Below are 141030 nucleotides of genomic sequence, written 5' to 3' on the forward strand. Positions count from 1 at the left end.
TACCTCCCCCCTCCCCCACATCCCCCTCCTGTTCTGAAATGTGATTTGTCCTTTTCATATGTGTTCATTTTTTTAATTGTATCCTTTGGTATATATGGTTGTGACTATTTTCTTCCACTATTTGATCTGAGGAAGTGGGTCTGGCCCACGAAAGCTCATCATCTAATAAACCATCTTGTTAGTCTTTAAAGTGCTATATAGTCCTGTATTTTGTCTCATTTCCTTATTAACTCTTACCAATCTCCTGTTAATGTCCCATTATCACTCTTAAGTGGAACCATTGTCCTGTACCTTAACATCCTCCTTCCTGCTTACACACAAACAACTTTACCTTAACATCTCTCTTCCTGCTAAAGGAACAAACATTTCTTTAATTCATTCTACTTTTACAATATAATTCAGTCTACGTTCACAGAGGCAATAACACAGAATCAGTCCTTCCAGATCTTCAAGTATTGAACAAAGGACGTTCATCAAAAAGTATGGGTGAAGAAACATCTCAATTGTCTGATCACTTGAAGAATTGTGGGGCTATCACCATGACTGGAAAAGTTGAACAAGTGGACTCTGAAGTGGCAATGGAATGACAAACTATTGGTAATTTTGTCAAAGTAAGGGAAGAAATCTACCCTGAAGACATTGCATTAAGGCCAAAATCTATTTAATTGGCTAGGAAAGAATATTTGTTAGTAAATAAAAAACATAGGTAATATGGAAAATTTGAGAAACGAGTATGAAATTAGAGGAGGAAAGCAACTCAGAGGTCTTCATGAGTCCCATTTTCTGAGGAGGAAGGAAAACAAGACCACAGAAATTAGAAATGAACTGATTTTTTTCCAGAAACCACCAAGGTGGTCTACTGTTATGTTTGCAAATTATTCCCCGAGCATAGTAAAGGAAAATAAACGTTTGTTGATGGACAAGCTAATTGGATAAACTTTGCAAGAGATAGTGCTGATTGTGAAACTTCCAAAGCTCAGATTAATGTTATGTGTATGTTTGTTCAAAGATGTACATTATCCAGAAGAACTGACTCTGCGTTACCATCCCACTCCATGAAATCCAAGCCTGGTTTTACCCCCTAAGTTCAGTTTCCCCACTCTCTTCCCAGCCTCTGGGTACCTCCTCTCCCCTCTCTCTGTTCCCAGACTTTGCCTGCTCACTCACACAGAGAGACTGTGTCTACACTGGCATGAATTTCCGGAAATGCTTAAAACAGAATAGTTTTCGTTATAAGTATTTCCGGAAAAAGAGCATCTGCACTGGCAGGCTGCTTTTCCGGAAAAGCCCTTTTTCTGGAAAAGCGTCCGTGGCCAATGTAGACGCGCTTTTCCGGAAAAGAGCCCCGATCATCATTTCCGCGATAGGGGCTTTTTTCCGGAAAAGACTACTGGGCTGTCTACACTGGCCCTTTTCCAGAACAGTGTTCCGGAATAAAGACTTATGCCCGAGCGGGAGCAGAATAGTTTTTCCGGAATAGTGGTTGATTTTGTACAGTTCAACGTCGTTGCTTTTCCGGAAATTCAAGGGCCAGTGTAGACAGCTCGCAGCTAATTCCAGGAAAAGCGGCTGATTTTCCGGAATAAGTGGCCCAGTGTAGACACAGCCTAGAGAGTTTTGCTCCTGCCCTGCCAGAGATCAAGTGGCACAGGCAGGGAGGGACTTCACTCCAGGCGGTGCTGGGCCATGCTGCCACGCTGTCACTTTGGGCTCCTGGAGAGCCTGCAGTAGAGCCCGGGCCCGCAGTTAGCCAGCTGAGGAATGAGCAGATGGAGGGGCGGGACCAGGGTTTGGGATCAGGAAGAAGCCCAACATCCCAGCCCTGGGAAGGTGCCAGAGCGGAGGAAAACTTGCTGTGGGCAGCCAAGTCCTTCCGCAGCCAGCAGGGGGCAGCACAAGCTCCTTCCAATGCTCCCCTGTCTACAGCGCCCTAGGCATGGGCCCTGTCTGCTCAGCCCTAAGACCGGCCCTATGCAGAACAATAGGTTTGTCCTCCTTAGATCCATTTGTTAGGCTTGTTGAGCTCGTTCCTGGGAATGGATTCTGTCACTGAGAGAAAGCTCTTAAAATAGCCCCACCCCCTCTTGATGTACATGGCCCATCTGTTTGCACTGCTCCAGAGCTGGGATTCCAACATGGTGCACTAACCATTTAGCTACTGGGTGCTGTTAGCTGCTGTCTCCTCCTGCTGCCCCTGTGTGCCCCTTGCCCCTGATGTTTTATTATTTTACTGTGGCTGCAGCTATTCAGTGACCTCAGCACCAGGTTGTGAATAGTCCTCTTTGACTTACAACTGCAATTTTTTTGGACATATAGATTTTTCGTTGGAAAATTTCCCCCCAGCTCTACCTGTGATGTCAATTGGCAATAGTTCTTCCTTCACCATAATCTTCCATGTTGTCTTCAGACACCTTATAAAAACAGGAGGAAGGGAGTGGGCACAAGCCCAGTTCTTCCCTTTGAAACTTGCCTTCAATATTCATCATTCATGTGACAGAAAGAAACTAAAGGAGATTGTATTGTCCATAGAAAATGCAGCTATTTAATGTCACTGCCTATATCTGGAGAGCGTCTTTTTCACAAACGCACTTGGCTGCAGCTCTGCAGCTTTCAAAACGAATCACATCTGCTTTTATCACCCCACAGTTGTTGTTCCCTTCGGGAGGATTCACTGACTTGAACCTGGGAAACAAATAAACACTGTTTAGAATTTTGGAACGAGATTTTTAGCAGCTTTTCCTCATTCAGACACTCCTTGAATTTATTCTGCCGAATTGTTCCTGCAGAGCCCTGGTTGATTAAATACTTCCTAGCCCATAACCCTATAAGCAGCTGTTTGAGCATAGGAAACGTGTCCATATTACCAAACTCAGCCGGCAGGATTAGCCTGACTGCTGATGGAAGCCGTGGAATGAGGCTCAGGACTCCGCTCTGTGCAGAACATGGTGCCTAGCACTTGACATCCCTTGTGCCCCTACGTAGCCTCTGTTCCCACCAATGCTAGAAAGCAACAGTCCTGTGCCCCCTGCTGCACATCTTCTATGGACCCAGAAGATAAAACCACTCACAGTGTTTGATTTAACAGGGAGCCATCCATCCACGTCCAGTTCCTCAAGGGGGATGTAATAATGAGACCAAGCCAAAACCGATTTATGTCTTTGAAAGTGGTTTGAATGAAAGTCTGCAAATGACATGGAAGAATGAAGTGAGGGGGGAAGGCAGGTCTAGTGGGTAAGGTGCTCGGTAAAAAGTCTAGGAACTGGATTTAATTCCCCAAACTCCCTCTGTGACTATGGGCCAGTAGTGTAGGTTCTGTCCTGACTTGGGCAGAATTAAGGCCTTAGTACAACCTTTGTGGTGTTGTCAGTGAGGTGTCTGCCTCTGGGTGGCAGAGCATCTATTATTTTTTGTTTCCTTGCTTTTTAGCTCGTGTTGGTGTGTGTAGAGCAAATGTGGCAGACGCACAACACCGTGGTTCTGTGTATAAGGGAGGTTACTCACCTCGTCCAGTAACTGATCTTTGAGATGGGTGTCCTTGTGGGTTTTTCACTGTAGGTATCTTCGTGTTCCTGTGTTTATACAGCCGCTCTCTGAGTTACGAACAAGTTACGGACCAACACTTGATCCGTAACTCAAACTGTTCGTAACTCGGACTCCATTGAGTTACATGTGACCATGCTGTTCATAAGCGTGGGTCGTGTTCGTAACTCGGGGACTGCCTTTACGACTGCTCCATGGGAGCTTTGGTCGTAAGTGCAAAAGGTCATAACTCGACCGTTCGCAACTTGGGGAGCAGCTGTAATTGAAACTTTTTAGCAGTATCCCTCTTGGGTGCCGGCGTGCATATGTGGCACTGCTCACGCTGTAGCGAGCATGCCAATGGGTGTGTGCCATCAATTGTCCCTCAGTTCCTTCTCTACTATGGAGAGACGTTACAGCTCCAAAGCAGAGGGGAGGAGAAAAGGTCATGGAGTGCCCACGGGAACACCCATCTCGAAGAACATCAGTTAATGAACAAGGTGAGTAACCCCCTTTTTTCTTTGTCAAGGAGTGTCCCTGTGGGCACTCCACTGCAGGTGATTACGGAGTAATACCTTGGTCATCTGGAAGAAGGAGCTTCAGACCTGAGTGGTGGACAGCGGAGAGGACTGCCACCCCAAACCGGATACATTGTGAAGAGTGTATATGGCATACTGTTTTGTAAAGATATGTGTAGAGGCCCATGGGGCCACCCTTCACATGTGCATGATGGGCATGTTATGGAGGAAGGCCGTAGAGTTGGCCCTTGCCCTGGTGGAGCGGGCCCGGAACTGAGTCGGTTGTGACACCTTATTGATATCATAATACAATTCGTTATGCATTTTGAAAGCCTCTGTTTCAAAACAGCCTGCTCTTTGGAGCGATCTACTATGGAAATGAACAGTCTGGAAAAGCGTCTGGACTGCTTTGTTCTATCTAGATAAAAAGCAATCATCCATCGAGCACCCACAGAGAGGAGTCGAGCCACATTAGCATCAGGATGAGGCTTTTGGTGGCTTTCGCTGAGGTGGAACTGTGAAGAAATTTCGGGTGTGGTCTTAGGACGACTCTGTCTTTGTCAAAGATCGTAAGTGGAGGATCTGCTCTAAGAGCTGCCAACTCATGAACCCTTCCAGCTGTTGTGATGGCGAGTAAGAAAGCAACTTTCATGGTGCCATCAGTTCGGACGGAGAGTGGATCAAGATGTTAAGGACAAGATTGAACTCCCAAGATGGCACTACTGGCCTTACTGGAGGAAAAAGATTCTTGAGACCTTTAAAAATGTCTTAGTGGTCAGGTGTCAGAAAATAGTGTGCCCCTCTACAATATCATGTTTCCTAGAAAGACCCACTAAGTGGACCTTTACTGATGAATTCAAAAGATTTGGTTTCTTTAAGAAAAGAAGGTTCTCCAAGTCCATCATTAACTGTGTTGAGCAAGGTCAAAGTGCTCTGTAGGTGGCCCAGTTAGAGAAATGATGCCATTTCCGCAAATAGGGCTTACTTGTACTCTCTTTACAAGAACAGGTGAGGTCCTGCGCCATCACCCTCGGAGGATCCAGGCCTTGAGATGGAGCTTGTGGACCCTGGTCCTGAGATACGGCCGTTCCCCGACTTACAACCTCCTCGACTTACAACCATCCACACTTACAACCAACCTCTGTCAGCATGGGCTTGTCCCGCACTCCTGTTGCTCCGATCCTCATGTTGCATGGGGAATCGGGCACGGATTTCCTTGCCTGCAACCGCCAGCTCTTGGTGAGGGGTGAGTGGCCTCGGCAGTGGAAAGATTGGTGCCACTGGTGCAGAGGACTGGATTCTTTGCGGTACCAAGTCATCCCGTGCCTTCAATGTGGTTGGTACCAGGAAAACTTTGGCATGCAGTGCCAGTACCATCTTGGTCGGCATCTACACTGGCGGTTCCTGTCAGCCCTTGCCTGTGGTGCGATGCAGTTTGGGTACTGACTATGTTGGTACTGCTGTTGTCGGTACCAACGGCAAGGGGCGGCCTTGTTCAACTTCAGTACTGAGACTGCAGGAAGTGTGTCTTTAGAGGACACTGTCCCTTGGCGTTTGAACATACCGGACTGCCTTCCCATCCGCTGAAGTCTGTACCTTGGGTGTGGAGGAAGGCTTCTGCTAAAGGGATAACCTTTTGGGTGACCTGTCTGCTGAAGGAGAGGCATGCTTCCTCTTAGTCATTTTCTTGGCTGGAGGGTCTCTTGGTTCAAGTGGTCCTTGATCAGAAGCCACTGTAGGAGAGATATGGGTTGGAGAGACCTGTGGTACTGGTTCCAAGGTTGGTCTTCTCTGTGGTGAGGAGTTTTAGCTGAAGCTCTCTTGCTTTCAAAGATGTAGAAGAGAACTTCATACAGTGGTGGCAGCTCTTTGGGGAATGATTCTGTCACAGGCATGGAGTGCTGCTGGCAGGGTTACCAGATACTTTCACAAAAAATACTGAACATAGCATGGAAAAAATTGGTTGAGGAAAAAAAAAAAAGTAACTGCCCCTTTAAATCCCTACACTCCCTGTTCATCCCACCCCCGCCAGATGCAGCAAGGGAAAAATGAGAGAAACAGAAAGTACCTGACATGTAAAATGTATTTCCTGAGTATTTTTACCAGACAGAGGCCACAAATACCGGACTGTCCGGGTGAAAACTGGACACCTGGCAACCCTAGCTGCTAGGTGCCAACCAAGCCAGGAGTGGTTCAAAGGGAACTGAGGGAGGGTTGATGGTGCACGCATCTCAGCACATTCACTGCAGCATGAGTGGCATCGGCACCTGGGCGGGAATACTGCTGCTAAAAAATTCTGATTAGAAGCAAAAGAGCACCAAGATACCCAAAGTGAAGCGCCCACAGAGACATTCCTTGAGGAAGAATAATTATTATTAGAGCTGTTATCCCCAGGACATGATTGATTTACCATCTCGGCCTGGTCCTGTATCACCAGCAGTCGGGAGCCCCTCCTTGAACAGTCAGCGCGGCTCTTGTTCCAGGAAGATTTGTTTTTAGACACCCAGTAGCATTTGTCCCGGTGCAACATCCAGTCTGGGGGGCAGAGCTTGCACCCTGGTCCCTCTGGAGGGGAAAATGGAAACATGTCACGGAGCTAAAAGTTCTGAACTTCATTACACTCGTGCATGGGCTCAACATTTCCAGTTGCCCCATTGCCTGGACTGGGTTTGAGGGCAGTTCCCATAACCAATTAGCAGCAGATGCTGCAGGGCAGGAGGGAGGATGCTGGTGAAACTGTGCGTATCTCAGGCCTGAATTAGCATGGGGCTAATGCAGGTCAGGTTCGACTGCAATGCTACATCATTTCCTCCCCTTGTGTAGCTTTCCTGTGCCCTGCTGCACAGCCCTTGTGTTTCCCCTACAGATGGCTGCATTGCAGGAGAGGCAGATAATACCACACATCAGAGTTAGAACTTTATTTAGGTCACAAAGTCAAACTGAAAACGCCACGTTCATGGCTGCCCATGCAGCTGTCCCTCAGCTTGACTGTGGGTTCTTCCCATGCAGTGAATGTTTATTTGGGGAGCCATCATGGACATGGGTACCAAATAGTTCTGCACACTGGATGAGTCAGCAACCTTGGGAAAAACAATAGGTGACCATGCAATATCGCAAGGCACACACAAATGGAGGCTGGATTATGGTTGTGTGGGCGACTGTAAATCTGGCATTTCCTAACTTTCAGGAGCTTGGCTTTGTAACCTTCCTGTGCCCTTAATGCAGCGTTGTATTTCATGGCCTAATTTCTTTAAAAAACAAACCCAAAAAAACCCAAACATGTAAAGCAATTCTGTTACACGCAGTGGGAACAACTGCCACATCCTGAACCAGCAGCAGGGTTTGGACCTGGTCCAGCACCGTACCCACTGCTACCGCTCAGGGCTGGTGGGTGACATAGAATCATAGAATTATAGAATCATAGACTAATAGGACTGGAAGGGACCTCGAGAGGTCATCGAGTCCAGCCCCCCGCCCTCAAGGCAGGACCAAGCTCCGTCTACACCATCCCTGACAGATGTCTATCTAACCTGTTCTTAAATATCTCCAGAGAGGGAGATTCCACCACCTCCCTTGGCAATTTATTCCAATATTTGACCACCCTGACAGTTAGGAATTTTTTCCTAATGTCCAATCTAAACCTCCCCTGCTGCACTTTAAGCCCATTACTCCTTGTCCTGTCCTCAGTAACCAAGAGGAACAAATTTTCTCCTTCCTCCTTGGGACACCCTTTTAGATATTTGAAAACCGCTATCATGTCCCCCCTTAATCTTCTTTTTTCCAAACTAAACAAGCCCAGTTCATGAAGCCTGGCTTCATAGGTCATGTTCTCTAGACCTTTAATCATTCTTGTCGCTCTTCTCTGTACCCTTTCCAATTTCTCCACATCTTTCTTGAAATGAGGCGCCCAGAACTGGACACAGTACTCCAGCTGAGGCCTAACTAGTGCAGAGTAGAGGGGCAGAATGACTTCACGAGTTTTGCTTACAACACACCTGTTGATACAACCTAGAATCGTATTTGCTTTTTTTTCAACAGCATCACACTGTTGACTCATATTCAACTTGTGATCCACTATAACCCCTAGATCCCTTTCCGCCATGCTCCTTCCTAGACAGTCGCTTCCCATCTTGTATGTATGGATCTGATTGTTCCTTCCTAAGTGGAGCACTTTGCATTTCTCTTTATTAAACCTCATCCTGTTTACCTCTGACCATTTCTCTAACTTGCTAAGGTCATTTTGAATTATGTCCCTATCCTCCAAAGAAGTTGCAACCCCACCCAGTTTGGTATCATCTGCAAACTTAATAAGCGTACTCTCTATCCCAATATCTACATCATTGATGAAGATATTGAACAGTACGGGTCCCAAAACAGACCCTTGCGGATCTCCACTTGTTATCCCTTTCCAGCAGGATTTAGAACCGTTAACAACAACTCTCTGACTACAGTTATCCAGCCAATTATGCACCCACCTTATCGTGGCCCTATCTAAGTTATATTTGCCTAGTTTATCAATAAGAATATCATGCGAGACCGTATCAAATGCCTTACTAAAGTCTAGGTATATGACATCCACCGCTTCTCCCTTATCCACATGGCTCGTTATCCTATCAAAGAAAGCTATCAGATTAGTTTGGCATGACTTGTTCTTCACAAACCCATGCTGGCTATTCCCTATCACTTTATTACCTTCCAAGTGTTTGCATAGGATTTCCTTAATTACCTGCTCCATTATCTTCCCTGGGACAGACGTTAAACTGACCAGTCTGTAGTTTCCTGGGTTGTTCTTATTCCCCTTTTTATAGATGGGCACAATATTTGCCCTTTTCCAGTCTTCTGGAATCTCCCCTGTCTGCCATGATTTTTCAAAAATCATAGCTAAAGGCTCAGATACCTCCTCTATCAGCTCCTTGAGTATCCTGGGATGCATTTCATCAGGACCTGGTGACTTGCTGACATCTAACTTTCCTAAGTGATTTTTAACTTGTTCTTTGTGTATCCTATCTTCTAAATTTACCCTCTCTCTGCTTGTATTCACTACGTTAGGCACACCTCCAGACTTCTCGGTGAAGACCGAAACAAAGAAGTCATTGAGCATCTCTGCCATTTCCAAGTTTCCTGTTACTGCTTCTCCCTTCTCACTAAGCAGTGGGCCTACCCTGTCCTTGGTCTTCCTCTTGCTTTTAATGTATTTATAAAAGGTCTTCTTGTTTCCCTTTATGCCTGTAGCTAGTTTGATCTCATTTTGTGCCTTTGCCTTTCTAATCTTGCTCCTGCATTCCCGTGTTGCTTGCCTATATTCATCCTTTGTTATTTGTCCTAGTTTCCATTTTTATAGGACTCCTTTTTATTTTGAGATCATGCAAGATCTCCTTGTTAAGCCAAGCTGGTCTTTTGCCATATTTTCTATCTTTCCTACACAGCGGAATTGTTTGCTTTTGGGCCCTTAACAACGTCCCTTTGAAATACTTCCAACTCTCCTCAGTTGTTTTTCCCTTCAGTCTTGCTTCCCATGGGACCTTACCTACAAGTTCTCTGAGCTTATCAAAATCTGCCTTCCTGAAATCCATTACCTCAATTGTGCTGGTCTCCCTTCTACCTTTCCTTAAGATCATGAACTCTATTATTTCATGATCACTGTCCCCTATACTGTCTTCCACTTTCAAGTTCTCAACTAGTTCCTCCCTATTTGTTAAAACCAAATCCAGAACAGCTTCTCCTCTGGTAGCTTTTTCAACCTTCTGAAACAGAAAGTTGTCTCCAATGCAGTCCAGAAACTTATTGGATAGCCTGTGCCCTGCTGTGTTAGTTTCCCAACATATGTCTGGATAGCTGAAGTCCCCCATCACCACCAAATCTTGGGCTTTGGATAGTTTTGTTAATTGTTTAAAGAAGGCCTCATCCACCTCTTCCACCTGGCTAGGTGGCCTGTAGTAGACTCCTAGCATGATATCACCCTCGTTTTTTACTCCTTTTAGCTTAACCCAGAGACTCTCTACACAGCTATCTCCTACGTTCATCTCCACTTCAGTCCAAGTGTGTACATTTTTAATATACAAGGTAACCCCTCCTCCCTTTTTTCCCTGTCTGTCCTTCCTGAGCAAGCCGTACCCTTCCATACCAACATTCCAATCATGCGTCCCATCCCACCAGGTTTCTGTAATACCAATGATATCATAGTTGTATTTATTGGTTAGCAATTCCAGTTCTTCCTGCTTATTACCCATACTTCTCACATTTGTATATAGGCATCTAAGATACTGATTTGATCTTGCCTCCCTGTTGTGCCCTGACCCTCCTTTCTCCTTGCCATTATAGGCCGTAGTCCCCCCCCATTTCCAACCCATCTCCCAGTCCACATGGAGAGTGTGTTCTCACGAGGGGAGGAAGCAGGGGTTGGGTGCACAGTGGGAGCCTGGTCAGCTCTGTCTTCCTCCCCTGTAGGAGCTTCTGGCCCACGTGGTGTCCCTGGAGGTGACAGACCACGGGGGCAGGGTTGGAAAGTTCTTTGGGCCCTTGGTGCTCGGGCACCAAGGATATTCCTGGCCCAGAGGCCCAGCTCCAGCAATGCTTAGGACTGAGTCTCTCCCTGGCCCCATTTGCTGCCCCGTATGCATCCCCCAACACTGCCTGCCACCCCTGGTCGCTGTCACTGGTAGTGCAGCTGGACTAAAGCAACTTCCTATCAGCTCTGGCTCCACCTGTCGCTCTGCCTCCTGAGTGGAAAGGAAGTTGTGTCTCTGCACATTGCCCCTCCCCTTGATCACCCTTGTGGTCAATGGGAGCTAATGGGGTGGTGCCTTTGGTGGTGGAGATCTTCTGGCTTCCCCCTGCCAAGGAGCTGCTGCCAGAGGGAGGTGCCCCAGGTAAAAATCCTACACCTACCCCCTCCTACTCCCTCTACCTCATCCCAGAGCCTGCACCCCTCACCCCCTCTTGCCCCCCCATCACCTGCCCCAGCCCGGAGCCTGCCTCCTACATCCACACTCCCTCCCAGAACCTCAGGCAGGTGTGGGGAAGGGCCTTTTTTAAGTGGGGGAGGTGTGTGGGCATTATGGACACCACCAACATTTCTACAAACATGCAGCCCCTATGTGCTAGGTGAGGGAGAACCTGGCCCAGATCTCACCCTCTTCCCCATCTCTATGGGTAACTCCCAGCGCAGGGTGAGCTGCCACACCAGGGTGAGCCCAAGGTTTCTGACTGTTCGTGCTGTTATCGGTGTCCTGCTCCAGAGTCTTCCTGAGGATCAGAAGCCAGAGGGGAAATGGCGACTCTTCCTGGATGACATTTCCTGGGACAAAGCAATCCTGTTTCTTCAACCCGAGAGCACCTCACACCCCATATTTTTACGGTCTGGTTCCAATAATGGATGTGTGAAAGATTCTCAAAGGTACCACAACACCCATTTACAATGGAAGAATTAGGGAAACTGAACACAGGAGTTGCTACCAGCTGTCCTAATTAGTTGATAGCAATAGGGTAATTGTCCTATAATGCACATACCTTCTGGGTGTGGTGTCCCATGTAGTGGCACTGAGACCAGATACAGACTAATGACTCTGCTCTACTACCTTAATATGAGCCTATAGCTCATAGATTCTAATGTAGTTAACTTCAGAGGTCCCATGTTGGATCCCACCCACCTTTAAATTAATGGAGATTGCCTATCTCCTAGAACTGGAAGGGACCTTGAAAAGTCATCAGGTCCAGTCCCCTGCTTTCACAGCAGGACCAAGTACCATCCCCAACAAATTTTTGCTCCAAATTGTCTCCAAGAGGATTGAACTCACAAACTTGGGTTTAGCAGGCCAATGCTCAAAACACTGAGCTATCCCTCCCCCCACTTGTCTTATTGCAGTAGTTTGTGTCATTGCCCCCATGTGACCAGTAGGTGGCGCTGCAGTGCAAGGAGTAGCTGAGAGAAAGAGGTGAGATACCTGTTGAGTTGCTGGGAGATGATTCACACACAAATTGTTGCAAGCGGGACTGGAAATCTGTCAGGCCAGGTCTGCTGTTGCATTGAGGGATGAGTCTCTCCTTGGTACTGTTGTTCTTCAAGCAATTCAGAGACCGTCTGGGCTGAAAAACTTCAGAACAGCATGAGCATGAATGGCAGCTACTGCTCAGGGACCAGCCGCCCATCCCATACTGCAGCTTTCACATTCAGAACTGGGCCAGGGGGATAGGTCATGAGAGACGATAAGAGAGACTGCTGCATTTATTACACAGTGATGGGTGTCTCCCACTCCGCCCTGCACACTGATGACAGTGAAGCTGTAAGAGCGGGATCACAGGGGCCTCGAGTATCAAGCTCTAACATTGTCCTGCCCGTGTCATATTGTTCCCATTTTGGTGCTAGTGAAATGTCTGGAGGTTTTTTTCACAAGAGCATTGGAATCAGAAACGTGGGAGATGGGGAAATTTCAGGGTGTAGCTTTTCCCACAAATTAATTTGGAGGTGCTTACCCCAAGTGCCCATCACTGTCATAGCTCCCACCAGGATGAGGATCCCAGCTGCTCCCAGCTGCAGAGCGAGCCGATGCCAGCGGGGACACGGAGGATGATCTGTAAGAGGCAGAGATTGATGAAACATTTTCAGCACATAGAGCAACAAATAATAATGGACTTCCCTGTGCAGCACCCACTAATGGGCATTTATACTCCTCCTCACATAGAGCCAGGAGTAATTTAAAACCTGTCAGCTAAGGGCCACATCATGCTGAGGGCACTCCAGTGATGGAAGAGCAAACTACTGCAAAGGTGAAGAAAATACTAACTAATTCGTATTGTCAATTATTGAACAACATGGTTCTAGCCCACTTAGGGTATGTCTATACTGCAGTGCTATTTCGGGATATCTCCAGTATCCCAAAATAGCTACCCCACGTCTTTTGAACACGTCCATTATTTCAAAATAGAGCAGATGAGCTATTTCGACATCCCTGTAAACCTCATTCTACAAGGAGTAAGGGATGGCTCGAAATAGTGTAGACAGCGCCAAATTTCAAACTAGCCTACTTTTGGGTGCTGTCCTTAGAGTGGTGTATATTTGACCACATTGTATAGCAAGTCTTTGTTTCAGCCCTGTCTGGCCTTGTGTTGGCTTTTGGTTCTTAACTTTTCTGGGGTCAAGACTCATTTGTAAAGCCCAATAGCCTCTCATGACCAAGTAAATAGCATTAGGTAACCCCTTTCTGTGCGTCATCACCCATCTGATAAAATAGTTTTCCTAATATCCAACCTAGACCTCTCCCACTGCAACTTGAGCCCATTGCTCCTCGTTCTGCCATCTGTCACTACTGAGAACAGCCTCTCTCCATCCTCTTTGGAACCTCCCTTCAGGAAGTTGAAGGCTGCTCTCAAATCCCCCCTCACTCTCCTCTTCTGCAGACTAAACAGACCCAAATCCTCATAGGTCATGTGCTCCAGCCCCCTAATGATTTTCGTTGCCCTACACTGTTCTCGCTCCAATTTATGCACAGCCTTTCTGCACAGGGGGAGGGCAAAACTGGATGCAATACTCCAGGGCTGCGTCTAGACGGGCAAGTTTTTCCGCAAAAGCAACTGCTTTTTTTCCGCAAAAGCAACTGGCCGCTTGAATTTCCGCAAGAACATTGACGATCTCATGTAAGATTGTCAGTGTTCTTGCGGAAATATTATGCTGCTCCCATTTGGGCAAAAGCCCTCTTGCACAAATGCTTTTGCGCAAGAGGGCCAATGTAGACAACACGGTATTGTTTTGCGCAAAAAAGCCCTGATCGTAAAAATGGTGATCGGAGCTTTCTTGCGCAAAAGCGCGTCTAGATTGGCACGGATGCTTTTCTGCAAATGCTTTTAACGGAAAACTTTTTTCCGTCTAGATGTAGCCCAGATGTGGCCACGCCAGTGCCAAACAGAACAGAATAATAACTTTCCTAGATCTGCTGGCAATGCTTCTACTAATGCAGTCTAATATGCTGCTAGCCTTTCTTGGCTACAAGGACACACTGTTGACTCATACCCCATTTCTCATCTATTAAAATCCCCAGGTCCTTTTCTGCAGAAGTGCTTGAAACCGGATAATTAATTTCGCCTCCAATGCAAAACTGACCTGCAAGACTCAATGTCTGCTAACACTTGCAAAACAGCAGCCCTATCAAGGAAGTCAGAGCCACTGTCGCTATGCCAACTGGTCACGTATTTTCATTGTGGCACAGCCCACTTCAAAATAACAAGGCGTGGGTCTCAAACTTCATTCTTCCTCTTCTGAGGCACCAGCAATGGAGAACGGCACCTTATGGTTGCTCCTCTCGTGGACCTGTGATGGTGCTTAGAGGAATCTTCCTTTAGCCCTGACGTGGAGGATGGCACCAGAGCGCTCCATGCCGATGAAGAGGTACATGGTGCTGGGTCTTCTGGTCCCAGGTCAGGCTGAGGGTGCAGAGCCACCTCCATCCAACGTGCCTTCAGCCTCTGTCCTTTAGAGTCCTAGGGCGGAGCTTGTGGCAGATGCTGCAGTGGTCTCTTTGGTAACCCTCACTCAAGCACTGCATGCAGGAAGATGTGGGTGGTTTTTTGGCTTGTGCGACCACCACGACTCTGTGGGTTCTAAGAAGGGAGGGTCACTAACAATAACTAGAAATAAAAAATTGGACTTAGAACAATAAGAAACAAACTATGTACAGAATAACAGGAAAAATGGTGAGCTTGCAGAGGCAACGGCTATGGGATGTCCCAGCCTCATGTCACTGGTGGTAGGAAGGAACCAAGGAGGTAGCGGATTGGCAGGTTGCTATACTGGGTGCCATGAAGGCACAACTCCAGGGGTCACTCAGAGGAGAAAATCTTCTGGCCACTGTGCACGTAGGCGTCTACACACCTACTTCAAATGCACAGGAACACTCATTCAGAGAACAGACATTACAGAGATGAGGGCCGTGCACAGTTTTGCAGTTAATTTGATTGTAGAATTAGGCTAGGACACCTGGAGCCTTGGGGATGAATCTTGTCATTTTATAACTAACACTGACTGAAGAATTTGAAATTTGTTTCTATCTTTCATAAAGGTAAATCGGTTCTTCCAGTCAATCATTCAGTCTAGATGCCATCAGCTTTTTTCATCGGCACTGCAGCCAAGGTTCCTGTTAAGTGCAATCACCCAGCTGCTAAATGAACCCCCATCCCCATGCTCAGGACTGCCTGGCTGGTGGTAGGGGCACCACTCTCTCAGCTGTTGCAAATCTCTGTGGGGGCAGAGGAGTGCACCTCTCCCAGGGTATGTCTGCTACAGAGTTTTGTCGGGAAAAGAGCCATTTTTCTGACAAAACCTGACTAACGCCCACACTGCAATCATGTTCGTTCAAAAGTAAATTGAAAGAACTGAGGGTTTTTTTCTGGTGTTGGTAAGCCTCATTCGATGGGGAAGAAACCTTTTTGCAACAGAGCTCTTTTGCAAAAAGGCATGTGTGATGGGGAGGGGGAAATTCTTTCGGAAGAAGAGGAAAAAGCACAGGTTCCCTGATGGCCATTCCGCCCATTGTAATCACAGCTTACATGCGAAAGAGTGTCCATTCAGTCTGGATGTGCTCTGTTGAAAAAGCAGATGGCTTTTTCGATGTGCTTTGGCAGGGGGGACACTCTCTTTCGGAAGAAGTTTTTTTGGAAGATCTCTTCTGGAAAAGCTTCTTCTGAAAGAAGCCTGTAGTCTAAACATGGCTCCCATGGATAGGTAGGAGACATAAGAAGGAGGGACGGAGTGTTTGGGGCATCCTGTCTCCTAGCTGGGTAGTGGCAGCCACAGAAGAGAAGAGAAGAGAAGAGAAGAGAAGAGAAGAGAAGAGAAGAGAAGAGAAGAGAAGAGAAGAGAAGAGAAGAGAAGAGAAGAGAAGAGAAGATGTTGATCACAGCAGTTGGGTTTGGCTGCAGCTACTTGTGTGAACCCAGCACTCCCCAACATCTGTAGAGTGGGCGGGAAGTAGGGTAGCCAACTGCATGGGGTAGATGGAGGAAACAGGGAGTGGGTGGGTCCTGATGTTAGAGTGATTGGGGTGGGGAGATTTTTGGAGCAGCCTGACTCTTGTCTGGGCTGCAGCAAGATCAGACCCTCTCACTCTTTGCACAGTAGCCCTCTCTGGGCAGTAGACTTGGGGGAGAGACCCAGGACTCTCTCCTAGGCTGGAGATGGGGATAATACCAGGGAAGAATGCAGGCTACATGATGGGGGGGGGGAACATTTCAGGAGGGTTATGCTGGCTTGCTGGGGCACAGGGGTGGCCCGTGAGCCTAGGCAGACTTGGTGGTCTCCTAGGGTGCTGCCAACTTGGGTGCCCGATGTTTATGTCATGGCCACTGACAGCTGTGCAGGTGGGGGCACCGATCGCACCTTCCGCCTGGGGCACCAGCTACCACAGCCGGCCTCGGACCACTCCTGCTGGGGCTTGAGGGGCATGTGGCTACCTGGGAGATGGGGCGCTGCTGGGAAACTCCATTTCTCATTCATGCATCAGGGAAGGCCACATACATCTTCCCTTTTCTTGGTGGGGCTGGAGTGAGGAGGGGTTGGTATTAATTAGCAACTGATTGGTGATGTAATTACAAGATCTGAAACGTGCCAGAACAATATGATGAGGGTGGAGAGACTTGTAGAGCAACCACAAAACAGTGAATCCTCTGCAGTTCTAGACCAACATGTTTTTCAACTAGTATCCGGAGGGAAAGATAAACGACTTGCTTTTGGCTACTCTGGGGCTACGTCTACACTGGCATGATTTTCCGGAAATGCTTAAAACGGAACAGTTTTCCATTATAAGTATTTCTGGAAAAAGCGCATCTACATTGGCAGGATGCTTTTCCGGAAAGCACTTTTGCCGGAAAAGCGTCTGTGCCAATGTAGATGCGCTTTTCCGCAAAAAAGCCCCGATCATCATTTTTGCGATCGGGGCTTTTTTGCGGAAAACACTACTGTGCTGTCTATACTGGCCCTTTTCCGGAACAGTTTTCCGGAAAAAGGACTTTTGTCCGAACGGGAGCAACATAGTATTTCCGGAAAAGCAGCTGATTTCTTACAGTAAATCGTCAGTGCTTTTCTGGAAATTCAAGGGGCCAGTGGAGACAGCTGGCAAGTTATTCCGGAAAAGCGGCTGATTTTCCAGAATAAGTGACCAGCGTAGACACAGCCCTCATGTGTTAGGTGGTAGCCATCTGCCCGGAGATGTTAGAAAGCCTAGGCTAAGATTTAGTTTGTTTGGAAGGAAGTGGTTTCACACAGAGAGACTAACAAGAAACTCCTACGGTGGAGCGTAGCCCTCCAAGACTTTGAATTTGAAATACAAACACATTTCAGGAGCTTCTAACAATGTGGCTGATCAACATTCCTGTTGGAGTTTTCCAGACTCAGTGAATTAAAACTGTCCTTATCATCCGAGTCCTTTTTCCCAAACGTGCCTTCCTTGGGTCCCAAGGGGTTGATGCATTTGGGTGGTGCCAGCAAAGCCTCCAAGACCAAGGAATGCGTCACCTTAGGGAGTTTTTAAAAAGAAGCATTGCGTGGGGAACAGCTTTGGAGTGGTCTCTGATGGTTCACACTGACATACTCAGCATGGGAGCTGCTCGACATGGATGCGCTGTCTTTTAAAAGTGCACCCTTGTTTTAGCACACTGGCTCGCTCCGAGTGAGTGCAGGGTTTGTCTCCTTATGCTGGGAACTGCCAGCTCCAAGTGTGGACACACTCGATGCAGCTTTGGGCTCCCCTCATTCTGTGTCTCTTCCACCTCTGGCCTGAAGGCCATGGACTGGGAGTCTGGCTTACACTCAGGGTCTCTTGGCACCTTGAGGGTGTGGGTGGGGCAGGAGTTTCACATTCTCCCTCAAGTTTGAAGTACACCAAGCCAGTGGTGCAAACTGAGATCCACGAGGGAACGACGCTGCTAGATAGTTTGGGTCGTTTCCCTAATTAGGTAACAGTTTTAAATAAAGCTGCAGCCTCCGCGGTTAGCCCGATTTTGGTTTCTGTATCTCTTCTTTATGTCCACAGTAACTTCTAATTGTATTTTGTCAAGGGCTGAATTTTTAAATGCAGTTTAAAAATAAAGCAGCTAATTTAGTTTAGTGCATGTGGAGCAGGGACGGAGGAAGAAATGCCCCCTCACTTGATCACCAAATGGCCCCTTTCTTCCACAACAATACTCAGACTTTCCGACTGCACCACACACCAGACTGCTGTCTTAAGATGCCCTCCCACGGCTCAATGCTACTAGCCACATCCTCTTAATTCCCATCCGTCAGAGGGGAAATTGCATTGTATCTGCACCCCCATTCCGCAGTTAGTTCCTTTTTGACCCAGCAAGGGAACCTGTCAAGCTATCAGAACCAGTAAAGTCCTGTACCCTGCATTTGGCAGGTGGCAATTTGAATTTTCCTTCCTTAGTGTCTTACTTTGCCTGTTGAATAGTAATAGAGCGGTAGCCCTGTTAGTCTGATCTTGCTAAAACAAAAGGAAAAAACTAGGTAGCACTTTAACAAGATGGTTTAATCTTGTTAGTCTTTAAAGCTCATCACAACTTGGAATTGTGAGCCAGCTGTGTGGGGACATTGCTGTGGCAGGATGAGGGGCAGGGCCACCGGGGCCTTCTGCAGGATTGGGGCCGGTATCAGGCTGATGCGGCCAAATGTTGGCTGCCATCAGCTCCTCCTGTCCCACGATTGGCGCTGGGGACAGTCCGACTGAGCTGAATGTGGGCTGATTCCCCTGCTCCAATATGACAAGTGCAGGCTCAGGAACAGGCTGCTGCAGCCAAGCGACTGGGCCCGGATTGAGGCTACTCTGGGGGGCTACCCTGCAGCTGGATCAGGCTGGGCTGCTACACAGGCACCAGGTCAGGACTGCACTGCCTGTGGCCAGGTCTGGCTGGAGCCCAGTGGGCCTGGCCATTCGGAGGGTGGGCTAGTTTTGGGCTGGAGGGGGAATAGCCCTTCCCCAGCTGCCAAAGGTCCCTGGCCTGCTGGCCCCTGTGGGCCCCTTTAATCTGCTGCCTCCCCACATGTCTGCTGTCACCAGTGCAGCCTGCAGAAGCGGCTCAGCCAGCTCTTGCTGGAGCGTGGCTGGCTCATGCCAGAGCGACGCTCTAGGGTGTATCTCTGCCCTCCAGTCACTCTGCCAGTTACCTTGTCAAAGGAGGACATTAGATGGGTTTGGGTTTGCTTTCTTCTTGGTACATTGTTCTCGCTACTAATTATCACCTTAGCGTCTAGGTCTGAACAAATTCATTGTTCGATCATTTTTCCAATGTCTTTCCAGGTATCAAAATTAGATTGACCGGTCTGTAATTTCCTGGGCCATCCTTCTTTTTCCCTCTGTCTCTCTCTCTTTTGGAGACAAGTGCTGTGCGTGTCTTTCTCCAGCCCTCTGGAACCTCGCCCCTCCTCCAGGAGTTCTCAAAAACAATTGAGAGTTCTGATATTATATGGGCTATTTCCTTAAATCCTCCCTCGTGAATTTAATCAGGCCCTGTCGACTTGAATGCATCTACCTTACCTAAAAAATACTATAACCTGTTCTTTCCCTCTTCTGGCCCAAAACCCCTTCCCCATTTTTGTTAATATTAGATTAAGTATGTGCTCTAAGTTAATATTTTTAGTGAAGACCAAAGCAAAAAACCCCTATTAAACTCAGCTTTCTCTGTATCATCCTGTATTTGCTCTTTTCCTGTTAAGAAATGAGACTACATTTGGAAAACAAACAAGTAAAATTCAGATTTGTGTTTTGTTCATTTGCCACTTGGAAATAATTACTAACACCATCGACGGAGCCATGTAGATTAGTGTACTAGAAAAACAGTAATGAAGCGGCAATTATTGAAATCTCTGCTTCATTTTCCTATGTCTAGAAACCTCATCTACATACCCTAGACGTACCCTAAAAGTTTAATCCTTTTTTAGAAAGATAATTGACACCATCTCATTGGGTTTTCACTCCACTGTACTAGCTTGAAGAGGGAGGTTTAACTTCTACGCTATATTGTCAGTTCTAAAAGATTTTAAAGTTTCAAATAGCACTAATTTTCTGGCAAATTCTTTAGAAGTTGCACTATAATTTTTTCCCCTTATATTTTACATTCTCTATAAAAAAAAGGATTATTTTCCTCCCTGGGACATGAACAGGTTTGTGGGGGATAGGATCACACTCCCTTTCTTTCTGAATACATGGGATGGGTGCTGTGACGGACCGGGCCGGGTCTGGGCACAGCTGAGGGTGTCCGCTCAGGGCGAATTGCTCAAATTTGGGGCTCCTTACAGCCCCCAGAGTGGTGACCTCTCCAAACAGGCCACAAACCAGTCCCACAGAGCGCTTCCGCTGCCTGCCTGAAGCCTCACGAGCAAAACCCCTCCAACACCCCAGCAATATCCATGCCCCAGATGGCCCCGGGCCTCATACACAGGTGAGGTGTCTTAGAACCCAATCTCACCTACCCCGAACAAGTTCTGTCCGGTTCCAAGAAACCAGCCACAGATCCCTGGTCAATTTACACTCTGGACCTTACCCATGAATCACACTGAGCCAATCCTTTAGAATCTACCATCTAAAGGTTTATTGCTATGAGAAAGAAAAGCATGAGAGTGAGGTTGCTAAAGTATCATACATTACATGCATCGAATCTCCCAGTTCTTAATGCAGGCTCTAGCAGAGATGTTATAGCTGCTGGCTTAAAAGTCCTTGTTGCGCATCCTAGGTCAGAATGGGTCCACAGTTCTTTCCGGTCCTTCAATCCCTGCACTACTGCCTCTGGGATGAAGTGCTGAGCTGAGTACCAGATGGAGACGGCCACATGGCAAATTTATCCCTCCTTCCTGGTCTCTTCTTGGCTGCAGCAGGTCACCTGGCCAGCGGCCTATCCCTGTGTTCCCTGCTGGTAGCCCTTAGGTGTCATTCCTCATTCATGAGGTGTGACCTTGGCCCATTGAGTGCTATTGTCCCACAGAGCCTCGCTAATTAGCATGTCCATAGTCTGAGCTCTGCCCATTGCTCAACCATACACAGAGAAATAGCTAATACTCACACAAAATACATACTTATAGCTTCACACGCAGACATTATACATTTACATGAATAGCATATATAAAATTAGCAGACAGTAAGCTTCTATTCAACATCTTGCATGGCCCCCTTTATACTACTTTTGGGACCAACAACCCCCCCCATAGGTGCAGCAGTCACCCGGCTGCTCCCCTCACAATCCAATAACGTGACAGGTGCCCTAAAACTTATAGTAATATGGAGTCACAGTCTGGAAAAGCTTAAAAACCCCTGTTTTAGCTCACTTCTTTGTTTTTTCACTATTCTGATATGCATTTTCCCTGCCTTCTCTCATCCTGGCTACTAAATTCCTCCCTAAGCGAATGTCTACACTGTAGACAAAGATCAAAGCTGCCGCTGTCGATCTTCCAGGGTTCGATCTTTCAGGGTGGGAGGGCACTCCTGTTGACACCAGAAACTCTCCTTTCATGAGGAATAAGGGAAGTCAAAAACTAATTTAAGCTACTTCTACTTCAGGTATGCAATTAACATAGCTGAAGCTGCATAGCTTAACTCGACTTTCGGTACAGCTAGATTGCAGGTTTTTTTCAGGATACTGAAGGCATCCCAAAAAAACTCCTCTACATCCAGGGAATGTATATGCTCTTCGACTTTTTTTTTTTTTTCATAAGAGCAAATGCGCTCTTTCAGAATCTCCTGTATTCCTCATTCCACAAAGAAGAAGAGGGCTTTCGAAACAGGGCTTTTTTCCAAAATTTGTTCCAGTGTAGATGACAAAAGTATCAACAAAGGTACCGGAGCACATTATGCGTATCTTTTTCCAATAGATCCTCACAGTCTAAACGTATCCTTTGTCCCGCAGTGTAGACATATGAGAGTCATCCTTAAGTTGCAACTTTCCAAAATGCATTTGGCATGAAATGTCTTCTCTTCTGCACTCAGAGATACCTGGGAAGTTGAGCATGTGTTCCCATTTAAGAATCATGTACAAAATCCTGGGATTGCCTGTAATTTTCTACTAGCCAGATTCTCGTTTTTCTCTAGCCCAGTCCTAACTTCCTCAGATAAATTTAGGTCTTTCACTGGAGGCCAGTAAATCCTTTTCTTCACACAGACTCCATGATACAATGTACCTAAATGAATCCCCACCAATTTTCTTCTAACAACAATCAAATCCTTCCTTTTCCTGGAGCTTCCCAGTTTCCTTCTCTTCTGTTCATTCTTCAAGATTTGCCCAATGCCTTGCTCCTTCAGCTCTGACTTATCCCACTGCAGCAAGAACTATAAATTCACTAGTTTACTTCAATCCTCCAAATATGTATAAAGACAGCATAAAATAAAATATTTGATTGCACTTGTAATTACAAACATATAGGCTGCCGCTGGCTACACCTATAGTGTTGTGGCTGTATTAATAGTACTAATATAATGAACACTGTAATCATAGTGAATTTACAGAAATTCTGTATCCAGTCATAACAATAGTAGGGAATTTGACATGCTCTGAAATCCCTCACTATGAAGATAGTCTGTAGAGCTGCTCCTTGGTTCTAAAGACCTTCTTTCTAAGCTCTCCGTGCTACAACTGAAATAAAAACGTAGAGTAGGATTCCATTTTTCTAACCAAAAATAGAGATCATACTGGTACAAAAACTAAGAAACCAAAGACTTACTGAGATGCTGAGGTGGAGACAGTGGCCTGGAAGAGGCTCCCAAAATGTTTAAATCAGCATAAATAATTTGTCCTTCCATGCTGCGCACTGAGGAGGAAGAGCATGTACAGAAGAGGATAGAGTGTATGAGCAGCCTCACTTATATCTGAGCTAATGTCTCCAAAATCAGGAAGTGTCTGTCATCTAGCTAAAGCTGTGTACTTCCTTTTCACCAGTGATTTAAAATGTCAAGACACCTAGCTAATAAATGAAGGCATGTGGGCTAGTGACCAGTCTGAGTTGGGTTTTAGAAACACACAGGACAGGAAAGCTGTTCCCTATTCGGGTGTTCAGGATTTCAAATGCACAGGTTTTTTTTCAGCAGTACAAGTAATCTGATCAGTTTAGCAGGACATCCCTGAACATTCACATGGCAAGAAAGTCTCCTCACAGCATACAAGTAGGAAATAGTCAAATGGCATTTTCCAAGCCTTTCAGCAGTGCAGCCATCTCTAACTTATACCCTTCACCCCGTTCACTGTGGCTACGCCTATACTGGTATGGTCTTGCGCAAAAACTCTTTAGTGCAAGAGTTCTTGCATTAAAGTAGTTGTGCAAGAGAGCGTCTACATTGGCATGTGCTTTTGCAGAAGAGATGTGCTTTTGTGCAAGAGCATCCATGCCAGCGTAGACACTCTCTTGCGCAAGAAAGCTCTGATGACCATTTTAACCATAGGGCTTTCTTGCGCAAGAAATTCATATTGCCTGTCTACACTGGTCTCTTGCACAATAACAGTTGCACAAGAGGGCTTATTCCTGAGCGGGAGCATCATAATTCTTGCGCAGGAAGCACTGTTTTCATACATTAGAACGTCAGTGTACTTGAGCAAGAACTTGCGGCCAATGTAGACACAGCCTGTGTGTTTTTGGGGACTCAACCCTAGTGCTAGTGACAAACTCTGCTGCAGGGGGTGGTTGAACGGCCTTTTCCAAGACAAACACTGCTGTATCAGGACTTGAATGCAGGAGCGGTCGTGCAACTGAAGTCCCTGGGAGCAAAGGGCAACCAGTCCGTCTCTGAACAGCGCTCCATGCATGGGGACTGGCAGCACAGAGTCAGTTCAATAGACTGTAGCGTGGCCAACCCCAGCTGTTCAGAATGTTGAGTCAGGCTCACCAGAATCATGAGATGAGCTTTAAAATTATGACAATTATGTACAAATAAGAGATCTCAGGCTCTTTAGTTGCCTTCTGATTTTTGAGCCTGTAAGCTTCATGGGGGGGGGGGGTCACATTTGGGAGTTTTCTGCTCAGCCATGAGGGCTAGAAACTTGCTTCCTTTTTAGGCATTAAGATTGAAATCACATATCCACATGGCTCCAGGAGCTGGGGATTTTAGGAAAACAATAATTAGCATGAGCCTTGTGAAAAAATCATGAGAGTTGGCAACAGAGGGTAGAATTTGTGGCCCCAGTATAATGATTGTGCTTGCATTCATACAGTGTCATGACAAGTGGGAAATGGTGTTAGACGGCACTGGTCATATGCGGTATCCCACATTTCCTGCAATGCTTACTACCACTTTGGCTGCCTGACAATACAACTATAAAGTCTGTAATCTCAACTGGACAGCAAGCCCAGCATCTTTTACTCATAATTCCAATACAAAATGGCTACATCTAGACTGGCATGATTTTCCGCAAATGCTTTTAACGGAAAAGTTTTCCGTTAAAAGCATTTGCGGAAAAGAGCATCTAGATTGGCAGGGATGCTTTTCCGCAAAAGCACTTTTTACGGAAAAGCATCCGTGGCCAATCTAGACGCGCTTTTACCGCAAAAAAGCCCCAATCGCCCATTTTCACGATCGGGGCTTTTTTGCGGAAAACAAATCTCAGCTGTCTACACTGGCCCTTTTGCGCAAAAGTTTTGTGCAAAAGGGACTTTTGCCCAAACAGGAGCAGCATAATATTTCCGCAAAAAGCACTGATTTCTTACAGTAGGAAGTCAGTGTTTTTGCAGAAATTCAAGCGGCCAGTGTTGACAGTTGGCAAGTTTTTCCAGAAAAGCGGCTGATTTTCCGGAAAAACCGGCCAGTCTAGACACAGCCAATTTATCTTAATTTATAATTGAGGTTGCCAGTTAGAATAAGGCATATTAAATATCCATAAATGTTCAGGCTGGAAGAATTCATGAACTATGGTTATATTGACAGTCCTGAGGGAAAGCAGCAGAAGGGCTCTCAGGCATTTAAAAAAGTAAGGAGTACTTACGTTTCTTTGCAGCATGAGGGAGCACGAGGAACCTGAGGGGATTACTACCATCCAGCAGGAAGAAGCTGGAGATAGCCCCAAAACCTTCAAATCCCATTCACAAGGTGGAGAGCAACATAAATCCATGGGATTAAATTTCAGTTTTCAGTTAACCCCCCCCCCAAATAAAACCAACCCAATTTTATCACCCAATTACAGAGAGAGACTTCTAAACTGGAATTCATTTACTGCCGTTGATATTCCAATTTCAACATAAAAAACTATGAATGGGACATATTCAGCCTGATTTAATTAGTTTCAAAAGTTTCAGAGGGGGAGCCGAGTGAGCCTGTAACGAACTTAAAAAACAATGAATAGTCTAGTATAGTGGTTCCCAAACTTTTTGGCATCACACCCCCTTTTTGATTTTTGAGAAACCCTCACACCCTCTCAAAAAAATAGCAGCAAAACTTGTTGAGAAAAAAAAAAAAAGGTACTGACCAGGTCCAAAAAAAAGTCATGTCCCTGTTAATTCCCAGGACCACTGTAAAAAAAAAAAGTACTGGTACTCCACAGGAAAAGTTGTTGACCAAACAAAAGAAAAAGTTGCCCTTTTAAGAGCCAAGCCGGCATTGCCCTTTTAAGGTGGCTTTTTTTTAAGTCTGCCCGGGAAGTTCCATCTTTCCCCCACCCCAGACAGCCTGAGTTGCGTGTGTTTCTTCATGCTCCCCAGTTTGGGAACCTATGGTCTAGAAGCATCTTAAAGACTGACATAACATGTAGATGGTATCATAAGCTTTCGTGGGCACAGCCCATGAAATGACTGGACTTGAAGGCGCTACTAGATTATTGGTTGTTTTTTAATTCGTTTCATTACACTTGTCTTATAATTGACAGGCTTTTGCTGTTATATATACCTTGGATTCTATCATTTCCATTCCAATTCATCTGATGAAAAGATTTTACCCATAAAGGCTTATAATCTTTGTTCGTCTCTAGGATGCCAGAGGACTACTCATTATTCTAGAAGAAAGTTACAATTGTAAAATCAAGCATTCAAATGCTAGGAAATGCTAGCATTTATGGTTGCCAATGAAGCATTAACTTACCCCCCTTGCATAGATGGATTATGATACCATCTTTTATAATATGATCATATGTTTTTTTTCAAAGGACTCTTGACTCAGTCAATGAATGAGTACTTACATAATATTTCTCTTTATACTCCCTATTCAAAGTGTAGATCAGGGGTGGGAAATAATTTTTGCAGAGGAGCCACTTAACGAACTTTGGTACATGGTCATGGGCCAGTTCCACCCCCACCCTGGAAGGGGTAGGGCTGGGACTAACGTCCCCTCAGAGTTGCCTAGGGCCAGAGGCTTTGAATTAAAAACAGCAGTGGGATATTTAAATATCCCAGGCTTCATTTGCAACTTCGAATGCCTACATTAGCCACCCTAGTTTGAACTAGGGTGGCAGTGTAGACATACCCTAGGAGATTAAGGTCACAGAACACTAACTACTGGTCACAGAACACCAGCTACAGATGCCTATGATCATTTTTTCGGAATACTCAGTGTCATTTTTCTACCACTTGAAACATTTAAAGCACCTGCCCATCGGCTTCAGTGACAGGCAGGAGCACTGAGCACTCATCATTTCTGCAGGACAGGTCCCTCTGGTGTCTTACACTCATCAGCCAAAAAACCAGAAATACTCTCAACTGGTGACCACATATGAAAAGTTTGGTTTCAGTGACTCGACCAGCACCACACAGGAACTGTAGCAGAGGCAGGGTTAGAATCCATTTCCTAGGGTGGCAAACAGCTGCATTAAACAGTAAGACCTGAGTTCTCCAATCTGCAATTCCTTGTTTCATTCACTATTATTACACACATTTCTATTTCCTCAACAAATGAGGTAAGAGTCAGACTGTCTCCTGCATGCCACAGCTCTGATTGATTCCCAGATCATCATGTATCCTGTGTACTGAATAAAGCAAGAATCCTATGGGAAAATAGTCTGTGATCATGTAATTAAAGACAGTAACACAATGTTTGTACAAAGGGACAAAATTAAGGTTGCACAGGAAACCTAAATTATAGTATCTCAACTGGAATATTTGACTTTGCAACTGTTTTAACACAGTTTTTTTTAATGTAATAGCACTAGAAATTATTAGTGTTCTGGAGGGACAAGGAGACTGAGACTGAGGGTATGTCTACACTACCCCGCTAGTTCGAACTAGCGGGGTCATGTATGCATACCGAACGTGCAAATGAAGCCCAGGATTTGAATTTCCTGGGCTTTATTTGCATAAGCCGGCCGGCGCCATTTTTAAATGCCGGCTTGTTCGAACCCCGTGCCGCGCGGCTACACGCGGCACGGGCTAGATAGTTCGTAATGGCTAGCTAGTTTGAACTATCTAGCCCGTGCCGCATGTAGCCGCGCGGCACGGGACTCGAACAAGCCGGCATTTAAAAATGGCGCCGGCCGGCTTATGCAAATAAAGCCCGGGAAATTCAAATCCTGGGCTTCATTTGCACGTTCGGTATGCATACATTACCCCGCTAGTTCGAACTAGCGGGGTAGTGTAGACATACCCTAAATGACTTAACTATCTACCCTTACACTGAAATATTTTAATGAAGTGCAAGAATATCATGTGATTCTCCCCCACTTCCCTGATAGGCAAATATTATCTCAAACTCAGGCTTCACGTTACTTTTCTTTAATGGTACTTTTTTTTCTGCCTGCTCCACTACTGTAGAGGAAATGATCTAACATGGCTACAGGAGCCTGCCTAAGCGGTGGTTTACCTTGTGCTTCTTTCCTGTGTGATCTTAGAGCATCAGCATACGCTCTGCATTTCACACTTGTGAGAGACCCTCTCCCCAGCTGTAGCTCATGAAAACTTAGGCCCTAATAGCCTATGAAATGTGTTAGTCTTTACAATACCAGAGGACTTCTTGTGATTTTTCCTGAGCCAGACTAATCCCTTTAAATTTAAATGGCTGCCCCGCTGAGCTGACAAACAGCTGATCAGCTGTTGGTCAGCTCTGCGAGCTAGTCTGGACGCTCCCCTGCTGACATGAAAGCCCTTTATCGACCTCCCCGGTAAACCTCATCCTACGAGGCATAACGGGGAGGTCGATAAAGGGTTTTCAGGTCGGCGCGGGAGCGTCCAGACTAGCGCGCTGAGCCGACAAACAGCTGATCAGCTGTTTGTTGGCTCAGCATGGCAGCCATTTACATTTAAATGAAGCTGCGATTATTTAAATTGCGGCTTCATTTCCCTTTGCCGATCAGCCTAGTCTACATGGCTCCATTGATGGAGCCATGTAGTTTAGACACACCCTAGGGCTATGTCTACACTGGGCCACTTATTCCGGAAAATCAGCCGCTTTTCTGGAATAAGCTGCGAGCTGTCTACACTGGCCCTTGATTTTCCGGAAAAGCAACGATGCTCTACTGTACAAAATCAGCCGCTATTCCGGAAAAACTATTCTGCTCCCGCTCAAGCATAAGTCCTTATTCCGGAACACTGTTCTGGAAAAGGGCCAGTGTAGACAGCCCAGTAGTCTTTTCCGGAAAACGCCCCGATCACGAAAAGGCGATTGGGGCTCTTTTCCGGAAAAGCGCGTCTACATTGGCCACAGATGCTTTTCTGGAAAAAGGGCTTTTCCGGAAAAGCAGCCTGCTAATGTAGACGCCCCTTTTCCGGAAAAACTGAAAACGGAATAGTATTCCGTTTTAAGCATTTCTGGAACTTCATGCCAGTGTAGACACAGCCTAGGTGATTACAGGGGCTTTGCATTATCATCATCAGCTGCGGCTTATGACAGGTGATTAAAGGGGCTTTGTAGTACCATTCTCCACTGAGTCTCTCCTGCGGGCTATACTCGTGTGTGGGGTATACAGGGATTTCTAAACTCAAACGGCAAAAACCATGGGGTATATTCGGGTATGGTTTATATTCGCAAAAATACGGTAATAACTGCCTAGATGGGTAAGACCCATGGGGCATCACAGCACCTTTGCCACACTATAGAGAGCAATCATACTTCCCTTTGTTTTACCAAAAATCCTTAATTCTCTTCTGGTAAAGGGTTCTCCATTCCTAAAATAGGAAAAGAAAAGAAATCAAAGAGATAGTTAAATGTGTTACATGTCTTCAAGTCACCAGGACCAGATGAAATACATCTTAGAATACTCCAGGAGCTGACCGAGGAGATATCTGAGCCATTAGCTATTATCCTTCAAAAGTCATGGACAACAGGAGAGATTCCAGAAGATGGATGCTTCTTTTAAGCACAACACTTAGTCCTGCTGTAAGTGCAGGGGACTGGACTTAATGAGCTCTCAAGGCTTCTTCTAATTCTATGAACCAAGGAGCCTCTCTCTGCACCTGTTCCAGTTTGAAATCATCTTCGGTAAACATGGCAGATCAGAATTGCACCCAGTATTCCAAATCAGGTCTCACCAGAGGCTTATACAACGATGACAACAATTCTCAAGTTCCCCACCTCTACAGGAAATGCCTTGCCTGACATATCTTAGGACTGAAGTGACCTTTTTCATAGCTGCACCACACTGGCAGTTGAGTCATCTTGCAATTGATCAGCACTCCCAGGTCTTTCTCCTCCTCCGTCGCTTCCAAATTAAATTGCATTCTTCATGCTAGGCCCGTCACTTTGCATTCTGAATTTCATTCCAGGTCTATTAGTCCAGTTTGCAAGGTCACCCAACTCTTCTAGGATATTCTATTTCTGCATAATGGCAATATTCCCCAACTTTGTGTGTGTAACTTTCTATGCTGGAGTCATTAATGAACATGTTAAATAAAATTGGTCCTAAGATTGATCCTTCAGAAACTCCACTCATAACCTCTCTTGAACTTGACCCAGTGTAGTCTACCCTTTACCCAGTTCCCTACCTGCCCTTTTGATTTTTGTATTCATCCTCACCTTCTTATTATGACTAATAATTTCCAATGTGGAATTGTATCAAATGCTTTACTCAACTCCAGGCAGATTAGAGCTCCTGCATTTTCTTTGTTTAGAACAGCAGCTACTTTCTCATAGATCAGATTTGTCTTTTTGGTACAACTACCTTTCATAAACCCTCCCTCCTCTCCCATTACCATTTATCTCTATCTTTAATCACTCTTTCACAATTTGTTCTAAGAGTTCACGTACAACTGACATCAACTAATGGGCCTTTAGTTTTCTGGATTGCTTCTGCCCCCTCTTAAATACAGGTACTATGTTTGTTCCTCGGTCCTCTTCCTCCTCTTCTTCTAGCCTGGCAGCAATAACAAAAAGTTGAGAAGGAGACTCAGGGTATGTCTACACTGCAGGAGTTTTTCCGGGATACCAGAGGTATCCCGGAAAAACCCCGCTGTGTCCAGGGAACACGTCTGCTCTTCTGCTTTTTTTTTTTTTGTGGAAGAGCAGATGCGCTCTTTCAGGGAGCCCTGTGTCTCTCGTTTCACGAGGAATAAGTGCTCCTTCAAAAGAGGAGGCTTTCCCACCATTTGGCCCTGTCTACATGTGGCCAAATGTCGGAAAAGCCTCTTCTGAAGAACCAATCGGAAAAAGCTACGCAAATTGTGCTTCGCAATTTGTGTAGCTTTTTCCAATAAGAGTGTAGTCTAGACATAGCCTCAGCATTGTTAGCTAGTCACATTCTCATGCTTGCTTGATAACAGAGGAAGATATACCCTATGGAGGGGGGGGACACTTCTTTTATTCAGGGGCCACTAGCCCACAGAAAAATCAGTCAGGGGAGACACACAAGTGAGAAGCAAAAAAAAAAAAAAGAAAAAGAAAAGAACAGCAGTCTGGGAAGTGGCTTGGGAACCTCTTTTGGAGGGTGGCTTCTCCCTTTCCCTCCTGATCCCACAGGCCTCCTTATCTGCAGGAGGTAGAGATGCTGGCCGGGACTGGATGCTCCTGGAAGTGGCTGTCTGGCATGGGTCCCTGCTGATGTGGGGCTTCAGGTATTTCCCTGCTAATGCTGGGCTGCCAGGTTTGGGGAAAGGAATTCCCCCTCCGGCCACCTCACCTACGTCTGTCTCCTCTTCTACGTGCAGGACAAGGCGCTGGAAGTGTCTGGCTGGTGAGGTTGGGGTGAGGTCTCTATACCCAGTTGCATGGCCACTGGACCTGCTGAGGACTGGATCGAATTGTCTGGGGGGCCAGATGCGCCCTGGAGGTTCCCCACCTCTGCCCTACATTGTGAAAACCAACGCTTTTCAAATGAACAGCCTCACAACAGCAAAGAGCTGGATGCAACTGTGCATTGTGAAGCAGAACTTGTAAGTGCTATGGAAACGCTGAGAGAACGTGCAGAGCAGCTAGTAGCCATGGTCTGGTTCCTTAGCAGAGGCAGGCAGCAAAGAAACGTGCAACATTAGTGGTTAACAAGCAATGAAAAGGGCGTGCAGGCCCACACATGGTTTTTAGTAGCAGTAAACAAGTCTAGTCCATGGAACTAACAAGTGTTAAATGTTTATAACAAGGCAGCTGAGCAATGGAGCTTGGGGTACGTCACTTTGAAGTGTAGAGTTTTGTTGTTGACACTTTGCGTGTCCTTTGGTTGAAAAAAAGCAAACTACTGAAAATTTGGCGGAGGTACATTTAAATGAAGAGGTCACAACACTGCAATGGATTCAGTCACAAAGATCCCCTTGAGACAGTTCCTTGAAGGACACAACTACCATTGAGCCTGCCTACTTGCCCTGGCGGATGCCCCACCATGTCCTGTTGAGTCAAACCCTTCTCCCCGCCCCCACCTCCGCCCCCAGTTTTCTCTGGCAATAGCACAGAGTTGGGGGTCAGAGCTCACCTCAGAGCAACACAAACACTGAGATCAGCTCAGCTCTGGGAACGCTCGATCAAAAGGGAATTAACATAACACCCAAGTGCACAGCCCCAAAGAGACCTGAACCCCAGATAAACTCTGAATAAAGTTTTACACAGAGCAAGCTCCTAACTTGTCCTCCATCTCACTTTATCATAAGAGAGAGAGAGAGATGTGCAGCTGTTGACCTCCCACGAATGATAATTGTTTACACTGGGTTTATTAAAAAAGTGATTTTATTAATTATAAATAGTAGGATTTAAGTGGTTGCAAGGAATACTTCAATTTCTCTACTAAATTACGATCTCCTACATATTTTAAAGAGTTTGTTTGTGCAAAATAAAGTCATACTTCCCAATTACCTGCAGATACCAAATTTTGCATAAACAATCCTGCCAATTAAAAGCACTATTTTGTACACCGGAATATGCTGGGTGAAAGATATAAATCAGTGTTTCTCAAAGTGATCTGTGGACCACACTGAGAAAGGTGCTACCAGACTGTTCCGGTTTGTTTACTTAGGGTATGTCTACATTACAAAGTTAATTCGAACTAACGGACGTTAGTTCGAATTAACTTTGATAGGCGCTACAGTAGTGCTCCGCTAGTTCGAACTTAATTTGAACTAGCGGAGCGCTTAGTTCGAACTTACTAGTTCGAATTAAGGGGTGTGTAGCCCCTTAATTCGAACTAGTGGGAGGCTAGCCCTTCCCAGCTTGCCCTGCTGGCCACTCTGGCCAACACCAGGCAAACTCTACTGCCCCCCTCCTGGCCCCGGAGCCCTTAAAGGGCCACGGGCTGGCTACACAGTTTGTGCCAGTTGCAAGCCTGCCAGCACCCAGCCAGCAGACTCTGCACCTGACACCCCATGAGCCAGCCACCCGATGCCCCCCAGTTCTCCCCCTCTTCCCGGGACCAGTCTGACAGCTCCCAGGAGCCTGCCCAGGGCCGCAAGAGGCGGGCGCCCGCCTGGTCTAGTGCGGAGATCGTGGACCTCATCGAGGTTTGGGGGGAAGCCTCCAATGTCCATGATCTCCGCACTAGCCACAGGAACCTGGCCGCCAGAGGCCACCAGCGCAGCAGGGAGCAGGTCCGCTGCAAGATAAAGGACCTGCGGCAGTCCTACTCCCGGGCCTGCCTGCCAGGGGCCGACCTGGAGGCCTGCCCCCACTTTCTGGCTCTGGACTGCATCCTGGGGGCTCATGCCGTCCCTGCCCCCAGGGTGGTGATTGACCCCGGGGCAGAGGGACCGCTCCCTCCTGACACGGAGGAGGAGGAGGAGGACGCTGAGAGCCAGGAGCCTGCCGGCAGCCTGCCCAGGACTCAGGACCCCTGAGCCGATCGCCTGTGTTGTCCGAGGCCGGGGAGGCCTCCACATGTGAGTACCATCATGCTCCTGTCCTGCCTCAGTCTGTCCTGCTGAGCCGGGCCCTCTGGCCTCCTCTAGCACTGGCAAAGAAATGGGTCACATCCCTCAGCAGCATAATACAGATGCTGACATCAGCTCTGCTCTTGGAAAGGCTCAGCCAGCGGGACTTTCCATAGCACCTTGGAAATGTGCAACATTAGTGGTTAAGAAGGGATGAAAAGGGCGTGCAGGATCACACACGGTTTTTAGTAGCAGTAAACAAGTCTAGTCCATGGAACTAACAAGTGTTAAATGTTTATAACCAGGGCTCGACAAATACACTCGCCCACTCGGGTTTAAAGCAACTGGCTGATTAATGATTTGTGTCTCATTAACCAGCTGGGTTATAGCATGCATATTATAAACTGTAAATTGCTCTTCCTATGACATTCCCTTGATTTCTGGTAGCACTGGGTTATCTACCCGGTTCACTTCCTCTCGTAACACATGATCTTTATGTTTTTTGAATCCTTCCTTCCCAAAATTGCCTACATGCCTGGCAGGCAGGAGGGCTGTGGTTGCAGCATGGCAGCTTAGCTTCTTGGATGCTGGGGAAGACTAGAGACACAGCATAGCAGCCTGGATTCCCTAGCCATCAGGGAGGGCTGGGGTCTCAGCATGGCGGTCCGGCTTCTTAGCCGCCAGGGAGGGCTGGAGCCCAGGCCACAGCACGGCAGCCCCAGCCCTCCAGGTGGCCAGGAAGGATCGGGCTGGGGGTGGGTGGGTTTTGGCTCCAGGGGTGGGACTGGGGTTTGCTTTCTCCAGCTGGGCCTTCATCTGCCACTGGGAGGTCATGGAGGAGACCGGAACAGATTCCTTTGGGCTCATGATTTCCCTCCCACGACACACTCCTCTCCCTGGGTAGGGGCATCAGGTTTGCTGCAGAGCCATTTCCTCGGCGTGCTGCAGCTGGAGCTGCTGACAATGAGGTCGTCATTCAGGTAGGCACAGTCGGCTGCAGATTGTATTTCAAACCTGCAAGCCAGAGGCAGTTGGAACGAGAGTCAGTGTGTTAGGCACAGACCAGGGGAGACACCCCAGGAGAGGGAGGGGAGCTACCGCACTCACAGCCCCTCAGGATCCGCCCCCTCCCTGCACAGCCCCAGGCTGGAGGGGAGGTGAAAGCAGCCAGTGGGGCATTTCCATCAACTCCCACCCAATGCAGAGAAACAGACTCACCGATGGTCGAACTCGGTGCCATTGACCCATCTCCAGACCCCGCCTGCGTCCTTCCGGAGGCCGATCCAGTGGTCCAGTCTGCCTGGGTAGGGCAGCAGGGAGTGCTTAGAAACCCAACAAAACCAGCTGTTAGCCCAACTCTGCTGTTCCCCACCTCTGGCAGCAAGGGATTTCCAGAGGCCTCTTTCACTGTTACTGGGTGAAGGGATCAGATCAGTATTAACCCTTCAGCCGACCAGGTCCTGGGGCTGTGGGACCTACTGGGTGAAGCAGGGATTGAGCAACAAGGTCACTGTCGGCCCAGTGGCCCCTTCTCAGGGCGCAGCAGGGCAGGGGGGAGAGGGAGCTGCAGGAGGGGGCAGACAGACCCCTGCCACCAGCAGTGGAGGGCAGCGAGCACAGGGCAGGGTGAATTGTCCCCACCCCAACCATGGGGAAACTCAGGGGCTTTGCAGAGCTGGGGAGCAAAGGTAAAAGTAACACATTTCATTCAAGCGACAGGGCCCAGGAGATTACCAGGCGTGAGGGGAGGACTGGGACTGGCAACAGGGGATGCTCCACCCCTGTATTCACTGCGGTGCTAGAAAACAGCATGACCTGGCTCCAGTCCACTGCGCTCCCCACAGCCCAGCTCCCAGGCATGTACCTCAGGGGAGTGGAGCGGTCTGGGATGGGGATGGCCCAGAACACGGGCGTTACAGGCTGCAACCATGGCCCCAGGCTGAGGAGGCCCCGGGCTCCAGTCCCTAAAGCCCCTTTCTTCATCGGGCCTTACTGCTGGGCCTGCAGCCGGCTCAGTCCTGCACAGGGAGAGTCTCAAACTGGGGCGCTGAGCAGCTGGAGGGTGGGGAAGGCTGGAGCCCCAGGACCACCCAGGGTTTGGCTGGCAGAACCGCACTGACTCTGGCCCGCAGCCCAGCCCGGGAGGCACCCGGCTCCCCCCTGCCCTAGAGGCGCTGGGCCCAACCTGACTCCAGCCCAGCCTGCGGTGCCGGCGATCGCTGGGCATGGCACAAAGCGTCCGTGCGGCTCACCAGCTGCTGCAGACTCTCAATCGCGGCCAGGGAGGCAGCATATGAAGAGCAGTTCTTCTGGCTGTTGGTCCAGTTCTCTTCAGCCTTCGAAAAATAGTAGAATTTCCCCTGGATTCTGATCCAGTTCTCCGGGCATCCAGAAGTAGGGGGGCAGGGAGGAGGCTGTTTAGATCTTTCCACTTGGAAAATGAGAGAAAGAGAAAGAAAAAGAGAAAGAGAAAGAGAGAGTTCCCAAGAAAGAGAGAGAGATCATTCCCATCTCACAGTGGAGAACAAGCAGGCACAGGAGCACAGGGACTCTGAGAACAGATCAGACCCGTGGGTTACACGGCTGCTCTCTGAGAGCTGTCAGCACCTGCTGCTTCATAGCAAATGGCAACACACACACATCAGGATAGGCAGTGAGGGGACAGCCTGCCCCAGGGCACTCTGCCTCCCTCCATGTAGGCCTCAAAGCAGAAAGGTTCACACAGAGGGGTGATTGGGGCGGAGGCACATGAGCAGAGGGGGCACAGACCACGTGACCCTCACCCAGCCCAAGGAAGACCCAAATCCCCTGCACCTCAGACCCTGCCTCTCCCTCCACTTGCTCCGCCCTCTGCCCCCTCTTCCCCAACCTTTCCCCACTCCTTCCCTGCCCTTGCTCCGCCCTCTCCCTCTTCCCCTCAGCCGATGTGCCCAGGGGACTACCTGCCAAGGTTCTGGTGCCGGCAGTGGGGGTATGGCCTGTTCTGTTGCCAGAGTCGCATCACTCTGCATCCCGCCCGTGAGTGCAGGGGCTGTTCCGCTCTGAGGGATGCCCCAGGAGAGCAGAGAGAGCTGGGGCTGTGTTGCTCCACTTCCCCTGCCACTGCTAGTGAGTGTGGTGTGTTGGGGGCTGATCCTTTTTGCTGTTCTCAGGTAGCCTCCCCCCGCTACCTCTCCCTGATGCCTAGGGACTTTGTCCCACCAGCTACTGGCTGGCCCCTTGTCCCTCCTGCCCATGGCATAGGGTTGCATTCATTCCAAATGCAACAGAAGATTAAGAGTGGTGCAATAATGCAGTTCCACGGAGCGGCCACTAGGGGGAATCAGACCCCAACAAGCGGACGTGACCTGCTGGGCTTGCTGCTGCTGCTGGATTTGCTGCTGCTGGATTTGCTTCCTAAGACCATTTACACCTTAAATCAACTAGAATTCTTTAAGGGGGACAATAAGCGTCTGGACAAGGGGGACTGGACTCGTCTCTGGCTGAAGGGAGGCCAAGCTGCCTCACTAGGGGTGTGTCTACAAAAGTGGATTCTGTCGATAGACGGTGTTATTGCATCTACACTGTCGTTTGCGTCTACACTAGAACTGGCTGTAGTCTAGATGCTCTTTGTCGACAGAAGCTTTGTTGACAGTCTCTGTAAACAAAGCCTCTGTCGACAAAAGCCTGTAGTCTAGATGTACCCTAGATGACGGCCAGACCATTTCGGGGGCCTAGGGAACCCGGCTCCTGGGCTGGCCTACCCGTGGGTAAAGGCAGGGTCTCTGGCCTATAGCCCAGCTGAGCTGCAGTCCAAATGTCCAGATCCTAGGCCAAAGCAAACCCCAAAAGCAGTTCAGGGGCTCGGGCATGAAGTCAGGCTTTGAAAAGCCGCACCCTTAATCAGGGTGGAGCAACAAACAAATAGTTCCAACAGGCAGGCCTGTCTGCAGGCTGGGGGGGGGGCAAGGTCGGGTCTCTTTGTTTGGAAGAAAGCCAACAAGCACAGGGGGATTATCCCCTCAGGGGAAATCTGCCCCCCAAAGGGAAGAGTGGCAGGGGGGATGTAGGCCCACCCGCTTCACTGCGTCCCAGCCCAGGGCCCTAACAGTGGCAGTACGGGATGCCACTGGTTCAGCGGGGATCCTGACCACAACACGCCGACCAGTTGACCTCCACTTCCTCAGCCGACCCAATGCTGGCTGTCCCTGGGCCACTTCCCACTTCCTCAGCCTCTGGTTCTCAGGATCCACCGGGGACAGTGGGGCTGGCCGTGTGTCTATGGGTTCCGGGTCAGGGTTCATCAGTGGTCCCGGCAGCGCAGGCCAATCTCCTGGGTCTGCCAGCGGTTGGGACCACCCAGGCCAGTCTTTGGGGCATGTCAGGAACTGGTGTGCCCCTTACCAGTCAGCAGCAGCCCAAGAGGCCCAACCCAGTCTCCTGGGCCCGACAGAGGACCTGACAGCTGCTGCCTGTCCTCCCTTCTTGGTTGAGGCAGCCGGGCCTTTCTTCTAGGGAGCTCGGCCAGAGCATCTGGCTGGCTCACTCAACTGTTCCAACTGAGCTCATCCTTTTATACTCCCAGCCCTACCCTTTTGCTTCCTGTGGGTGGGGCTGGGTTGCTCTGGCCAAGACCAGTAGGGGGTCTTAGAGAGAGTTTCCTTTTCAGGGTCAACCGCATACCCACACTGACTCACTATAGGGATCCAGGGGATATAATGCATTTAGATCTCCAGAAAGCCTTTGACAAGGTCCCTCACCTTAAGCAAACTAAACTGTCATGTGGAAGGTTCTCTCGTGGACTGGTAAAAGTTAAGAGACAGGAAACAAAGAGTAGATATAAACGGTCAGTTTTCAGAATGGAGAGAGGTAACTAGTGAGGTCCCCCAAGGGTCTGTCCTGGAACCAATCCTAGTCAACAGATTCATAAATTATCTGAAGAGAGAGGTAAACTGTGAGGTGGCAAAATTTGTAGAGTTTCTTTACTTTGCAAACCTTTACCTTTATTTTCAGGTAGTAACTGAACAAGAAATCCAGAATCTCTCCCCATTTTCTTGGTTTTGGCTACCCCTTGTATCAGTCATAACTTGGTTTATCAGAAGACTTTGAACCTGATAAAGCATTGAGATACCTTAAGGGGTTACATGTCGAATACCAAAAGACAAAGCAACACTAGTTACCTCTGTCTGGCAAAAAGCATCTTGTCACTTTTGCAACTTTGAATGAATTGGCTTTATTCAAAACCAAACCAAACCAAATCATCTGAAGCCTACAAAACAGAGTTTTACAAACCTACAAAACAGAAGTGTTTAAGGAGGTCTTAAAAATCTCACAGAGATGCATACACGCATGCATTCTCCTTTATTTAATCTCCTTTACACTACTTTAATTATTTTTACACAGCTGTGCATAGATCGCGCACATTTTATACATTTGGGTGGTCAAGTCTCAATAGAAACCCCTTCTGCTCTTTTAGCAAATTTAACTAATGTGTCCATAGTCAAATATTAAATCAGATTGTCTCTTTGCCCGGATTATTTACAGAAGTTCCTTTGGAAAAGGGCCCATTTTTCAAAAGGCTGCAAAGAAACCAAGAATTCTTTTCCTATCACGCTTTTCTTTTTTTTAGCATTTTTACAACATTCTGCTGTTTCCATTCCCTCCAGGCTCTGCAGAGTTAACATCTCGCTCTTTTTCCTTAATATACTTGCTCATCTCCAAAAGGAAAAGTTCTTTCGTTCAGATGTTACCACTCCACATTTTATTCCAGGGATTTGAATTTCCAATGCCTGGATTTACTGCTTTCCTTTACTCTTACCACTGTGCTCTCAGGACTCTGAACCTGTTTTCCAATCTCGCTTGCTTTCCTGCCTTCTTGTCTGGGCCTGATCCTGCTTTCCGTGCTGAACGGCCCCTTTCCACGGACACAGGCTTTGTCCCACTACCAATTTACAGGAGGGTGGGCTCCGCAGCTACCCGCCACGCCTCCTGGTCCTTTAATATTTTAAATGTCTAATGTTTATCAACTTCTCATCCTAGTTTAACCAATTAGTTGTTAAGACTTACTAATAGTTCTTAACCTCGCTAACAATATTTGCAGCACACAGTATGCAATACAAAAACTGCAAACCTGTACCACGGGCCAGGAAGAGGATCCTCAACCTGTCTTGATTCTTATCCTTGAAAGAATTTCACGGGATATCTTTCCAGGGCGAGAAGGCAAAACACCACATTTATTGCCATCGTAACATTATTCTGGTATATGCATATTCACACATAAAGGCTCACATATGCCCACACCCCATCTTGGCTGTTGCTTAAAGTTCCACTGCAAAACTTCTGTTAGTACAAACTTTTAATCCTTCATCATATTTTCTTTATAGTAGAGTCTGTATTCTAATTACTCCTAAGAGCAGCGGTGTGATCACGCTGAATCACAAGGATCCTTCTAATCTGTTTCTATGTTAATGTCAGATACAGACACATGCAGTGTCTGCCTGATGCATCTTTAGCACGGGCCTAGAAGACTGTTCCTCCCTGCTAACCAGAGAAGGGTGGCTGGCAGAGTTAAAGCTGCTTAACATTTATTCTCACACTACCCATTAAGTACAGCAGACATTATAAAACTCTCTTGTCTACAAGAGCCCAGGAGCAGATGGGGGAAGACATAGCTCAGTGGTTTGAGCATTAGCCTGCTAAATCCACGGTTGTGAGTTCAACCCTTCAGAGGGCCATTTAGGGACCTATGGCAAAAATCTGTTAAAGGATAGTACTTAATCCTTCTGTGAAGGTAGGGGCCTGGACTAAATGACTTTTCAAGGTCCCTGCCAGCTCTAGGGGATAGGCATCACAAAGGTGGAAAGTCCCAGAGACTGACTCTTCAGGGGGTGGGAACTTACCTCCCAGAGCTGCTGCTAAAGCAATTATGATGACCACCCCAGCCCCGATTACAGCTGCAGCTCCAAGGACACCTGGATGTTTCCATGGCACAGTTTGAGCCCCATTGTCTGGAAGATAAAACCCATCAGTGAAACCAGAACAGTTACCATTGTGCTCTGATCTGACCCACACATTCTGATTTCTATAATTCTTCTGTCCCTTCATAGCCTGCCCTGGGGTGGGTGTGACATGGGGGGGGGGGCTGTCTGCTCTGGACCCTGGTGTCCCTGGCTGTGCTGTGAGGTGCAATACCCACCTGTGGAATGGCCATGGAATGGCCCATGGCCCAGACACTAGGCCCAGCCTGGGCAGATAACAAGGCTCTTCCAGGGTATACTCTTGCGCAAAAGCACATGCCAGTGTAGACGCTCTCTTGCACAAATACTTTAACGCAAAAACTCTTGCGTTAAAACTATTTGCGTAAAATCCTGCCAATGTAGATGTATCCTGAGGTTTGTCTACACTGCCGACTTTTGCCAGCAGAGAGAATGCAAATGAAGTGCTGATTAGCATTTTGTCACGCTTCACTTGCATAATCTATTCAAGCCATTTTTGCAGAAAAACAAGCAGTGTGGACATCCCGGAGAAGGAGAAGGATCTTGAACAAAAAGGTTTTTTGCACAAAAAAGAAATGTCTACACTGCTTGTTTTTGCGCAAAACCAGCTCAAATAGATTACGCAAATGAAGCGTGGCAAAATGCTCATCAGTGCTTCATTTGCATGTTCTCTAACAGCAAAAGCCAGCAGTGCAGATGTAGCCTAACTGATCACATAAGGCAGGGTCAGGAGACTATACTGGGGGAAAGGTATCTCACCATTCTGTGAAGTTTAAATTAATGGGGGTTCCCATGTGGCAATGGTAGCTACCGGGCCAGACTGTTGGAGACAGGCAGAGCAGAGCTCAGGGCACATCAGTAAGAAGACAACGAAATCCCCACAGAATTGGTGCAGACTTTAGATCCAGACATCAGATCACGGTACTTGAGGGCGAGTCAGGGTTATTGTGGGGGAAATAACAATGGTCCAAGAGGGACACCAGATTTGATCATGCTGGTGGGAGTGATTAGACATAGCTGCAGTTCCTCTCTAAGTAATGGAGGCATCAGTATTGGTTGGTCCACACAGTGCAGAAGAAACCAGGACTATCTTGCACCTCCACGGGTTCAGGGGCATTCCAGATCTAGCACAGACCTTGGGTAGCAACAAACTCCAGGTACTTATGACCAGCAAGAGTGCTGGGGCAACAGTGGGATCTCCCAGCTTGAGTTCAGGATCCAGGAGGGGGCAGAAAAGAGAGAACAAACTCCCACAATCCCCACAGACACACCAGGAAAATCTGGGATCAATACTGCAGGCTTATCATGACACAGTGACTCAAGTAAGAGTGGCCATAATAAGTCCAGGAATTCTTTGGCCTTTTCCTGCATCAACATCCGGGTAGGCACTGACAAACTCATCCGATGTATATTTTCCCATGGCCCCAAGCTGTTCTTTCTTCTCGCCAAGGGTGGCCGGCAGGACGGAGAAGACAGTGATCCTCTTCCTTGTGGGTTGGGTAGTTTACACTTCCACTGTGAGGAATGAAACCGTTTCCACCAGGAATCCATTATTCCCATTCAGGATTCCTGCCTGATAAACACTGGGGCTGACTTGAGTCACAAATAAAGCCGGGGCCATTCCAGGTGTGCGTCGGAGAGTGCTCCTGCCCTGAAAACTTTTTGAATGTCAATGGTTGGTTTAATACCCACGTTAAAGGAGGTTTTCCACAGCCTAGTTTTTTCTCCATGTTTTGCCATACTATATCTTTTTGTACTGCCACTTGTCTTGTGTAACACAGCTATCATCTCTTCTAAGGTTTGTACCTTTTCATCTGTTCCCTTTCCAGGCAGTTCCATTTGCAACCACCAACTTCCAGGAATGCACATTTGCATTGAATAGATATACCTGCCTGCTCTTCCTCTGTGGGATTTTAAGCTAGGAGCTGAAGGAAGCAAGATGAATTAAACCAGGTAGAACTACCACTTGCCTACAAGGAACATTGGGCATAGAAATGAACTGGATCTGGAAGTGCGGATCAGTACAGAACATGAGTAGACAGAGAAATGTATATTTAGTCATGATCACGTTATTTTTTGTTGTTGTTTGGTTAAACTTCTCTGTGTGAAATCCATGTACTTCCCCCCATTCGCTATATATCTAAGTGGCACCCAGAGATACTATGTTTCTCTGTTTTAATTAGTTTTTCTCAGTTACTCTGTAACAACTAGAAACCATATATGCTTTATTAAGTATATATTTTTGTTTTGTTAATAAAATCACCTTTTTTAATTAGATGATTTGATTCTTGTGTCCAGAAAAGTAGCAGGAGGTCTGTGTATACATGCCTAGACTAAGAGATCAGCTATCAAAGGCTACGTCTAGACTACAGGCTTTTGTCAACAGAAGTTTTGTCGACTGTATCTGTAGACAAAGCTTCTGTTGACAAAGAGTTCTGTCGACAAAGCAAGCTGCTAGCCAGCACAGAGTAGAGTGGAAGAATGACTTCTCAATTTTTCCAAAGATGATAGATAGCTAGAGGCTCAGATATCTCCTCTATCAGCTCCTTGAGTATTCTAGGATGAATTTCATCAGGCCCTGGTGACTTGCAGGCATCTAAGTTTTCCAGGTGATTTTCAATTTGTTCTTTTTTTATTTTATCTTCTAAACCTACCCCTTTCCCACTAGCATTCACTATGTTAGGCATTCCTTCAGACTTCTCGGTGAAGACTGAAACAAAGAAGTCATTAAGCATCTCTGCCATTTCCAAGTTTCCTGTTACTGTTTCTCCCTCCTCACTGACCAGTGGGCCTACCCTCTCCTTGGTCTTCCTCTTGCTTCTAATGTAATGTAATAAACAGTCTTCTTCTTTCCCTTTAGTCCTGTAGCTAGTTTGAACTCATTTTGTGCCTTTGCCTTTCTAATCTTGCCCTTTCATTCCTGTGTTGTTTGCCTATATTCATCCTTTGTAATTTGTCCTACTTTCCACTTTTTATAGGACTCCGTTTTTATTTTTAGATCATGCAAGATCTCATGGTTAAGCCAAGGCAGTCTTTTGCCATATTTTCTATCTTTCCGACACATCGGAATAGCTTGCTTTTGGGCCCTTAATAATGTCCCTTTTAAAAACTGCCAACTCTACTCAGCTGTTTTTCCCCTCAGTCTTGATTCCCATGGGACTGTCCCTATCGGCTCTCTGAGCTTACCAAAATCCTCCTTCCTGAAATCCATTGTCTTTATTTTGCTGTTCTCCTTTCTACCCTTCCTTAGAATTGTGAACTCTTATGATTTCATGATCACTTTCACCCAAGTTGCCTCCCACTGTCAAATTCTCAACCAGTTCCTCCCTATTTGTTAGGATCAAATCTAGAACCCCCCGGGTAGCTTTTTCAACCTTCTGAAATAAAAAGTTGTCTCCAATGCAGTCCAAGAACTTATTGGATCGTTTGTGCCCTGCTGTGTTATTTTCCCAACATGTATCTGGATAGTTGAAAATTGTGTCTGCTGCTGGTGCATATGTAGGTAGCAGAGCAGTCCCATGAGAGGAGTAGAACAGGAAGGAGGCAGAATTGAGACCTTTCAAAGTTTTGGCCCAAGCGAGCGGACATGGGGGCGTCATTTGAGCTCCCCGCCTCAGGTGCCAAAATGTTGTGGGCTGGCCCTGGCTGCGCTCACCGCTCCCTCCACCCCCTCCCCCCCAAGGGTAAAGCTGCTGGGCCGAAGGCAACAACCTGGCCGGGGCAATGGATCCACCCCAGCCCTCTACAGCTGCACGGGGAAGCACTATCGCTGCCTGCGAAATTCAAAGCATGTGGGCAGGGTGAAGGGCAGGGCTTCACGACAGCTAGGCTATGTCTGCACTGGCAGGTTCTTGTGCCAGAAATATGCAAATGAGGTTAAGCATAGAATATCGCCGAGCCTCATTTGCAAACCTACAAGGGCCGCCATTTTTGCAGAAGAGGCTCTTGCACCAAAAGGAGCTGTCTACACTGCCCTTTCTTGCGCAAGAAAGATATTGCATGCTTAGTCTCATTTGCATATTTCTGGTGCAAGAACCCACCAGTGTAGACCTAGCCCTAGGCTAGGTCTACACTGGCGGGTTATTGCGCAAGTACGGCCGTTCTTGCGTAAGAATCCGTCTACACTGACCACCTGCTCTTGTGCAAGTAAATTTACAGTACGGCATGATAAGAGACAGCTCTTTGCGCAAGAGCTACGCTGTTTTCTATCAGGTGTAAGCTCTCTTGCGCAAGAGGGCAAAGTGGATGTTCGGCAAACATGTACTTGCGCGAGAATTGGCCTCCAGTCAAAAACACAGGTGGCCTCTCTGACACTCCGTATGGGCAATCACCACTCGCTGGTTCCCCCTAGTTGCCCCCCCCCTTTAAAGGCACAGGCACGCAGCACAGCTATTTGCCACGTGCGGCCCGGGTAGCAGCCAGGGGGAGCAACGGCAGCTGCCCAGATTCAGCTCAGAGTCCACCGAGGAGCCACCCCAGAGCTCCCAGCAGGCCCACAGGGGCACCAAGTGGCGGGCTCCATGCTGGAGCATTGCTGAGGTGACTGCCCTCCTGGACCTCTGGGGAAAGGAGGCGGCCCTCCGGGACCCCAAGTCCAGAAGGAGGAATGCGGAGATCTTTGCCCAGATGGCCCAGGCGCTGGCCGCACAGGGACACCCGGCCCGGACCCTGGAACAGGTCAGGGCCAAGGTGAAGGACCTTCGCCTCACCTATGTGCGGGCCAGCGAGCATTGGGGCGGAGGAGCTACTGCCTGTCCCTAATACTGTTATCTGCTTAAACGAAGCACAGGAGATCTTTTATGGGGGAAAAGGCAGTAGCCACATTTATTGAGAATACAACAGTTGCATATGGTTTACAAACACACACAACACCATGCATACACAGTTCTGCCAGATGATATAGTTACCAGTCCAGAGTCTGTGTCCATCTAGTGGCCAGCTAGATTGAGCGGGAGGGGGGGGGGGTGCAGGGTCTTGTCAGTCAATGGATCCAATACTCCTCTGGAGACAGTGTGGCAGAGGAACCCAAAGTTCCATAGCAAAGCACCGTGCTATTTATAATCCTTCTTCTGTTAAAATCCATGGATCCCGCTGTCAGCTTGTGACCGGAATGTTATCTTTTGATGTGAGTGTTCCCAAAACATCTCTCCAAGGTTCATCCTGTTGTCAGTCGTCCTTCTGGAGTCCTTGCTCCGTTTCAAGGTTCAATCTGCCAATTTGATCCATTCTTTGATGTGGGTGCCACTGACGTTTCTCTGCTCCTTGCAGTCTGTCTTTTACAGTTTGGCTTCACCCAAACTCTCCCCCTTCTCTGGTCATCTGGCTCTCACTTTTCTGGAAGTGGCAGGGTACTGCAGGGAGCGGCTCTGGCCCTGTTGTAGCGGACACACTGACACACAACGCGCCCCGACACCGCCCTCGCTACCCCTCGCTACCCCGCCAAACGGGGAGCAGCTGGGGCCGGGCGCCCCGAGACCCGCCCCCCAAAATACAACTGCAGCCCCGCTGCGTGTGGGTCCCGGCTCCCTCTCATCCTCCCACTCGTGAGGGCTGCCCCCAAGCGGGGCTCAGCTCCCGGCAGTTTGGTCCCAGCCCCAGGTAGAAGCAAATCCCGATCATCCTGGGGGCCGCGTGATCCCCCGCTTGTCCCTCCCAGCAAATCTCCCCCGCCGAGCTGCACTCACCGCTCAGTCCACAGAGGCCCCGCGCCCCATCACAAAGCCGCGGGCAGCTGCCCTCCGCGCGGCGCGGCGCGGTCGATGGATCAAAAGCCCCTGCAGCTGCGCGGGGAGGCGCCATCGCTGCGCGCGAAATTCAAAGACGCTTCAGCTGCTTTTGGTGCCGCGCGGCGGCCAGGAGCTCCGGGCCCCCCCTGCCATGGCCGGGCCCTGGGGGGCGGCAACTGCTCCTCCCCTTACTCCCGCCCCCGTTGGCAGGGCTTGCCCACCCCCCGTGTGCTGAAATACCCCGGGGCTGGGCATCCCCATCGCGCTGAACCCAGGCTCCGCATCCCGCTTGTCTCCCCGTGGGTGCTGGGCACGCGTGGGCAGGTCCGATCGCTGAAGCCCTTGGGGGAGAGAAGCCGACAGAGATTTGAACAGAACCGCTCCCTGCAAAACTCTGCCACTTAGGGAGAAGTGAGGGGCACGGAGCAGGCTCAGTAGCTCTGGGGAAGCTTCGCCCTTCTCTTGCCCGTAGGACGTGTCAATTTCCGCTGCCTACATTTTGCAGCGGGGTTAAAAATAGAGAAAAGGGGCAGAGCAGAGGATGTGAAGTCTCAAAACATTTCCTACCTGTGTTTTCTTTGCTGCCCTGGTTCCCTGAGTTGCACTCCCCTCCTTGCAATGCAACCCCTTTGAATAATAGTTTTGCACCTTAGCAAAAATTATTTCTGTTGCTTGTATTACTCTGTACCAGGCCTGCTTGTGCAATGCTGTTAAAAATAATCAGCATAGCGGCATTGCACAAGAAAGGGCAGTGTAGACAGCTCCTTCTAGCGCAAGAGCCTCTTCTGCAAAATTGGTGGCTCATTAGGTATGCAAATGAGGCTCTGCAATATTCCACACTTAGCCTCATTTGCATATTTCTCGTGCTAGATACTGCAAGTGTAGACATAGCCGAAGAGAGCTGATAAATTAATTAGGAACCAACTGTGTTTTCTTGCATCCTTAGTCCCTAGATTAAAACACAAGTGAGAGGGTAACTCTTAGCTCCTCTCAACCTGTTTCTGATTCCAATAAAAACCAGGCCATTGAGAAGGGCGGCAGCAGCTACTATCCAGTGTAAGAGAGGGGACACCTGAGAGTGCTGGAATAAAACAAGTGCAGGCTTACCCAGCTCTGACAGACTCCTCTGCTGAAAGAGACTCATTCTCTGAGTGCCCAAACACCTGTCCACTTGTTGACCGGACAATCTGGGAAGCTATTGGATCTGGCAGTAGCGCCCCATGCTCAAGAACATTCTGTCTGGGTAAGACCCATCAGTATCCTTTAAAAGCGAAGAGGAGTCCTGTGGCACCTTATAGACTAATAGATGGATTGGAGCATAAGCTTTCATGGGCAAAGACCCACTTGGTCAGATTCAACCCTATTTGCCTGCCACTTCTTTTCTCCAAAATGATCAAAACCTTCCTGAGATCTGTTAGCTGCTTGTGAAGGGTACAAGGAACTTTTGCTTCCCATTGACTTAGAAACAGCAGCGGATATAGGGCAGGGCGAGCGGGGCGGCTGCCCCGGGTCCCACGCTTCAACAGGCCCCGCTGTGAAGTGTCCTTGAGCGCTTTGATGCGGCTTTTGTTCCTCTGGACGTCGACTCCAGTCACGGCTCACTCCTTGCTGTTCTTGGAGAAGTCCACGCTCCACCGGATGAACTTGGCAAAAGCCACCCACTGCCTTCTAGGTGGCGTCTTTTTTCTCTTTTTCTTTTGGCTGCCTGCAGTTTTCTCCGGTCGCCAGCACCACCCCACCCTTCTTCTTTAGGTTGGTTCTCCACTACTAGGCACTTTGAGCGGAGCCGCTCTCGCCCCTTCATGCCACCCACTGGAAGCCAGAGCTGCTGTAGGCTGCTACTATAGCATGGACCCTGGTGCAACCGAATCAACTTCCTGGCCTTCCTGTCTCGGCCTCTCTGGCTCTCCTCGAAAAGTGTGTGTCTGAAACCCCGAAAGCCCAAGAGACACCTGAGGCCTCCTGTTATTCCACACCAGCCAGGCATCTTGATTGGAGCCAGAGAGTGTTTCTTTCTCTAGCCTTGCTCCTAAGGAATGACCCATCGCTTGCTTGGGAGCAAGGAGAAGGGGGATCAAGGGGGACGGGGGACAACAACAGTAAAGCTTTGCACACACCCACAGTTCTGTGCTCAGACTGGACCAGTATTTGATTTGTTTTCTCTCGACGAATGTTAAATTTCCCCGCCTTGTCTCTAAACTGAAAGAGGAACAGGAATGAATAAACAAATCAATCGACTTATGAAGGAATTCAACAGATGATTTGGTGCGGGTGGGAAGGAATGGTTTTTAAACAAAGCGGGTGAATTTATCAGACAAGATTATCAAGGACCCAATCCCAGGTTCTAGAGGTCCCCAAACTCGGAATGCCAGATGCTGGGACTAGAGGACAAGCGATAGATCACCAGGCAAGAGCCTTGTTCCGTTCATGCCTTCTGAAAGATCGGGCACCGGCCACTTCAGCTGTTTGTGTTGACAGTCGAGGTGAACAGAGCGAAGGAAAGAAAAGAGGCTTTCTCATTGGTTTATTTAGGATCCTCATTCTCATTGAGTCAGCGGAGTGTACTCCTACTAGCCAGTCAGGATAGAGGAATTGCTCAGCTCTCGAGTTATGGTAAAAACGCTTACATATTCTATGTTGTTGAGACAAAAAAGGGATATTGAGGGTAGTTTATGGCTGCTTAGGAGGAAAGGAAATTGCAGAGGTAAAGTCTTGTTCATTTTGGGTGGAGCTATACATTTTCTGTGGTTAGGGTATATAAGCTGCTACCTGAGGGGTTGCAGAAACTTTGCCTGTTAATTTGGTTTGTTTGTACTGGAATATCTGAGGACTAAGAACATTATATGGGGAGAGGAGTCCTGGGGAGCCTAAGAAGAGCCAAAGCAAAATGCAGAACAATGTAGCACTTTAAAGACTAACAAGATGGTTTATTAAATGATGAGCTTTCGTGGGCCAGACCCACTTCCTCAGATCAAATAGTGGAAGAAAATAGTCACACCCATATATACCAAAGGATACAATTTAAAAAAATGAACAAATATGAAAAGGACAAATCACATTTCAGAACAGGAGGAGGATGCGGGGGGAGGGAGGGGAAAGGAAGGAAGGTAAGTGTCTGTGAATTGATATTATTAGAGGTGGGGAGAGTGGGATGTCTGTGAGCTAATGGTATTAGAGGTGATAATTGGGGAAGCTATCTTGGTAATGGGTAAGATAGTTTAAGTGTTTGTTCATTCTTTCCTGGAGAGTGTCGAATTTTAACATGAATGACACGTGGTTGCTGTGACATTTGTTTGTGAAGAAGGATTTTTAAACTTTTTGGAAAATTACCTGTGTAAAGAAATGGACTTTAAAGACATAATTGAAGAATGTGCTGCCAAAAGAGCTAGACAGCTATAATAGACTTAAATACAAATGAAATTTTTTAATTATTAATGCAGAATTTTGTTTACAAATGAATTACAATATAATTAAAATAAACTTATCCAACTAAATTAAGTTTCTATCAAATTTACCCAATTCGCGTTTAATATGAAAATAGCCTTCAATTTGCACATTTGATGCCTTTTTTCTATTTTTTTCTCCAAAGGGGAGGACCCCATGAAATTGTGCTGTCCTGGGCCCCGCAAATCTCTCATTAGCCCGGGTATGTCTACACTACCCCCCTAGTTCGAACGAGGGCGGGTAATGTAGTCATACGAAGTTGCAAATGAAGCCCGGGATTTGAAGTTCCCGGGCTTCATTTGCATAAAGCCGGCCGGCGCCATTTTTAAATGCCGGCTAGTTCGCACCCCGTGCCGCGCGGATTAGGAAGCCTAATCCGAACTAGCTAGTCCGTGCCGCATGTAGCCGCGCGGCATGGGATCCAAACTAGCCGGCATTTAAAAATGGTGCCGGCCGGCTTTATGCAAATGAAGCCCGGGAAATTCAAATCCCGGGCTTCATTTGCAACTCCGTATGACTACATTACCCCCCCCCCCAGTTCAAACTAGGGGGGTAGTGTAGACATACCCCCCCTGCTTAGCAATCATAAATTCAAAGCAGTGTCTGTAAGCCTGAGAGAGTATAACATTTGGAATAGTCTCTATGGGTATGTCTACACTACCACCCTAGTTCGAACTAGGGTGGTTAATGTAGGCAACCGATGTTGCAAATGAAGCCCGGGATTTGAATTTCCCGGGCTTCTTTTGCATTTTGTCGGGCGGCGCCATTTTTAAATCCCCGCTAGTTCGGAGTCTGTGCCCGCGGCTACATGCGACACAGAATAGGTAGTTCGGAATAGGCTTCCTATTCCGAACTACCAGTACACCTCGTTCCACTCGGTTTACATACAAGTCAAAGTGAGTTCCCCTCGGTTTACATACAAGTTGTAAACAGGATCCTCAGAGCACGAGAGGGAGAAGATGGGAGACAAGGAAAATCCACCTTTCAGGAGCCAGAGGGGAGAAGAAACAGCATAGTCCATGTCACCACAGACATCATGTTGCTTCTTTACTGTTTGAATTAGCTTTGCTGAGAGGGGTGATCTTCAGGGGATTGCATCTCAAAGGAGCATTGGACTACAGAAGTGAGGGACAAAAGCACCCCAAACTTTCCCTCCCTCTCTACCTCTCTCTTTTCACCCATGACAAGAGAAAAAAGCCATTGGATTTTGGGAGCTGATCTGGCCTGAGTCTTTGGGCAGAACCGTTACTGAGACCCTGCATTGAGGGACTTCACCACGAACCAAGTTTACTTTAAATTGTGAAACCTCTAATCTGTATTGTTCTTGTGGCTGTTCCTCGCTTTATGCCCCTTTTCTTGAACACACGTAGGGGACATGAAGGGGGACCAGATCCAGGTTGTGTCATATTTGGTCTCCAATTGCATTGAGTTCACAAGTGCCCTCCCCCAACACGCACCCCTCGCTATAGAGGGGTATTGGGTTTGCTGCAGAGCCATCTTCTAAGCCTGCTGCAGCTGGAGCTGCTGACGTTGATGTCTCTATCCAGGTAGGCGCAGTCGGCTCCTCCTTGTATTTCAAACCTGCAAGCCAGAGGCAGTCGGAGCCAGAGTCAGCGCGCGGCAACAGAGACCGGGGGAGACAGTCCAGGAGAGGGAGATTTGCTGCTGCACTCACAACCATGGGCAGTGAGTTATACGGGCTCGTGGTGCCCATGCTCCAGCAATATTCAGAGCCGGGGGCCCTGCTCCACCAATGTTTGGAGATGGGTCTCTTCCCCCGCCCCCAACCACGCCTGGAGCGGGCCCCATCCTCCACCTGGCAGCCCCTGCCCCCATGCATCCCCCCCCCCCGGACCGGCCCTGCTATGAGCAGGTTTCATTCCGGCTCCCCCTTGCCGGTGCGCACTGCTGCCTGCTGCTGCCATGAGCAGCGTTTACAGGTGAGCAGGGAGATGCCCGGGTGTGACATGATGTCACAGCTTGGGACTTTAAAACTGCTCGGCACGGCATTGCGCCATGTGGCCTAGCTCCAGGGTCAGAGTGCGAGGACTTCTGAGGCCCAAGCGCAGACTCCGGCCCCCCAAAGTGGAAGGTAGAAGGTAGGCGAAGGGGGAAAACTAGGGGAGAGGGGTGGGAGAGAAAGGGGCTTGTGGAGAGGAGGAGGGGAAGAGGTTTGTGTGGAGGAGGAGGGAAAGGGGGGGGGGGAAGAAAGGGGAAGGCACCAAGGGACAAGATGGACGAGAGACAAATGCCAGGGAGTCAAGTGCAGACAATGAGGAAAAGGGCAGGAGGGGAGATGTCAGTGGGAGGGGGGACAGGGTGATGCTGGGAGAGGAGAGGGGAAGGGCATTGGAAACTACAGGGGAAGGGAGAGGTGCTGGGAGAAGGCTTGAAAGGAGGGGTGGGCATGAGAAAGGTGGGGATGGAGCAAGTCATGTGTGAGGGCACAGGGGGGCATGAGGGAAGTGGAGGTAGAGAGTGGTGAGCGGGTGGGCATCAGGGAAAAAGAGGGCAAAGGGGGCAGAAACAGTGAGGGAAGGGGGAGGCACCAGGAGGGTGCAGGGCTAAGGGAAGGTGCAGGTACCAGGGAATTCTGGGGGTGAAGCAGAAGGGCAGACACCTGCAGGGGAGGGACCTGCACTATAGGAGAGAGGCAGGGCAGGTGCGTAGAGGGAGGAGTTAGGAGAGGGGATGAGGAGGGGTGGCTCACATGATCAGAGTGGGGCTACTGGAGGATTGGGCACAGAGGGGAGAGAAGCGCTGGTGGAGGGGAGGCAGGTCTCAGGAGGGCTGAGGGCAATGAGAAAGGCAGGAGTCAGGACAGCAGAGGAGGGTGAGGGGTTGGGGGCCAGCAGGCACCAGGGGAGATGATGGAGTAAGGGGAGGAGAGAGAAAAGGTAAAGGTTTATAAAATATTTATTAATAATTGGGCGCCAACACTGCTGCACAACACAATTTATTTTGCTCATGCGAGGAAACTCTTAGGCTATGTCTACACTGGTGGCTGCTTGCGCAAGAACATCTTGCACAAAGGTTCTTGTGCAAGAAGTCTTGTGTAAGAAAACGTCCACACTGCCATGTGTGAGCTGTGCTTTTCCATAAGAGCATCCATGGCCGTGTGGACGCTATCTTGTGTAAGAAACCCCATTTTAGCCATTGGGGCTTCTTGTGCAAGAAATCCCTGCCGAGCATCCACACTGCCCTCTTGCGCAAGAGAGCTGCTTACACCTATTAGAAAAGAGCATAGCTCTTTCGTAAGAAGCCCTCTCTTACCACGCCATACTGTAAATTTCCTTGCGCAGGAGCAGGCGGGCTGTGTGGCTGCTCTGTGGGTTCTTGCGCAAGAACAGCTGTACTTGCTCAAGAAGCCGCGAGTGTAGACATAGCCTTAGAGAGAACACTTCCCCCAGCTCTCTACTCCTGAGTTAATGGCACACACATTGGGTTAATGCACTTGCAGGATAGTTGCATGAGGGGAGAATGGTGGGAAAAGCCCTTCAAGACGGGTGACATGACACCTTTTACTTCTGGTCACGTGTCCATCTTCCCCCGAGCATGTAACCTCCAGAGGCCTGGTTAATGGGGGTCAGAGGCCTGTTAATGGGGGTTAGGGGTGAGGTTAATGGAGCTAAGAGGGTGTGGCTAATGGGGGTTGGGACATGGTTAACGGAGGTCAGGGTGTGGCTAATGGGGCACCACCAAAAATTATACAAACCTGCTGCCCCTGCTCAAAACCCGTCAGGATCCCCCACTCCCTGCATCAGTCCCAGACCCCACTCCAGGCAGGAGGGGAGGTGAAAGCAGCCAGTGGGGCATTTCCATCAACTCCCACCCAACGCAGAGAAAGACTCACCGATGGTCGAACTCGGTGCCATTGACCCATCTCCAGACCCCGACTGCGTCCTTCCGGAGGCCGATCCAGTGGTCCAGTCTGCCTGGGTAGGGCACCAGGGAAGCCTTTGAAATACACTCAAAGACATCAGCTGTGATAGACCCTGGCTCTGGGCTGTCCCACACCTCAGGGAGTGCTGGCTGGGGGGAATTTCTAGAGACATCAGCCTTTGTGATTGGGTGAAGGGATCAGATCAGTGTTAACCCTTCTCTCTCCCTGCTCCTGGGGATGTGGCACCTACTGGGTGAAGCAGGAATTGAGCAGCAAGCTCTGTGTCTGCCCAGCAGCCCCTTCTCAGGGCGCAGCAGGGCCAGGGGGGAAAAGGAGCTGAGAAGGGGGCAGACAGACCCCTGCCATCAGGGCAGAGCAGTGGAGGGCAGGGAGCACAGGACTGAATTGTCCCCACCCTAGCCATGAGGGAACCCTGGGGCTTTGCGGAGCTGCGGAGCAAAGGTAAAAGTAACACATTACATTCAAGCGCTGTCTCTGTGCAACCTCCACTTTGGGGAGCAGGGTCAGGGCAGGAAGTTGGGGAGGGGGCTAGGATAGGACCCTACCTAGCACCTGCCCTAGGAAGATGCAGGACCATGGACAATTCCCCACCAGCACTCCAGGCTCCATCTGACCCCACCTCTTCCCACCCCTACTCTATCCCTTTTCCAAGTCCCTTTTCCTCAAGGGGCAGGGCCCAGGAGATTACCGGGGTGAGGGGAGCTGGGACCGGCAACAGGGGATGCTCCACCCCTGTATTCACTGCGGTGCTAGGAAACAATGTGATTTGGCCCCAGCCCAGCTCCCAGGCATGTACCTCAGGAGAGTGGAGCGGTCTGGGATGGGGATGGCCCAGAACACGAGTGTTACAGGCTGCAGCCAGGGCCCCAGGCTGAGGAGGCCTCAGGCTCCAGTCCCTAAAGCCCCTTTCTTCTTCGGGCCTTACTGCTGGGCCTGCAGCCAGCTCTGCCCCGCACAGGGAGAGTCTCAAACTGCGGCGCTGAGCAGCTGGAGGGTGGGGAAGGCTGGAGCCCCAGGCAGAACCGCACCGACTCTGGCCCGCAGCCCGGGAGGTACCCGACTCCCCTCTGCCCTTCAGGGGCTGGGCCCAGCCTGACTCCAGCCCAGCCTGAGGTGCCGGCGATTGCCGGGCTTGGCACAAAGCGTCCGTGCAGCTCACCAGCTGCTGCAGACTCTCAATCGTGGCCAAGAAGGCAGCGTGTGAGGAGCAGTTCTTCTGGCTGTCGGTTCAGTTCCCTTCGGCCTTCGAAAAATAATAGAATTTCCCCTGGATTCTGATCCAGTTCTCCGGGCACCCAGGAGAAGTAGGGGAGTAGGGAGGAGGCTCTATAGATCTTTCCACTAGGAAAAAGAGAAAAAGAGGAAGAGAAAGAGAAGGGGAGAGAGAACAAGAGAGAAAGAGAGCCCAAGAAAGAGAGAGAGATCATTCCCATCTCTCAGTGGAGAACAAGCAGGCACAGGAGCACAGGGACTCTGAGAACAGATCAGACCCGTGGGTTACACGGCTGCTCTCTGAGAGCCGCCAGCACCTGCTGCTTCATAGCAAATGGCAACAAATACCCCGGCAGGCAGTGAGGGGAGAGCCTGCCCCAGGGCACTCTGCCCCCTGCCCTCCTCCATGCAGGCCTCAAAGCAGAAAGGTTCACACACAGGGGTGACTGGCACGGAGGCACATGAGGGGAGGGGGCACAGACCACGTGACCCTCACCCAGCCCAAGGAAAAGCCAAATCCCCTGAACCTGAGACCCTGCCTCTCCCTCTACTTGCTCTGCCATCTGCCCCCCCAACCTTGCTCCACCCCTTCCCTCCTCTTGCTCCGACCCCCCCCCCCCCCATTGTCCCAGCCGATGTGCCCAGGGGACTACTGGCCAGGGTTCTGGTGCCGGCAGTGGCGGTATGGCCTGTTCTGTTCCCAGAGTCCCATCACTCTGCTTCCCGCCAGTGAGTGCAGGGGCTGTTCCGCCCTGAGGGATGCCCCGTGTAGCCAGACAGGAACCCCTCTTGTAACATCCATTTTTGCTTGCCTGGAGCATACAGTGCACACAGAACAGAAGGCCCAGGCTGCTGTGACCGTGAATGGCTGTAAACAGAGATATGCCAATTGCTCACCAAGAGGCTGCTGAAGAGTGCCCTTGACTCAAACCCATATTGATACGAACACACAGCCGTCCACGGGGGGAGGAATCTCTCGGCCAGTAAAAAAATGTCCAGTACTCACAATTTAGTTATCTCTCTTACAAGTGTAAATTAACTTGAAACTTGCTTGTAAGAACTGGCGCCACAAAACAGACCAGTAGAATTTGGCATCTTAGATAAGAAAGAGGATACGGGCCCCCAGGGGTATAAAGATGGGTCCAACAGCACATTTTCTCTTAGGCTGTGTCCAGACTCAGGGGTTTTTTCGAAAAAAGTAGCCTTTTTTCGAAAAAACCTCACCTGCGTCTAGACTGCAGCCGCGTTCTTTCGAAATTAAATCGAAAGAACGCGGCTTTTCTTTCGATGGCGGTAAACCTCATTTCACGAGGAAGAACGCCTTCTTTCGAAAGTTCTTCTTTCGAAAGAAGGCGTTCTTCAATGTAAATAGGGCTTCTTCGAAAGAGAGCATCCAGACTCACTGGATGCTTTCTTTCGAAAAAGCAAGCCGCTTTTTCGAAAGTTCAACGTGCAGTCTAGACGCTCTCTTTCGAAAGAGGCTTGCAGTCTAGACATAGCCTTAGTGTCAATTTACCATCTATCTGCTGGTCGGGTTCGGTGTTTGATCTCCCGAAGTTCCAGAGGGGACGCCCACCTCGTATTTGTCTTTCCCAGGAATTGAGGGCCTGACACGCTGGAGTCGAGAGGCACAGAAAGGGGTAAAAATTGTACCTGGATGTGGTCCTTTGCTTAAGTATATATATATATATATATATATATATATATATATATATATATATATATATATATACATAGTGTTAGAGCTCTTTAAAGATTAAGCTGTCATTTGGTACCATTATTTCTATTTTCTATCTTTACCTTTTTCCTGTAACCACTTTTTAAGATCTATATATATATTTGTTAACAGTTAAGAAAAAGAGCAATAGCCATTGTAATCATATGCTTTTATAAGCCTTTTAATAAACCTGTAACTGTTTAAGCTTTAACCTGACTCCTTCAGTTGCTGTAATAGAACCAAGCACAATTTAAAAGAACTTCAGCCGGTCATAAAGGGACAGGCATAGGAAGAGCTTGGGCGTTTGGATTTGTGTCACTCCCAGGTGACAAGATCCATTGGGGCACCTTTCAGCCTTTCCTAGGCTGCCCGCTGCGAAGGAACCCCTGTGTTCTAGCAGCTAAAATCTAAGGTGTAATAAGCTCTTCCTATATAACAGGGCGTCTGTTGACCTGCTGGCCACCCTCTGCGACGGGACCCCGGTCCTAGCAGTAAAGACACGGACGTTAAACCTTTTCTCGGAAACATACACACACACACTGCCCTGACCGTCAGCTGACACCCCGGGAGAGCAGAGAGAGCTGGGGCTGTGTTTCTCCACTTCCCCTGCCCCTGCTAGTGAGTGTGGTGTGTTGGGGGCTGATCCTTTTTGCTGGTGTCACATAGCCTCCTCTCCTCCCCCCGCTACCTCTCTCAGATGCCTAGGGACTTTGTCCCACCAGCTACTGGCTGGCCCCTTGTCCCTCCCGCCCATGGCATAGGGTTGCATTCACTCCAAATGCAACAGAAGATTAAGAGTGGTGCAGTAATTCAGCCAGTTCCACGGAGCGGCCACTAGGGGGAATCAGACCCCAACAAGTGGATGTGACCGGCTGGGCTTGCTGCTGCTGCTGGATTTGCTTCCTAAGACCATTTACACCTTAAATCAACTAGAATTCTTTGAGGGGGGCAATAAGCGTCTGGACAAGGGGGACTGGACTCGTCTCTGGCTGGAGGGAGGCCAAGCTGCCTCACTAGGGGTGTGTCTACAAAAGTGGATTCTGTCGATAGACGGTGTTATTGCATCTACACTGTCCTTTGCGTCTACACTAGAACTGGCTGTAGTCTAGACGCTCTTTGTCGACAGAAGCTTTGTTGACAGTCTCTGTAAACAAAGCCTCTGTCGACAAAAGCCTGTAGTCTAGATGTACCCTAGATGACGGCCAGACCATTTCGGGGGCCTAGGGAACCCGGCTCCTGGGCTGGCCTACCAGTGGGTAAAGGCAGGGTCTCTGGCCTATAGCCCAGCTGAGCCGCAGTCCAAATGTCCAGATCCTAGGCCAAAGGAAACCCCAAAAGCAGTTCAGGGGCTCAGGCATGAAGTCAGGCTTTGAAAAGCCGCACCCTTAATCAGGGTGGAGCAACAAACAAATAGTTCCAACAGGCAGGCCTGTCTGCAGGCTGGGGGGGGGGCAAGGTCGGGTCTCTTTGTTTGGAAGAAAGCCAACAAGCACAGGGGGATTATCCCCTCAGGGGAAATCTGCCCCCCAAAGGGAAGAGTGGCAGGGGGGATGTAGGCCCACCCGCTTCACTGCGTCCCAGCCCAGGGCCCTAACAGTGGCAGTACGGGATGCCACTGGTTCAGCGGGGATCCTGACCACAACACGCCGACCAGTTGACCTCCACTTCCTCAGCCGACCCAATGCTGGCTGTCCCTGGGCCACTTCCCACTTCCTCAGCCTCTGGTTCTCAGGATCCACCGGGGACAGTGGGGCTGGCCGTGTGTCTATGGGTTCCGGGTCAGGGTTCATCAGTGGTCCCGGCAGCGCAGGCCAATCTCCTGGGTCTGCCAGCGGTTGGGACCACCCAGGCCAGTCTTTGGGGCATGTCAGGAACTGGTGTGCCCCTTACCAGTCAGCAGCAGCCCAAGAGGCCCAACCCAGTCTCCTGGGCCCGACAGAGGACCTGACAGCTGCTGCCTGTCCTCCCTTCTCGGTTGAGGCAGCCGGGCCTTTCTTCTAGGGAGCTCGGCCAGAGCATCTGGCTGGCTCACTCAACTGTTCCAACTGAGCTCATCCTTTTATACTCCCAGCCCTACCCTTCTGCTTCCTGTGGGTGGGGCTGGGTTGCTCTGGCCAAGACCAGTAGGGGGTCTTAGAGAGAGTTTCCTTTTCAGGGTCAACAGGATCCCCACACTGACTCACTATAGGGATCCAGGGGATATAATGCATTTAGATCTCCAGAAAGCCTTTGACAAGGTCCCTCACCTTAAGCAAACTAAACTGTCATGTGGAAGGTCCTCTCGTGGACTGGTAAAAGTTAAGAGACAGGAAACAAAGAGTAGATATAAACGGTCAGTTTTCAGAATGGAGAGAGGTAACTAGTGAGGTCCCCCAAGGGTCTGTCCTGGAACCAATCCTAGTCAACAGATTCATAAATTATCTGAAGAGAGAGGTAAACTGTGAGGTGGCAAAATTTGTACAGTTTCTTTACTTTGCAAACCTTTACCTTTATTTTCAGGTAGTAACTGAACAAGAAATCCAGACTCTCTCTCCATTTTCTTGGTTTTGGCTACCCCTTGTATCAGTCATAACTTGGTTTATCAGAAGACTTTGAACCTGATAAAGCATTGAGATACCTTAAGGGGTTACATGTCGAATACCAAAAGACAAAGCAACACTAGTTACCTCTGTCTGGCAAAAAGCATCTTGTCACTTTTGCAACTTTGAATGAATTGGCTTTATTCAAAACCAAACCAAACCAAATCATCTGAAGCCTACAAAACAGAGTTTTACAAACCTACAAAACAGAAGTGTTTAAGGAGGTCTTAAAAATCTCACAGAGATGCATACTCGCACACATTCTCCTTTATTAAATCTCCTTTACACTACTTTAATTATTTTTACACAGCTGTGCATAGATTGCGCACATTTTACACATTTGGGCGGTCAAGTCTCAATAGAAACCCCTTCTGCTCTTTTAGCAAATTTAACTAACGTGTCCATAGTCAAATATTAAATCAGATTGTCTCTTTGCCCGGATTATTTACAGAGGTTCCTTTGGAAAAGGGCCCATTTTTCAAAAGGCTGCAAAGAAACCAAGAATTCTTTTCCTATTACGCTTTTCTTTTTTTTAGCATTTTTACAACATTCTGCTGTTTCCAATCCCTCCCGGCTCTGCAGAGTTAACATCTCGCTCTTTCTCCTTAATATACTTGCTCATCTCCAAAAGGAAAAGTTCTTTCGTTCAGATGTTACCACTCCACATTTTATTCCAGGGATTTGAATTTCCAATGCCTGGATTTACTGCTTTCCTTTACTCTTACCACTGTGCTCTCAGGACTCTGAACCTGTTTTCCAATCTCGCTTGCTTTCCTGCCTGCTTGTCTGGGCCTGATCCTGCTTTCTGTGCTGAAAGGCCACTGTCCACGGACACAGGCTTTGTCCCACTACCAATTTACAGGAGGGTGGACTCCGCAGCTACCCCCCACGCCTCCTGGTCCTTTAACATTTTAAATGTCTAATGTTTATCAACTTCTCATCCTAGTTTAACCAATTAGTTGTTAAGACTTACTAATAGTTCTTAACCTCGCTAACAATATTTGCAGCACACAGTATGCAATACAAAAACCGCAAACCTGTACCACGGGCCAGGAAGAGGATCCTCAACCTGTCTCGATTCGTATCCTTGAAAGAATTTCACGGGATATCTTTCCAGGGCGAGAAGGCAAAACACCACATTTATTGCCATCGTAACATTATTCTGGTATATGCATATTCACACACACAGGCACACATATGCCCACATCCCATCTTGGCTGTTGCTTAAAGTTCCACTGCAAAACTTCTGTTAGTACAAACTTTTAATCCTTCATCACGTTTTCTTTATAGTAGAGTCTGTATTCTAATTACTCCTAAGAGCAGCAGCGTGATCACGCTGAATCACAAGGATCCTTCTAATCTGTTTCTATGTTAATGTCAGATACAGACACATGCAGTGTCCGCCTGATGCATCTTTAGCACGGGCCTAGAAGACTGTTCCTCCCTGCTGACCAGAGAAGGGTGGCTGGCAGAGTTAAAGTTGCTTAACATTTATTCTCACGCTACCCATTAAGTACATCAGACATTATAAAACTCTCTTGTCTACAAGAGCCCAGGAGCAGATGGAGGGGAAGGCATAGCTCAGTGGTTTGAGCATTAACCTGCTAAACCCAGGGTTGTGAGTTCAAGCCTCCAGGGGGCCATTTAGAGACCTAAGGCAAAAATCAGTTAAAGGATAGTACTTAATCCTTCTGTGAAGGCAGGGGCCTGGACTAAATGACTTTTCAAGGTCCCTGCCGGCAATAGGCATCACAAAGGTGGGACTTTCGGCAATAGGCATCACAAAGGTGGGACAAAGGTGGAAAGTCCCGGGGACTGACTCTTCAGGGGGTGGGAACTTACCTCCCAGAGCTGCTGCTAAAGCAATTATGATGACCACCGCAGCCCCAATTACAGCTGCAGCTCCAAGGACACCGGGATGTTTCCATAATGCAGGTTGAGCCCCATTGTCTGGAAGATAAAACCAGAACAGTTACCATTGTGCTCTGATCTGACCAACACATTCTGATTTCTATAATTCTTCTGTCCCTTCATAGCGTGCCTCATAGCCTGCTCTGGTGCCTCATGACCCTGGGGTGGGTGTGGGTGTGACAGGGGGCGGCTGTCTGCTTTGGAACCCAGTGCCCCTGGCTGTGCTGTGAGGTGCAATACCCACCTGTGGAATGGCCCAGGCACTAGGCCCAGCCTGGGCAGATAACAAGGCTCTTCCAGGGTATACTCTTGCACAAAAGCACATGCCAGTGTAGACGCTCTCTTGCACAAATACTTTAACACAAAAACTCTTGCGTTAAAACTATTTGTGTAAAATCCTGCCAATGTAGATGTATCCTGAGGTTTGTCTACACTGCCGATTTTTGCCAGCAGGGAGAATGCAAATGAAGTGCTGATTAGCATTTTGTCACACTTCATTTGCATAATCTATTCAAGCCATTTTTGCAGAAAAACAAGCAGTGTGGACATCCTGGAGAAGGAGAAGGAACTTGAGCAAAAAGGTTTTTTGCACAAAAAGGAAATGTCTACACTGCTTGTTTTTGCGCAAAAACAGCTCAAATAGATTATGCAAATGAAGCGTGGCAAAATGCTCATCAGTGCTTCATTTGCATGCTCTCTAACAGCAAAAGCCAGCAGTGTAGACGTAGCCTAACTGATCACATAAGGCAGGGTCAGGAGACTATACTGGGGGAAGGTATCTCAGCATTCTGTGAAGTTTAAATTAATGGGGGTTCCCACGTGGCAATGGTAGCTACCGGGCCAGACTGTTGGAGACAGGCAGAGCAGAGCTCAGGGCACATCAGTAAGAAGACAACGAAATCCCCACAGAATTGATGCAGACTTTAGATCCAGACATCAGAACACGGTACTTGAGGGTGAGTCAGGGTTTTTGTGGAGGAAATAACAATGGTCCAAGAGGGACACCAGATTTGATCATGCTGGTGGGAGTGATTAGACATAGCTGCAGTTCCTCTCTAAGTAATGGAGGCATCAGTATTGGTTGGTCCACACAGTGCAGAAGAAACCAGGACTATATTGCACCTCCACGGGTTCAGGGGCATTCCAGATCTAGCACAGACCTTGGGTAGCAACAGACTCCAGATACTTATGACCAGCAAGAATGCTGAGGCAACAGTGGGATCTCCCAGCTTGAGTTCAGGATCCAGGAGGGGGCAGAAAAGAGAGAACAAACTCCCACAATCCCCACAGACACACCAGGAAAATCTGGGATCAATACTGCAGGCTTATCATGAAACAGTGACTCACGTAAGAGTGGCCATAATAAGTCCAGGAATTCTTTGGCCTTTCCTGCATCAACATCCGGGTAGGCACTGACAAACTCATCCGATGTGTATTTTCCCATGGCCCCAAGCTGTTCTTTCTTCTCGCCAAGAGTGGCCGGCAGGACGGAGAAGACAGTGATCCTCTTCCTTGTGGGTTGGGTAGTTTACACTTCCACTGTGAGGAATGAAACCGTTTCCACCAAGAATCCATTATTCCCATTCAGGATTCCTGCCTGATAAACACTGGGGCTGACTTGAGTCACAAATAAAGCTGGGGCCGTTCCAGGTGTGCATCGGAGAGTGCTCCTGCCCTGAAAACTTTTTGAATGTCAATGGTTGGTTTAATACCCACGTTAAAGGAGGTTTTCCACAGCCTAGTTTTTTCTCCATGTTTTGCCATACTATATCTTTTTGTACTGCCACTTGGCTTGTGTAACACAGCTATCATCTCTTCTAAGGTTTGTACCTTTTCATCTGTTCTCTTTCCAGGCACTAGGCAGTTCCATTTGCAACCACCAACTTCCAGGAATGCACATTTGCATTGAATAGATATACCTGCCTGCTCTTCCTCTGTGGGATTTTAAGCTAGGAGCTGAAGGAAGCAAGATGAATTAAACCAGGTAGAACTACCACTTGCCTACAAGGAACATTGGGCATAGAAATGAACTGGATCTGGAAGTGCGGATCAGTACAGAACATGAGTAGACAGAGAAATGTATATTTAGTCATGATCACGTTATTTTTTTGTTGTTGTTTGGTTAAACTTCTCTGTGTGAAATCCATGTACTTCCCCCCATTCGCTATATATCTAAGTGGCACCCAGAGATACTATGTTTCTCTGTTTTAATTAGTTTTTCTCAGTTACTCTGTAACAACTAGAAACCATATATGCTTTATTAAGTATATATTTTTGTTTTGTTAATAAAATCACCTTTTTTAATTAGATGATTTGATTATTGTGTCCTGAAAAGTAGCAGGAGGTCTGTGTATACATGCCTAGACTAAGAGATCAGCTATCAAAGGCTACGTCTAGACTACAGGCTTTTGTCAACAGAAGTTTTGTCGACAGTATCTGTAGACAAAGCTTCTGTTGACAAAGAGTTCTGTCGACAAAGCAAGCTGCTAGCCAGCACAGAGTAGAGTGGAAGAATGACTTCTCAACTTTTCCAAAGATGATAGATAGCTAGAGGCTCAGATATCTCCTCTATCAGCTCCTTGAGTATTCTAGGATGAATTTCATCAGGCCCTGGTGACTTGCAGGCATCTAAGTTTTCCAGGTGATTTTCAATTTGTTCTTTTTTTATTTTATCTTCTAAACCTACCCCTTTCCCACTAGCATTCACTATGTTAGGCATTCCTTCAGACTTCTCGGTGAAGACTGAAACAAAGAAGTCATTAAGCATCTCTGCCATTTCCAAGTTTCCTGTTACTGTTTCTCCCTCCTCACTGACCAGTGGGCCTACCCTCTCCTTGGTCTTCCTCTTGCTTCTAATGTAATGTAATAAACAGTCTTCTTCTTTCCCTTTAGTCCTGTAGCTAGTTTGAACTCATTTTGTGCCTTTGCCTTTCTAATCTTGCCCCTGCATTCCTGTGTTGTTTGCCTATATTCATCCTTTGTAATTTGTCCTACTTTCCACTTTTTATAGGACTCCGTTTTTATTTTTAGATCATGCAAGATCTCATGGTTAAGCCAAGGTGGTCTTTTGCCATATTTCCTATCTTTCCGACACATCGGAATAGCTTGCTTTTGGGCCCTTAATAATGTCCCTTTTAAAAACTGCCAACTCTACTCAGCTGTTTTTCCCCTCAGTCTTGATTCCCATGGGACTGTCCCTATCCGCTCTCTGAGCTTACCAAAATCCTCCTTCCTGAAATCCATTGTCTTTATTTTGCTGTTCTCCTTTCTACCCTTCCTTAGAATTGTGAACTCTGTGATTTCATGATCACTTTCACCCAAGTTGCCTCCCACTTTCAAATTCTCAACCAGTTCCTCCCTATTTGTTAGGATCAAATCTAGAACCCCCCGGGTAGCTTTTTCAACCTTCTGAAATAAGAAGTTGTCTCCAATGCAGTCCAAGAACTTATTGGATTGTTTGTGCCCCGCTGTGTTATTTTCCCAACATGTATCTGGATAGTTGAAAATTGTGTCTGCTGCTGGTGCATATGTAGACAGCAGAGCAGTCCCATGAGAGGAGTAGAACAGGAAGGAGGCAGAATTGAGACCTTTCAAAGTTTTGGCCCAAGCGAGCGGACATGGGGGCGTCATTTGAGCTCCCCGCCTCAGGTGCCAAAATGTTGTGGGCTGGCCCTGGCTGCGCTCACTGGTCCCTCCACCACCACCCCCCCAAGGGTAAAGCTGCTGGGCCGAAGGCAGCAACCTGGCCGGGGCAATGGATCCACCCCAGCCCTCTACAGCTGCATGGGGAGGCACTATCGCTGCCTGCGAAATTCGAAGCATGTGGGCAGGGTGAAGGGCAGGGCTTCACGACAGCTAGGCTATGTCTGCACTGGCAGGTTCTTGTGCCAGAAATATGCAAATGAGGTTAAGCATAGAATATCGCCGAGCCTCATTTGCAAACCTACAAGGGCCGCCATTTTTGCAGAAGAGGCTCTTGCACCAAAAGGAGCTGTCTACACTGCCCTTTCTTGCGCAAGAAAGATATTGCATGCTTAGTCTCATTTGCATATTTCTGGTGCAAGAACCCACCAGTGTAGACCTAGGCTAGGTCTACACTGGCGGGTTATTGCGCAAGTACAGCCGTTCTTGCACAAGAATCCGCAGAACGTCTACACTGACCACCCGCTCTTGTGCAAGTAAGTTTACAGTATGGCGTGATAAGAGACAGCTCTTTGCGCAAGAGCTACGCTGTTTTCTATCAGGTGTAAGCTCTCTTGCGCAAGAGGGCAAAGTGGATGTTCGGCAAACATGTACTTGTGCGAGAATTGGCCTCCAGTCAAAAACACAGGTGGCCTCTCTGACACTCTGTATGGGCAATCACCACTCGCTGGTTCCCCCTAGTTGCCCCCCCCCTTTAAAGGCACAGGCACGCAGCACAGCTATTTGCCACGTGCGGCCCGGGTAGCAGCCAGGGGGAGCAATGGCAGCTGCCCAGATTCAGCTCAGAGTCCACCGAGGAGCCACCCCAGAGCTCCCAGCAGGCCCACAGGGGCACCAAGTGGCGGGCTCCATGCTGGAGCATTGCTGAGGTGACTGCCCTCCTGGACCTCTGGGGAAAGGAGGCGGCCCTCCGGGACCCCAAGTCCAGAAGGAGGAATGCGGAGATCTTTGCCCAGATGGCCCAGGCGCTGGCCGCACAGGGACACCCGGCCCAGACCCTGGAACAGGTCAGGGCCAAGGTGAAGGACCTTCGCCTCACCTATGTGCGGGCCAGCGAGCATTGGGGCGGAGGAGCTACTGCCTGTCCCTAATACTGTTATCTGCTTAAACGAAGCACAGGAGATCTTTTATGGGGGAAAGGCAGTAGCCACATTTATTGAGAATACAACAGTTGCATATGGTTTTCACACACACACACACACACACACACACACACACACACACACACACACACACACACACACACACACACTTCTTCCAGATGATATAGTTACCAGTCCAGAGCCTGTGTCCATCTAGTGGCCAGGTAGATTGAGCGGGGGGGGGGGGGGCAGGGAGGGGTTCAGGGTCTTGTCAGTGGATGGATCCAATACTCCTCTCCAGAGAGTGTGGCAGAGGAACCAGAAGTTCCATAGCAAAGCACCGTGCTATTTATAATCCTTCTTCTGTTAAAATCCATGGATCCTGCTGTCAGCTTCTGACGGGAATGTTATCTTTTGATGTGAGTGTTCCCAAAACATCTCTCCAAGGTTCATCCTGTTGTCAATCGTCCTTCTGGAGTCCTTGCTCCGTTTCAAGGTTCAGTCTGCCAATTTGATCCATTCTTTGACGTGGGTGCCACTGACGTTTCTCTGCTCCTTGCAGTCTGTCTTTTACAGTTTGGCTTCACCCCAAACTCTCCCCCTTCTCTGCTCATCTGGCTCTCACTTTTCTGGAAGTGGCAGGGTACTGCAGGGAGCGGCTCTGGCCCTGTTGTAGCGGACACACTGACACACAACGCGCCCCGACACCGCCCTCGCTACCCCTCGCTACCCCGCCAAACGGGGAGCAGCTGGGGCCGGGCGCCCCGAGACCCGCCCCCCAAAATACAACTGCAGCCCCGCTGCGTGTGGGTCCCGGCTCCCTCCCATCCTCCCACTCGTGAGGGCTGCCCCCAAGCGGGGCTCAACTCCCGGCAGTTTGGTCCCAGCCCCAGGTAGAAGCGAATCCCGATCATCCTGGGGGCCGCGTGATCCCCCGCTTGTCCCTCCCAGCAAATCTCCCCCGCCGAGCTGCACTCACCGCTCAGTCCACAGAGGCCCCCGCGCCCCATCACAAAGCCGCGGGCAGCTGCCCTCCGCGCGGCGCGGTCGATGGATCAAAGCCCCTGCAGCTGCGCGGGGAGGCGCCATCGCTGCGCGCGAAATTCAAAGACGCTTCAGCTGCTTTTGGTGCCGCGCGGCAGCCAGGAGCTCCGGCCCCCCCCTGCCATGGCCGGGCCCTGGGGGGCAGCAACTGCTCCTCCCCTTACTCCCGCCCCCGTTGGCAGGGCTTGCCCACCCCCCGTGTGCTGAAATACCCCGGGGCTGGGCATCCCCATCGCGCTGAACCCAGGCTCCCCATCCCGCTTGTCTCCCTGTGGGTGCTGGGCACGCGTGGGCAGGTCCGATCTCTGAAGCCCTTGGGGGAGAGAAGCCGACAGAGATTTGAACAGAACCGCTCCCTGCAAAACTCTGCCACTTAGGGAGAAGTGAGGGGCACGGAGCAGGCTCAGTAGCTCTGGGGAAGCTTCGCCCTTCGTCTTGCCCACAGGACGTGTCAATTTCCGCTGTCTACATTTTGCAGCGGGGTTAAAAATAGAGAAAAGGGGCAGAGCACAGGATGTGAAGTCTCAAAACATTTCCTACCTGTGTTTTCTTTGCTGCCCTGGTTCCCTGAGTTGCACTCCCCTCCTTGCAACGCAACCCCTTTGAATAATAGTTTTGCGCCTTAGCAAAAATTATTTCTGTTGCTTGTATTACTCTGTACCAGGCCTGCTTGTGCAATGCTGTTAAAAATAATCAGCATAGCAGCATTGCGCAAGAAAGGGCAGTGTAGACAGCTCCTTCTGGCGCAAGAGCCTCTTCTGCAAAATTGGTGGCTCATTAGGTATGCAAATGAGGCTCTGCAATATTCCACACTTAGCCTCATGTGCATATTTCTCGTGCTAGATGCTGCAAGTGTAGACATAGCCGAAGAGAGCTGATAAATTAATTAGGAACCAACTGTGTTTTCTTGCATCCTTAGTCCCTAGATTAAAACACAAGTGAGAGGGTAACTCTTAGCTCCTCTCAACCTGTTTCTGATTTCAATAAAAACCAGGCCATTGAGAAGGGCGGCAGCAGCTACTATCCAGTGTAAGAGAGGGGACACCTGAGAGTGCTGGAATAAAACAAGTTCAGGCTTACCCAGCTCTGACAGACTCCTCTGCTGAAAGAGACTCATTCTCTGAGTGCCCAAACACCTGTCCACTTGTTGACCGGACAATCTGGGAAGCTATTCAACCTGGCAGTAGCGCCCCATTCTCAAGAACATTCTGTCTGGGTAAGACCCATCAGTATCCTTTAAAAGCGAAGAGGAGTCCTGTGGCACCTTATAGACTAATAGATGGATTGGAGCATAAGCTTTCATGGGCAAAGACCCACTTGGTCAGATTCAACCCTATTTGCCTGCCACTTCTTTTCTCCAAAATGATCAAAACCTTCCTGAGATCTGTTAGCTGCTTGTGAAGGGTACAAGGAACTTTTGCTTCCCATTGACTTAGAAACAGCAGCGGATATAGGGCAGGGCGAGCGGGGCGGCTGCCCCGGGCCCCACGCTTCAACAGGCCCCGCTTTGAAGTGTCCTTGAGCGCTTTGATGCGGCTTTTGTTCCTCTGGACGTCGACCCCAGTCACGGCTCACTCCTTGCGGTTCTTGGAGAAGTCCACGCTCCACCGGATGAACTTGGCGAAAGCCACCCACTGCCTTCTAGGCGGCGTCTTTTTTCTCTTTTTCTTTTGGCTGCCTGCAGTTTTCTCCGGTCGCCAGCACCACCCCACCCTTCTTCTTTAGAAGCCAGTTGGCTCTCCACTACTAGGCACTTTGAGCGGAGCCGCTCTCGCCCCTTCATGCCACCCACTGGAAGCCAGAGCTGCTGTAGGCTGCTACTATAGCATGGACCCTGGTGCAACCGAATCAACTTCCTGGCCTTCCTGTCTCGGCCTCTCTGGCTCTCCTCAAAAAGTGTGTGTCTGAAACCCTGAAATTCCAAGAGACACATGAGGCCTCCTGTTATTCCACACCAGCCAGGCATCTTGATCGGAGCCAGAGACTGTTTCTTTCTCTAGCCTTGCTCCTAAGGAATGACCCATCGCTTGCTTGGGAGCAAGGAGAAGGGGCATCAAGGGGGGCGGGGGACAACAACAGTAAAGCTTTGCACACACCCACAGTTCTGTGCTCAGACTGGACCAGTATTTGATTTGTTTTCTCTCGACGAATGTTAAATTTCCCCGCCTTGTCTCTAAACTGAAAGAGGAACAGGAATGAATAAACAAATCAATCGACTTATGAAGGAATTCAACAGATGATTTGGTGCGGGTGGGGAGGAATGGTTTTTAAACAAAGCGGGTGAATTTATCAGACAAGATTATCAAGGATCCAATCCCAGGTTCTAGAGGTCCCCAAACTCGGAATGCCAGATGCTGGGACTAGAGGAAAAGCGATAGATCACCAGGCAAGAGCCTTGTTCCGTTCATGCCTTCTGAAAGATCGAGCACCGGCCACTTCAGCTGTTTGTGTTGACAGTCGAGGTGAACAGAGCGAAGGAAAGAAAAGAGGCTTTCTCATTGGTTTATTTAGGATCCTCATTCTCATTGAGTCAGCGGAGTGTACTCCTACTAGCCAGTCAGGATAGAGGAATTGCTCAGCTCTCGGGTTATGGTAAAAACGCTTACATATTCTATGTTGTTGAGACAAAAAAGGGATATTGAGGGTAGTTTATGGCTGCTTAGGAGGAAAGGAAATTGCAGAGGTAAAGTCTTGTTCATTTTGGGTGGAGCTATACGTTTTCTGTGGTTAGGGTATATAAGCTGCTACCTGAGGGGTTGCAGAAACTTTGCCTGTTAATTTGGTTTGTTTGTACTGGAATATCTGAGGACTAAGAACATTATATGGGGAGAGGAGTCCTGGGGAGCCTAAGAAGAGCCAAAGCAAAATGCAGGACAATGTAGCACTTTAAAGACTAACAAGACGGTTTATTAGATGATGAGCTTTCGTGGGCCAGACCCACTTCCTCAGATCAAATAGTGGAAGAAAATAGTCACACCCATATATACCAAAGGATACAATTTAAAAAAATGAACACATATGAAAAGGACAAATCACATTTCAGAACAGGAGGAGGATGCGGGGGGAGGGAGGGGAAAGGAAGGAAGGTAAGTGTCTGTGAATTGATATTATTAGAGGTGGGGAGAGTGGGATGTCTGTGAGCTAATGGTATTAGAGGTGATAATTGGGGAAGCTATCTTGGTAATGGGTAAGATAGTTTAAGTGTTTGTTCATTCCTTCCCGGAGAGTGTCGAATTTTAACATGAATGACACGTGGTTGCTGTGACATTTGTTTGTGAAGAAGGATTTTTAAACTTTTTGGAAAATTACCTGTGTAAAGAAATGGACTTTAAAGACATAATTGAAGAATGTGCTGCCAAAAGAGCTAGACAGCTATAATAGACTTAAATACAAATGAAATTTTTTAATTATTAATGCAGAATTTTGTTTACAAATGAATTACAATATAATTAAAATAAAATTATCCAACTAAATTAAGTTTCTATCAAATTTACCCAATTCGCGTTTAATATGAAAATAGCCTTCAATTTGCACATTAGATGCCTTTTTTCTATTTTTTTCTCCAAAGGGGAGGACCCCATGAAATTGTGCTGTCCTGGGCCCCGCAAATCTCTCATCAGCCCGGGTATGTCTACATTACCTCCCTAGTTCGAACTAGGGCGGGTAATGTAGTCATACGAAGTTGCAAATGAAGCCCGGGATTTGAATTTCCCGGGCTTCATTTGCATAAAGCCGGCCGGCGCCATTTTTAAATGCCGGCTAGTTCGGACCCCGTGCCACGCGGCTACACGCGGCACGGACTAGCTAGTTCGGATTAGGCTTCCTAATCTGAACTAGCTGTATGCCTCGTGGAATGCTAGTTTGGATTAGGAGCCTAATCCGAACTAGCTAGTCCGTGCCGTGTGTAGCCGCGTGGCATGGGGTCCAAACTAGCCGGCATTTAAAAATGGCGCCGGCCGGCTTTAGGTAAATGAAGCCCGGGAAATTCTAATCCCGGGCTTCATTTGCAACTCCGTATGACTACATTACCCCCCCCCCCAGTTCAAACTAGGGGGGTAGTATAGACATACCCCCCCCCCCTTAGCAATCATAAATTCAAAGCAGTGTCTGTAAGCCTGAGAGAGTATAACATTTGGAATAGTCTCTATGGGTATGTCTACACTACCACCCTAGTTCGAACTACGGTGGTTAATGTAGGCAACCTATGTTGGAAATGAAGCCCGGGATTTGAATTTCCCAGGCTTCTTTTGCATTTTGTCGGGCGGTGCCATTTTTAAATCCCTGCTAGTTCGGAGTCCGTGCCCGCGGCTACATGCGACACAGAGTAGGTAGTTCGGAATAGGCTTCCTATTCCGAACTACCAGTACACCTCGTTCCACTCAGTTTACATACAAGTCAAAGTGAGTTCCCCTCGGTTTACATACAAGTTGTAAACAGGATCCTCAGAGCACGAGAGGGAGAAGATGGGAGACAAGGAAAATCCACCTTTCAGGAGCCAGAGGGGAGAAGAAACAGCATAGTCCATGTCACCACAGACATCATGTTGCTTCTTTACTGTTTGAATTAGCTTTGCTGAGAGGGGTGATCTTCAGGGGATTGCATCTCAAAGGAGCATTGGACTACAGAAGTGAGGGACAAAAGCACCCCAAACTTTCCCTCCCTCTCTACCTCTCTCTTTTCACCCATGACAAGAGAAAAAAGCCATTGGACTTTGGGAGCTGATCTGGCCTGAGTCTTTGGGCAGAACCGTTACTGAGACCCTGCATTGAGGGACTTCACCACGAACCAAGTTTACTTTAAATTGTGAAACCTCTAATCTGTATTGTTCTTGTGGATGTTCCTCGCTTTATGCCCCTTTTCTTGAACACACGTAGGGGACATGAAGGGGGACCAGATCCAGGCTGTGTCATATTTGGTCTCCAATTGCATTGAGTTCACAAGTGCCCTCCCCCAACACGCACCCCTCGCTATAGAGGGGTATTGGGTTTGCTGCAGAGCCATCTTCTAAGCCTGCTGCAGCTGGAGCTGCTGACGTTGATGTCTCTATCCAGGTAGGCGCAGTCGGCTCCTCCTTGTATTTGAAACCTGCAAGCCAGAGGCAGCAGGATCCAGAGTCAGCGCGCGGCAACAGAGACCGGGGGAGACAGTGCAGGAGGGGGAGATTTGCTGCTGCACTCACAACCATGGGCAGTGAGTTATACGGGCTCGTGGTGCCCATGCTCCAGCAATATTCAGAGCCGGGGGCCCTGCTCCACCAATGTTTGGAGATGGGTCTCTTCCCCCGCCCCCAACCACGCCTGGAGCGGGCCCCATCCTCCACCTGGCAGCCCCTGCCCCCATGCATCCCCCCCCCGGACCGGCCCTGCTATGAGCAGGTTTCATTCCGGCTCCCCCTTGCCGGTGCGCACTGCTGCCTGCTGCTGCCATGAGCGGCGTTTACAGGTGAGCAGGGAGACACCCGGGTGTGACATGATGTCACAGCTTGGGACTTTAAAACTGCTCGGCACGGCATTGCGCCACGTGGCCTAGCTCTAGGTTCAGAGTGAGGGGACTTCTGAGGCCCGAGCGCAGACTCCGGCCCCCCAAAGTGGAAGGTAGAAGGTAGGCGAAGGGGGAAAACTAGGGGAGAGGGGTGGGAGAGAAAGGGGCTTGTGGAGAGGAGGAGGGGAAGAGGTTTGTGTGGAGGAGGAGGGAAAGGGGGAGGGGGAAGAAAGGGGAAGGCACCAAGGGACAAGATGGACGAGAGACAAATGCCAGGGAGTCAAGTGCAGACAATGAGGAAAAGGGCAGGAGGGGAGATGTCAGTGGGGGGGGGGGGGGGACAGGGTGATGCTGGGAGAGGAGAGGGGAAGGGCATTGGAAACTACAGGGGAAGGGGGAGGTGCTGGGAGAAGGCTTGAAAGAAGGGGTGGGCATGAGAAAGGTGGGGATGGAGCAAGTCATGTGTGAGGGCACAGGGGGGCATGAGGGAAGTGGAGGTAGAGAGTGGTGAGCGGGTGGGCATCAGGGAAAAAGAGGGCAAAGGGGGCAGAAACAGTGAGGGAAGGGGGAGGCACCAGGAGGGTGCAGGGCTAAGGGAAGGTGCAGGTACCAGGGGATTCTGGGGGTGAAGCAGAAGGGCAGATACCTGCAGGGGAGGGACCTGCACTATAGGAGAGAGGCAGGGCAGGTGCGTAGAGGGAGGAGTTAGGAGAGGGGATGAGGAGGGGTAGCTCACATGATCAGAGTGGGGCTACTGGAGGATTGGGCACAGGGGGGAGAGAAGCGCTGGTGGAGGGGGGGCAGGTCTCAGGAGGGCTGAGGGCAGTGAGAAAGGCAGGAGTCAGGACAGCAGAGGAGGGTGAGGGGTTGGGGGCCAGCAGGCACCAGGGGAGATGATGGAGTAAGGGGAGGAGAGAGAAAAGGTAAAGGTTTCTAAAATATTTATTAATAATTGGGCGCCAACACTGCTGCACAACACAATTCATTTTGCTCATGCGAGGAAACTCTTAGGCTATGTCTACACTGGTGGCTGCTTGCGCAAGAACATCTTGCACAAAGGTTCTTGTGCAAGAAGTCTTGTGTAAGAAAACGTCCACACTGCCATGTGTGAGCTGTGCTTTTCCATAAGAGCATCCATGGCCGTGTGGATGCTATCTTGTGTAAGAAATCCCATTTTAGCCATTGGGGCTTCTTGTGCAAGAAATCCCTGCCGAGCATCCACACTGCCCTCTTGCGCAAGAGAGCTGCTTACACCTATTAGAAAAGAGCGTAGCTCTTTCGCAAGAAGCCCTCTCTTACCACGCCATACTGTAAATTTCCTTGCGCAGGAGCAGGCGGGCTGTGTGGATGCTCTGTGGGTTCTTGCGCAAGAACAGCTCTACTTGCTCAAGAAGCCGCGAGTGTAGACATAGCCTTAGAGGGAACACTTCCCCCAGCTCTCTACTCCTGAGTTAATGGCACACACATTGGGTTAATGCACTTGCAGGATAGTTGCATGAGGGGGGTTTGGTGGGGGCCAAACTAATCCCTGTTGGTAGGAGAATGGTGGGAAAAGCCCTTCGAGACGGGTGACATGACACCTTTTACTTCTGGTCACGTGTCCATCTTCCCCCGAGCGTGTAACCTCCAGAGGCCTGGTTAATGGGGGTCAGAGGCCTGTTAATGGGGGTTAGGGGTGAGGTTAATGGAGCTAAGAGGGTGTGGCTAATGGGGGTTGGGACATGGTTAACGGAGGTCGGGGTGTGGCTAATGGGGCACCACCAAAAATTATACAAACCTGCTGCCCCTGCTCAAAACCCGTCAGGATCCCCCACTCCCTGCATCAGTCCCAGACCCCACTCCAGGCAGGAGGGGAGGTGAAAGCAGCCAGTGGGGCATTTCCATCAACTCCCACCCAACGCAGAGAAACAGACTCACCGATGGTCGAACTCGGTGCCATTGACCCATCTCCAGACCCCGCCTGCGTCCTTCCGGAGGCCGATCCAGTGGTCCAGTCTGCCTGGGTAGGGCACCAGGGAAGCCTTTGAAATACAATGAAAGCCATCAGCTGTGATAGACCCTGGCTCTGGGCTGTCCCACACCTCAGGGAGTGCTGGCTGGGGGGAATTTCTAGAGACATCAGCCTTTGTGATTGGGTGAAGGGATCAGATCAGTGTTAACCCTTCTCTCTCCCTGCTCCTGGGGATGTGGCACCTACTGGGTGAAGCAGGAATTGAGCAGCAAGCTCTGTGTCTGCCCAGCAGCCCCTTCTCAGGGCGCAGCAGGGCCAGGGGGGAAAAGGAGCTGAGAAGGGGGCAGACGGACCCCTGCCATCAGGGCAGAGCAGTGGAGGGCAGGGAGCACAGGACTGAATTGTCCCCACCCTAGCCATGAGGGAACCCTGGGGCTTTGTGGAGCTGGGGAGCAAGGGTAAAAGTAACACATTACATTCAAGCGCTGTCTCTGTGCAACCTCCACTTTGGGGAGTGGGGTCAGGGCAGGAAGTTGGGGAGGGGGCTAGGATAGGACCCTACCTAGCACCTGCCCTAGGAAGATGCAGGACCATGGACAATTCCCCACCAGCACTCCAGGCTCCATCTGACCCCACCTCTTCCCACCCCTACTCTATCCCTTTTCCAAGTCCCTTTTCCTCAAGGGGCAGGGCCCAGGAGATTACCGGGGCGAGGGGAGCTGGGACCGGCAACAGGGGATGCTCCACCCCTGTATTCACTGCGGTGCTAGGAAACAATGTGATTTGGCCCCAGCCCAGCTCCCAGGCATGTACCTCAGGAGAGTGGAGCGGTCTGGGATGGGGATGGCCCAGAACACGAGTGTTACAGGCTGCAGCCAGGGCCCCAGGCTGAGGAGGCCTCAGGCTCCAGTCCCTAAAGCCCCTTTCTTCTTCGGGCCTTACTGCTGGGCCTGCAGCCAGCTCTGCCCCGCACAGGGAGAGTCTCAAACTGCGGCGCTGAGCAGCTGGAGGGTGGGGAAGGCTGGAGCCCCAGGCAGAACCGCACCGACTCTGGCCCGCAGCCCGGGAGGTACCCGACTCCCCTCTGCCGTTCAGGGGCTGGGCCCAGCCTGACTCCAGCCCAGCCTGAGGTGCCGGCGATTGCCGGGCTTGGCACAAAGCGTCTGTGCAGCTCACCAGCTGCTGCAGACTCTCAATCGTGGCCAAGGAGGCAGCGTGTGAGGAGCAGTTCTTCTGGCTGTCGGTTCAGTTCCCTTCGGCCTTCGAAAAATAATAGAATTTCCCCTGGATTCTGATCCAGTTCTCCGGGCACCCAGGAGAAGTAGGGGAGTAGGGAGGAGGCTGTTTAGATCTTTCCACTAGGAAAAAGAGAAAAAGAGGAAGAGAAAGAGAAGGGGAGAGAGAACAAGAGAGAAAGAGAGCCCAAGAAAGAGAGAGCGATCATTCCCATCTCTCAGTGGAGAACAAGCAGGCACGGGAGCACAGAGACTCTGAGAACAGATCAGACCTGTGGGTTACACGGCTGCTCTCTGAGAGCCGCCAGTACCTGCTGCTTCATAGCAAATGGCAACAAATACCCCGGCAGGCAGTGAGGGGACAGCCTGCCCCAGGGCACTCTGCCCCCTGCCCTCCTCCATGCAGGCCTCAAAGCAGAAAGGTTCACACACAGGGGTGACTGGCGCGGAGGCACATGAGGGGAGGGGGCACAGACCACGTGACCCTCACCCAGCCCAAGGAAAAGCCAAATCCCCTGAACTTGAGACCCTGCCTCTCCCTCTACTTGCTCTGCCATCTGGCCCCCCAACCTTGCTCCACTCCTTCCCTCCCCTTGCTCCGACCCCCCCCCCATTGTCCTAGCCGATGTGCCCAGGGGACTACTGGCCTGGGTTCTGGTGCCGGCAGTGGCGGTATGGCCTGTTCTGTTCCCAGAGTTCTATCACTCTGCTTCCCGCCAGTGAGTGCAGGGGCTGTTCCGCCCTGAGGGATGCCCCGTGTAGCCAGACAGGAACCCCCCTTGTAACATCCATTTTTGCTTGCCTGGAGCATACAGTGCACACAGAACAGAAGGTCCAGGCTGCTGTGACCGTGAATGGCTGTAAACAAAGATATGCCAATTGCTGACCAAGAGGCTGCCAAGGAGTGCCCTTGACTTAACCCATATTGATACGAACACACAGCCGTCCACGGGGGGAGGAATCTCTCGCTCAGTAAAAAATGTCTAGTGCTCACAATTTAGTTATCTCTCTTGCAAGTGTAAATTAACTTGAAACTTGCTTGTAAGAACTGGCGCCACAAAACAGACCAGTAGAATTTGGCATCTTAGATAAGAAAGAGGATACAGGCCCCCAGGGGTATAAAGATTGGTCCAACAGCACATTTTCTCTTAGCATTGAGATACCTTAAGGGTTACATGTTGAATACCAAAAGCCAAGCAACACTAGTTACCTGTGTCTGGCAATAAGTGTCTAGTCACTTTTGCAACTTTGAATGAATTGGCTTTATTCAAAACCAAACCAAACCAAACCAAACCAAGTCATTTGAAGCCTACAAAACAGTTTTACGGACCTACAAAACAGGAGTGTTTGAGGAGGTCCTAAAAATATCACAGAGATGCATAAATGCATGCATTTTCCTTTATTTAATCTCCTTTACATTACTTTAATTATTTTTACACAGCTGTGCATCGATCGCACAAATTTTATACATTTGGGCAGTGAAGTCTCAATAGAAACCCCTTCTGCTCTTTTAGTAAATTTAACTAACGTGTCCACAGTCAAATATTAATCAGATTGTCTCTTTGCCCATTTTTCCTTCAGAAAGGCTGCAAAGAAACCAAGAATTCTTTTCCTATTACGCTTTTCTTTTTTTTAGCATTTTTACAACATTCTGATGTCTCCATTCCCTCCAGGCTCTGCAGAGTTAATATCTCGCTCTTTTTCCTTAATATACTTGCTCATCTCCAAAAGGACAAGTTCTTTCGTTCAGATGTTACCACTCCACATTTTATGTCAGGGATTTGAATTTCCAATGCCTGGACTTACCGCTTTCCTTTACTCCTGCCACTGCACCCTCAGGACTCTGAACCTGTTTTCCAATCTCGCTTGCTTTCAAGCCTGCTTATCTGGGCCTGATCTTGCTTTCCGTGCTGAACGGCCCCTTTCCACGGACACAGGCTTTGTCCCACTACCAATTTACAGGAGGGTGGGCTCCTCAGCTACCCCCCACACCTCTTGGTCCTTTAACATTTTAAAGGTCTAACGTTTATTAACTTCTCATCCTAGTTTAACCAATTGTTGGGACTTACTAATAGTTCTTAACCTCGCTAACAATATTTTCAGCACACAGTATGCAATACAAAAACTGCAAACCTGTACCACGGGCCAGGAAGAGGAACCTCAACCTGTCTTGATTCTTATCCTTGAAAGAATTTCACAGGATATCTTTCCGGGGCGAGAAGACAAAACACCACATTTATTGCCATCGTAACATTATTCTGGTATATGCATATTCACACACACAGGCACACATATGCCCACACCCCATCTCGCTATTGCTTAAAGTTCCACTACAAGGCTTCTGTTAGTACAAACTTTTAATCCGTCATCATATTTTCTTTATAGTAGAGTTGTATTCTTATTACTCGTAAGAGCAGCTGTGTGATCACGCTGAATCACAAGGACCCTTCTGATCTGTTTCTATGTTAACGTCAGATACAGACACATGCAGGCTGTGTCTAGACTGGCAAAAATGGCAAAACTGGCAATCGGGGCTTTTTTGTGGAAAACCACGTCTAGATTGGCAATGGACGCTTTTCCGCAAAAAGAGCCAGTGTAGACGTAGCTGCAGTGTCTGCCTGATGCATCTTTAGCGCAGGCCTAGAAGACTGTTTCTCCCTGCTAACCAGAGAAGGGTGGTTGGCAGAGTTAAAGCTGCTTAACATTTATTCTCACACTACCCATTAAGTACATCAGACATTATAAAACTCTCTTGTCTACAAAAGCCCAGAAGTAGATAGCAGGGAGGGATAGCTCAGTGGTTTGAGCAGTGGCCTGCTAAACCCAGCGTTAGGAGTTCAAGCCTTCAGGAGGCCACTTAGGACAAAAATTTGTAAAGGATAGTACTTAATCCTTCCATGAAGGCAGGGGAGTGGACTGAACTAAATCACCTTTCAAGATCCCTGCAAGCTCTAGGAGATAGGCACCACAAAGGCAGAAAGTCCCAGAGACTGACTCTTCAAAGGGTGGGGAACTTACCTCCCAGAGCTGATGCTAAAGCAATGAGGATAACCATGGCAGTCCCAATTACAGTTGCAAGGACAGCTGGATGTTTCCATTGCACAATTTGAGCCCCATTACCTGGAAGATAAAACCAGAACAGTTGCCATTAGGCTCTGATCTGACCCACACATTCTGATTTCTATAATTCTTCTGTCCCTGCTCTCTACACAGCTATTAACACCCCACCCAGACTGCAAAAGAGACTCTCACTTACCTGTGAGTGGTTCATTGGCTCAGTGAAGGCCAAGCAGTATGGAAAGGACAATGAAGGAGCTAGAAAAACTCTGACAAGAGGCTGGGGAGGGGAGTGAGATGGGCCAGGACAAACAGTCTGTGTAATAACACATGGGACAGAAAAGGCAGCTGGAACTGTTTGCTGGTGAAGGTTTGGGCAGCCCTGTTCATGGCCTGGTGTGGCGCTCTGGATGCATCTCTCCTTAACTGCCTCTTGCTGTTACCAGATTTGCCTGTTACTTTTGGGCATGCTCATTTATTAGGGTTATCCTTGGTGTTATAATTCTATTAACTTGCTGCTTGTGTTATTTGTGTTCCCACGGGGGCTGTACTTCTCCCTTCTGCCAATTCCCTCCCAATGGGGCTCTCCTGCAGGTTCTAGGTTCCCCAGGGCTGGGCTCTTCCTACACTAGAATGAGAGGAACATACAGACACACCTACTACCACAGCAGTCTGAGAGGCGGGTTAATCAGCACTCAGCAGCTGACTTCTTATCTGTCCCTGGACTCAGCAGGCTGGTTGCACAGCAATGCCAAGCTGTGACCCTCTTGTGCCTCTGGACTCCATGGGCTGGTTTAACAGCACTTTAAGCTGCCACCCTGATAAGCCCCCAGGTTCAGCACTTCCCTATCCCCACTCCCACACCACAACTACACTGCAGATAACCCCCTTGGTGAGCAAACCACACAAGATTTTTGGACACCATGGGGGCTGTAGCTTAGATGCAAGGAGCGTAGTTGCAGAGTGAATGGGGAACCCAACAACAGCCCTGAGAAGGGGAAAGAGAAAAAGAGGAAAGCAACCAGCTTAGCAATGAAAGTTGTTTCTAGGTAGTAACTGTACAAGGGGAGAGAAACACACACACCAGTTACAATATTAAATCTAACTTAAAATTGACTTTACAAACTCTGAGGCTGTCTCTACATTGGCATGATTTTGGCAAAAGCGGCCGCTTTTCCGCGAAAACATGCTGCCTGTCTACACTGGCGGGGAGTTCTTGCGCAAGAACACTGACATTCTAATGCATGAAATCAGTGCTTCTTGCGCAAGAACTATGATGCTCCCGCTCAGGAATTAGCCCTCTTCCGCAACTGTTCTTGCGCAAGAGGCCAGTGTAGACAGGCAACATGAATTTCTTGCGCAAGAAAGCCCGATGGCTAAAATGGCCATCAGAGCTTTCTTGCCCAAGAGAGTATCTACACTGGCATGGATGCTTTTGCACAAAAGCACATTTCTTGCACTAAAGCAAATGCCAGTGTAGACGCTCTCTTGCGCAAATACTTTAACGCAAAAACTCTGGCGTTAAAACTATTTGCGTAAAATCGTGCCAATGTAGATGTACCCTGAGGCTTTGTCTACACTGCCGACTTTTGCCAGAAGAGAGCATGCAAATGAAGCACTGATTAGCATTTTGCCATGCTTCATTTGCATAATCTATTCAAGCCATTTTTGCAGAAAAAGAAGCAGTGTGAACATCCCAGAGAAGGAGAAGGATCTTGAGCAAAAAGGTTTCTTGCACAAAAAGGAAATGTCTACACTGCTTGTTTTTGCGCAAAAACGGCTCAAATAGATTATGCAAATGAAGCATGGCAAAATTCTAATCAGCGCTTCATTTGCATGCTCTCTAACAGCAAAAGCCAGCAGTGTAGACGTAGCCTAACTGATCACATAAGGCAGGGTCAGGAGACTATACTGGGGGGAAGGGATCTCACCATTCTGTGAAGTTTAAACTGACGGGGGGTTCCCATGTGGCAATGGTAGCAATGGGTCCAGACAGGCAGAGCAGAGCTCCCAGCAGATCAGTGAGAAGACGACAAAATCCCCATATAATTGATGCAGACCTTAGATCCAGATGTCAGAACACGGAACTTGAGGGTGAGTCACTGTTATTGTGGCAGAAATAAAAAAGGTCCAAGAGGGACACCGGATTTGATCATGCTGGTGGGTGTGATTACACATAGCTGCAGTTCCTCTCTAAGTAATGGAGGAGTCAGTATTGGTCGGTCCCCACAGTGCAGAAAAAACCAGGACTATCTTGCACCTCCATGCGTTCAGGGGGATTTCAGATCTAGCACAGACCTTGGACAGCATCAGACTCCAGATACTTATGACCAGCAAGAGTAGACAGAGAAGTGTATATTTAGTCATGATCAGGTTATTTTTTGTTGTTGTTTGGTTAAACTTCTCTGTGTGAAATCCATGTACTTCCTCGCATTCACTATATAGCTAAGCGGCACCCAGAGATACTATGTTTCTCTGTTTTAATGTGTTTTTCTCAGTTACTCTGTTACATCTAGAAACCATATAAGCTTTATTAAGTATATACTTTTGTTAATAAAATCACCTTTTTTAATGAGATGATTTGATTCTTGAGTATTGAAAAGTAGCAGGAGGTCTGTGTATACATGCCTAGACTAAGAAATCAGCTATCAAAGGGTACGTCTGGACTACAGGCTTTTGTCGACAGAAGTTTTGTCGACAGTATCTGTCGACAAAGCTTCTGCTGACAAAGAGAGTCTAGACTACATCCAGTTCTGTCGACAAAGCAAGATGCTTTGTTGACATGACAATGTAGACACAAAGGACAGTGTAGATGCAATAACACCCTCTGTCGACAGAACTCTGCTGACAGAAGGCGTTATTCCTTGTAGAATGAGGCTTACCGCCGTCGACAAAACGTTATGTTGACAGAACTCAGTGGTAGTGTAGACGCAGGTATAGTTTTGTCGAGAAAAGTCCACTTTTGTCGAAAAAACCCTGTAGTCTAGACACACCCAAAGACTGCAGTTTGTTTTCTGTTTATTTCTTTTTCAAGCTCTCTTGTGGTAAAAGAGCTTAAGGTATCCCTCTGGAAGAAGTTCAAGTGCTTCTTCCTGGGTTTAAGAAAAAGGGGGTTATTGTTACACTTGATGGTGCCAGCTGACTCCCAAGGGAGGGAATCTGTGACCTTGGGAAGTTTTTGTAAGCAGAAGGCTGCAGAGGAATCGTATTTAAGGTTATTGGTGGGCCCCTACCTTCTGCACTTGGAGTGCCAGAGTGGGGAACAGCCTCAACACCTGTAAACCCCCCTCGTGCAACACAATAAATAAAGTTACAGTTATTGTTATTTAGGGAACACAAGAAAGAAGGATCAGAAAAAGAAATCAGGGCAGGAACTGGGGGAAGAGAAGGGGAAGCAATGTATTGCAATCCCCATGTTCAGTAATGAAATGAAAGGAGATGTCTATTTCCTACAACTGGAAGGGACCTTAGAAAGGTCATTGAGTCCAGGCCTCAGCCTTCACAGCAGGACCAAGCATCATCCCTGACAGATTTTGCCCCAGATCCCTAAATGGCCTCCTCAAAGACTGAGCTCACAATCCTGGGTTTAGCAGGCCAATGATCAAACCACTGAGCTATCCCTCCCCCTATGCAATAATCACACATGCATGTGAGATTGACAGACAGCCTCTTGTGCGGGGGCACATCACAGAGAGATTAATGTGAGGCTCCCCTTAAAATCAACCCTAACCCCTTTAGGGCCCCTGGGAGAGGAGGCTATGCAACTTAGCGAGAAGGGAATATGGCTTAGCATGGGATGGAAGCAGTACCTGTGAATCTGGCTGTCATATGAGTCTGCCATGCATGTTATCAGCATCACCATGGCTGTCAAGACTTTCTTCTGTTCTTCATGTCACATTCCCTGCTTGCTTTTCCATTCCCACGTTCCACTCATATCTCCTGCAGCACTTAAATAGCTCCCTATCTTATTCAGGAGTGCTGACCAGCACCTGGTGACTAATTCTGTCTCTAGCCAGGTATCTGGTCAGCCAATAACAATGCAGGTAGGAATTTCAAAGTGGGGTAAAGGAGTCTTTATTTTTCCCTCCTTTGAAAAGCGGATCAGTTTCTTCAAGGCTAAAGGATATGGGAGATACTTCTGTCTCCAAGGACGCACTTCTGACAAGTATCAGAGGGGTAGCCGTGTTAGTCTGAATCTGCAAAAGCGGCGAGGAGTCCTGTGGCACCTTATAGACTAACTGAAGTGTAAGAGCATAAGCTTTCGTGGGCAAAGATGAAGTGGGTCTTTGCCCATGAAAGCTTATGCACCTACACTTCAGTTAGTCTATAAGGTGCCACAGGACTCCTCGCCACTTCTGACAAGGTGTAAGTAGGAAAAAGTTTAGCTAGTCTATCAGGATTGGTTGTTTTCCTGGTTTGGGTACTTGGAAATAATGTCTGAGCTGGTTAAGAGTTTGGTCTTTCTTTGTAACTAAGTTTTAACCCAGGGATTTCCCGTGAGTATATCAACTGGTGGCTCTTCCCATTTAGCCACTTTACTCTGCTTGCAACTGTAGTTTTGTTTTGATAATAAAAGTTTGTTTCTTTTTCTAATTAACTGGTACTGGCCAATTATTGTGTCCTTTGACTCAGTGTCTAATTCTAAGGGCAGAGTCCATTGTTGTCTGTAAATCCCCTCTGTTTTTCCCAAGTCCCAGTAGAAAGGAGGTTGGGGCAGGGGGAGAGTTTTACCTGAGGGAGGAGGTTTCCCAAGTGATCTCTTCCCTGTCTTTCGCTGGACATTACTTGGGTAGTGGCAGTGGATTTCTCCAAAGTCCGGGTATTAGGATTTTGAGGGGAGGTTTTTGTACCTGTACAGACCAGGTCTTGGGGTGCTTTTGCAGGCCCCTACTTCTGCATTTGTCATGCCAGAGTGGAAAACAGCCTTGACACTCCCTGTCCAAGTGACAACTCTGTCCGATAGGGGGACTTATTTCTGCGCCTCCTGATTTCACTTGTCGCCGAGCTCCCCCTCTTCTGGTGTGGTCGATGGAAGCTTTGGCCAAGGCCAGGACGAAGTGGACAAGGGAGTCTCACGACTTTGTGGGGACCACAGATGGGGGAAGGGGACCCTGAAATAAGCGGGGGCGGGGAAAAGTGCAGCCCTATCTCAGGAAGAGGTTCTGGAGGAGCCAGAAAAGGGGCGGCCGCCTGGGCTCCAGGTTCTCCCCCATGCACCGAGGGCGGGAGGCGGCTGCAGCCAGAGGGGCGGGCGGGGACCTGAGATCCGTGCACCCGCCTGTTAGCAGCAGAACGCAGCTGGGCGGGTCCCGGCACCACAGCGGCCTCTAGCGGGCCCGGGCGGAACTGCAGCCCCGCCCCGGCAAGGTGCGTTTGTGACAACGCGAAATTCTGCCCCTGCCCCCCGCGCGGTGCAGGGAGCAGGAAACTGCCCCGGGAGGGACGAAACGGCGGCCACGTGGCCCAGCGGCAGCCCACACGACACCACGCCCCGCCCGACCCCGGCGTCGCTACCCACCAGGCATTGCGCGGCTCCCAAAGCCGCTGCAGAGTCTTTGAATTTCGCGCGCAGCGCTGCCGCCTCCCTGCGCGGAGGCTGCTGCTGCTGCCGCCGCCCGCGGCGGCCTCCTTGGAGGGTGAGCGCAGCGCTGCGGCAGCTGGGGAAAGCGAGGGAGCGCCCGGCTGTGACGTCAGAATCGGGCCCCGTGATGTCATCCTCGGCGCGCGCGTCGCCGGTCCCGTCACCCCGCCCGGAGCGAGTGGCGGTGCGCGCGGCCGTTCGGGTGAGCGAGGTCCCCGCGTGGCCGGAGTCGGGGGAGGGTGGCTCCCCCCGCACTGTCTGCCCTGGTTGCTGTCTGGCCCTGCAAATTTCCCCAGGGCAATTAACAATCATTTCTTTAGGGTTGGAGAAGGTCTCATCCAGGTGCCCCTGCGCTTAAGGGCGAGGAAAGCCATTTGCAAAGTGCCAAGAAAGTGGCCTGATGCATGCGAAAGTTTTGCTGTATCTGCAACCCCACGCGATCCCACTAGGCTGCATCCAGAGGCACGACTGCCAGCATCTGCCCATTGCTTCACTCAAGTGCTTCGCACAAGAGTCAGTTCATGGCCTCCTCGCATTCTTGCTTGCTCCGGACAGCCCTGGCTAGGCTCTGTTTGCTATGACTGCCATAGCACTTTGCTGCTGCACAGGGTCCATGCTTACCCTGCTGTGGCATAAACCAGGGGGGGAAAGGGCAGGAAACGATTGTTTGCTGCTGCTTTCAAGCAAGGGGTAAAGAAGAAGACGAGTACAGTACGGAACACTGATATGTACCCAGAACCACTTGCTGCACCGTTTTGGTTCCCTTGGGAGCATAATCCAGAATGCAAAGGGGCAGCAGGAATTGTGGGCTAGCTACCCACAGTGCATCGCTCTCCAAGTCAACGGTAGCCTCCCTGCTGGGGGCACGCTACATCGAACTACGCGGAACTTTCATGCACAGTGGGGACATGCACCTTTGACTTTACAAAATCAGTTGAGAAGAAATGGACCTTCATAAATTTGACTTCATCTTGTAGTGTAGACAAGCCCTGAGAGACAAACTCTCCCCCTGCTCTCTCTTCTGGACCTGGGCTAACCATTCTCCCTCTGCTTAGCCAGCCCAACTGGAGCTGCAGCAGTGCAGTGAGGGCTGCAGGCAGAGGTATAGTGAGGGTGTTATGCACCAGGGGAAAAGCCAAATTTGCGCCCCCCCCCCCAAACATTTGTTACTACCTGTGGGACAAGTGGTGGAACTCCTTGCCTGAGGAGGCTGTGAAGATGAGGACTATAACAGGCTTCAAAAAAGAGCTAGATAAATTCATGGAGGGTAGGTCCGTTAAGGGCTGTTAGCTAGGATGGGTAAGGAATGGTGCCCCTAGCCCTCTGGGGCACCTGGTATTGGCCACTGTTGGCAGACAGGATCCTGTGCTGGATGGACCTTTGGTCTGTCCCAGTATGGCCACTCTTTATGTTCTTTACACATTCCAATCTGTGCTGGGAGGGGAACATGCCAACAGGATTTGGCTTGGACCCTCCATGCTGCTCCCGTCTGGCCAAATGCAGAATTTTCCACATAGAAAGTGGGAGATTGCAGCCCGCAAGGCGAGTGGGGCCCGGTGCTTTAGGGTGACCATGAATCGCACCGACGTGGGTGGCCGAAGCCAGAGAATTACTTGACCTCCATACGGGGGCAGCGCGCTGTGTGCATCCTGTGTGCCGAGCCTGGCAGCATGATGGTGGTGCTGTGCAGGTCCCGGGTGGCCTTGTGTTGCGAGCAGCCGCTGCAGCATAGCTAGAGTAGGAGCCGGTCTCTAGAGCGCCAAGGAAGTTCCCTGGCTTTGTTTGTGTTGTGAAGCAGAGGGACGGGACATGTGGGGGGCTCAGGGCAGGGGGTTCTGGAGTCAGGAGGGAGGTTCGCGACAGGGGGTGGGTGTTTGGAGGAACACTGGGGGAGTTAAGGAGCCAGGCAGGGGGTTGGGATTGGGGGTAGGCTCAGGGCTAGGAGTGAGGGTGCAGGAGTCAGAGATGGCGGTGGGTAGTGAAGGGTTCATGGAAGGAGCTGGCCAGTGGTGAGTGTGACGCAGCTCTTGCAGCTGATCCTCACAGAGACAAGGGACTCCAGGAGCTGGCCCCGGTTTCCATTTACTCCCCTCCAGCGAGTGGGGAGGCTGAAATCTAGGGGTCAGCCCTCACCTGCAACTGCCCCTGCAGCTCGTGGGAGTTTGGTAGCTCCAGGGTCTGCCCAATCTGCAGCTACACCCCAGCCTCCAGCTGGACTGGGAAAGAGAGGAAGTTGGAGTCAGTGCTGCAGGGGATATTCACAGGCAGCTAAATTGGCACCCACCCCAGCATGGCACCCCTCTCCTTCCCTCCCCCCCGTTGCTACACCTCTGGCTGTGGGGGAAAGTTCCCTTTCTCCCCGGCTGCCACAGGACCTGGAAGTACTGGGATGCCCAACGTTAGTTTCCTTACTGTTGCCTGATTTAAGGAGGGTGAATATTATTTATTTGTAGTGGTTGACTTGCTGTTTGAACGGAGCAGAAGATAATAAGATTCTCGTCCCAGAATCAGGCTGCACAGAATGTACAGAAGATCCTCGGGGGTATGACAGGAAGTTCACACAGATAAAACAGTTGAAAACTTTATTTAAATATATGGACTAGATCAAATAGCAACGTGAGTTATACAATCAGGGTTACAAATGCAGTATAAGCAGTCTAAGATACATACGGGATTATGGCTATAAGCGATGGTTTAATATACTCACACTTGTTCTTGATAACATGATGATATGAAACCACAGCCAAGAGTTGCCTCCGGTATGTTAAAATAGGTCTGGTCTGAGTTTTTTCAGTTCTTGAGTGTGAGGTGCAGAAGCTTATGCTATAAGGTATTGAAGCTAGTTTAGTTTACTTAACTGACTGATTTAAACCTAGATTAATCTCAGGGCATGTCTACACTACATTCCTCTTTTGAAAGAGGAACGTAAAGGAAGCCGATCGAAAATTCAAATGAAGCGCAGATTTACAAATCTCGTGCTTCATTTGCATAATCACATGAGAGCGCTGTTTCGAAAAAGTTTTTCAAAAAAGAAACTGCAGTCTAGATGGGGTTCTCTTGAAAAGAAAACAAAACAAAACCAAAACCTTTTTCAAAAGAACGTACTCCTGAAAAAAAATTAGGTGTACAGGTTCCTTCAAAAAAGGTTTGTTTGTTTTTTTTCCAAAAGAACCCCGTCTAAACTGCGGGTTTTTTTTGTGAACAACTCTTTCAAAAAAAGCGCGCTCACACAATTATGTAAATGAAGCGTGAGATTTGTAAATCCGCGCTTCATATGAATTTTCAATCGGCCTCATTTGCATTCCTCTTTCGAAAGAGAAATGTAGTGTAGACTTAGCCTAAGAGACCATTGGAAAGACAAAGTTTAAAGACAAAGTTTAGAGACTAATCTTAACTCCCAAATCCTCCTGCTCTTCTTCCTCCTCTTCTTCCCTAACTTCTTGAACTAATCAAAATCCTGAATATCTACTATCTGGGAGAAACGTCCCAGAGAAAAATGCTAATTTTGCCTTAGCTTATCATACAGGATATGGCCTGTAGGTCCCTTGCGTTACAGCCAAATTACTTTCATATAAGCAAATAATACTACTATAATAAAGCAAGCGATTACAGAGTACATGGCCCCCTTTGACAGAGAGATTTGTAAAATGATCCCTTTCACACAGGTATGGATGTAAATGGTCAGGGATTTGTGGGGACAATTTCAATGTCATTGTCCACTGCTTGGGGTGGAGGTGTATCAGACAGAAGACACTTTAGATATTCTAGTGCCTTTCTGGGATGTGCACCATATCTATGAATTTGCTGTCATCTATGTTAGGTACCTGTCTAGATCTTTGCTTGCACCTGGTGGAGTGACATTCTGTATATCCCAAAATAATGAAAATAATTCCAACAGCAAATGCTTGGCCTATCACTCATCCTTTTAATCCCACATCCACCACAGGAGTGGCTGAAGACCCATCACCCTCATTCATTAAATTAATGGAGATTGCTTATCTCCTAGAACTGGAAGGGACCTTGAAAGGTCATCAAGTCCAGTCCCCTGCCTTCACAAAGCAGGACCAAGTACCATCCCTGACAAATTTTTGCCCCAAGTCCTCTCTGCAAGAATTGAGCTCACAATCCTGGAGTTGGTAGGCTTATGCACAAGCCACCGAGCTATCCCTCCCCCCAATAAGGTGATTGTTTGGCTTCACCCTTATCATTAGTAATTTCTATGAGATGGGTCTCATTACCAGCTAACAATGCCTTTAACTCCAATCCTAGTGGGGAAATACTGACCAGAATTACAGGAATCGCACTGGAACCTCTTTTGATTGGTTGCCACACAAAATTGGCCATTCCAGAGTAGGTCATCCTCTCCATCTTACTTTCCCGTTTGGTCAGCCTCACCAGTGACACATTCTCTGACGATGTCAGCTTTGGGGTCGTTAATGGAACAGACAGCCGCCAACTGTCTGTACATCTCGTTGTCTGAGTCACACACTGGTACTGAGAGTGAATGAGACATACAAGGAGCAACACATGTGGATCACTTCTTTTCTGACTTTTGAAAACATCTGGGACAATACCAACTCCGCAAATTGTTCATCTTTGATTAGGTGGGATTATAATGCTTTCATTATTGTGTTGACTACACATTCCCCAAATAAAGAGCAGAACATTTTTTTTCCTCAATATTGATCCTTGTACTGAACAGGCTACGTCTAGACTGACATGATTTTCCACAAATGCTTTTAACGGAAAAGTTTTCCGGTAAAAACATTTGCGGAAAAGAGCGTCTAGATTGGCACAGATATTTTTCCACAAAAGCACTTTTTGCAGAAAAGCATCCGTGCCAATCTAGATGCTCTTTTCCGCAAAAAAGCCCCAATCGCCATTTTCGTGATTGGGGCTTTTTTGCGCAAAACAAATCTGAGCTGTCTATACTGGCCCTTTTGCGCAAAAGCTTTGCGCAAAAGGACTTTTGCCTGAACGGGAGCAGCTTAGTATTTCCGCAAGAAGCACTGATTTCAGACAGTAGGAAGTCAGTGTTCTTGCAGAAATTCAAGCGGACAGTGTAGACAGCTGGCATGTTTTTCCGCAAAACCAGCTGCTTTTGCGGAAAAACTTGCCAGTCTAGACACAGCCAACATTTTTAAAATCCAACCAGTTCTGAGGCCACACTCAACTGGCCAAAGAGCTGCACTGGCCAAGCCAACTAGCCACACTCTGCTTGCCAAATACCTGCATGTGGCTAATGGCTAGCATGTTGGACACCACAACAGGCTGATTAATTTAATGTTGTGTCTCATTACCCAGTTGGGTTATAGCATGCACATTCTAAACTGTAAATTGCTCTTCCTGTGACCGTCCCTTGATTTCTGGTAACACTGGGTTAACTACCCGGTTCACTTCCTCTCGTAACACATGATCTTTATGTTTTTTGAATCTTTCCTTCCCAAAACTGCCTACATGCCTGGCAGGCAGGAGGGCTGTGGTTGTGACATGGCAGCTTAGCTCCTTGGATGCTAGGGAAGGGTGGAGACACAGCATAGCAGCCTGGATTCCTAGCCTTCAGGGAGGGCTGGGGCTGCAGCACTACAGTCGGGCTTCTTGGCTGCCAGGGAGGGCTGGAGCCCGGGCCACAGCATGGCAACCCCAACACTCCCGGTGGCCAGGAAGGATCGGGCTGGGGGTGGGTGGGTTTTGGCTCCAGGGGTGGGACTGGGGTTTGCTTTCTCCAGCTGGGCCTTAACCCTCCACTCGGAGGTCATGAAGGGAACCGGAACGGATTCCTTTGGGCTCATGATCTCCCTCCCACGACACGCTCCTCTCCCTGGGTAGGGGCATCAGGTTTGCTACAGAGCCATTTCCTCGGCGTGCTGCAGCTGGAGCTGCTAACGTTGAGGTCGTCATCCAGGTAGGCACAGTCGGCTCCTCCTTGTATTTCAAACCTGCAAGCCAGAGGCAGTAGGAGCGAGAGTCAGCGTGTGCCAGGCACAGACCGGGGGAGACACCCCAGGAGAGGGAGGGGAGCTACCACACTCACAGCCCCTCAGGATCTCCCCCTCCCTACACTGCCCCAGACAGGAGGGGAGGTGAAAGCAGCCAGTGGGGCATTTCCATCAACCCCCACCCAATGCAGAGAAACAGACTCACCGATGATCGAACTCGGTGCCATTGACCCATCTCCAGACCCCGCCTGCGTCCTTCCGGAGGCCGATCCAGTGGTCCAGTCTGCCTGGGTAGGGCAGCAGGGAGCGCTTAGAAACCCAACAAAACCAGCTGTTAGCCCAACTCTGCTGCTCCCCCCCTCTGGCAGCAGGGGATTTCCAGAGGCCTCTTTCACTGTTACTGGGTGAAGGGATCAGATCAGTATTAACCCTTCAGCCGACCAGGTCCTGGGGCTGTGGCACATACTGGGTGAAGCAAGGTCACTATCTGCCAAGTGGCCCCTTCTTGGGGTGCAGCAGGTCCAGAGGGGAGAAGGAGCTACGGGAGGAGGTGTCATGGCTCCTTCCCCACTCTGGCATGATAAATGCAGAAGTTGGGGCCAGCAAGTGTACCCCAAAGCCTTATCTACCAGGCTTTGGTATAAAACTTCCCCCAAAATCTTAAAACCCTAGATTTTGGGAATAAAACTTCCACTGCCACCACCCAAATATTAGGGGAAGATCATTTGGGAAATCTCACCCCTATTATAAAAATCAGGCACACAATTAACCAATGCCAGGTTAATAAAAATAAAAGAAAATCTTTTATTATTACAACAATATTCCTGTTGCAGCATAAGGATCAGATGGGAAGGTAACAAAATATATTCATGGAGGAATTACACCATGGGCTAGAACTTAGTTAAAAAGAAAAGCCAAACATCTCTTAAGCAGTGCCATTTTTCAGATCCCATAACCAACCCTTAAAACAATAAAGCCTAACGAAAGTACCTAAACTTTACCCTACTTACAGAAAAAGAAGAATTGTTTCTTGGAGAGAGAGAGAGACATGTCTGTCCCCCACTGTAGCTGCAGAGGACTCCCCAGAGACAAAAAAGGAGAAAGGAAAAAACCCAAATTCATTTGTCCCAGTTTGAAAGTCCCACCTACATTCCTACAGGTCACTCCACCTGGCTAGGTGTAGTTAACTCCTTAATCCCCAGGGGTACGTCTAGACTACAGAGTTTTGTCGACAAAAGTGGACTTTTGTCGACAAAACTATACCTGCATCTACACTACCGCTGAGTTCTGTCGATGTAATGTCGACAGAACTCAGCAGTTTTGTCAACGCTGGTAAACCTCATTTTACGAGGCATAACACCTTCTGTCGACAGAAGCTGTTATTGCATGTAGGGTTGTGTCTAGACTACAGGGTTTTGTCGACAAAGCAGCTTGCTTTGTCGACAGAACTGAATGTGTCTAGACGCTCTTCGTCGACAGAAGTTTTGTCGACAGATACTGTCGACAAAACCCTGTAGTCTAGAGGTACCCCAGGATGCTGGCTAACCCTCATAATCCTGACAGGAGGGCAGACAGACCCCTGCCACCAGGGCAGGGCAGTGGAGGGCAGGGAGCACAGGGCAGGGTGAACTGTCCCCACCCCAACCATGGGGGAACTCTGGGGCTTTGCGGAGCTGGGGAGCAAGGGTAAAAGTAACACATTTCATTCAAGCGCTGTCTCTGTGCAACCTCCACTTTGGGGAGGGGGTCAGGGCAAGAAGTTGGGGAGGGGGCTAAGATAGGACCCTACCTAGTGCCTGCCCTAGGAAGATGCAGGACTAAGGACAACCCCCGGTCTCTCCTGCCACCCCAGGCTCCATCTGACTCCACCTCTTCCCACCCCTGCTCCATCCCCTCTTCCAAGACCCTTTTCCTCAAGTGACAGGGCCCGGGAGATTACCAGGGTTTAGGGGAGGACTGGGACTGGCAACAGGGGATGCTCCACCCCTGCATTCACTGCGGTGCTACGAAATAGCGTGACCTGGCCCCAGCCCAATGCGCTCCCTCCAGCCCAGCTCCCAGGCACGTCCCTCGGGAGTGGAGCAGTCTGGGATGGGGATGGCCCAGAACATGGGCATTGCAGGCTGCAGCCAGGGCCCCAAGCTGAAGGGGCCCCAGGCACCAGTCCCTAAAGCCCATTTCTTCATCGGGCCTTACTGCTGGGCCTGCAGCTGGCTCTGCCCTGCACAGGGGGAGTCTCAAACTGGGGCTCTGAGCACGTTCAGAGTCAGGGAGCCTGGAGCCCCAGGACCACCCAAGGTTTGGCTGCCAAAACCTCACCAACTCTGGCCCGCCCAACTCCCCTCTGTCCTTCAGGGGCTGGGCCCAGCCTGACTTCAGCCCAGCCTGCGGTGCCGGCGATCGCCAGGCTTTGCACAAAGCGTCCGTGCGGCTCACCAGCTGCTGCAGACTCTCAATCGCGGCCAGGGAGGCAGCGTGTGAGGAGCAGTTCTTCTGGCTGTCGGTCCAGTTCCCTTCGGCATTCGAAAAATAGTAGAATTTCCCCTGGATTCTGATCCAGTTCTCTGGGCACCCAGGAGAAGTAGGGGGGCAGGGAGGAGGATGTTTAGATCTTTCCACTAGGAGAAAAAGAGAGAGAGAACGAGAGAGAGAGAGAGAGAGAGAGAGAGAGAGAGAGAGAGATCATTCCCATCTCTCAGTGGAGAACAAGCAGGCACGGGAGCACAGGGACTCTGAGAACAGATCAGACCCGTGGGTTACACGGCTGCTCTCTGAGAGCTGCCAGCACCTGCTGCTTCATAGCAAATGGCAACACACACAACCTGGTAGGTGGTGAGGGGACAGCCTGCCCCAGGGCACTCTGCCCCCTTCCCTCCACCATGCAGGCCTCAATGCAGAAAGGTTCACACAGAGGGGTGACTGGCGTGAACGCACATGAGGGGAGGGGGGACAGACCATGTGACCCTCACCCAGCCCAAGGAAGAGACAAATCCCCTGCCCCCCAGACCCTGCCATTCCCTTCATCTGCTCCGCCCTCTGCTGCTCCCAACCTTGCCCCACCCCTTCCCTCCCTTTGCTCCGTCTTCTCCCTCTTCCCACCAGCCGATGTGCCCAGGGGACTACTGGCCAGGGTTCTGGTGCCGGCAGTGGTGGTGTGGCCTGTTCTGTTCCCTCAGTTGTGTCACTCTGCTTCCCGCCGGTGAGCACATGGGCTATCCTGACCTGCCCCTCTGTAGGGTTGCCAGACGGTGGAAACAAAAATACTAGCGCCCCCTCCCTCCCCCCCCCCAAAAAAACTAGGAGAAAATTCTGTTGAAGGGAAAAAAAAGGGGGAGGGGGGAGACCAAAGTCATTGGTTGGCAGACATTTTGTGCCGGCAACCTTGAGGACCTGGGTAAGCATGGGGACTGGGGTTGGAGGGCTGGGGGTGTTGGGAGCCGGGGGAGGAGGTGGAGGGAGGCCGGGCACTGAGTGTTTGTAGGGTTGCCAGGTGCCCGGCATTTTTGCCTCCTGGCTGGGGAAAAAAATCTGAAAATATTGAACATTTTAGGTGTCTGGTATTCTCTGAATTCTTTTACCGGACAGGAGGTGAAAGTACCGGACTGTCTGGGTGAATACAGGACACCTGACAACCCAGTAATGCCCCGGGATAGCAGAGAGAGCTGGGGCTGGGTTGCTCCATTTCCTCTGCCACTGCTGGTGAGTGTGGTGTGTTGGGGGCTGATCCTTGTTGCTGGTGTCATCCTCCCTCCCCCACTAACTCCCCCATGCCCAGGGGCTTTGGCCCCACCTGCTGCTGGTGGACCCCTTGTTCCTCCCACCCATGGTGTTGGGTTACATTTCCTCTGAATACAACAGAAGATTAAGAGTGGTGCAGTAATTCAGCCAGTTCCATGGAGTGGCCAATAGGGGGAATCAGACCCCAACAAGTGGACGTGACCTGTTGGGCTTGCTGCTGCTGCTGGATTTGCTGCTGCTGGGCTTGCTCCCAAAGACCATTTACACCTTAAATCAGGCATGTCCAAAGTCCGGCCCGGGGGCCAATTGCGGCCCGTGTTCCAGTTTAATACGGCCCCCCAGGTAATTTGGCAATATCTATCTTTTATGGCCCCCAACGAATCCATATGTATTGAGATGAATACATTGTAAAATCTCAGTTAATGTCAGTTGGTCTAAATCAGTTATAAATATATTTGGACACAACATGTATACTTGGTGTTATGTTCCTGTTCATATTTTTTGAACTTAAAAGTTGACAGACAACCTTTATTACCAATAATATGTAATGTACTTTACAATGTTCCTGACATATATTTCAGCTTCCTGGATTTTTTTTTCATCTGGCCTTCAGATATGAAAGGCAGAGTGGTTTAACACCTGTTTAGATTTGTCATCTATGTGACGAAATGAAAAGTATGCCATTTGCAATAAACTTTGCATAAAATAGTTAATTTGCATTTCATTTTAATGGTTCAAAGAATGTCAGGCAAAATGGTCAGCCCTCATGCATGTTCACTTCATCAAATCTGGCCCTCTTTGAAAAAAGTTTGGACACCCCTGCCTTAAATCAACTAGAATTCTTTGAGGGGGTCAACAAGCATTCGGACGAAGGGGACTGGACGCGTCTCTGGCTGGAGGGAGGCCATGCTGCCTCACCAGACAGTGGCCGGACCAGTTTGGGGGCCTAGGGAACCCTGTTCCAGGACTGGCCTACCAGTGGGTAAAAGCGGGGTCTCTGGCCTATAGCCCAGCTGAGCCGTAGTCTGAATGTCCAGATCCTAGCCCAAAGCAAACCCCAAAAGCAGTTCAGGGGTTCGGGTCTGGAGTCAGGCTGAGCCTCAGCTTAGAAAAGCCGCACCCTTAGTCAGGTCTCGGGGGGAAACCTGCCCCCCAAGGAAAGAGGTGGGGGGGGACGCAGGCCCACCCACTCCACTGCGTCCCAGCCCATGGCCCTAACAGTGGCAGTGCGGGGTGCCACTGGGACAGTGGGGATCCTGACTGCAACACACAGACCAGTTGACGTCCATTTCCTCAACCGACCCAATGTTGGCTGTCCTTGGGCCGCTTCCCACTTCTCCCACCTACCTGCCTCAGCCTCTGGTTCTCAGGATCCGCCAGGGACAGTGGGGCTGGCCGTGTGTCCATGGGCTCCAGGTCGGGGTTGATCAGTGGTCCCCACAGCACAGGCCAATCTCCTGGGTCTGCCAGCAGTTGGGGCCACCCAGGCCAGTCTTCAGGGCATGTCAGCAACTGACATGCCCCTTACCAGTCATGGGGGCTTGGCAGCAGCCTAGGACGCCCAATCCAGTCTCCTGGGCCCGGCAGGGGACCTGACGGTACCTGCCTGTCCTCCCTTCTTGGGTGAGGCAGCCGGACCTTTCTTCTAGGGCGCTTGGCTGGAGCATCTGGCTGGCTCGGCCGTTGGGTTCCAACTGAGCGCTGAGCTCCTTTTATACTCCCAGCCCCACCTTTCTGCTTCCTGTGGGTGAGGCTGGGTTGCTCTGGCCAAGCCCACTTAGGGAGAATTTCCTTTTCAGGGTCAGTGGGAGCCCCACGCTGACTCACTACAGGGATCCAGGGGATATAATGCATTTAGATTTCCAGAAAGCCTTTAACAAGGTCCCCCCCTTAAGCAAACTAAACTGTCATGGGATAAGGGGAAAGGTCCTTTCGTGGACTGGTAAATGTTAAGAGACAGGAAACAAAGAGAAGATATACATGATGGCTGCGTCTAGACTGGCAAGACTTTGCGCAAAAGCAGCCGCTTTTGTGCAAAATCTTGCCGCCTGTTTACACTGGCTGCGAGTATTTGTGCAAGAACACTGACTTTGTACTCTACAAAATCAGTGGTTCTTGCGCAGATATTCTGACTCTCCCACTCAGGGATAAGCCCTCTTACGCAAGCATTCTTGTGCAAGAGGGCCAATGTAGACAGACAAGTCAATTTCTTGCGCAAAATCTTGCCAGTCTAGATGCAGCCAATCAGTTTTCAGAATAGAGAGAGGTAACTAGTGGTGTCCTCCAGGGGTCTGACTTTGGACCAATCCTAGGCAACATATTCATAAATTATCTGAAGAGAGGGGTAAACCGTGCAGTGGCAAAATTTGTGAGTTTCTCTACTTTGCAAACCTTTACCTTTATTTTCAGGTAGTAACTGAACAAGAAATCCAGAATCTCTCCCCATTTTCTTGGTTTTGGCTACCCCTTGTATCAGTCATATCTTGGTTTATAAGAAGATATTGAACCTCATAAAGCATTGAGATACCTTAAGGGTTACATGTTGAATACCAAAAGCCAAGCAACACTAGTTTCCTTTGTCTGGCAAAAAGTGCCTTGTCACTTTTACAACTTTGAATGAATTGGCTTTATTAAAAACCAAACCAAACCAAATCATCTGAAGCCTACAAAACAGAGTTTTACAAACCTACAAAACAGAAGTGTTTAAGGAGGTCTTAAAAATATCACAGAGATGCATACACGCATGCATTCTCCTTTATTTAATCTCCTTTACACTACTTTAATTATTTTTACACAGCTGTGCATAGATCGTGCACATTTTATACATTTGGGTGGTCAAGTCTCAATAGAAACCCTTTCTGCTCTTTTAGCAAATTTAACTAACGTGTCCATAGTCAAATATTAAATCAGATTGTCTCTATGCCTGGTTTATTTACAGACATTTCTTTGGAAAAGTGTCCACTTTTCCTTTAGAAAGGCTGCAAAGAAACCAAGAATTCTTTTCCTATCACGCTTTTCTTCTTTTTAGCATTCTGATGTCTCCATTCCCTCCAGGCTCTGCAGAGTTAACATCTCGCCCTTTTTCCTTAAAATACTTGCTCATCTCCAAAAGGAATAATTCTTTCATTCAGATGTTACCACTCCACATTTTATTCCAGGGATTTGAATTTCCAATGCCTGGACTTACTGCTTTCCTTTACTCCTGCCACTGTGCTCTCAGGACTCTGAACCTGTTTTCCAATCTCGCTAGCTTTCCTGCCTGCTTGTCTGGGCCTGATCCTGATCCTGCTTTCTGTGCTGATCAGCCCCTTTCCACGGACACTGGCTTTGTCCCACTATCAATTTACAGGAGGGTGGGCTCCACAGCTACCCCCCACGCCTCCGGGTCCTTTAACATTTTAAATGTCTAATGTTTATCAACTTCTCATCCTAGTTTAACCAATTAGTTGTTGGGACTTACTAATAGTCAGTGCTCGCTGAGCCATGGTGAGCCCTGCTCACCAGCACGCGGAGATCACCCGAACTCGGCTCTTCTGGGTTGTAATCCCGGGGCGAGTAGATTACATAGATTGTCGAGACCTGCTAATAGTTCTTAACCTCACTAACAATATTTTCAGCACACAGTATACAATACAAAAACCGCAAACCTGTACCACAGGCCAGGAAGGGGACCCTCAACCTGTCTCAATTTTTATCCTTGAAAGAATTTCATGGGATATCTTTCCAGGGTGAGAAGGCAAAACACCACATTTATTGCCATCATAACATTATTCTGGTATATGCATATTCACACACACAGGCACACATATGCCCACATCCCATCTTGCTGTTGCTTAAAGTTCCACTACAAAGCTTCTGTTAATACAAACTTTTAATTCGTCATATTTTCTTTATAATAGAATCTGTATTCTAATTACTCCTAAGAGCAGCGGTGTGATCATTCTGAATCACAAGGATCCATCTAATCTGTGTCTATGTTAATGTCAGATACAGACACATGCAGTGTCCACCTGATGCATCTTTAGCACGGGCCTAGAAGACTGTTTCTCCCTGCTAACCAGAGAAGAGTGGCCAGCAAAGTTAACGCTGCTTAACATTTATTCTCACACTACCCATTACGTACATCAGACATTATAAAACTCTCTTGTCTACAAGAACCCAGGAGCAGGCACTGCAAGGGAGGGATAGCTTAGTGGTTTAAGCATTCACCTGCTAAACCTAGAGTTGTGAGTTCAATCCTTAAGGAGGCCATTTAGAGATCTGTGGTTAAAAATCTGTAAAGGATGGTACTTAGTCCTGCTGTGAAGTCCAGCAACTGGACTCAATGACCTTTCAAGGTCCCTACTACAGATAGGAGATAGAAAGCACCATGCTCCAAGACTGAATCTTCAAGGGGTGGGAACTTACCTCCCAGAGCTGCTGCTAAAGCAATAATGACAACCACTGCTGCCCCAATTACACCTGCGAGGACACCTGGATGTTTCCATAATGCAGGTTGAGCCCCATTATCTGGAAGATAAAACCCATCAGTGAGACCAGAACTGTTGCCATGGGGCTCTGATCTGACCCACCCCCATTCTTGATTTCTATAATGGTTCTGTCCCTGCTCTCTACACACTCAGGCTGCAAAGGAGACTCTCACTTACTCCTGCGTGGCTCAGTGAGGGGGGGCAGGACAAACAGTCTGGCTGTGTCTACACTGGCCAGCTATTTTGGAAAATCAGCAACTCTTCCGAATAACTTGCCAGCTGTCTACATTGGCCCCTTGAATATCCAGAAAAGCACTGACGATCTAATATAAAATCGTCAGTGTTTTTCCGGAAAAACTATGCTGCTCCCATTCAAGCAAAAGTCCTTTTCCAGAAAACTGTTTCAGAAAAGGGCCAGTGTAGACAGCAGATATTTCTTTTCCGCAAAAAAGCCCCGATTGTGAAAATGATGATCAGGGCTTTTTTGCGGAAAAGCGCGTCTAGATTGGCCACGGACGCTTTTCCGGAAAAGCATCCTGCCAATGTAGATGCACTTTTTCCAAAAATGCTTATAATGGAAAAGTTTCCATTTTAAGCATTTCCGGAAAAGGGTGCCAGTGTAGATGTAGCCTCTGTGTAATAACATATGGGACAGAAAAGGCAGCTGGGACTGTTGGCTTGCATGGCCCGTGTTCGCCCCCTGGCGTGGCACTCTGGATGCACCTCTTTTCGATTCCCTCTTGCTGTAATAGCTGTTACCAGATTTGCCCGTTACTTTTGGGCATGCTTCTTTATTAGGGTTATTCTTCAGGGGGGCAGGGGTGTTATAATTCTATTAATGTGCTGCTTGTGTTATTTGTGTTCCCACGGGGGCTGTACTTCTCCCTTCTGCCAATTCCCTCCCAATGGGGCTCTCCTGCAGGTTCTAGGTTCCCCAGGGCTGGGCTCTTCCTGCACTAGAATGAGAGGCACACACAGACACACCTACTACCACAGCAGTCTGAGAGGCGGGTTAATCAGCACTCAGCAGCTGAGTCCTTATCTGTCCCTGGACTCAGCAGGCTGGTTGCACAGCAATGCCAAGTTGTGACCCTCCTGCGCCTTTGGACTCCATGGGCTAGTTTAACAGCACTTTAAGTTGCCACCCTCATAAGCCCCCAGGTTCAGCACCTCCCTATCCCATTCCCACACCACAACCACTCTGCAGGTAACCCCCTTGGTGAGCAAACCCCACAGGATTTTTGGGTACCATGGGGGCTGTAGCTTAGATGCAAGGAACATTGTTGCAGCGTGAATGGGGAACCCAACAACAGCCCTGGGGAGGGGAAAGTGAAAAGCAACCAGCTTAGCAATGAAAGTTGTTCCTAGGTAGTAACCGTACAAGGGGAGAGAAACACACGCACCAGTTACAATATTAAATCTAACTTAAATCTGACTTTACAAACTCTAAGGCTGAAAAGTAATAGGTGTAACGGCATCGCGCAAGAGGGGGCAGTGTAGACTCTTCTTCTTGTGCAAGAGCCTCTTCTGAAAAAAATGGTGGCTCATTAAGTATGCAAATGAGGCTCGGCAATATTCCACGCTTAGCCTTATTTGCATTTTACTCGCGCAAGAAGCCTCGAGTGTAGACATAGCCTTGGAGTGCCAAAGTGGGGAACAGCCTCAACACCTGTAAACCCCCCTCATGCAACACAAAAGTTACAGTTGTTGGGAAATCATGCATTGTTATTTAGGGAACATAAGAAAGAAGGGTCAGAAAAAGAAATCAGGGCGGGAGCAGAGAAGGGACAGCAGTGTATTGCAAGCCCCCTGTTCAGTAATCACGCATGCATGTGAGACTGACAAACAGCCTCTTGTGCTGGGGCACATCCCTGAGAGATGAATGTGAGGCTCCCCTTAAAATCAACCCTAACCCCTCTAGGGTCCCTGGGAGAGGAGGCTATGGAACTTAGCGAGAAGGGAATGTGAGCTAGCATGCGATGGAAGCTGTACCTGTGAATCTGGCTGTCATATGAGTCTGCCATGCATGTTATCAGCTCCACCATGGCCGTCAAGACTTTCTTCTGTTCTTCACGTCACGTTCCCTGCTTGCTTTTCCCTGGTTACTCCCGGGCGCTTTTTTTTTTCCCCCTTCAACAAATTTTTATCAAGTTTTTGTCTGGTATATTTTTAGAAACCATCTGGCAACCCTAGCTGCTGCTGTCCCTGCAGCACTGGGCCTGGGCAATTATCCCCCTTACCTCACCCATCAGCGAGGACACGTTTTCCTACAAGTCTGAGTCAGTCTCAGCCCAGAGCCCCACAGAGGTGGCACTGCTGCGCAGCCAACAGCTACAGCCGGGGCTGAGGCACTCCTTGCTCTGTGGCTCCAGCACAACCCGCCCAGCAGTGGGCAATTCCCCACGGGCTGCATGGCCAGGGTGGGGTGTTCCCAGCTGGCAGGGCGCTGGGTGGCGCAGCCAGGCACTGAGTAGTTCATTGCTGTTGCAGAGCAGGTCCTTTTGACCACAGCCTCACGCGCACAGTGCCCATTCTGCCTCACAAAGGCCCCTCACAGAAAATGTAGGCCGCCCACACACTCTGAGAAAGCATAACTTGTAAGTGCACAATGCAGCTTTCAGTGAATGGAAGTGATGCCTTGTAGGCATCAAAGAACAGGGAGGTGAGCATGAGAAGAGAGCACAGCTGCAGAGATAGATAAGACTCTGTTGGCCGGTCCTTGAAGTAGACATAAGGAGATAAGACAACTGTCACACACACTGACCATGCCCGCATCAGGCACTGTCCATGGGGCCACCAGGCGGGCATCATGAAAAATCCAATAGGGCAATATTGCACATTACCAGCCTATCCGGCCCTGCCCAAGAACAGACCCTAATATGGTACCGGACATCAGGTTATGGTATAAAAACCCTCAACCTCTTTGTTCCGAGTGTTGAGGGCATGTGTCTTTTTTGTTTGCCTGGCTGAAGGATTGATCACCCTGAGGCTCTCTCCCCACTCCTCCAAGTTAAACACAGGGGTGCACGAGTCCTGAGCATGCTCCGAGTTCTTGTGTGTTTTTATGCTGTTACCGTTGCTGGATTTGTAAGTATCACTTAAATATATTAGTTACTGGTTTGGTTAATAGTTGAATCGTGTTAATCTCACTGGCTACGTCTACATTGGCCCCTTTTCCGGAAGGGGCGTGGTAATTTTTGAAATCGCAATAGGGAAATGCGCGGGGGATTTAAATATCCCCCGCGGCATTTAAATAAAAATGTCCGCCGCTTTTTTCCGGCTTTTAGAAAAGCCGGAAAAGAGCGTCTACACTGGCCCCGATCCTCCGGAAAAAAAGCCCTTTTCCGGAGGATCTTTGAAGTAGGAATAAGATGTTCTCAGGACTTTGTGGGGAGCAGGATGGGGGAAAGGAAGAGAGAAATAAGTGGGATGGGGGAAGTGCAGCCGGCATGTCAGGAAGAGGTTCTGGACGAGCCAGAAAAGGGGCGGCCGCCTGGGGCTCCAGGTTCTCCCCCATGCACAGAGGGCCGGAGGCGGCTGCAGCCAGAGGAGCGCGCAGGGACCTGAGCTCCCTGCACCTGCCTGTCAGCACCAGAACGCAGCTGGGCGGGTCCCGGCACCACAGCGACCTCTAGCGGGCCCGGGCGGAACTGCAGCCCCGCCCCGGCAAGGTGCGTTTGTGACAACGGGAAATTCTGCCTTCCCCCAGAGGCTCAGTGAAAGCGCAGCCCCGTCGTAGCAGACCCAAAAAACCACGCACCGACCCCGCCCTCGCTACCCAGCCAAAGAGGGGAGCAGCTGGGGTTGGGCGCCCCGAGATCCGCCGCTCCCCAATACAGCCCCCCCTCTGTGTGGGTCTCGCCTCCCTCCCTGCTGGTGGGGCAGCCCCCCAGGCCACGCCCGCCCCAAACGGGGCTCAGCCCCCGGTAGCTCGGTCCCAGCCCCAAATACAAACAAATCCCCCCCATTATTCTGGGGCCCCCGCGACCCCCCCCCCCCTCCGTGAGTCCCCTCCCAGTAAATCTCTCCTCCCCCACCCCGGGGCTGTGTCGCGCTGCGCTCACCGCTCCCTCCATGGGCGCCGCCGCGCCCCAGCGCAAAGCCGCGGGGCCGAGGGCAGCAGCCCCCGAAGCGGCCCGGCCGGAGCGATGGCTCCGCTCCAGCCCTCTGCCGCTGCGCGGGGAGGCGGCATCGCTGCCCGCGAAATTCAAAGAAGCTTCAGCTGCTAATAGTGTTGCGCGGCGGCCGGGAGCTACGGGCCCCCTGCGATAGCCAGGCCCTAGGGGAGGGAAGAGGGGGAGGGACAGGTCGGATCTCTGAAGCCCTTGGGGCAGAGGAGCCGATGGGATCTCAGAGATTTGCGCAGGACTCTGCCAGTAGGGACAATTTAGGGGCACGGAGCATGCTAGTAGCTCTGCGGAAACCCCGCCCTTTGCCCTGCCCACAGGACGCGTCAATTTCCGCTGCCTACATTTTACAGCTGTGTTAAAAAGGGAGCAAAGGGGCCGAGCAGAGGACGCGAAGTCTCACATGTCCCACGTGTGTTCTCTTCGCTGCCCTGGTTCCCTGAGTTGCACTCCCCTGCTTGCAATGATAGTTTTGCTCCTTGGCAAATAGTATCAGAGGGGAAGTAGCCCTAACAAAAGACAGGATTATGCAGCACTTTAAAGACTAACTAATGCTGTGTCTGGACTAGCAAGTTTTTCCACAAAATCATCTGCTTTTGCGGAAAAAACTTGCCAGCTGTCTACACTGGCCGCTTGAATATCCACAAAAGCATTGACGATCTCATGTAAGATTGTCACTGCTTTTGCGGAAATACTATGCTGCTCCCGGCAAAAGTCTTTTTCAAAAAAATTTTTGCGCAAACGGGCCAGTGTAGACAGCAGAGATTTGTTTTCTGCAAAAAAGACCCAATCGCGAAAATGGCCATCGGGGCTTTTTTGCGGAAAAGCGCATCTAGATTGGCCACGGACACTTTTCCACAAAAAGTGCTTTTGTGGAAAAGCGTCCTGCCAATCTAGATGCTCTTCCGAAAATGCTTTTAACAGAAAACTTTTCCATTAAAAGCATTTCTGGAAAATCATGCCAGTGTAGACGTAGCTGCTGGTTTATTAGGTGATGAGCTTTCCTGGCCAGACCCACTTTCTCAGATGAAACTGTGGAAGAAAATTGGCATGAGCATATATACCAAAGGGATACAATAAAAAAAATGAACACATATAAAAAGGACAAATCAAATTTCAGAACAGAGGGGAGACGGGGGGGGGGGTGAGGAGGAGGTTAATGTCTGTGAGCTAATGATATTAGAGGTGATAATTGGGGAAGCTATCTTTGTAATAGGTAAGGTAATTAGCATCTTTGTTGAGACCCTCGGTGGTAAAGTGTCAAATTTAAGCATGAATGACAGTTCTGAGCCTTCCCTTTGTAGTCTTGTGTTAAAGAGTCTTTGAAGCAGGATGCATGTGGTGAGGTCGTTGAGACAATGCCCAGGCTGGTTGAAATGGCAAGAAACTGTTTTTTCTTTGTGACACTGTCTGATAGCTGTTTTGTGGGCATTGATCCTTTGGCGAAGTGGATGAGACATTTGTCCAATGTACATAGCAGACGGACACTGTCAGCACATCATGGCATAAATTATATTTCTGGATGAGCAGGAATATGTCTTCTTGACCTTATAACTGAATAGCCCTGTTAGTCTGGATTAGCAAAAGCCAGAGGAGTCCTGTGGCACCTTATAGACCAATAGATTTCGTGGAGCATAAGCTTTCCTGGGCAAAGACCCACTTGGTCAGACACATGTAAACTTGGCAAATGTTATTTCTGTTGCTCGTATTACTCTGTACAGGTTCTGCTGCTGGGCTGTGTTTTTATTTTGATAGCTACTGCTCAACAGCCTTTAAATACATAGTAGTCACTGATTTTCACAATTCTTTCTGGCTACATCTACCCTATAGGCTTTTTGTGCCAGAACACCTGTTCTGGCGCAAAAACGTGCGGAGCGTCTACACGGCACGCACGTTCTTGCCCAAGTAAATTTACAGTAAAGCGTTGGAACAGAGGCTAAAATGGCCATCGGAGCTTTCTTGTGCAAGAGAGCGTCCACATTGCCATGGATGCTCCTGCACAAAAGCACATGGCAGTGTGGATGCGCTCTTGCACAAAACAGTTCTTGCACAACAATCCCCCCCAAGAAAGAGACTGGTCCATCCGGTAAAAAAAATCAGAAAATACCATGTGAAATGTCCGGTATTTTCTGTTTTTCCTGGCTTGGGTATTTGCCAGAACATGTGCCTGGAGTATGGACACTTTTTTTTTTTACACAGGTCCTGGGAATTAAAGGGGCCGCAATTGTTTTTAGGCCCCAGTCAGTTTCCTTTTTTTAGCTCAACAAGGGTTTTTTTGGGGGGAGGGAGGGTTTCTCAAAAATCAAAAGGGGAGCGTGATGCGACTGGTTTAATGGTTAACTGACAAACATCAGCTTTTCAGTTCCTGTTATGGAAACACAGCTGGAAGCCAGAAAGCAGCTGGGGCTCTGTAGTCTAAAGCTTATACTGCAGTCTCTGCACCAAATCCAGCATTAGGAGCAGGACCAAGAGCTAGGAGCCAGCATGCACTTATACACCAGACAGTATTATATAGTGATTTTGTGAAACGTTTTCTTCAAATAAAACTTCTAAGTACCTAATACTTATTTCTTGTATCAAGCCCCAGATGCTGAGGAGGCTCCCGGCTTCTCTGTCTTCCCAGCTGCCCTGGAACCTTCCTGAACCCCAAAGCAACCCCCCCAGCAGTTGGGAGCGGGGTCAGCACAGCTTCAGCTTTCTGGAGGCTGTGCCTTGTTTTGCCTTACAAACCAGATGCCCCATGCAGGGGAGCAAAGAGAACTGGGGGCCAGTCTGCTAGGCTTCCCCGCTGCTGCTGGTGTGTGTGGGGATGAGGCAGGGCCAGTCCAAAGCAGGAGAAACAAGGATCTGGGGTTGGGGATGTCCTGAGCCTCACCCGGCGCGCTGGGTCCTCCCTAACCAGTTGCCTCTGCTTGGAGAGTACCCTGATCTAGGCTGTGCATAGGGTTGCCAAGTGTCCAGTTTGGAACCGGATGGTCCAGTATTTGAGCTTTCTGTTCGGGAAACACATTGAGACAATAGAAATGAGAATATAGAAATGTCGGGTATTTTCTAACTCAGATGGAATGTCGATTGTGATGTCATGGCAAGTGCATCTGGTATTTTTGTTGAAACCATCTGGCAACCCTAACTGTGAATGATAGGACACTGGGAAGAGTTTGCAAGCGCTTTGGCCCACAAGCTAAAGAAGAGTCAACAATGTAAAACTGCTGCCCAAAAAAAAAAATCAGTAAGAGATCTGATCAATTAATTAGGACTCAAATGTGTTTTCTTGCATCGTTAGCCCCTAGATTAGGACACGAGTGAGAGGGTAACTCTTAGCTCGTCTCAATCTGTTTCCGATTTCAATTAAAACCAGGCCATTGAGAAGGGCAGCAGCAACTGTATAGTGTAAGAGAGGGGACTCCTGAGAGTGCAGGAATAAAAAAAGTGTAGGCTTACCCAGCTCCAACTGTTCAAAGAGCCTATGATGGAGACACCTCTGCTGAAAGAGCCTCGTTCCCTGAGTGTCCAAAACTTATCCACATATTGACTGGACAATCTGGGAAGCTATTTAATCAGACAGTAGTGCCCCATGCTAAAGAACACTTCTGTCTGGGTACGACCCGTCAGTATCCTTTAAAAATGACAAGAAGTCCCGTGGCACCTTATAGACTAACAGATTTATTAGAGCATAAGGTTTCATGGGCAAAGACTTACTACGTCAGATGCATGACAAACTGGGTCTTCGCCCACGAGAGCTTATGCTCCAATATATCTGTTAGTCTCTAAGGTGCCACAGGACTCCGTGTCGCTTTTGCAGATCCAGACTGACACAGCTACCCCTCTGATACCAGTATCCTTTAAGTAGCTGTAATTTCTTTGCTGTTGCCTCCTTAGTACAGTCACATGGCTTCACCACTGCACACGCTAGAATATCCGCTCTGCTTTGCATTATACTTTTATTCCTTTTACTCATTTTGGAAACCAGTAGCATTCATTTAAAATATTAGACAAATACTAAAATACAAACTTTATTTGTTTAGGCTATGTAAAAGGGAAATGGCCAGGGATAAGTTGAATATCTTCTGTTGAAAAATTCAAACTTGTATCGATAACTAGATTGTGGGTAGCAAAGGCAGCTGCATTTTCCTAAGACACTTCCTGTGCAAAGCAAAAAGAACAAACATTGCTGGTTTCCTTTACTGGGTCTGTTTGAAATCGCAACTATCTTGAGGCTTAGTTTTGGAACCATAATGAACAGCAACCCCAGAGTTTGTGATGGTGATTGGTTAATACAAACATGAAGGTCACAATATTAATACTTGGATTTCCTCTATGGGTGTTACCCTCATTTTCTAATGCCTCCCACTTACAAGTTCACAGAGAGAGAACGGGGTCACTGGTAAACAAGAGTTTGCTTTCCCTTCTATGCGAATACTAGCTGCAGCCCAATGAATCAAAAGGATTAGATGTAACTTTTCTAAAGAGCTGGTTTTTAACTTTAATATTATTCTGATAAAAACCAATCCCTTTGCCCACCACTTATTTTCTCCAAAATGCTCAAATGTATTTCCCCTAGAGGTTTTAGTTAGTGAGCTTACTGTGAGCTGCTAGTCAACGATACGGGAACCTTTGGCTTCCTGTTGACCTAGAAATGATAACTAAAAAGTAGTGTCTGTCAGTCTGATAGAGTACAACATTTGGAAGAGCATCTGTATGGTTGAGGTGGGTAGAGGATAAGCCTTTCCTATCTTTTGGTAAGAAACCTTCCCTCCTCCCCTTTCAAATAGTTTGTTTAACCATTTGTATGCAGTCTAATTTCCTGGATTGTTAACTCCCTGCTCTTGGTAGAAGAGTAGCTTATACAGCAGCTCTTAGGCAGCTTCCAGTTCTTCTCTTTCCCCCAATAAGCTGTAGCTGTTTGTGATACCAGGTAAGTACCAACACCAGGTAAGTACCAACAGTACTTTTGTACCATTCTCTGGTCTTCTGTACTTTCCCTGACTAATGTCTTACCCCTGACATTAAACACCGGATCTTGTGAGCACTGCCTGGCTGTTCTTTATTCGTGCTTGTTCTACTCACCAGGATTCCCTCTAAGCGGCACCTCTGCGTGGCCATGCACAACAAATTTGAGGCCTGTGCACTGCACCTGCAGTGACGCCCAGCAGCACTGCCCACCACTCATGTTCCTACTGTACCAGAAGCTGAAAGGTGCCGGGGATGGTCTAGTGGGGCCGAGTGATGACCGGCGAGTTGCCCTACCCGTTTGCTCTGGCTAGAGCCGGGGTGCAGTGGGGCTGTCCCTCCTGTGGCAGCTTGGGCTCCAGCTATGGCAGGCAGGACGCTGTGCCCTGGCTGACGGAGCCATGGGGCTGGGAGTGGTTATTTGGGGTTCCGGGGCCGGAGTCATGTGGTGGGGGGCAGCTGTTCGGGTGCCTCAAACGGGGCTCAAGCCACTGTACGGTGCATCGTGGCGGCCGCTCTGTCTAGGTGGGAGGCTGCCAGCCACAGCCCTTGCCTCCTTACCCTAAGAGTGGGCTGGGAGCGCTGGGCAGTGCAGCCCCAGCTCCCCGCTTGTCTGTGGATCAATGGAGCCCCATCCCTTCCTCCCATAAACAGCTTCCGGCTGGCCAGGGGTCGGGCAGTGCTCAGCTCCGCTTCCCCCCCCCCTCCAGCATGCAGCTTCCTGGGGGGCCGAGAAGCCTAGTCCTGCAAGGAACTGCTGGAGGAATGGGCAGCCACCTCCCCAACCTCTCAGCCCCCAACCTGAGATCCTCCTTGCCCTGAATCCTGCACCCCCTGGCCTGAATCCCTTCCCCCGTTACCTGATTCCTGTACCACAGGGTCATGAACCTTGTTAATGATCCCTTGGTTTACTATTTTTTCTTGTATAAGAAGTTACATTTTTTAAGGTGTGTGTGTGTGTGTGTGTGTGTGTGTGTGTGTGTGTGTGTTTCTGGTGGGTGCCACGGTGGCACACATCCAAACAAGCGCACATGATGTCAATGTGGGTGCACAAGACCAAACTCATTCCGCTCACCGATGGGAAATCTTTGAGGGACCACTGCTACTCACCCTGCTGAACGCCTTTCACCTCCAATTTCAAATGAGCTCAATGAATAGGTTACCAGCTAGTCTCATTTGTGTTATATACACACATGTACAAAACCCAAACATTCATAGTGTGATAGATTCTCCCCACCCCCTCATGAAATTGTCCTATGGATATAACAACACAGAACTCAAAGATGCTTTGGACAAAATACATCATATAACCTATCAATTTTCATGCGGCAATCTGCTGGATCCATATATCTCATTTTGGTGCATGTATCACTCTTGTATTTAAAATGAGAGATATGGGATAGGGAATGGTTTATGAATTTAAATACATAAATGAAAGCCACCAAAGGTGTTTCCAGTGCTCGGACCCCTCAGTGTCTGGGTGATCACCTGTAAACAGCTTCCTTTGTCCTTTAAGTCTATGCAGTGGTTGGTCGTAGGAATACGTGACCTTCTGAACTGGTAGGGTCTAATCAAGTCATATTCCATGCAGGGGGGAGAATGTAGAATCAATGAATTCCAGCCAAAAGGAAGTCTATTTAAGATGCAGTTTGCAGGCTCTGACTGTGTCTAGACTGGCCGCTTGAATTTCCGCAAAAGCACTGATGATCTCATGTAAGATTGTCAGTGCTTTTGCGGAAATAGTGTGCTGTTCCCATTCGGGAAAAAGTCTTTTTCTGAAAAACTTTTGCGCAAAAGGGCCAGTGTAGACAGCTGAGATTTGTTTTCCACAAAAAAGCCCCGATCATGAAAATGGCGATCAGGGCTTTTTTGTGGAAAAGTGCGTCTAGATTGGCCACAGACGCTTTTCCACAAAAAGTGCTTTTGCGGAATAGCGTCCTGCCACTCTAGACACTCTTTTCAGAAAATGCTTTTAACGGAAAACTTTTCTGTTAAAAGAATTTCTGGAAAACTTTTCCATTAAAAGCATTTCCGGAAAATCATGCCAGTCTAGACGTAGCCTCTTAGTCTTTGGTTGGCACAACACACCCAAGGAAGTAGCCAGGGAGAAAAAGGTTTTCTCTGGCTTGGAGGGTTAGCCAAAATAACAGTAGTTTTAAGATAACTTTGCAATAAGTTTTAATGTGTTAGAACTAGTTCTGCATTTTCTGTTCTTTTAAATTTGTAATTTTCTTTGCTTTGCCTGTTTTCACTTGCAACCACTTAAATCCCACGGTTTGTACTGAATAAAATCACTTTTATTTACCATTAAGCCCAATGTAAATAGTTGTTCCCCAGGAGGGTGTAATGGGGACTACTCGCATGTGAGCACCACTCTGTGGCAAAGGGGTTGTTGAGCAAGATCTAAGCCTGGTCCTGTGGCCAGTCTTCGGACATGGGCCTTGTCCCATCTAGGTTCAGCTCGCACTGGGAGCTGTCCGTAGTGCTGGTTTCCCAGTCTGGATATAGATCTGGTTGGGTGGAGCTACTGAAGGGAACTGCCAGGCACTACCCCCTCAGCTTCTTTAATACCCATCTGCTAGGTCCTGATTGGCTGCTGGAGAAACATCCACTCTATCATGCCTGGAGGATCCTCTTCTCTGCTCCTCACCCTGGCTTGGGGTGCAGCAAGGCCACTAGCCTGCTGTAGGAGGCGTTGGGCCTAGTCTGGCCCATCATAGGGAGCCCTGAGTGTACATCCTCCTGTTACTGTTAAAGGGGGCTTCCCTGAATGGTTTATTTGGGGTTCTGATCCCATTTGAGGAATGGGGTGTCCTGGACGCTATGCCCAAAACTGCATTTTCCTCAGAACTGAAGAGTTTCAGTGTCCGTATTGCTCTGGGGGGGGGGTTGATCTCAGCTCCGTACCTTGGCTGGGGAACATCAGGAGACGTGACCCAGCAGGACAGGGTGTGGAGAAGCCCCAGAGAGCAAAGAGGGGATTGTTAGTGACTTTATCAGCACTCCGGGAAGGAGCCTTGTGACCATACTTCCTTACACAAGGGGTTGTCTCTCCTTAAATAAATAATCTCTTCTCTGGTTTTAGCAACTACTTGTTAACAGTAGATCAGCGTTGGGAGGGTGGGCAGGTCCAGCTCTTTCTCTCTTCCCTCAATGGCTAATAGGCTCATAACAATGGAGAGGTTATTATCCTGTCGGGACTGACCAAGCAGCAAGGGGGAAGCTGCAAGGAGACAGATCTGGTCACAGCTCGGGACTGTAATAAAGTAACTTGAACCATACCAGCGCTGAGTTACTGCAACATTTTGGCGGCAATTATTAATACATAAAAACACACCTTGGAGTGTGGATCATCGGATCTGGATGTGACGGCACTTGTGTCTTTTTCTGGTACTGTAATATTATCACAGTTCAATTTACAAAGCCCCCTTAATACATATGGAAAGGAATCTCCTTCTTGCAAGATTTTAACTCCAGTGACTAGTCAAAACTACCCCAGGAGAAGGCCTTCGAGGTGCAGTGAGAACTACTCATGGTTTCTTCTTATTAATCAGTGGGAACTCTGGGTACATCTACACTACCACCCTAGTTCAAACTAGGGTGGTTAATGTAGGCAACCGGAGTTGCAAATGAAGCCCGGATTTGAATTTCCCGGGCTTCATTTGCACGTTGCCGGCTGCCGCCATTTTTAAATGTCCGCTAGTGCGGACTCCGTGCCCGCGGCTACACGCGGCACAAGCTAGCTAGTTCAGACTAGGCTTCCTATTCTGAACTAGCTGTACACCTCCTTCCACGAGGCGTACAGCTAGTTCGGAATAGGAAGCCTAGTCCAAATTAGCTAGTTCGTGCCGCGTGTAGCCGCGGGCACGGAGTCCGCACTAGCGGACATTTAAAAATGGTGGCACCCGGCAACGTGCAAATGAAGCCCGGGAAATTCAAATCCCGGGCTTCATTTGCAACTCCGGTTGCCTACATTAACCACCCTAGTTCGAAGTAGGGTGGTAGTGTAGACGTACCCTCAGAGTGGTTTGAAAGACCTACATCAATGTCTTACCACTTGTTAAAGGGCAATCTAGGTTAGGACAAACATGACTGACAGATTCCAAGGTCAGAAGGGGACCATTGTAATCTTACCTAGTGAGTCTGACCGCCTGTGCAACACGGGCCAGAGACCAGTCCCACAATAATGCCTTTTGAAATAGAGCACCCCTTTAAAAAAATCCAGTATCAATTTAAAAATTGGCAGTGGTGGAAAAAGATGCCATTTAATGTTAATGTACCCTTTGTAAATTTTTCCAATGGTTAATTATCCTCTGTGTTAAACATGTTTTATGTAAACATGTGTAGGGAATAATTCCAGACACACTGGGTGCAGGTGAAAACAAGCAGAGGATTTATTGTACACGCAGCACTGGCAGAGTGCCAACCAGGTGTTAACCTGGAGAGCACTAACATAACCAAAACATACATTAGATTATATAGGTAGCAGATGGATGGAGAGGAAGTGATTTGATAGGTCTAGCAGTGGAAATGAGATATGCACATAAGCCAATGAACTACGAAAGTTATCTCTGCCCATTGCCAATTAAACATGTTATCACTAATACAGGTAGTTATTCCTAACAAGTTAAATGAGCCAACATAAACAGGATGGACACCCCCAAAATGGACATGTTGCTGTTAGCTCGTTAGCTGAAATTGTGATGTCTACTGCGAAATGACTCCTTCCTTGTGTTGGCACAGTCCTTGGATCCAAGCTGATTAATCTAAAATTACAGGAGACAGTAAGAAAAACCGCATAGCCTGGCTGATACCAGCCAGGCCTTATCAGAGTACAGCCCCTTTGGAATGTGTTGCCAAGGGAATCAGGGTCAAGTTAACTGCTGTCTATGTGCTTCCCGGGCCTGACCTAATTATTTCAGATTTGAGTACTCAGTTCTCAACAAGATACCATGGACTGCCTCAGTTTACCCTACACATGTAAGACAAGGCACATTCATTCCCCACCAAAATTGGGGATGGTTTGATTATGGATTTGGTGCTTAGGAAGGAATTTAGGTGTCATGGTGGACCACAAGCTAAATACGAATCACCAGTGTGAAACGACTGCAAAAAATGCAAAGATGATTCTGGGCTGCATTCCCAGGAGTTAATGTGAGCAAGACAGGAGAAGTCATTCTTCTGCTTTACTCTGTACTGGTTAGGCCTCAGCTGGAGTCTTGTGTCCAGTTCTGGGCATCACATTTCAAGCCAGAGGCGGAGAAACTGGAGACGGTCCAGAGAAGAGCAACAAAAATTATTAAGTTCAAAAATATGACCTATGAGGGAAGACTGAAGAATTGGGTTGGTTTCGTTTAGAAAAGAGAAGACCGAGAAGGGTCATGCTAGCAATTTTCAAAGTACCTGAAAGGGTGTTACAAGGAAAAGAGAGAAAAATGCCAGTCAGGGTAGTTAAACGTTGGAATAAATTGCCTAGGGAGGCTGTGGAATCTCCATCTCTGGAGATAGTTAAGAGCAGGCTCGATAAACATCTATCAGGGATGGTCTTTTTGGTGCTGGGTCCTGCAGAGCAGAGGCAGCTGCATTAAACAGCAGGCTGCTAAGTACTATGCAGCTGGGTAAAGAGGAGAACGCTTCACACGCTTTCCCCGCCCTCTAGCAAAATCCTTCAGGTCCCATTGTCCAGTTTCCAGCCAATGAGACTGAGACATTTTGCTAAAGGCAGAGACAGTGAATGAAGCCTCCTCCCTCCCTCGTTGTGCTGGAGCAGAGCCACTTGGAGCTGCCCAGCCAGCACTCAGGCAAGGAGACTGAGAGCTGCTTGCTGGCAGCCACCTAAGGTAAGTACTTCACGGCCAGAGTCTGTCTCTGGCACCCCACCCCCATTCTTTCCCCAACTACCTGCCCCAGCGTTGGGGTGGGCAGCATTAATTGGGGCTGCTTCCTCCACCCCTGACATGAGGATTGTGGCTTTGTGGGGCCTCTCCCCACCCTTGCCCCCTGCAAGTCCCCGCTCACTCCTGCTGGAGAAATGGTGTCTAGGAATGGGGGTCGTGCCCCTTCCGCCCACCTGATGCTCTCCGGGGGAGCAGTGTCAGGGCATGACCCTGCTCTGCCTGCCAGTCTAGGCTCTTCCCGTGAGGACCAGATCCAGGTATGTCCCATTCCACCTTCCTTACCCTGTAGGAGCCAGGCAGGCACAGAAACAATTGGTAGGGTGGAGGTGTTGAGAGCCATTGAACCAAACTGTGTGTGATAGAAACCCATTGAAGCCAGGGGCTGCAGTACGACCACTAGTTCCCTCACCCAGTGTTCCTCAACCAGTGGTACGAGTACCTTTAGGGGTACTTGAGAGATGTCGAGGGGAGGAAAGGGAGGGTACATCAACACAACTGAAATTTGAAGAAAAATGAATTTTTGTTTTCAGTTTTACAGCATTTTATTGTTATGATTTTTACTCCCAAAAAGTCATCACCTGCCCAGCTATGGTTAAGCTGTTTAAATAAATGTGTCAGAATGGTAGAAAAAAATGTTGTGTGTGTGAAAACTGTAGGTACTAGGGGTATATATATATATATTGAAAAAGGGGTACTGTATAAAAAAAGGTTGAGACACACTGCCCTCACCTATGGTATCAGGCCATGATGGGAAGATACCTCCTGGGCTTGAATCAATTATAAGGATTCTGGGTGATACATATGGGCTGTGTCTAGACTGGCCAGTTTTTCCAGAAAATCATCCGCTTTTCCGGAAAAACTTGCCCACTGTCTACATTTGCCGCTTGAATCTCCGCAAAAGCACTGACTTCCTACTGTAAGAAATCAGTGCTTTTTGCAGAAATACTATGCTGCTCCCGTTTGGGCAAAAGTCCCTTTTGTGCAAAAGTTTTGCGCAAAAGAGCCACTGTAGACAGCTGAGATTTGTTTTCCTCAAAAAAGCTCCGATCGTGAAAATGGCGATCAGGGCTTTTTTGCGGAAAAGCGCGTCTAGATTGGCCATGGACGCTTTTCCGCAAAAAGTGCTTTTGCGGAAAAGCGTCCATGCCAATCTAGACGCTCTTTTCTGAAAATGCTTTTAACGGAAAAGTTTTCCGTTAAAAGCATTTGCGGAAAATCATGCCAGTCTAGACGTAGCCTATGTAGTAATGTTGCTAGGGCATAGATTATGGCTGTATATGCTCATATTTGTACTGAGGCAACCCGCATCAATGGTCTTTGGGGCTAAGACGGGCAAGTGTGCATGAGCAATGAGTCAGGATAAACTTACGCGTTATTAGGGAAATTATTTCCAATGTGACTCAAAGAAAAGCGCTGGGAGTCTTGGTCTTTAGTATGCCAACTTCCCGAATGAAACTCTTCACAACGGGGCATGCATGTGGCGAGAGAGACTTTTCAGGGAGTCAATCCCAGCTCCTGTTAGGCCAGAGAAATAGAAGTGGAGCTAGCAATCAAGTCCCCCAATCCTCAAAGGAGCTTCCATTTTTCTTTTGAACGTTTTTATTCCAGCTTTGAAATGAAAATAAACAAACAATCCCTTGGAATATTGACCATGTGACAGATCACAAGCAAGCCTGCTTTCTGCTTCATTTCTGCAAATAGGGGGTCCTGGATGCCTTTTTAATTATATCAGGAAAGCTTCCTTCTCACAAATCCATTTAACAACAGCACTGCAGGTCTCAGAATGAATCTGCTTTCCTTTTATCACTCCACAGCTGTTCCTTTCGGCAGGGCCCACTATTGGGAACCTAGAACAAAGGAGAAATTCATAATTTGTGCATTTGAATGTATTAAACCAATGACAGCTTTTTCACCTCAAGAACTCACATTTGTAATACCTCTTGCTTTCTTCCTTCTCCTGTGTATTTTCCTACTGTGCCCTAGGGCAGTTATGATGAGCAGGTGTGTCTCAGCAGAAAAGACTTGTCGACATTACCAAAAGAGTGATTTATTCTTAAGGGAAGTCTGTGCCACTGCATAGGCGCAGAATTCATGTGTCCCGGAGAATTTTCTTTCCGTAGAAATTACAGTCTGCCCCGGAAGTGCTGCAGTTCCATCTTTTGCCCGACAGAGGTCACTGTGGCACCAGAACACAGCAGGAATGAAGAATTGCTCCAGGAGCAGAAATTCAACACCAGCACCCTGGCCACAGAATCAGGTGAGCACAGACAGAGTGGAATGCACAGGGTTTTGGGGGGCGGGGTGTTCAGAATGGCTGGGGAGGACAAACCAGGGTGAGGGATCAGGAGATAGTGGGGGTGACAGTGATGAATCAAGGGTTGAATGGGGATGGAAGTGCAAGGCCTCATGAGGAGAGGGGAGGAGACTACGGATACACATCAGGATGATGGGTGAGGGGGACAGGGGCAAATGCATCTGACTGAATGGGAGAGCTTTCAGGCCAACCAGGATCTTCATGGAGAGGTTTCCTGATCCCTAAAAAATCTCCTGCCAAAAAAGCATTCTGTTCTCTGCTGATCCCACCCACCCCAAACAACCCTCCAAGTTCACTCCCAGGCTCCTCCGCAATTAATTCTCTCTCCCTTAGCTCCTTCGTTACTCTGACTCCCCCCAGCCTTTGCCCGGATCCTGGTTCCGTATTGTAGCCAAAATTATTACTCGAAGTGCTGTACTGATATGCCTAATAAGGAATCCATTTGTTTTAAAAAACAATTTCTTGCATCTTTTTTGTTGTCTGAACAGTTACAGAAATACTTGCTGATGGATATTTTGAAATAAATTATGAAAATAATTCAAACCCACGTGGTTATATTGTGTTATTTCAACAAAATATGCCGGATTTTGTAGACTTTTAAAATATTATGGGCAGAATTTTTATTTTTATTTTGTGGGGACAGAATTCCACGAGGTGTAATAACAGCAACAAACATATAATAATTCCCACGGACATATGGCTGAATTACACTGGAGTGAAGTCGAGTACACACAGCTGGAATGTAGAGAGATATTGCCACTATCCTCAAAATCAGTGTTAAAAACCCAAAACATACACAATTAAGTTTATTTTAAAGACCTGCTGAGACATGGAAATACAGAGTTGGCAAATTAAACAACCTTAACACTGTCCTATAATGACATCATTCAAGAACTAGACAATGAAGGTATTTTAGTGTTTATAGTCCTATCTTAGATTAATAGATCTTAAGTCTCAAAAGGATGGTTTGGATCATCTACTCTGAATTTCTGTGTCCAGAAAGATACATTATGATAATCAATGCCATTCAGTATCACCCATGGAGATGCTATGGATTGTCAGAAGATTATATTCTCAGATGCAGGCCCCTTTGTGTTCTTGAACACAGCGTGCAGATGTGAATGCCTCATCTCAAAAAAGATACACTGGAATTGGAAAAGGTTCAGAAAAGGGCAACAAAAGTGATTAGAAAGATAGAATGGCTGCCAGATGAGGAGAAATTAATAGGATTGGCAATTTTCAGCTTGGAAAAAAGATGACTAAGGGGGGGATATGATGGAGGTCTATAAAATCATGATCGCTCTGGAGAAAGTGAATAAGTAAAAGTTATTTATTCCTTATAGTAACACAACAATGAGGGGTCACCAAATGAAATGAATAGTCAGCAGGTGCGAAACAAACAAAAGGAAGTTTTTTTTTCACACAGTGGAAAATGCATGCTCTGTGGAACTCCTTGCCAGAGGATGTTGTGAAGGCAAATACCATAAAGCTACATCTAGACTATGGGGCTACTTCAGGATACTTTCAGTAACCCAAAATAGCTATTCCACGTCTTTTAAATCTATTTCAAAATAGATTTCGAAAAAATGGGCTCACTATTCCAATATCCCTGTAACCTTATTCCACGAGGGTTAAGGGACATTTTAGAATAGCGGTTTATTCTGAAATTAGATTGAAATAAGATACACAATTTGCATAGCTCAAATTGCGTATCTTATTTTGACCTATGGGTTCAGTGTAGATGCACCCTAGTAGGGCTCAAAAAAGAGCTAGATAAATTATTGGAGGTTAGGTCCATCAATTGCTATTAGCCAGGATGACAGTATTGGTGTCCCTGGCCTCTGTTTGCTAGAAGTTGGGAATGGGTGACAGGGAATAAATCACTTAATTCTCTGTTCTGTTCATTCCCTCTGGGGCACCTGGCATTGGCCACTATCGGAATACAGAACACTGGGCTAGATGAACCATTAATCTGATCCAATATGGCCACACTTATGTTCTGAAAGCATGATCTTGTCCCATTAGTGAATATATTCTCTTAAAATCTTGAAACAGCAGCACACTCGTGTGCCTTGTGGAAGCAGGATATCGAATGATGCAGGGGAGTTTTATATTATGCAGCTGAGAGGTGTCCAGGAGGAAAACAGTGCAATTCCCAGCACTTCCGGTTGTCCTGGCACAACCAAACGCTGAGCTTTCTTTCTGTTAGAAAAAGAGGAAGCTGCAATCAAAGTTGTTGGCCCTAGCTCTGACCATTTAAGAGTTCTGGAATAAATGAACTCATGCAGAGACACACAGACGGATGGACTCACAGACAGACAAACACACAAATCTCTAAAATATATAGAGAGATATCTTAGAGAAATTACCTTTTTATTGACCTCTGTCATGATCTTCAATTCCTATTAGTGACAGAGGGAGGGAGTGTATCACTTTTGGTCCCTGTCAAAATCAGAAAGTCAAACTATTGTTTCTAAGCTGCTAGAAAATAGTCAACACCAGAACGCTCACCGTGTTTGATCCAGATGGGAGTTGTCCACCCAGGTCCACTTCCTCTGTGGGGATGTCATGGTGAGTCCCAGCCAAACCGGATTTGTGTCCTGAGTGACATTGGCTATGAAATCCTGTGAAGTACAAATTAGAAGGGACTGAATGAACATGCCATAAGTTGATACCATTCCCTGCAAACTCTCTTTAGACACAGGCTGTTGATTTTCAGGGGCTATCATGAGCAACGATCAGCACTACCTGAGCCAAAGCTATTTCTTTCCAAAGACAGGTCATTCTGGAGTTAGAGGGGCTCCCTAGGAACTGGCTGTTGGTGTTGGGCTGAGATGCCTGGGAGAAGGGATTGCCCTGCATGCTGTTTGACCTTCTCTGTTCCAGGGCTGGTATTCCTGTGTAAATAGCAAGTCATCCCGGACTCCATGTTGTTAACTTCTCCTGCACCAGAAATCACTCAACAAGGTCCCAAAATGCTGCTTCTGCTTGGCAAAGGAGCAGCAGTAGTGTTAGAAATAGGGGCAATAATATTATAACAAGTGACCTATTACCCCAGCTGCAGTGTATGTAATTTCATAGAATCATAGAATACTAGGACTGGAAGGGACCTCGAGAGGTCATCGAGTCCAGTCCCTTGCCCTCATGGCAGGACCAAATACTGTCTAGATCATCTCTGATAGACATTTATCTAACCTACTCTTAAATATCTCCACAGATGGAGATTCCACAACCTCCCTGGGCAATTTATTCCAGTGTTTGACCACCCTGACAGTTAGGAACTTTTTCGTAACGTCCAACTGAAACCTCCCTTGCTGCAATTTAAGCCCATTGCTTCTTGTTCTATCCTCAGAGGCCAAGATGAACAAGTTTTCTCCCTCCTCCTTATGACACCCTTTTAGATGAATGAAAACAGCTATCATGTCCCCCCTCAGTCTTCTCTTTTCTAAACTAAACAAACCCAATTCCTTCAGACTTCCCTCATAGCTCATGTTCTCTAGACCTTTAATCATTCTCGTTGCTCTTCACTGGACCCTCTCCAATGTCTCCACATCTTTCTTTAAATGCGGTGCCCAGAACTGGACACAATACTCCAACTGAGGCCTAACCAGTGCAGAGTAGAGCGGAAGAATGACTTCTCATGTCTTGCTCACAACACATCTGTTAATGCATCCCAGAATCACGTTTGCTTTCTTTGCAACAAATTTGCCTTTTACTTTACCATCTCCTTTTCATCCTGGATCACCAGGAGGTGAGACCTCTTCGCTAAGCAATCATCATTGCTCCTGTTCCAAATTCCACTCTCTTTAGATGCCCAGTAGCATTTTCCCTCATGCATGTGCCAGTCCGTGGGGCAGAATTTGCACCCGGAGCCCTCTGGAGTAAGGAAAGAAGATAGTTTAGTTTAAGGATAGGACTTGTTGCCGGATGGCAGGAAACACTGCAGCCCAGGGGGAAGGTGCATTGGTAGAGGTGTCAGCCAGACCTCTGGTATTGCAGAATGGAATTGCAGAGCTGGAAGTTTGTGGGGATCTAGTGCTTTTATTTGAACGTGTAAATCATTAGACTGTGTACATAGACATGGTCAGTGAATGAAGTCTCCCCCATCCACCCAAACATCATGCAAAATAGAAAACTAGAGCTGTCCAGCAAAAAGATTGCAATTTCTGCTGGCCGCCTTCTGGTGCATTTAAAAGATAAGTAGTGGGTAATGTTCCCTCTAATCTTTTCCATCCATGTGTGGGCTTTTTCCATGTATGTGCAGAATAATTTCCTCAGCTCTTAAAGTTTCCTCAGCTCTTATAGTTTTTCAGGTGGTGGCATCAAAATGGGATTATTACACCTCATTGCCACTTTTGAACAGCAATGTTGCTTTGCCAGTTTGGGTAGCTACATTTCCCCCCTCCCTTAATTCCCTGTGAAATTGCAGTTGGATATTTCTGCTCTTTAGCTCTTGCATACAGTGTTGTAGTGCGCTGCTAAAGAACCAAAAAGTTCCTCCCCAGAGATGGCTGCTTATTGTTGATAGATGATTTATGGTAGGGAGGTTGCTAAACCAGTGTTTCTCAACCAGTGGTATGCGTACCTTTAGAGGTACTCGAGAGAAGTCTGGGGAGTATGTAAACACAACTGAAATTTGGAGAAAACTGAATTTTTGTTTTACGTTTTACAGCATTTTATTATTTTTGTACTTTTAACACCCAAAAATTTCATCGCCCACTCAGCTACAATTAAGTTGTTTAAACAAATATGTTGCAATGGTAGAAAAAATATGGTGTGTCTGAAAACTGTAGGTACTTGGGGTACTTATAATTTTTATTTTTTTAAAGGGGTACTTTATAAAAATAAGGTTGAGAAACATTGCTCTAAACCAGGGGTCTCCAAACTTTTCAGCCCGAGGGCCGCATTAACTATCAAACAGCAGTTCGGGGGCCGACTACACACTTGAGGTCCAAATAAAAAACAATCAAAACATGGATGTTGTTTTTAATTATTTATTTAATATTATTTTATTCAGTTATTATTTAATAACACATTGATACACTACACATGAACACCTGTATTAGTGTGAATGGTGAAATTGTTTCCTGGATGCCAAAATAGCAGACATTTCTGGCTTTAGATTTGTTGTCCCTAACATCAACAGTGACCTGAGATTATCATCGGACAAGTTTGTTCTCATATTGTTCTTCACATATTTCATTCTTGAAAATGTTTGTTCACACAGGTATGTTGTTCCAAAGATTGAAAGGTACCTTGATGCAAAAGTTTTGACATTAGGAAAGTCTTCCTTGGGCAAAAACTGGTAAAAACCCACCAGTCCTATTTTGAACTTGTCCCTAAGGAGGTCATTTGCTTGCAATTCAATGACTTCCAGCTGCAGTTCATCTGGGCAACTGGCCACATCTGCTTCAAATGGGTTTTGAAACAATCTCACTTCTTCTGCCTTTGAATCCAAGTCAGAAAACCGCTGCTGAAACTGCAGCTGGAGGTCTTTGATGATCTCACATGCAAATGACGTGGGGAACTCAGCTGTTGCTTCAGCCATGAAGACCTTGCACTGCTGAAAGTGCGTCAAGTTGTTGGCCTGTACTTGTTCCAAAAACAAGACAAGTTTGGATCTGAAGGCCTTTAGGTGGGTGTATAGATCAGAAACTAGATTTTGCTCTCCTTGTAGTTTTAGGTTCAGAAAATTTAAATGACTAGTTATGTCTGCAGCAAAAGCCAATTTCCATACCCACTCTTCATCAGACAGTAATGGCTGTGGCTTGCCTTTACTTTCCAGGAAGTCACCTATTTCCTTTCTTAACTTAAATACTCTGCTCAGAACTTTCTCACAACTTAGCCATCTTACTGCTGTGTAATATGGTAAATCTTGTGATTCTGTGTCTGTATCTTTCAACATGTCTCTGAACTGTCTATGGTTGAGCCCATGTGACCTTATTAAATTCACCATCTTCACCACAGGATTCAGTACACTGCTAATGTCCACATATTTAGCACACAAAGCTTGCTGGTGAATAATACAGTGCAGGAACATTGGTTGTATAATGTTTTTCTCATTACACATCTGCTTCACTTGTCCAACCAAGCCTTTCTTTATGCCACTCATGTTCTTTCCTCCATCAACAGTCAGGCAACTGAGGTTAGTCCAGTCCAAGTTATAATCAGCAAATGTTTTTTTCAACTCATTGAATATATCCTCTCCGGTAACAGTGCCATACATGCTATGTAGGGAAGCCAGCTCTTGTGTTATGTTCATGTCTTCATCCACACCTCTAATGAACACAAGCAGTTGAGAGGTGGAGCAGCTGTCCAGCGATTCATCCATTGCAATTGAAAAATGGCGAAACTTGCTTGCATTTTTCGCTATTTGAGTCACAATGTTTTCACCCATGTCTGCAACACGGCGGGCAATGGTATTCGCACCCAAAGCTACGTTTTCAAATTGTTTTGACTTTTCTGGGCAAAGTTCCTCAGCCACTTCCAACAAACATTCCTTCACTACTTCACCATCTGTAAAGGGTTTGCCACTTTTAGCCAGGACGTAGGCAACTTTATAACTGGCCTTAGTTAAGGATTCATTTTCATTTGAGGATTTACTGAACAATGTCCTCTGAGATGTGAGTTGATTTTGTAATTTAGAAAATTTTTCGGCACGGACTTTACCCTTCAACTGTACATATTTCTCCTGATGTTTGCTTTGATGATGACGGCGCAGGTTGTATTCTTTCATCACAGCCACGGTTTCGTTGCAAATCACACACAATGCTTTCTCGCCGGATTTGATGAAGAAGTATTTCAAACTCCATTCTTCTTGAAATTGCCGACACTCATCGTCTATTTTTCTTTTCCTCTTCTCGGCCATCGCTGGGCACTAAAATAAAGTGAATTCAACATGAATAAATAATGAAACTGAAAGTATCTTGCACACAATATCGCTCAAAAAACCTGATTATGCGAACTAATTTTGTCGCAATAATAGCTGCAAATGACCCGAAACAATTTTTAAAAATTCTTATGATTTCTTAAGTTAAACTTACCTGAATATAGTGTGCAAATATATCCACTTAAGGTAGAGAGATTGTTGCTTTTAATGTTTCCTCTTCAGAATATTCGCCTGCGAATCCGTTTCTCCTGGAAGGGGGGGGCTTTTCCCCCTGCTCTCCCCTTCCTCTGCACGCTGTCCTCCCCTCCTGCTTGCCACCGCTCACTCCTTCCCCCCTCCGGGCGGAAGGGGTCACCTTTTTAAAGTTCCCGCCGGGGTTCACGTTCCCCCGCACGTCGCCGGGCGGGCGTTACCACCACCGCCCATCCTGCCCCCTGATTGGCCGGCTGCCCTGTCAGTCTGGGCGGGGGAACGCCGCCCGTGCTAACCCCCGCCCCTGCGCCGTTTGCCGCCGCGCGGCCGCTTGTCAGAGGAGCGGCCCGCTTCTCATGCCCCCTGATTGGCCGGCTGCCCTGTCAGTCTGGGCGGGGGAACGCAGCCCGTGCTAACCCCCGCCCCCTGCGCCGTTTGTCGCCGCGCGGCCGCTTGTCAGAGGAGCGGCCCGCTTCTCCTGCCCCCTGATTGGCCGGCTGCCCTGTCAGTCTGGGCGGGGGAACGCCGCCCGTGCTAACCCCCGCCCCCTGCGCCGTTTGCCGCCGCGTGGCCGCTTGTCAGCGGAGCGGCCCGCTTCTCCTGCCCCGGCGCGGCGTGAGTACACGCCGCACAACCCCTAACAGAGCAAGAAGGGCCCGTTCGGCGGCACCCCAGGGACGGTCTCCACGGGCCGGATGAGAGGGCCTCGCGGGCCGCATCCGGCCCGCGGGCCGTAGTTTGGAGACCCCTGCTCTAAACCATAGTTAAAGCCATAGGGTGATCTTTTCCCCCCGCAGGACACTGTTGTGTATATGGTGGGATATAGGAGGAGTGGAAGAATCTTTCAACCTTTGGGGATGCAAGATTCACAAGCAATGAGGGTATTTATGGCACATATGGAAGCAACCTGTTCTGTGTGTACTGAATTACAAAGTTGCCACTAGACGTCACCGCAGTGCAGGAAGCTGCAGTGGTACCTATGAGGTTACCTTCTGAGCGACTGTAGGAAGGCTGACACAGAAATTGTTTCAAGTGAGACAGGAACTCTTCCAGGTTAGTGGTGTGTCTGGTTCCATTGGTGAAAACGTAGGTGGCACCGTCGTTATTCATGCTATTCGTTGCTGCTCTGGTCTGTTCTTCACAACGGACGTGTAACTGGAAAACTTTACGACAGCACCAACATCAGTGACAAGAGGGGGTCAGAGAAAACTTTCACCATGATTTCAACAGCTTCCACCCCACCATCAACCTCAGCATGGACCAATCTACACGGGAGGTCCATTTCCTGGACACCACGATACAAATAAGTGACGGTCATATCAATACCACCCTATACCGAAAACCTACCGACTGCTATACTTACCTGCATGCCTCCAGTTTCCATCCCGGACACACCACACGATCCATTGTTTACAGCCAAGCACTGAGGTACAACCGCATATGCTCCAACCCCTCAGACAGAGACCTACACCTACAAGATCTTCAACAAGCATTCTGTAAACTGCGATACCCACACGAGGAAGTGAGGAGACAGATTGACAGAGCCAGACATGTACCCAGAAGCCTCCTGCTACGGGACAAGCCCAAGAAAGAAACCAACAGAACACCACTGGCCTTCACCTACAGTCCCCAGCTAAAACCTCTCCAACGCATCATTAGTGATCTTCAACCCATCCTGGACAATGATCCCTCGCTTTCACAGGCCTTGGGAGGTAGGCCGGTCCTTGCCCACAGACAACCTGCCAACCTGAAGCATATTCTCACCAGCAACTATACACCGCACCATAATAACTCGAACTCAGGAACCAATCCTTGCAACAAACCTCGGTGCCAACTCTGCCCACATATATACACCAGCAACACCATCACAGGACCTAACCAGATCAGCCATACTGTCACTGGTACATTCTCCTGCACATCCACCAACGTAATATATGCCATCATGTGCCAACAATGCCCCACTGCTATATACATCGGCCAAACAGGACAGTCCCTACGTAAAAGAATCAATGGACACAAATCTGATATTAGGAATGGCAACATACAAAAACCTGTAGGGAACACTTCAGTCTTCCTGGACACACAATTGCAGATCTAAAAGTAGCCATCCTGCAGCAAAAAAACTTCAGGACCAGACTTCAAAGAGAAACTGCTGAGCTACAGTTCATCTTTAAGTTTGACACAATCAACTCTGGATTAAACAAAGACTGTGAATGGCTTGCTAACTACAAAAGCAGCTTCTGTTCTCTTGGAATTCACACCTCCAGATCAGCTGCTAGAAGTGGGCCTCATCCTCCTTGATTGGATCCACCTGGTCATCTCCAGCCTGATCCTGGCCTGCATATTTATTCCTGCCTCTGGAAATTTCCACTACATGCATCTGACGAAGTGGGTCTTTGCCCATGAAAGCTTATGCTCCTACACTTCAGTTAGTCTATAAGGTGCCACAGGACTCCTCGTCGCTTTTGCAGATTCAGACTAACACGGCTACCCCTCTGATACTTGAGAGAAAACTGAGTGTTTAATGGGGTTGTCACCTTTGTGGAACAAATATCTGGGATGTCCAGGATGATCCTGAGCCTGTGTAATTAAACAGCAGACTGGCTGTGTACACGGAGCATCTAGACTGATTAAAAGAATGACCTTGGGAAAACCTAGCCAGGAGTTATGAACCTGAGCAGATACAAAATTCGTTTGTAGATCCCTGCAAATTTACAGATATCTGATTTATATCCACCGGTATCCACATCCACATTATTGTGGCTGTGGATACCAATTTTGTATCTGCGCAGAGCCGTAACTGTAAGTTGTAATCCCCTTTTCCCTACACATTTAACTGGGACATGATCTAGGCACATCCCAGGACTCTCATGTTTCCAGCTCTGATGTACATTTTGTTCATAGAATCATAGAATCATAGAACACTAGAACTGGAAGGGACCTTGAGAGGTCATCGAGTCCAGTCCCCTGCCCTCATGGCAGGACCAAACACCATCTAGACCATCCCTGATAGGGGTCTATCCAACCTGCTCTTAAATATCTCCAGACATGGAGATTTCACAACCTCCCTAAGCAATTTATTCCAGTGTTTAACCACCCTGACAGTTAGGAAGTTTTTTGTAATGCCCAACCTAAACCTCTCTTGCTGCAGTTTAAGCCCCTTGCTTCTTGTCCTATCCTCAGAGGACAAAGAGAACATTTTTTCTCCCTCCTCCTTGTAACATTCTTTTAGCTACTTGAAAACTGCTATCATTCCCTCTCTAAGTCTTCTCCTTTCCAAACTAAACAAGCCCAATTCTTTCAGTCTTTCCTCATAGCTCATGTTCGCTAGACCTTTCATCACTCTTGTTGCTCTTTTCTGGACCTTCTCCAATTTCTCCACATTTTTCTTGAAATATGGTGCCCAGAACTGGACACAATACTCCGAGTGATGTCTAACCAGAGCAGAGTAGAGCGGAAGAATGACTTCTCATGTCTTCCTCACAACACTCTTGTTAATACCTCCCAGAATCATGTTTGCTTTTTTTGCAACATTCTCCCACTGTTGACTCATATTTAGCTTGTGGTCCACTATGGCTCCTGGCTACCTTTCTGCATTACTCCTTCCTAGGCTGTCATTTCCCATTCTTCATATCATATGGTGACCTGCAATGAGGATGTGCCGGGGGTTCTGATCACATAACACATTGGAAGCAGAAGTGGAATCTCAATGGCATGTGGGAAAAGGAGAATTCATGGTACACTGTTACATACCTGTGCAAAGGGTTATAAGCCCTGGAACTACTCACCCCACAGCCCCAGTGCTATCACAGCAGCCAGCAGGACAATATTCCCAGCCCATCCGACCCCTAGAGCAATTCGAATACAGCGGGCACGCTCACAGGAATCTGCAACAATCCATATGTGGAGCTCATTCTAACACCCCTTCTGCTTCTCTGCCAAGCAGAAGCAACATGCCAGGGCCTTGTTGGGTGGTTTCCAGTGTAGGAGAAGACAACAACATGGAGTCTGGGACTACTTACTATATTTATACATAAATCCCAGTCCTGGAACAGAGATGGTCAAACAGCAGTCAGAGATAATAACAGTGAGACATGGGATGCTGTTGTATAGCCCATAGCATATTTATGTAACACCAGAAGCAATTATTTGAAGTGTCTTACCAGAATACCATATGTCAAAGCTGAAGATATACTAAAGATAACTATGGGTATGTCTACACTACAGCACTAAGCTAATTCAAATTAGCGCATCCAGACTTAAAAACTAGTTCGAATTAGCGTTTTGCTAATTCGAACTAGCATGTCCACATTGAGAGGACCCTGAACCGAGGTTAAGGATGGCCGGAAGCAGTGCCGGCAGGGCATCAGATTAGGACTTAGAGCGTGGAACTGCTGTCTCAGGCTAGCCGAGGGATGTTCTTAAAAGGCCCCGACCCCCACTCTGGACAGACAGTTCTCAGGGGTTCCCCACTTGCAAAGCAGTCCTGGCTTGGAGTGCCCTGAGTGCCCACACTCGGCACATCACAGCACTCGGCCATCAGCCCGGCTGCACTTGCCGCAGGCTGCCATTCGGGGTGAGGGGTCAATCGTGGGGCTGCAGAAGAGCTTCCACCCCAAGGAGCCTGCAGAGCCAGCCCAGTCCTCCCCATCGGGGGCTCGTACCCCATTCCACCCTCACCTCCTTCCACTTACCCCTCCCTAGCCCCCCTTCCTGATGTACAAAATAAAGGACACGTGTGTTCAAAAATAGAATCTCTCTTTATTGAACAAAACTGGGGGAGACTGGGAAAAGGAGGTGGGAGAGGGGAAGAGAGAGGGTGGGAGAGGGGAGGGCAACTAAAATGATGAGGGGTTTGGAACAGGTCCCATACAAAGAGAGGCTAAAGAGACTGGGACTTTTCAGCTTAGAAAAGAGGAGACTGAGGGGGGATATGATAGAGGTCTATAAAAGCATGAGTGGTGTGGAAAGGGTGCATACAGAAAAGTTCTTCATTAGTTCCCATAATAGAAGGACTAGAGGACACCAGATGAAATGAATGTGTAGCAGGCTTCAAACTAACAACAGAAAGTTCTTCTTCACAAAGCAAATAGTCAACCTATGGAACTCCTTGCTGCAGGAGGCTGTGAAGGCTAGAACTAGAACAGAGTTTAAAGAGAAGTGAGATAAAGTGATGGAGGTTGGGTCCATGGAGTGCTATTAGCCAGGGGGTAGAAATGGTGTCCCTGGCCTCTGTTTGTGGAAGGCTGGAGATGGATGGCACGAGAGAAATGGCTTGGTCATTGTCTTCGGTCCATCCTCTCCAGGGTACCTAGTGTTGGCCGCTGTCGGCAGACAGGCTACTGGGCTAGATGGACCTTTGGTCTGACCCAGTACAGCCATTCTAAGCTCAGGGCTCAGGGTCAGCGGTCTCACTGGACCACTTTGATTTTCATGCAAACCTGCTCCTGGGTGGCCAGGTTGGCAGCTATCCTGCCCTAGACGGCCACTTTCCTGTGCCTAGTGCGGAGGTCGTGGATGAGGTCCATGGTGTCTGCACTAGACCAGGCAGGCGCCCGCCTCTTGTGGAGCTGAGCAGGCTCCTGGGAGCCGCCAGCCTGGTTCCAGGAAGAGGCGGAGGCCTGTGTGGCAGCGGGTGGCTGGCTGGAGCCGTGCCAGGTGCAGGGTCTGCTGGCTGGGTGCTAGCAGGCTTACACCTGGCACAGGCACCGTAGCCAGCCCGTGCCCCTTTAAGGGATCCGGGTCTGGGAGGGGGGCAGAAGAGTTTCCCTGGTGGTGCCCAAAGTGGCCACCAGGGAAAGCTGGGGAGGGCTAGCCTCCCTCTAGTTCGAATTAAGTGGCTACACAGCCCTTAATTCGAACTAGTTAATTTGAACTAGGCGTTAGTCCTTGTAGAATGAGGTTTACCTAGTTCGAATTAAGCGCTCTGCTAGTTTGAATTAAGTTCGAACTAGCGGTTTGTGTGTATAGACGCTATGAAAGTTAATTCGAACTAACGGCTGTTAGTTCGAATTAACTTTGTAGTGTAGACATACCCTATGAGAGAAACAAGGAAAGTGAAGTAACATCATTTAAGGGATCAATTTCTGTTGGTGACAGACAAGTTTTCAAGACACACGGAGTTCTTCTTCAACGCTTCTCTCTTCCATCAAGAGAAATTGGGCCAATAAAAGATATTACCTCACCCACCTTCTTCTTCGAATATCCTGGCACCAACACAGCTGTACTCCACTGCAAACAATGTCAACCCGTTAACAAATGAACCGTCACTGACTGGTTGGCTCTGTCACATAAAGGGTGAGGTCCTAGGTACTTCCCTTTGTGGCTACCCAGAGAATCTGTGCTTCAGCCATACCAGTTGAGGCAAGTGGAAAGCTGTATTAAAACTACAAGCTAGCTCTTTAAATAAACAGGAAAATAAAACAAGACAAGGAGACCGGTGGAACCTTAAAGGTTAACAATTTTATTATGGGATAAGCTTTTGTGAGTTGCAGCTCACTTCATCAGATGCATGAAGTGAAAGTGACAGAAACTGACAGTAGGGCTACAGACATGGAAGTGTTGGTAGAGTTACAGAGAAGGGAATGTTACCTCAGAGCTAATTCAGTCAAGGTGGATGTGAACAACAAGGTCAGAATACCTAAAGGGAACGATTGCTTATTGTAATGAGAGAGCTTTTCCCAATCCCAAATTCAGACCCATACTGATGGGGTGCGTCTAGACTGGCATGATTTTGCAGAATTGCTTTTAACAGAAAAGTTTTTCCGTTAAAAGTATTTCTGCAAAAGAGCGTCTAGATTGGCACGGGTGCCTTTGTGCAAAAAGTGCTTTTGCGTAAAAGCATCCATGGCCAGTCTAGACACGATTTTGCGCAAGAAAGCCCCGATCGCCATTTTCACCATCAGGGCTTTTTTGTGCAAAACAGTTCTTCCCTGTCTACACTGGCCCTCTCGCGCAAAAATATTTGTGCAAGAGGGCTTTTTCCTGAGCGGGAGCGTCAGTGTATTTGTGCAAGAACACTGACAATCTTACATGAGATCGTCAGTGTTCTCGTACAAATTCAAGCGGCCAGTGTAGACAGCTGGCAAGTTTTTGCCAGTCTAAACGCAGCCATGGTGTCAAATGTGCATATGAATTCCAGATCAAAACCAGTCTGCAACATGAAACAGCGGAAATAAGTAATTTTTCCCTTTCAGTATTCTCGCCTTCTTATTCATATCTGTCCCAATTGATTAGCTCTAATGTAACACCCTCATCTCTGTAACCGTACCACCTGTTTCTTTTTCTTTCACTTCATGCATCTGATAAAGTGAGTTGCAATTCACGAAAGCTCATGCCATAATAAAATTGTTAGTCTTTAAGGCATGACAGGACCCCTTGTTGTTTTTGATGAAACACAGTGTAGACGTAGCCAATATGTCGGGCTCTGCCCAAGAGCATGTGAGCTGATTAGAACAAGCAAAGAAAGAATTATCATCTTCACGCAAGGATCCCCTTCACTTTCCGTATTTTCTGATTCTTCTCTGAACATTTCCCAGGTTTTGAAAAAGCCAGGACTCAAGTTTTCCCGATTTTTTTTTCATGCAAATTTGGCTTTTTTGAGACCCAAGAATTTTTTGGCAGAAGAAGTAGACCTGAAACTTAAAATCAAGTGGGAGGAGGAAGATTCCACACCTTGACTACTGACCACACTTTGAGGGGAGGGCCCTTCCGGACCCTGGCCCTGCACCACAGCCTAACCTGCTTCCTGTGCATGAGTTCTGTCTGACTAGGGTCTGTCTGCCTTGGAGAGCAAGATGGAGAGACGGTCTGGTACTGGCAGCCAACCCGACCCACACAGAACCACCTTCCTGACTCTATACAGAGCTTCAGTGTGGTCCCAGGGAGCAGATGGGGCTGTGCTAAGGGCCGAGATCAGGAGAAGACTCTGTCTGATCGAAGAGCCAGTACTCACAGGCTATGTCTACATTTCGCTCTCTTGTGCAAGAACATATGCAAATGAGGCATGCCTCATTTGCATATGTTCTTGCGCAGGAGAGCGCAATGTAGACGTAGCCACAGTGTGCAGCACTCCATTCCCCTCCTGATCAATGTTCCCTCTGATCTTTTCAGTCCACATGTAGAATAAATTTTGTTCTGTGCACTGAGGCATATGCCAATGTGCACCACTAGTAGAAACAAAAAAGCTAGCTGTCAGCTCTCTGCTAATCGGCTGGTGGTATTTGAATCCCTCCTGAGTCGCCGCACAAGCGCATAGCTCACAGGGAACACTGCTCTTCTTGATCCCAGCCCTGTCTGCTTCCTCTGAGCAATGGGGGAACAAGATGAGCAGGGAGCATGATCTCAATAGCTGAGACCACCAGACTGCTATATTGTAAGTACCCCCTCTTCCATGGCCTCCAAGAGTATCAGGTTCCCCTTGGACCCATCCACTATGTTTTGTTTTCAGTTTTGACTATGTGTACTCCTTTTAAAAATTTTAGAATAAAGAGTGATAAAATCCCAGCAATTTTTTTTAATAAGGGCCTTTGTTTTCATCCCCATGCTACAAGGGGGAAACTGAGGCACACAGGTGATTTGCCCCAGGACTCTTCAGCAGCAGGCGAGGGTCTCAGCCACAAGAGCAATTTTCTTTGTTAAAGACTAAAACAACTATGGAGTTTACAGCGCAAACTGTAGGCAGTGCGCCGCAAAATAAACAACAAAACAACCTTTGTGTCGGTCTTTGCGTGGAAAATACAGCTTGTTGATGTGTGCCAAAGTTTCCTCTCACCTAAGAATGACACACACACTTCAGAGAAAACTTAAAAAACAACAAGTGGTCTGGTAGCACTTTATAGACTCACATGTTTTGTTAGTCTATAAAGTGCTACCAGACCATTTGTTGTTTTTTAAGATTATCTTGTACGGACTAACTTGGCTACCCCCAATACTTTAGAGAGGCGAGGGAGAAGAGATGTTATCTTTTATTGGCTCACTTGATTACTTGTGTGACTGGGCCCTGTCCCATGCTCTCTGAAAATTGGCTTATGCATATGCATCTCTCTCTCATTGATAAAGAAGCTGCGCCTTATGGACTCTCTCTGTGTAAAACTGTTATACAGAGTAAGGCGGATTTATCTGGGGTTTTGATCCTCTTCGGGGCTGAACTCTTGACTTCTGTTAATGGCCTTAGAGCTGGGCCTTCTCAGGGCTGACCTGATGTGTGTGTGTTGTTCTGATGGGGGGTGGGGGCTGTTACTTCCGTGTCTTGGCTGGGGGAGACCAAATCATGGTGGAGAGCACCAAAGGGCAGGTAGGTGGGCACTGTGGCATGGTCAGCCCCAAGGGGACCTCTGAGTTACAACCCATCACAACCAATTCTGTTCATTCCCTCGGGGGCATCTGCCGTTGGCCACTGTCAAAAGACTGGATGGTCCTTTGATCTGACCCAATACGACTGCCCTTATGTTCTTATTGGATCAAGTTCAGTTGGTGGAAGAGACAAGCTTTTGAGCTGCACACACCTGAAGGAAAGCTCCGTGTGGCTGGAAAGTTTGTTTCTTCCACCAACCCAAGTTGGTCTGGTAAAAGCTTTGCCCACCTATCTTGTCTCTCTCCTATCCTAGGACCAACACAGCTACACTTCATGTGCACAGCTCAAGGGAGACAGAGATTTTTCTGCCTCTAAGACAGTTACACGGGTTGGGGAAGCTCATTCAGAATCAGGCCTGTGCTGATAAATGCCTGCTGTTTGAAGTCTGTTTGGAGGCCAGCTGGACCGCTACTGGTTTTAATGTCAGCCCTCGAGAAGAATTAGTTCTCATCTGACATTTAGGCCCGGAACGGTGCTATGCAGCGTAGTTAACCCTACCACACATAGTGAGTAGCAGGGGTGGATATAGGGCAGGGCGAACAGGGCGACCGCCCCGGGCCCCGCGCTCCAAAAAGCCTCGCGCATGCGCCGTGGCAAAGGGGGGGCCCCACGAAATTACGCTGCCCGGGGCCCTGCAAAACGGTCATCTGCCCCTGGTGAGTAGTTGCTGGAACAAATCTTTAGCTGTGACATTGGAAATACAAAATTAAAGGGCAGATTCAGCCAGTCTTACTCCCTGTGAACCATCCACTCACCCTGAGATGCTTTCACTCATCTCTTCTGAAATGCAGCACATAAAGGATCAGGCGAGGGCTGTTAGAGCCGTCCAGTGGAGTTGGGTGCCCGATTCTAGTAAATTGCAGCTCCGCTGGTTTTCTTTAAAGCCAGCCTGTAATTGCTGTGTTGCAAAAGCAGGTACCCAGGGCGCTCGAAGACTTACCATGGGCCCCACCTCCTGCTGCGTGGCGGCCTGCCTGTCTCTGCTTCTGCCGGAGGTCTAATGCCATGTAGCCCTCTTCGTCTTCCATTGGCCAAGTGTGTCCCTGCTTTGATTTCCCAGCAGGGGCTCAGAGCGGGGCAAGGAGGTGCCCCATTAACTGGCCATCAGGCATGATCTGTGCAGCTCAGGGCACCTACAAGCACTGACCGTTCTTCACTAGAAACCACACAGGAAATGCAGACATTGCGTGGTGTGCATTAAGTGGCTACCGCTCTGTCTTTCCCCCTCCCCTGGATTGTTCTGAGAACCGAACGGGCCGGGTAGATCGGCTTTGAATTCAAGCGGGTCAGGGCCCCCCAACTAGCCCTGCAGAATGGGGTTTACAACCACTGAAAGTTCGCCCTGTGTCCACACTAACCGCCTCCTAAATCATTTCCACCGTGACATCCTCTGGGTACCAAAACCAATCTTCCCAGCTCAGCCGCAGAAGCAGTGCATTCTGGGAAACTCCGCAAACCCTCCTCCCCCAAGGCACTGAGGGGCAGCAATGGGAGGGGAGAGATGGACATGTATAAATCACTGGCCAAGACGTGGTCTGTGACCCCAGCTATGGGTGACCTGCAGAGGCTATAGGTCTGTTACAGCCCTGCACACGGCCTCTGGCTCTCTTGTGCACACTATAGGGGCTCACACTTCTAGCTCTGAAGCTGCCTGGTTCAATTCCTGCTGGTGCTCATCAAGTAAGTGCCCATTTTTCCAGTCCTTTTACCATTCTCATGGCTCTCCCCAAGCCTTTCCAATTTAGCAACATGTTTCCTGGATTGTGGGCACCAGATCTGGACACAGGATCCCAGCAGTGATCACACCAGGGCCAAAACCAGATGTAAATATCTTCCCAGCTCCTTCAAGAGTCCCCTGTTTCTACATCTCAGGGTCATCTTAGCCCTTTCGGCCACAATGTTGTACTGGGACAGGAGTACGTGGGAAGACAGCCTCATGGTATGTGTGTTAGTAGCATTCTGAGGCAGGCCTTAACATGGGCAGAGTTAAGGTTGTTTTGTGGGTGGAGCATTCTCCCTCTTATAGATCAGTGACCTACGTTCCTTTGCTACAATAGCTGCATATCACATTGTGTATTGTTTAACCGGCCTTTGCTGCTACAGTCTGGCAGGTGAAGAGTGTGATTTTCCAAAGTAGTGCCAGTGGTTTGACACTAGAAAGAATTGTAACCAACCAGTGAACTTGCTGGAAATTGATTCGAGGCATTTCAGCTAACACATGAGCTGAGCCTGCTCATGGGACTTTCTCAGGAAATTGCCGTTGGTCAAGAAATCGCTTCACACAAAAGGAGTTGTTCACACCACCAGCATCCTTTGATGCTGCAGCAGGGCTAGTTCAGCTCAGCACTTCCTGTCAGTGCGGGGGGTTGCCATTCGCTGCTCTCACTCTCCCCCTCCCCTGCACGCGCGTGCACACACACACACACACACAGCCTCATGCTCTAGATGTCCCTAACATCCTGCCTGCTAGAAGCTGGGACAGAACAATATGGGATGGATCACTCGGGAACTTCCCTGGTTAGTTCATTCTCTCCAAAATACCTATTGCTGGTGAGTGTTGGAAGACAGGTCACTGGGCTAGTCTGATACAATTAGCCTGTCATAAGACGGGATTTTCAGGTGTTCTCTCCAGAGCGCACGCGCTCGCTCTCTCTCTCTCTTCCTACTGCCTCCCCCCCCCCTCTCAGCTCTTCTCCCCCTCCTGCCTCTCTCTCCCTTCCGTCTCTCCCCGCCCTCTTCCCCTTCCCCTCCGCCGTGGTGCTTGGCTGAGTGCTGCCTGCTCAGCTGGGCTGCCGAGAGGGAGGGGGGCGGGGCGGTGATGTACACGGCTGGGGCCAGGGCCATGTACATCACCGCCCTCCCTTCCCCTCCCACCCCGGGGGAGCCCAAACAGCCTCCTGCACTGCTGGCTCCCCCGGCAGCCCGGCTGAGGGGCGCAGCAGGAGGGGAAGAGGGGTGGTGATGTACACGGCCCCGCCCCCTGGCTGTGTATGTCACCGCCCCGCCCCCTTCCTCTTCCTTCATGGCGGCTTGGCTGAGTGGTGCGTGCTCAGCCTTACCACCGCGGGTGAGGAGAGGAGGGGCGGGGCAGTGACATACACGGCCATGGGGCAGGGCTGTCGACGTCACCGCCCCCCCCTTCCCTCTCCTGCAGCGGCCTGGCTGAGGGGCGCACTACTCAGCGCCATGGCAGGAGGAGGAAGGGGGGGCCGCCCCCTGGCCGTGTACATCACTGCCCCACCCCTCCTCTCTTCCCCTGCGGCCGGCCCCTACAGCCCCTGATCCTCTCCCAGCTCTGCTTCCCACCCCCCTTCTGGCCAGCCCCACTCCCTTCCCCTCCCTGCGTGGTGCCCTGCCCCGCCCTCCTTCACTTTCCTCCGTGGCACGCTGTGCAGCCCCCAGCTGAGCGGAGCTCCCTCCGGGCCCCGGCGGGGGAGCAAGTGGTGGCAAGTGGTCCACCCAGAGCCAGAGGCTGGAGGTCTGGGGGTGGGGAGATCCCAGCCTGCCCAGAGTGGTGCTGGGCCTCCTCCCAGCCCAGCACCTGCCACTGAGTAGTCAGATGGGTCAGTGGGGGAGGATTTGCCTGTGGGCCGGGATCCCGCCCTGTGCTCAGGTGGGTCGTGCTGGGTCCAGGTCTGGCGGGAAGCTGGGTCTGAGCGGCTGGATGTCACCGCCTCCATGGGATCTGTGCTGCTGCCGTTTAGCTCCAGCTTCCCCAGCGCAGCCTGGTCGGCCGGGCACCTGGCCTGAGAGCTGATGTCAAGTGCCTGGGGAGCCTTGACCCCAGCTCTCCTGTGCGGTGTCACTGCTGCTCCCCTGGAGCCCGTGCCTGGCGCAGTTTGGGTGCTGGGGCAGCTCGGTGGGGTTACCAGGTAGTCTTAAAAAAAAAAAACCAGACGGGGTGGGGGAGGAGGGACCAGCCAGGAGGGGAGCGGGGCTGGCTGGGAGGAAGGGGAGGGGGGTCTGGGGAAGGGCGGCTGGCGGGAAGCAGAGCTGGTCGGGGGAGAGGGGGTCAGGGGCAGCGGGGCTGGCCAGGGAAGATCAGGAGGGGGAGGAGGAGGAGGAGGGGAGAACTGGCCAGCGGGAAGCAGAGCTGGCGTGGGGGAGGGGTTGGGTGCAGCAGGGCTGGCTGGGGGAGATTGGGAGAGGAGGAGGGGAAAACTGGCCTCCGGAAACAGGGCTGGCGGAGGCAGTGGGGCTGGCCGGGGAAGATTGGGAGGAGAAGTGGGGGAGAACCAGCTGGCTGGGAGGGTAGCGGGGGAGCGCCCGGCCATGTGCAGATCCCAGGGCACTACCTGTCCCGCGCATGGTCCTATGAATGAGATTGGCTGTGGCTCCATCACACGCTGGAACAGCGCTCAGGAGCAGAGACGGGGCTTCCCCTCCTCTCCAAGGCGTCACTCCAACCAGAGGCCCCCCAGCGCTGATCACGCCCCCCTCCCAACCACTCCCCCCCGCCCCCAGCCTTCCATCCGACGCCCAGCCGGAAAACCAGGAAATACCGAACATTGCACGTCTGGTATTTTCTGGGTTTTTTTTACTGGACAGAGGGCCCGAATACCAGACACCTGGCAACCCTACAGCTGGGTGGGGTGGGGAGCAGGACCTGGAGTTAAACCATCCCCTTGGTATACGTGCTCCATGGAGGTCAGTTCCTCTTAGAATCTCTCTTGGCCCTGCGGCTGCACTGCCCCCTGTGGAACTGTCTCTTTTGGCTGGGGGCCGGGGTTGGGGGCAGGGTGCGGGAAAAGGAACTGAGGGGTGTGAAAGCAGCAGCTTCCTGCCCTGTTGGAGTGTCGCCCCCTGTCTGTGACCGACGGGAAACACCCAGCTCCTGCCTCACACCCGCTCCCTGGTTTCTGCCCTGCAGGTTTGTGATCGGAGGAGACGGGGGCTGTGCATATCTGAACAAGGACATTGGGGTCAGCAGCCTGCGATGCACCAGTGAGAGACGCTGGATCTGCAGCAAACCAAAAGCACTTACAGCAGCAAAGGAGACTCCAGCAGGACGAGGCTCGTAACACGAGTGTTGGACAATTGGTCCTGGGAAGGCTGGACTGGTCTTTCTTCAGCATCACACCTGAGCCTTTCCAGAGTGTCAGGGGCTGGTCTGGTAGCACTTTATAGACTAACAAAACATGTAGATGGTATCATGAGCTTTTCAATGAGTCCACATCCTTTTTCTAGTGGGGGGCCCAGAACTGGACACAGTACTCCAGATGTGGCCTCACCAACGCTGAATAAAAGGGAATAGTGACATCTCTGATCTGCTGGCAACGCTCCTCTTAATGCAACCTAATATTCCATTAGATTTCTTGGCTACAAGGGCACATGGTTGACTCATCCAGCTTCTCATCCACTGTAACCCCCAGGTCCTCTTCTGCAGAATTACTACTTAACTGATTGGTCCCCAGCTTGTAACTATACTTGGGATTCTTCCGTCCCAAGTGCAGGACTCTGCACTTGTCCTTGGTCAACCTCATCAGATTTCTTGTGGCCCAATCCTCCAATTTGTCTAAGTCATTCTGGACCCTATCTCTGCCCTTAAGCGTATCTACCTCTCCCCCCAGCTTAGTGTCATCTGCAAACTTGCTGAGGGTGCAATCCATCCCCTCATCCAGGTCATTAATAAAGATATTGGACAAAACCAGTCCTAGAACCGAACCTTGGGGCACTCCGCTAGAAACCGACCGTCATACTGACATCGAGCCATTGATCACTACCCGCTGGGTCCGGCCTTCTAGCCATCTTTCTATCCATCCACCGTCCATTTATCCAATCCACATTCCCTTAACTTGCTGGCAAGAATATTGTGGGAGACCGTATCAAAAGCCTTGCTAAAGTCAAGGTATATCACATCCACTGACTTTCCCATGTCCACTGAGCCAGTTACCTCATCATAGAAGCTAATCAGATTGGTCAGGCACAACTTGCCTTTTGAGAATCCATGCTGACTATTCCTGATCACTTTCCCCTCTTCCAAGTGCCTCAAAATGGATTCCTTAAGGATCCCTTCCATGATTTTTCCAGGAACCAAGGTAAGACTGACTGGCCTACAGTTTCCTGGATCGTCCTTTTTTTCCCTTTTTTGAAGATGGGCACTACATAGACATAGCCCTTGTGTCTGTCTTTATATATGCTAACAGCTTCTCTACTGTACTCTCAATAAACACAGGGTATTGCCTTCTCCCCTGGAAAAGATCCCGTGTGCTTCTTATAAGCATAACAAGTTTCATCAGCCGACACCCCCACTCCCTCTGTGCTGTTGGTTTGTATTGTGGGAACAGGTCAATCCCACTTCTCTCCCCACGTGTTTCTGCACCTTTCGTCCTTTGATAGACATCCCTCAGATCCTTTGGTAGCTGTGTCGTCTCTAAGCTGGGCAGCCTGATGCTTTTAGTTGCTCCTCATACGGACCCATTGCATGGTTTTTGTCATCTTTGGCCCCTGGTTCTGAATTTTTTCCAGTTCATCCAGGGTCCTTTACTCTAAGTCACCAGCCTCTAGATCAGTGGTCTCCAACCTTTTTACACCCAAGATCACTTTTTAAGTCTCAGACCAGGCGAAGATCTACTGCCCCGCCCCTTCCTTGAAACTCCGCCCTCTCTATTCTCCTGTCCATCACTTGCTATCCCCAGCTCTTATACACTCTGTTAAACAGTTTATTTTTAAATTATGCAATATATAAAATTAAAATCACGTTTATAGTTATGAAATAAATGCTCTGTTTTTAATTCATGCTATTTAAATGTCAAATGAAAAATTTACAATGATACATTTTGTTCTCTGCTATTTTGTAAATCTAAAATCAAGTATTGATAATTATATATTTTTTCTTCCAATAAAGTCTCAGTGTGACACCTGTGACTGAACAGTGTCTGGGTTGTAGTCTGAGATTGCTAGTCGTATACAGTCCATCAGATGGGCATCTGTGATCCTGCGCTCAGCCTGGGAAGCTTGCTCCAGCACAGCTGGAGCTAGAGGCAGCCTCCCTGGGCTGAGCACAGGGCAGCCAGGCTGGAGGGAAGAGAAGCATCCAGCTGGCCATGGCGCTCAGCCAGGGTGCACCAAGCTCCACGTGGGCAGGTGCAGAGGAGAAGCTGACGATAGCTGGAGCGCGGGGCAGCCTTTCAGCTGAAAGCCACAGTCAGCTGGCTGGGGTGTTTCAGCCCTTCCGATCGCTCAGCTCCCACCATTCCTTGCAGCTACTCACCTGTGTTGTTGCTCGGTGAGTAGCTGCTCCTCAAATGAGGCGTGCAGTTCAGAGAGGGCTCAAGAGCTACTCTTAGAGCCCCTGAGATCTACTGGTTGGTGACCACGGCTCTAGAGCCTGAAGAACCCATGCTCAGAGGGTCACGAATTTGGCCCCTGACTGAGGGGTGCGTGTCCAGTACTGGATGGGGACTCAGCAGACCTGGGTTTACCATTTTCCAGTGGGGTGACTTTGGGCAAGGTACTGCCCCTTTCCATGCCTCAGTTTCCCTATAATGAACCTACTCTCCTTTGGGAAGTCGGTTGAGCACTGTGGATGAGGCGAGCTAGAGGCAATTGCCAATGTATCATTCAACTACTGATAAAGTGAGGGAAGGAAAAAACTACCAGGGAGTTGGTCCTACCCATGTGAAAGTTTCTGGCAGGGACTGATTCCAGCTCAGGACGTACATTACACTCTAGCAAGAGAAGGGCCCCTTATAGCAGTGCCCGTGTGTCCACGCCAGGGCTTAGACCAGTATCGTTAACAATCCCCCCTAGTTACCCTGGTCTGACATCTCTGGTATTGGCCTGGCACGTGGTCTGCAACTGAAGGCGAATTCCAGGCTGTCAGACGGGGGCTGTATCTCTCCCAGAGCCCTCTGGCCAACCCTAAGTCCCAAGGGCGGCCAGTGCCGATGGGGGAGGGGCAACTTTCCCTGTGATTCCAGAATGGACCGATCTGGCCTTACATTCTGCTAAGGACCAACAAGCTGGGTGGGGCCGAGGGAGCAGCCCCGGGGGCGTTACTGCCCAGCTCGCTTGGCCCCACAACCAGCTGCCATTCACTGGGGCTCCAGGGGAACCCCTCAAGCATCCAGAGGGGCCAGCCAGGGCCAGGACACCAGCCTTGCAGGGGAGGGGTGGGGGTGGCAGTGACATCACAAAGGCCTGTGGCAGGACCTCAGCCTATTGGGGGACAGAGATGACCTCACAGAGAGACCCTGACAACAGCCAATCAGGACAGAGGCGCAAGGCCGGGGCAGGCTCAGAGATTCCCGCGGTTTGGCAGCAGCGCGGCCCCTTCCCAGGGTCTCTGCTGGGCCAGAATGGAGAATTGGGACCGAGGGGCGGGGGCAGGAGGAGCCTCATCGGCGTTTTCCCCTTCCCTGCAGCCGGCAGTGTCGGACCCGGTGAGACGGTCGGAGCTCAGAGAGGTTTGGAGCCTGCTCAGTCTGATTCCCTTTTGCCCCCTCCCCTCCCTCTGTCTCGCCTTCTTCTGCGTCTTCCCCCCCCTTTCCCTGCCCCACCAAGCACGGTGGGTGGGTGTTGGGGCGGTCGGAGGCCTCACTCAGAGCTGAGCTGGCAGAGCGCTGGGAGCCGGAGGTGACCTGGCCCGTCCTTTTGGACATCTGTGGATCCCTGTCCCCTCCCACTGCTGAATCGGCGCTCTCAGTCTCGCTGCAGATTGGTCGAGTGGGTGGTTACTGACAGGGGAGACTTGTGGCTTTTTGTTCTCTTTAAAACTGTTCTCGGTGAGTCGTTATTAATGGCTCCCAGCCATGCTGGAAGGGCCTAACACGTGGGGCTCTGCAGGGGTCTGTTCTGGGACGGTTCTCTTCAATCTCCATCAGTGATTTAGATATTGGCATGGAGAGGGCGCTTATTAAGTTTGCAGATGATACGAAGCTGGGAGGGGTGGCAAGTGCTTTGGAGGAAGGGTCAGAATTCAAAGTGATCTGGACAAACCGGAAAAATGGTCTGAGGTAAATAGGATGAAGTTTAATAAAGACAAATGCAAAGTGCTTCACTTCGGAAGGGACAATCCAATTCACACACACAGAACATCCCTTCCCATTCTACTGTTCTGTGATTCCCAGACCAGACGGATCAGACCCAGAGCAGCAGGGCTTGCGGGGGAGGTGTGTGTGTGTCGGCAGGAGGGGGAGTGATCAAGCTGTTTCTCTACCTACCTATCTCTGGGCAGTTCCCGAGTCTCTCTAAGGGCCAGGGCTGCTCACACACTTGCTGGCGGTGCCCATGAGCAGTGGTTGGGCTGTGGCTGGTTGTACAGCTCTGGGCTCTGATTGTTCAAGTGTCCCAAGGTGCTGGCTGGGGGCAGGACACCAGCCGTGTGGGGGGAGGGGACGGTGATGCCACAAAGGCCTGGGGGGGGGGAA

The 141030-nt window shown here is 48.9% G+C and overlaps 4 protein-coding genes and 2 pseudogenes across 10 annotated transcripts; all 6 read right to left on the reverse strand.

Annotated features, from left to right (window-relative positions):
• Positions 1-1086: 1086 nt before the first annotated feature.
• On the reverse strand, positions 1087-25074 carry LOC142823284 (killer cell lectin-like receptor subfamily B member 1B allele C). The gene is made up of 7 exons (XM_075914155.2): positions 24978-25074; positions 22729-22866; positions 12510-12608; positions 11981-12130; positions 6448-6602; positions 3069-3181; positions 1087-2682 (listed from the first exon to the last, which is right to left on the reverse strand). Exons 1-7 carry the CDS (start codon positions 25072-25074, stop codon positions 2556-2558), a joined length of 879 nt encoding a protein of 292 aa, XP_075770270.2. The 3' UTR covers positions 1087-2555.
• A 5609-nt stretch (positions 25075-30683) lies between these two features.
• Positions 30684-46332, reverse strand: LOC102452171 (C-type lectin domain family 2 member D-like). Of its 4 annotated transcripts, XR_016347272.1 has the most exons (6): positions 45848-45868; positions 40068-40175; positions 39299-39370; positions 35442-35620; positions 34408-34602; positions 34159-34203 (listed from the first exon to the last, which is right to left on the reverse strand). XR_016347272.1 is itself a non-coding variant. In XM_089770580.1 (5 exons), exons 1-5 carry the CDS (start codon positions 45960-45962, stop codon positions 34053-34055), a joined length of 657 nt encoding a protein of 218 aa, XP_089626706.1. In that variant the 5' UTR covers positions 45963-46315; the 3' UTR covers positions 30684-34052. The 4 variants fall into 4 exon arrangements, 2 of the variants coding, with proteins under 2 accessions (XP_089626706.1, XP_089626707.1); XM_089770580.1 differs by lacking the exon at positions 39299-39370 and having other exon boundaries at positions 30684-34203; positions 34408-34511; positions 45848-46315; XM_089770581.1 differs by lacking the exon at positions 39299-39370 and having other exon boundaries at positions 34150-34203; positions 34408-34489; positions 45848-46332.
• A 3526-nt stretch (positions 46333-49858) lies between these two features.
• Positions 49859-66568, reverse strand: LOC149522192 (C-type lectin domain family 2 member D-like; annotated as a pseudogene). Its single transcript, XR_016347274.1, has 5 exons — positions 66420-66568; positions 60588-60695; positions 54397-54578; positions 53187-53290; positions 49859-50914 (listed from the first exon to the last, which is right to left on the reverse strand). The product of XR_016347274.1 is annotated as a C-type lectin domain family 2 member D-like (transcript).
• A 3968-nt stretch (positions 66569-70536) lies between these two features.
• LOC142823208 (C-type lectin domain family 2 member D-like) lies at positions 70537-83919 on the reverse strand (annotated as a pseudogene). Its single transcript, XR_016347275.1, has 5 exons — positions 83727-83919; positions 78170-78271; positions 75093-75274; positions 73883-73986; positions 70537-71569 (listed from the first exon to the last, which is right to left on the reverse strand). The product of XR_016347275.1 is annotated as a C-type lectin domain family 2 member D-like (transcript).
• A 2438-nt stretch (positions 83920-86357) lies between these two features.
• Positions 86358-102152, reverse strand: LOC149522193 (C-type lectin domain family 2 member D-like). 2 transcript variants are annotated; one of them, XM_089770582.1, is made up of 6 exons: positions 102000-102152; positions 99928-100065; positions 97874-97975; positions 92165-92346; positions 89934-90037; positions 86358-89728 (listed from the first exon to the last, which is right to left on the reverse strand). In XM_089770582.1, exons 2-6 carry the CDS (start codon positions 99944-99946, stop codon positions 89578-89580), a joined length of 558 nt encoding a protein of 185 aa, XP_089626708.1. In that variant the 5' UTR covers positions 99947-100065; positions 102000-102152; the 3' UTR covers positions 86358-89577. The 2 variants fall into 2 exon arrangements, with proteins under 2 accessions (XP_089626708.1, XP_089626709.1); XM_089770583.1 differs by lacking the exon at positions 97874-97975.
• An 11982-nt stretch (positions 102153-114134) lies between these two features.
• LOC142823129 (killer cell lectin-like receptor subfamily F member 1) lies at positions 114135-132856 on the reverse strand. Its single transcript, XM_089770584.1, has 6 exons — positions 132600-132856; positions 126093-126191; positions 123294-123467; positions 118945-119099; positions 117735-117847; positions 114135-114756 (listed from the first exon to the last, which is right to left on the reverse strand). Exons 1-6 carry the CDS (start codon positions 132685-132687, stop codon positions 114633-114635), a joined length of 753 nt encoding a protein of 250 aa, XP_089626710.1. The 5' UTR covers positions 132688-132856; the 3' UTR covers positions 114135-114632.
• Between the last annotated feature and the right edge of the window lie 8174 nt (positions 132857-141030).

Source organism: Pelodiscus sinensis, chromosome 19 (assembly GCF_052426305.1).
Source record: "Pelodiscus sinensis isolate ZL-2025 chromosome 19, ASM5242630v1, whole genome shotgun sequence".
Classification (NCBI taxonomy): domain Eukaryota; kingdom Metazoa; phylum Chordata; order Testudines; family Trionychidae; genus Pelodiscus; species Pelodiscus sinensis.

Excerpts from the sequence above, each read along its gene's own strand:
- LOC142823284 (XM_075914155.2), bottom strand. The coding sequence starts at position 25,074 with ATGGGATTTGAAGGTTTTGGGGCTATCTCCAGCTTCTTCCTGCTGGAT. Across the intron at positions 12,609-22,728 it reads GTCTCCACCTCAGCATCTCA|ATCATCCTCCGTGTCCCCGC; the intron begins GTAAGTCTTTGG and ends TGCCTCTTACAG. Across the intron at positions 2,683-3,068 it reads TCCCTGTTAAATCAAACACT|GTTCAAGTCAGTGAATCCTC; the intron begins GTGAGTGGTTTT and ends TTTGTTTCCCAG.
- LOC102452171 (XM_089770580.1), bottom strand. The coding sequence starts at position 45,962 with ATGGCGCCTCCCCGCGCAGCTGCAGGGGCTTTTGATCCATCGACCGCG. Across the intron at positions 35,621-40,067 it reads TTTAGCAGCAGCTCTGGGAG|TGGAAAGATCTAAACAGCCT; the intron begins GTAAGTTCCCAC and ends TCATTTTCCAAG. Across the intron at positions 34,204-34,407 it reads GGCACCGAGTTCGACCATCG|GTTTGAAATACAATCTGCAG; the intron begins GTGAGTCTGTTT and ends TCTGGCTTGCAG.
- LOC149522193 (XM_089770582.1), bottom strand. Across the intron at positions 90,038-92,164 it reads TTGAGAGTCTGCAGCAGCTG|CGCTCCCTGCTGCCCTACCC; the intron begins GTGAGCCGCACG and ends TGGGTTTCTAAG. Across the intron at positions 89,729-89,933 it reads GGCACCGAGTTCGATCATCG|GTTTGAAATACAAGGAGGAG; the intron begins GTGAGTCTGTTT and ends TCTGGCTTGCAG.
- LOC142823129 (XM_089770584.1), bottom strand. The coding sequence starts at position 132,687 with ATGGAAGACGAAGAGGGCTACATGGCATTAGACCTCCGGCAGAAGCAG. Across the intron at positions 126,192-132,599 it reads AGCAGGAGGTGGGGCCCATG|ATTCCTGTGAGCGTGCCCGC; the intron begins GTAAGTCTTCGA and ends GGATTGTTGCAG. Across the intron at positions 117,848-118,944 it reads TCCAGGATGAAAAGGAGATG|GATTTCATAGCCAATGTCAC; the intron begins GTAAAGTAAAAG and ends TGTACTTCACAG.